Source organism: Ylistrum balloti, unplaced genomic scaffold (genome assembly GCF_031769215.1).
Source record: "Ylistrum balloti isolate Yb309-2 unplaced genomic scaffold, AGI_CSIRO_Ybal_v1 Utg371528, whole genome shotgun sequence".
NCBI classification, from domain to species: Eukaryota; Metazoa; Mollusca; class Bivalvia; order Pectinida; family Pectinidae; genus Ylistrum; species Ylistrum balloti.
The window spans coordinates 65,248-209,426 of NW_026782788.1; the positions used below are offsets into that span (position 1 = coordinate 65,248).

The 144,179-nt window shown below is 38.8% G+C and overlaps 5 protein-coding genes and 1 long non-coding RNA gene across 7 annotated transcripts in view; 3 read left to right on the forward strand and 3 right to left on the reverse strand.

Annotated features, from left to right (window-relative positions):
* Positions 1-1,450: 1,450 nt before the first annotated feature.
* LOC132562840 (beta-1,3-galactosyltransferase brn-like) lies at positions 1,451-2,563 on the reverse strand. Its single transcript, XM_060227614.1, has one exon. The coding sequence runs from the start codon at positions 2,561-2,563 to the stop codon at positions 1,451-1,453; it is 1,113 nt and encodes a 370-aa protein (XP_060083597.1).
* Positions 2,564-35,084: 32,521 nt separating this feature from the next.
* On the reverse strand, positions 35,085-63,520 carry LOC132562835 (uncharacterized). The gene is made up of 2 exons (XR_009554776.1): positions 63,421-63,520; positions 35,085-35,408 (listed from the first exon to the last, which is right to left on the reverse strand). It is a non-coding gene; the product is annotated as an uncharacterized LOC132562835 (long non-coding RNA).
* On the forward strand, positions 53,703-96,093 carry LOC132562834 (uncharacterized). 2 transcript variants are annotated; one of them, XM_060227608.1, is made up of 7 exons: positions 53,703-53,735; positions 54,999-55,047; positions 66,256-67,178; positions 72,975-72,986; positions 87,003-87,174; positions 88,543-88,630; positions 90,021-96,093. In XM_060227608.1, exons 3-6 carry the CDS (start codon positions 66,286-66,288, stop codon positions 88,618-88,620), a joined length of 1,155 nt encoding a protein of 384 aa, XP_060083591.1. In that variant the 5' UTR covers positions 53,703-53,735; positions 54,999-55,047; positions 66,256-66,285; the 3' UTR covers positions 88,621-88,630; positions 90,021-96,093. The 2 variants fall into 2 exon arrangements, with proteins under 2 accessions (XP_060083591.1, XP_060083592.1); XM_060227609.1 differs by lacking the exons at positions 53,703-53,735; positions 54,999-55,047 and adding an exon at positions 64,053-64,116.
* A 223-nt stretch (positions 96,094-96,316) lies between these two features.
* LOC132562839 (D-beta-hydroxybutyrate dehydrogenase, mitochondrial-like) lies at positions 96,317-106,159 on the reverse strand. The gene is made up of 6 exons (XM_060227613.1): positions 105,940-106,159; positions 100,539-100,733; positions 99,978-100,130; positions 99,502-99,695; positions 99,064-99,300; positions 96,317-96,412 (listed from the first exon to the last, which is right to left on the reverse strand). Exons 1-6 carry the CDS (start codon positions 106,157-106,159, stop codon positions 96,317-96,319), a joined length of 1,095 nt encoding a protein of 364 aa, XP_060083596.1.
* A 5,958-nt stretch (positions 106,160-112,117) lies between these two features.
* Positions 112,118-127,769, forward strand: LOC132562836 (vacuolar fusion protein CCZ1 homolog). The gene is made up of 13 exons (XM_060227610.1): positions 112,118-112,345; positions 113,465-113,764; positions 114,373-114,470; positions 115,039-115,129; positions 116,589-116,711; positions 117,213-117,302; positions 117,520-117,695; positions 119,528-119,677; positions 121,064-121,209; positions 122,047-122,161; positions 122,603-122,749; positions 126,308-126,435; positions 126,607-127,769. The coding sequence occupies exons 2-13, from the start codon at positions 113,690-113,692 to the stop codon at positions 126,660-126,662; spliced, it is 1,395 nt and encodes a 464-aa protein (XP_060083593.1). The 5' UTR covers positions 112,118-112,345; positions 113,465-113,689; the 3' UTR covers positions 126,663-127,769.
* A 6,683-nt stretch (positions 127,770-134,452) lies between these two features.
* Positions 134,453-144,179, forward strand: part of LOC132562838 (protein bicaudal C homolog 1-B-like) — an 89,094-nt gene continuing 79,367 nt past the window's right edge. Inside the window, exon 1 of the mRNA XM_060227612.1 lies at positions 134,453-134,633. Within this exon, the coding sequence (XP_060083595.1) occupies positions 134,453-134,633 (181 nt within the window). The remainder of the gene's footprint in view (positions 134,634-144,179) is intronic.

Sequence of the window (144,179 nt, forward strand, 5' to 3'; positions counted from 1 at the left end):
TGTGTAATCTATAACAAATACTGAATAACAATGATACTGTGTATACATTAAAACAGATACATGTTACACTAAGTGTACCTGTGAACAAATCACACGACATTATGTATACAATATAACAAATACATGTGACACTAAGTGTACCTGTGAACAAATCACACGACATTATGTATACATTAAAACAGATACATGTTACACTAAGTGTACCTGTGAACAAATCACACGACATTATGTATACAATATAACAAATACATGTGACACTAAGTGTACATTTTAACAAATCACGTGACATTGTGTATACATTATAAGAGATACATGTGACACTAAGTGTACATTTGGACAAATCACGTGACACTGTGTATACATTAAAACAGATACATTTGACACTAAGTGTACATTTGAATAAATCACGTGACACTGATTATACATTATAACATCTCTTACACCTAAGCTCATTTTAACAGGTACACACGAAATCAATTGAACACAATCAAAGATACATGCAAAACTGAGTGTACACTATAACAGATACGCGCGACCCTAAGTGAACACTATAATAGATACACGCGAAATTAAGAGAACATTAACAGATGCACGTGACTCTAAGAATGCCCTATAATAGTCAAACTTAAAAGAATGTATACATTATAACGGACACATGTGGAACTATGTATATATCAAAACAGATACACGTGACACATTGTATACATTATTACAGATACACGTGACACATTGTATACATTATTACAGATACACGTGACACACTGTATACATTATTACAGATACACGTGACACATTGTACAGATACACGTGACACATTGTATACATTATTACAGATACACGTGACACACTGTATACATTATTACAGATACACGTGACACACTGTATACATTATTACAGATACACGTGACACACTGTATACATTATTACAGATACACGTGACACATTGTACAGATACATGTGACACATTGTACACATTATTACAGATACACGTGACACATTGTATACATCATTACAGATACATGTGACACTATGTATATACTTTAACAGATGCACGCCAAAGTATATATACATGACACATAACTGAAACACGTGTCACTATGTATGAATTATAACTGAAACACGTGTCATTATGCATGAATTATAACTGAAACACGTGTCACTATGTATGGATTTTAACAAATACAAGTGTCACTATGTATGAATTATAACAGAAACACGTGTCGCTATGTATGGATTATAACAAATGCACCTGATACTTTGTTTCGATTACAACAGATACATGTGTTGTAATGTTAAATACAGATGGATACTTTGGAGATTCTTTGCATCAAAGACAGTACATTTCCGTTTATACCAAGGGTACGATTCTGGGGAGTTGTCTCTCCGTCTGTATTATATGTTTACAAGTGATTGTTTTCGATAGCTACAGGTGAGATTATATAAGAAGGAATTATATAATCGTTGTTTGGTCTGTGGTGTTATTTCCTGTGTTAGTTATTCGTTGAGGAACAGGGTACAAGACCTTTCGTAGAGCGTCCACGTACACCTTATGTGTTCGCCAGGCTGCCTGAAGAAGCTCGTCGTTATAATAACCGTGAGACGCGATGACACTGTGAAACTTCATACTGTTATGTTCTACCCTGATTTCTCCAGTGTAGATATTTGAGTTGTGCTGCGGGTATATACCTAGTTTAAACACTACAATAGCAAGAAAGACGTCGTCGTAAGGAAAATTCTTGGTGAACTGTATTGCAATTTGTATATCCTTTAAGAAATGCATAGACATAAGCATAGCTCCGGCACTTATGAATGGTGGGTAGCGGTTAAATGGATAATCCTCGTAAGAAATGAACCACTTTCCGTACATATTACGGTCAGGCGCATCTTCGTGGAGACTGCCCATGAACAATGTTTTGTGTTGTTCTGCGGACAGAGTGTTGAGATATGCTATGAGAAACGGCGTGGCTATGTAGAAATCATCATCTACAAACATGACAAACTGAGCGTGACCGCAGTGTTTTACGGCCCAGTGAATCCCACCAACCGTCTTCTGTGTGTTGTTGTAGTAATCGTCTCTAAATGTCATCTGTAGGACATCGTTGTATAGATGGATCTCCTCTTCTAACGCTTCATAAAGTCGATGGTTGTCGTTTTCTCTCGGCATACCAACTAAAAATATTGTTCTCATTGGAAAACTACCAGATATGGGCCCCTCCTTTCCCCAGGTGGATCGAATTGATTCCCTTCTGTCAAAATGGCGGACGGAAGACTTGATGAGGAAGAGAAGGAACAGGTCACTCTGTTTGCATTTGTTGGTGACGTTAGTAGTGTAACTGTATTGATAAGTGTTGATAGGCTGTTTGTCCACATGTCCGCCCGCTCGGTAAGCCCGAACCAGGGCAGGCATGTCGATGTCCATTGGATAATGGAAGGTTTTAAAAGACACATCCTTCGACAGTTTGCTGAACTGATCACGTGTCATAAGAAACAGGAGGACGGCCAGAAACAAAAAGAGGTGACATCTTTTCCTGAAGAATTTCTGAACTAGTCCATCATACCTCATATTCAATCGGTTGTTGTCTCGGCTTTGTGGAAGGTTTGCTCGATGACATTGGTGGAGATTCTGAAACAGACCATAACATATTCATCTGGTTAAAAAAGGAAAACTTAATTATTGGAATTTATCACAAAACATCAAAAAATAAGAAACAAACTACACCAACTCATAGAAATATACCTAAACAGACATCAAAGACCAACAGTCAACTGCGACATACATCCCAACAGGCTGTGAAGGATTGATACACCCCAACAGGCTTTTAAAGGATTGATGTACTCCAACAGGCTGTGGAGGATTGATGTACCCAACAGGCTGTGGAGGATTGATGTACCCAACAGGCTGTGGAGGATTGATGTACTCCAACAGGCTGTGGAGGATTGATGTACCTAACAGGCTGTGGAGGATTGATCCACCCCAACAGGCTGTGGAGGATTGATGTACCTAACAGGCTGTGGAGGATTGATACACCCCAACAGGCTGTGGAGGATTGATACACCCCAACAGGCTGTGGAGGATTGATACACCCCACCAGGCTGTGGAGGATTGATACACCCCAACAGGCTGTGAAGGATTGATGCACCCCAACAGGCTGTGGAGGATTGATACACCCCAACAGGCTGTGGAGGATTGTTCCACTCCAACAGGCTGTGGAGGATTGATACAACCCAACAGGCTGTGGAGGATTGATACACCCCAACAGGTTGTGGAGGATTGATGTACCCCAAGAGGCTGTGGAGGATTGATGCACCCCAACAGGCTTTGGAGGATTGATACACCCCAACAGGCTATTGAAGGATTGATACACCCCAACAGGCTGTGGAGGATTGATACACACCAACAGGTTGTGGAGGATTGATGTACCCCAACAGGCTGTGGAGGATTGATACACCCCAACAGGCTGTGGAAGATTGATGCACCCCAACAGGCTGTGGAGGATTGATCCACCCCAACAGGCTGTGGAGGATTGATCCACCCCAACAGGCTGTGGAGGATTGATTCACCCCAACAGGCTGGGGAGGATTGATACACCCCAACAGGCTGTGGAGGATTGATGTACCCCAATAGGCTGTGGAGGATTGATACACCCCAACAGGCTGTGGAGGATTGATCCACCCCAACAGGCTGTGGAGGATTGTTCTACCCCAACAGTCTGTGGAGGATTGATACACCCCAACAGGCTATTGAAGGATTGATGTACCCCAACAGGCTGTGGAGGATTGATGTACCCCAACAGGCTGTGGAGGATTGATAAACCCCAACAGGCTGTTAAAGGATTGATACACCCCAACAGGCTGTGGAGGATTGATACACCCCAACAGGCTGTGGTGGATTGATACACCCAAACAGGCTGTGGAGGATTGATGCACCCCAACAGGCTGTGGAGGATTGTTCCACCTCAACAGGCTGTTAAAGGATTGATACACCCCTACAGGCTGTGGAGGATTGATGCACCCCAACAGGCTGTGGAGGATTGATGTACCTAACAGGCTGTGGAGGATTGATGCACCCCAACAGGCTGTGGAGGATTGATACACTCGAACAGGCTGTTAAAGGACATCACCATACACACTGTCTAAACACTAGACATACCTCAGTCAGGACACCACCATACACACTGTATCAACACTACAGGTACCTAAGTCAGGACATCACCATACACACTGTATCAACACTACAGGTACCTAAGTCAGGACATCACCATACACACTGTATCAACACTACAGATACCTCAGTCAGGACATCACCATACACACTGTATCAACACTACAGATACCTAAGTCAGGACATCACCATACACACTGTATCAACACTACAGATACCTAAGTCAGGACATCACCATACACACTGTATCAACACTAGACATACCTCAGTCAGGACATCACCATACACACTGTATCAACACTAGATATACCTCAGTCAGGTCATCACCATACACACTGTATCAACACTACAGGTACCTTAGTCAGGACATCACCATACACACTGTATCAACACTACAGGTACCTCAGTCAGGACATCACCATACACACTGTATCAACACTACAGGTACCTAAGTCAGGACATCACCATACACACTGTATCAACACTACAGGTACCCAAGTCGGGACATCACCATACACACTGTATCAACACTAGACATACCTCAGTCAGGACATCACCATACACACTGTATCAACACTAGACATACCTCAGTCAGGTCATCACCATACACACTGTATCAACACTACAGGTACCTCAGTCAGGACATCACCATACACACTGTATCAACACTACAGGTACCTCAGTCAGGACATCACCATACACACTGTATCAACACTACAGGTACCTCAGTCAGGACATCACCATACACACTGTATCAACACTACAGGTACCTCAGTCAGGACATCACCATACACACTGTATCAACACTACAGGTACCTCAGTCAGGACATCACCATACACACTGTATCAACACTAGACATACCTCAGTCAGGTCATCACCATACACACTGTATCAACACTACAGGTACCTCAGTCAGGACATCACCATACACACTGTATCAACACTAGACATACCTCAGTCAGGACATCACCATACACACTGTATCAACACTACAGGTACCTAAGTCAGGACATCATCATACACACTGTATCAACACTACAGGTACCTCAGTCAGGACATCACCATACACACTGTATCAACACTAGACATACCTCAGTCAGGTCATCACCATACACACTGTATCAACACTACAGGTACCTCAGTCAGGACATCACCATACACACTGTATCAACACTACAGGTACCTAAGTCAGGACATCACCATACACACTGTATCAACACTACAGGTACCTAAGTCAGGACATCACCATACACACTGTATCAACACTACAGGTACCTAAGTCAGGACATCACCATACACACTGTATCAACACTACAGGTACCTAAGTCGGGACATCACCATACACACTGTATCAACACTAGACATACCTCAGTCAGGACATCACCATACACACTGTATCAACACTAGACATACCTCAGTCAGGTCATCACCATACACACTGTATCAACACTACAGGTACCTCAGTCAGGACATCACCATACACACTGTATCAACACTACAGGTACCTCAGTCAGGACATCACCATACACACTGTATCAACACTACAGGTACCTCAGTCAGGACATCACCATACACACTGTATCAACACTACAGGTACCTCAGTCAGGACATCACCATACACACTGTATCAACACTACAGGTACCTCAGTCAGGACATCACCATACACACTGTATCAACACTAGACATACCTCAGTCAGGTCATCACCATACACACTGTATCAACACTACAGGTACCTCAGTCAGGACATCACCATACACACTGTATCAACACTAGACATACCTCAGTCAGGACATCACCATACACACTGTATCAACACTACAGGTACCTAAGTCAGGACATCATCATACACACTGTATCAACACTACAGGTACCTCAGTCAGGACATCACCATACCTCAGTCAGGACATCACCATACACACTGTATCAACACTACAGGTACCTAAGTCAGGACATCACCATACACACTGTATCAACACTACAGGTACCTAAGTCGGGACATCACCATACACACTGTATCAACACTAGACATACCTCAGTCAGGTCATCACCATACACACTGTATCAACACTACAGGTACCTCAGTCAGGACATCACCATACACACTGTATCAACACTACAGGTACCTAAGTCAGGACATCACCATACACACTGTATCAACACTACAGGTACCTAAGTCGGGACATCACCATACACACTGTATCAACACTAGACATACCTCAGTCAGGTCATCACCATACACACTGTATCAACACTACAGGTACCTAAGTCAGGACATCACCATACACACTGTATCAACACTAGACATACCTCAGTCAGGTCATCATCATACACACTGTATCAACACTACAGGTACCTAAGTCAGGACATCACCATACACACTGTATCAACACTACAGATACCTCAGTCAGGACATCACCATACACACTGTATCAACACTACAGGTACCTCAGTCAGGACATCACCATACACACTGTATCAACACTACAGGTACCTCAGTCAGGACATCACCATACACACTGTATCAACACTACAGGTACCTAAGTCAGGACATCACCATACACACGGTATCAACACTACAGGTACCTCAGTCAGGACATCACCATACACACTGTATCAACACTACAGATACCTCAGTCAGGACATCACCATACACACTGTATCAACACTACAGGTACCTAAGTCAGGACATCACCATACACACTGTATCAACACTACAGGTACCTAAGTCGGGACATCACCATACACACTGTATCAACACTACAGGTACCTAAGTCACGTGGGCGAGGTTGTCGTGTAATGTTTGAAAATTAGCACAGATCACATGGACGAGGTTGTCGTGTAAACTATGATAGCTTACACAGATCACATGGACGGGGTTGTCGTGTAATCTATGATAGCTTACACAGATCACATGGACGGGGTTGTCGTGCAATCTATGATAGCTTACACAGATCACATGGACGAGGTTGTCGTGCAATCTATGATAGCTTACACAGATCACATGGACGAGGTTGTCGTGCAATCTATGGTAGCTTACACAGATCACATGGACGAGGTTGTCGTGCAATCTATGATAGCTTACACAGATCACATAGACGAGGTTGTCGTGCAATCTATGATAGCTTATACAGATCATATAACCAAGGTACTCGTGTTATTAGTGACAGGAAATACAGATCACGTGGTCCACTTACTCTGTAATCAAAGATAGCCCACATCACATGGTACTTCTACGTCACCGGAAGTCATATCGGGCCCATTTTCGGACGGAAAACTGCTTCTTTATGAGATTTCTAATTCATAAAGGCTGGTATGTGTCTAAGACGACAAATAACATTCATCATAATTCATCAAATATTCTAATGCTGATATATTCCAAGTAGTTTCTTATGATTTATTTACGGTCACATGTCTACTGTCGCTGCAGTGTACTCGTAGTTTACCTGGCCAATGGTAATATATCCACTCCAGGCAAATCTGCCATCCGTCCTTCCGTCTATCTGTTTTTTCCTTTGAAATTCGCCTAATCATGAATGACTGAGTGAGTAGATTTTGACTTTTTTCCCAGTAGCATTTTTGGGTTAAGAAAATGTTTTGTATAACTGGTAGTTCTGGACCTCCAGGGGGCCTGGTGGTCTGGTGTACTTTTCAAATTATCAGACAAGTTGAGAATACATTAAAGCGATTTTCAGTCTAAGATGCACACTAGATTTTAAAGATCTTAATAAGTCTTAACAATAAGACTTTCAGTAAACACTTACCCTTGCGAGTGTTTTACCGTCAGAAAAAAATGTCCGATACCACTTCCGGTGATGTAGAATGTCCCAAATGTAACATAACTAGCACAGATCACGTGGTCAAAGTACTTGTGTAATCTAAAAGATGACTCGAACAAAGCACATGGTTGATGTACCCGTACAATCGTATTCGGTTAGAGCAGATCAAGCTGTCATAGTACTCATGTAATCAAGTGGTCGGGGTACTTTACAATTAAGGTAAGGAAAACAGAATTCAAGAATGTCCGAACGTATCATGTGGTCGGTCGATGTATACGTGTACATTGTAGTTTTGCAGCACATATGACGTGGTTGCAGTGTTCGTGTACATTGGCATATCCGACTAAGAAGCTCATTACTGATGTACAGGCCAGACTGAACGATCGATACAGATTTGGATGACGCGATCACAAAAACATCCAACGGCTATCGATTCGAATGGTTCCTTAAGTCTCCCCAATATAGCTCTTCAACTTACCGTTGGTGTGTCTGATGGTTCCACGTCCCCCTACCCGTAGATTCATCCCTCCCTGGTCATGGAGTACTGTTCAGCTCAAGCCGAATGATTTGGCACTTGTATAAGCTCTTCAAAGACTAGGGACCCTGGTATGGATCAATAGGACTGCAGGCGCTCATGCGCACATTGTAAGTATTTGAGGTACATGCATGCCACTGTAGCAGCTAGAGAGCTGCTTGTTACCATTGTACAGTCTAAGGACTCTGAATCATTTGTGTGAAGCCGCTAAGACATAACAATAACACATTCTATACATTGTTTTGATAAGAAGAACTTGTCTTCGAATTATTGGATAATACTCTTCGGTTGTTTCCGTTTAGGTACATATTAGAGACTAGTCCGGCGGATCATTAAATAATTAGTATAAACTATTGTTTCCGTGTCGATGTCCGTATTCCATGTCCGACCATATCCAGGAGATTATGTTACAGACACAGAGAACGGAAAAAAAAAAAAAAAAAACGCCAATCCATTGTCAGCATGGTCCCAACATTAATGACTTAAATTGTTCACAGGACAAATTTTAGACATACGAGTATGGCAGATAAGGCTTAAATACATGCTGGTAAGGAAATGGAGCAAATATATTTGTACCATTTGACCATTGTATGAATAGCATGCATCCTTATTGGAAATGGGCTTAGAGGAAACATGACCGCTAGCAAGAATGGCTATAATATTCTATGACAAAGTGGGGAAATGGCAAAAGTCTACTAACCTATAAGAATATAAAAACAAACAATATGTAAAGTAAATTATCCTACAATGTATCAAACGCTGCTCAGCCATCAAGACTGAAAACAGCAGAGATACACAAAGATTGTAGGTAGTAAGCTACCCTATATCTCCATCTAGTCAGTCACCGAGACTGACATCAACAGAGATACACAAAGATTGTAGGTAGTAAGCTACCCTATATCTCCATCTAGTCAGTCACCGAGACTGACATCAACAGAGATACACAAAGATTGTAGGTAGTAAACTACCCTATATCAACATCTAGTCAGCCACCGAGACTGACATCAACAGAGATACACAAAGATTGTAGGTAGTAAACTACCCTATATCAACATCTAGTCAGCCACCGAGACTGACATCAACAGAGATACACAAAAATTGTAGGTAGTAAGCTACCCTATATCTCCATCTAGTCAGCCACCGAGACTGACATCAACAGAGATACACAAAGATTGTAGGTAGAAAGCTACCCTATATCAGCATCTAGTCAGTCAACGAGACTGACATCAACAGAGATACACAAAGATTGTAGGTAGTAAGCTACCCTATATCTCCATCTAGTCAGTCATCGAGACTGACATCAACAGAGATACACAAAGATTGTAGGTAGTAAGCTACCCTATATCTCCATTTAGTCAGCCACCGAGACTGACATCAACAGAGATACACAAAGATTGTAGGTAGTAAACTACCCTATATCAACATCTAGTCAGCCACCGAGACTGACATCAACAGAGATACACAAAAATTGTAGGTAGTAAGCTACCCTATATCTCCATCTAGTCAGCCACCGAGACTGACATCAACAGAGATACACAAAGATTGTAGGTAGAAAGCTACCCTATATCAGCATCTAGTCAGTCAACGAGACTGACATCAACAGAGATACACAAAGATTGTAGGTAGTAAGCTACCCTATATCTCCATCTAGTCAGTCATCGAGACTGACATCAACAGAGATACACAAAGATTGTAGGTAGTAAACTACCCTATATCAACATCTAGTCAGTCACCGAGACTGACATCAGCAGAGATACACAAAGATTGTAGGTAGTAAGCTACCCTATATCTCCATTTAGTCAGTCACCGAGACTGACATCAACAGAGATACACAAAGATTGTAGGTAGAAAGCTACCCTATATCAGCATCTAGTCAGTCACCGAGACTGACATCAACAGAGATACACAAAGATTGTAGGTAGAAAGCTACCCTATATCAGCGTCTTGTCAGCCACCGAAACTGACATCAACAGAGATACACAAAGATTGCAGGTATTAAGCTACCCTATATCTACATCTAGTCAGTCACCGAGACTGATATCAGCTACCATACAATGTATTCACTTACGGCAGCAAGAACGAACAGCATACAGTATTAACTAACAACAAAACAGCAGCAAAACAGCAGCAAACAACAACAAAACACAGCAAACAGCAGCAAACAACAACAAACAGCAGCAAACAGCAGCAAACAACAACAAACAGCAGCAAACAGCAGCAAACAACAACAAACAGCAGCAAACAGCAGCAAACAACAGCAAACAGCAGCAAACAACAACAAACCACAGCAAACAGCAGCAAACAACAGCAGCAAACAACAGCAAACAGCAGCAAACAACAACAAAACACAGCAAACAGCAGCAAACAACAACAAACAGCAGCAAACAGCAGCAAACAACAGCAAACAGCAGCAAACAACAACAAACCACAGCAAACAGCAGCAAACAACAACAAACCACAGCAAACAGCAGCAAACAACAGCAGCAAAGCAGTAGGAAAACAGCGAAACAGCAGTAAACAACGGCATTTTTTTTTTTTTTTATTAGATTACTCATATTTTTTTTTATTTTCCGACGATTTTTCAAAACATAAATATTTCACTCACACCCATGCCAACGCCACACTCACACATGGTCGGAGTACACACACACGCCCTCACACACACCAATACACAGATACACCACGATATTTAAGGGCCTAATATCATTTTCACTCTAGTCACATGTTAATAATCATCATCATCAATAATATATATATAAATTGTACGCAACATATCATCATCATCCAACATCATCTTTCGCAATGCATTATCAACAGACATCAATCATTATCGTCATCATCATCATCATCATCATCATCATCATCATCATCATCATCATCATCAATAATCCTCATCCTCCTCAAATATCATCATCATCATCATCATCATCATCATCAAGCATCATTGTAATCGTCAAACATTAACTAGAGAATTGACAAACTCTTAACCACCATATCGAGGTGGCTATGAAATTTGGCCCAGCCTATACATGCTATGGAATGAATACACACACACACACCTTCACACTCAATCACACCCTCCCTCACACATACACACTCACGATCACACAAACATACATATAAATATGATAGATGGGAAAGGGTGGGGCAGAAGAGAAAGGAGAGAAAAGGCAATGGATTAAAGAGGGATTAAAGAGGGAGAAAAGAGGAAGAAACAAGCTGAAGGGCTATATCAGATACTGCCTATTTCTACATTTATAGTTGATTTATAGGTCAAAATGAAAAAATTGAAATGATAACCGAAATTGTGGTGATGTCAAGGTCAATGGAGAAAGCAGCCCAAAATGAAGTTTATAATTCCAAAATAGGTTTCCATTTTTTCCAGTTGTTTTCAAAATTCCTTTTTATGCGACAATTTTTAGAAGAAACGATGTATTTATGTACTCGGAAGTGATCTTTTATTGTATTTATGAGACCATTTAGAGACTTGTGCAGACACCTTGTCTTATATATATAATGTATAATCATAATCAAAATTTCATTATCTACTGCATTAGTCTTAGGAGAAAGAATACCAAAGAGATAAGTTTCTTTGTTCATCCAAAATGGAATCCAGAAAATGTTGAGAAGTGATTCAAATCTCTCTAACAGTGTCTGCACCTCGACACACTTCCATAAACAGTGTACAATTGTCTCCCTTTCCATATTACACAAAATACACAAAGGACTAGGACTTCAATTAATTTTGAAGAGAAAAGAGTTTGTGACCAATATACGTTGAATAATTCTTGTTTGAAACCACTGAAGTTTTGAATTTTCAGTGATAGTAAATGGGATTCTTAGAATATTTTTCCTCTTCTGTTCGTCAAAGTCAAACTCTACCCCCCACTTTTGAATTACAGTTGGTATCGGTGGCCGTTTAATCAAACAGTTATAGAAATCCTTTGAACCTTTTTTTGCTTTTGAAAAATATTTCATAAAAAATTGGTATGAAAGGTTGTTGGAACTGTACAATCTGAAGTTCGTTCTTCCGTAGAAATTGCTTCGTAGATGTGATTAGACCGCAGTACAGCAAGTAATTGGCATTAATTATTGGGAAAAGATTACTAAACTCATTAACAGAATAAAACGTCATGTCTTCATAATTCTTTACAAGGTCATTTATAGTATGTATGCCAGCATTAAACCATCTTGGATAAAAAAACACATTTATTCCCCACCTGAATGTCTTTATTATACCACAAAGGACTTTTTAAAAGAGATTTGAAATAACATTGCCTAATAAGCTCCGAGTTAGTTGGTTTAATTATACTTTTAAATACGTCATTCCAGAATGCATTTCTACAATTTAAACAACGAGAGTTAACATATTCTATCCCACAATTTAACATTTTTTCTCATCTATGATAGTATTCAATAATATTTTCCATTTCCCTGATGAGTGAAATATTCTTCTGATCCGGCTTAGTTTGAGAGAATCTATGAAAGCTACAATATCTATCATTTTTAATCCCCCGTCTATATAATTCTGAATAACCACAGCTTTTTTATCTTATGTTGTTTACTATTCCAGAGGAAATCAAATAAAATAGAGCTCAGTTTACCAAGAAAATTATTGGAAGGATTTGGTAGGGTAATAAATAAATAATTGAACTGGGAAATTAACAAAGATTTTATTATATTGATTCTACCTAATGGGGTAAGCCTTCGTCTTTCCCACATATTAATAAGTGCCTTTAATTTTACAAGTTTCTTATCAAAATTCATTCCAGGAATTTCATTGAGGTTAACAGAAAAATCAATTCCTAAAAAAGTACACTTATTCTTACCCAAAAGTAGATTTAGCTCTGGAAGAAAAGCTTCCTCGCTATATTTCTTACTTCCTATCCAAATAACCTGTGACTTACTGGTGTTAATATTTAACCCTGATATATTAGCAAAAGTATTCAGTTCAGTAATAGATTCCCTGAGCGCTTTTTCAGTTCCATCCAGAATCAGACCTGTATCATCAGCATATTGCACATTTAAAATAGAAACATTATTAATTTGTATACTCTTGATATTTTCATTGTTTCTAATTCTTGCAGCTAGAACTTCAACACATAATATAAGAATATATGGGGAGACTGGGTCGCCTTGACGACAACCACGCTGAATGTTAACTGGTCTAGAAATGTTACCCCCCTGATTAACCACTGAATAAACATTAGTATGCAAAATTTTTACCCATTTCCTAATATCCAATCCAAAATTAAAGTAACGAAGAATATTATCAATAAAATCCAAAGAAACTGAATCAAAAGCCTTTTCTAAGTCCACCATTAGTAACATTCCCGGAATATTCAAATCTTCTGCATAACGCATTACATCATAGATAGTACGAATGTTTTCCCCAATATAACGCCCAGATAAGAATCCCGTCTTATCTTCATTAATAAGCTTTCCTAAAACTGATTTTAATCTATATGAAATTACTCCTGATGCTATTTTATATGTAATGTTTAAGAGAGAAATAGGTCTCCAATTTTTTTAGAAATGACGAGGCTTATCTCCCTTAGGTAAGCAAGTTATAACACCTTGTCTCCGAGTGATTGATAGTTGGCCTACTAAAAAACTGTAAATGATAGAACGAATCACAAAAATACCTAAAAAATTCTGAAGTAAAGCCATCTGAACCTGGACTCTTATTGTTTTTCACATCTTTCAATACCTTTCCAGCTTCCTCAAATGTAATAATACCTTCTAAATAATTGGACTCAATATCAGTTAACTTAGGGACACTACAGTCATGGAGATGATGATCCAAGTCAATAGGGATAACTTCTTTATATTTGTATAAGTTTTCATAAAATAGTTTAACTTCTTTTAAAATATCTTCTTGATTTGTAATTATATCTCCATTATCCTTCTGAATTTTCGGAATAATTTTGGAAGTAAAATTTCTGTTTTCAAGATTTAAAAAATAAGAAGTTGGTTACTCCCCTTCCTCCACCCATTTGGCCCTTGACCTAATAATATTGCAAAATAGAGTTAAGATTATATATAGGCAGGCAATACTGTAATTTTATATCTTCTATACATTTCTTAATTATGTCTAAATAATCTGATTCAAATGATAATGAGTTATTAAACTTCCAGAGACCTCTTCCTCTTTTAAATTCATTTAATTTTAACACCATTGCTGTGGCAGAATAATCAGATCTATAACTTGGTTCAATGAGAGATTTTCTTGTACTAGATAATAAACTGTCTGAAGTGAGAAAAAAGTCTAGTCTGGCCTGCTTAACAGGATTTTTTCTTCGCCAAGTATATCTCTTGATATCTGGATGAAGTTATCTAAAAATGTCCATAAGATTGTATGTCTCACTGATTTCTAACACCTTCTCCCTAGCAGGTGCGTTGTTGATGTTTCAATATGCAGTGCCTGGGAAAGGCGTGCGCCATGCGCCATAGTCCCATAAAAACCGAAAATGTCACATCGATTTTGGCTACTGATGCGCCCGTGTCTCTTTCCGATTTTTACGATCTTTTGGATACCAAGTTTTTGAGTACGAATCACGCAGACGCTTTGATTCGCTCCTTTCATTCAAAATAAGCGCTCAAGTGATTTACACATATTTCAATGACGTCACTGATCTGCGTGCTCGGTAAAATAGTCAACATCGTCTGTATCTACATCCCAGATCGAGAACGTAAAGAATTATTTTGAGCATGTCACCTAAAAAGAAATTAAAGAGACCGCTTGATCAGGGTCCCATCAGTTAATTCTTTCAGTCGTCATCTAGTCAAAATATGTCAAACGATCAAGTTTCATCGAAAACACTGTCCGATCCCAAGTCTGATGGGCAAGCCGTCATTAAAGGTCAAATGTCGCAGATGAATCTACCTCGTCACTCATTGTAGATCAAGACTTAGTGGCCCCGTCTGAACAAAATGTGCCGTCTATCAGTATTCCTACGTCAACTGAAAATGTCAAAGTTACGAAAACTAGGAAAATTCAAGATAACTGGTTGAAAATTTGGCCATGGATCTATGTTGAGAAAGGTGCACTTTTTTTTGTCGAATTTGTGTTGAAAATAAGCGGAAGATTGTGTTTGCTACTGATGGCTGTAAGGTATACAAAACATCCTCAATGGCACGTTATGAAAAGTTAGATGAACATGTAGCTTCTGTAAATTCTCCACAACAAGGTTTTTCACAGGCTGAGCAACAGGCTATTACAAAATCTGTTTGTGTTTATCAAGGACAGTCTCTTGTGTAATTTGATATCATTTTATTTGTGGACGCAGTCCAATTTTATGTCAATCCTGTATGTAATCATGTGAAAGTTGTGATGATTATTCAGATTTCAATAAAAGATGTGTGTAAATTATATTGTAATATATGATGTGTCACATACGATTTTGAAAATGTCACATTGATTTTGGATTATGAACAGCCATAGTCCCATCTAAAAATAAACTTTCCCAGGCACTGTATATGTATTGTCATAATCTAGCTCAGGGTTCATTACCAGGTTAAATCGACACCGACTATTATATTTTCGTTTCCAAAGCTGTCAATAGTTTCTGAAATCTTATTATAGAAATTTGGGTTATCCTGATTAGGCCCATAAATGGTTACAAGTGTCAATCTACTACCCTCAATATCAATCCCTAAACAATTCCCATCTAAATCACGTTTTTCTCTATGAACTTTGCTTTCAAAATTATTATTTAATAACATAGCTACACGACGAGAATTTGATGAGAAAGAACTAAAAAACTGTCATACCCCCATTCATTTCTAAATAAATTTCCTTGTTCTGTTGAAAAATGAGTATCTTGTAAACAATAAATATGGTATTTCTTGTCTCTTACATACGAGAAAACATCCTTCCTCTTAACTTTTCACCAAGACCCTGACAGTTCACCGAGAGTACACGGATATCATCCATCACTGTGAAATTGAATGAATGCATTAGAGTAGCCTCCCAGTTGGAGAAGAGGAAGGAGAAAGGGAGAAGAACGGGGGATAAGAGGGGGGAAAGGTTGTGGTAAAAGCATCTTACAAGGTCAAGAAAGGGGCTACACCACCACTCAACACTTACACATAACCTATTGGCCGTGAAAACTTCGAACAATCAGACAATTTCTCGGTTACACACATGTGCCGGTGTACCGGGAGCCACAAGCAGGAAGTGTTGATACTAATTACTACGCGGAATACCCCGCGGAACTATCCGGAAGAGACCGGGACCGCCCGAGACCGCCCGTAGCTGACCGGAGATAAGAAGCTCGAAAAAACTTTTATTATCGTTACTGAGAAGGCAAAATATAGGTTTTGTAGTGTAGAAAAATTTCTAGGAAATCGTCTGATTGCCCGGAACTTTCGCATCAAGTATATATAAATCAATTACACTTTTCATCAATTATCTGTAGCATATTTCTGTAAGTCTTATAATTAGTTTCCCATATAATGACTACCTGACTACTCAGTGTAAGTTGTTAACAAAATATTATAAACTACCTACGGCGTTCTCAAAATATTGCGTATATAGACCAATTATTTTCGAAACTTAAAAATTCCTTCTTAAATTACGATAGTAACAAATACATTATTTATATAAATTATGAAAACTTTGAATATCACTATATCTCATTATCAGATCATTACCTGAATATGTACTTTGACGTCTAAAGTCAATGAAAGTAACACGTAATTACTCTTATCTTTTACCAGAGACGTATATATGTGTGTTATATACGTCTCTGCTTTTACATTGGAATTCCAGTAATGATTATATCCTTTTCCCACAGAAGAATCGATCACACTACACACATCTACACCACAGGAAAAAAAACACATTTTAGTATACAACTTAAGGGTTGCTAAATATATGATCTGTTGCCAGACACACTGGCATATACAGTCACATACCGACCACTGTCGAACGTCTATCTCCTTGATACAAAATTAGCATCGTTCATCAAATAACTTTCTTCCAGGGGGGTATCGTGAAAAGTCTGCGCTTCTTGCCATTGTTCAAAATCACATGTATTTTCCCGTCTATACGAATTTCTGACACAGTTCTTACGAAACGCTTCTTTTAGTTGATTTAAGAAATTAAGGTCCTCATAGATGACGAACTTGGAACCTTTCAGGCTCTTGCGGGCGCGGATGATTTCGTGCTTCTTTCTCCGATGCGTGAACTTCACGATCACACTCCTAGGATTTGTGCCGTTGTACTTTCCCAATCTATGTGCGATGTCAATGTCCCTCTCATGTAGTGGTGCTTTCAAGGTGTCACGTACAAATCCCACGATCGTTTGGACTCAGTCCTCTGCCGATTCCCTCACTCCCGGATCTGGAAGTCCAACGATTCTCACCGAATTCTTGCGGCCTTGTTGTTCCCGGTCGTTGTACTTTCCCGCCATCTCACTATGTCTATCTTATCTGGTCAATAGCTCATTCTCTAGGTTAGCAATTGTCACTTTCAAGCTATCATTTTCAGTTTCCAGAGTGTTTACCCTCCCCTCCAAATCTTCAATATGTTCTGCGTATTCTAGCTGAATGTCCGTACGGAGTTTCTCTAACTTTTTATCCAACACCTCCTCGGTAATAAGATTCCTGAGAATCTCGTATATCTCGTCCCGTCGATCGTCTGTGGATTTAGTACCAACACCACTGGTCCTGCTGCTGTGATCTCGATCTCGCATGGTCTTGGGAGGCATGGTAAACGATATCCATTAAACAAAGAACTAAGATCCAGAATAAACACTCTGTAGATAGTCCATTTATAAGTGTACACATACACGGCCAGGTATACGTAAGCGGTGAGTAGTGGTCAGTGACAAGACTCAGTCTATGTTCTCAAAGCTTCCTGCTCCAAAAGTATATTTTCCGAAGAAAATCTCACAGACCGATATATCAGTCAACTAGTTAAGCATGTTGTAACATTATGTAGCAATACTGTTGTGCTACCTATAGTCATTTATCATTGACAGTCAGGAGTTACTTCCCCTTATGTATTACCCATAATTCCGGATCCGCCATCTTTGAATAAATTGTTGTTGAGAGAACACGTGTATGTCGTTCTCTGGGCCATGTCCCAACCACTAAACAACATACAAGACATTGCATTGTCAGAAGTGGGATCGAAGATCAGAAATGGATTTGTCAGGTATAACACCGCCTGTCATGAACTGGGAGGCGTCGAATCTTCCCGAAGCGTGGAAAAAATTCCAACAGCATGTTCAACTCATATTTGACGTACCCCTCGAGGGAAAAGAAGAAAAGGTGAAATGTCGGTACTTAATCCTGTGGGTTGGAGAAAAAGGTCGCGATATCTTTAACACTTGGACAATCACAGAGAATCACGACAAACTTGAGACTTACTACACGAGGTTTAAGGCATACGTCCAGCCGAAACTTAACCCTGTTTTTTCTCGTTACAAGTTTAACAATGAGTTACAGAGAGAATCGAGGAATATCTCACTCGTCTTCGTTTATCGGTGAAAGACTGTGGTTACGCTGATGAAAATGACATGATAAGAGACCGTATAGTGTTCGGTATTACGTCACCACAGGTAAGAGAGAAGTTGATAAACCATGGCAGCCAGTTATCGCTCGATAAGGCTATTCAGATTTGTCAGATGTACGCTTATACAAAAGAACAATTGAAAACTATGTCAGCTCCAAATACCAGTGACTCCAGTCAATCTAAAAATTTCGTCGGAAGTTCACGGTGTTGCTCAAGGTCATAAACCATTCAAAGGAAAAGGCCCAAAAGACCCGCGGTACACATCTAAAAAGAAGAGGCCCCAGGGATCTGCTCATCAAACACCAGTGAAACACGAACAGAACTGTGGCAAATGTGGATACAAGGCACACATAGGGAAGGAGACCTGTCCAGCCATAGGACAACAATGTAACAATTGCAAGAAGTGGAACCACTTCGCGAAAGTTTGTCGCTCCAAGAACATTAGTGAAGTTTCCAAGACCAAGTCTTATGATGAACATGACTCTGATTCTGATATTGATTTCTTTATTGATAGTATAGATTCACATAGTGGTAAAGATCAGGCCTTCACCAGTCTAGAAATAGGCTCAAACAAATACAAAATAAATTTGAAACTTGACACTGGGTCCCAGGTAAACATATTGCCCATCAGTTTATTAGACAAACTTGGTAAGTCACCTCCCATATACCAGAGTTCTAGCAAATTGTTTGCTTATGGAGGTCAGGCATTAAACACAACAGGTTGTTGTAAGTTGTCCTGTAAGTACAAGTCCCAAACCCGAGACATCGAGTTTCACATTGTCAGTTCCAACTCTACCACTATACTTGGCTTCCGATCTTGCCTCGATTTGGAGCTTATCAAATTGACATACTCTGTTGATGTCGACATCCCCTCATGTTCCAAAGAGTCCCTTCTAGAGCAGTATAAGGAAACATTTAATGGTGTTGGGCTCTTGCCAGGCGAATGTAAGATCCACATTGATTCCCATGCTGTACCTGTCGTACACCCCCCACGTCGTGTTCCCTTCGCTTTACGTGGTAAGTTGAAAGACGAGATAGACCGGATGGAAAGGTTACAAGTAGTAACAAAGGTCACTGAACCTACCGAGTGGGTTAACTCCCTAGTAGTCGTTGAGAAATCAAATGGTAAGTTACGAGTATGTCTTGACCCCCAAGACTTAAACGCAGTCATACAACGACCCCACTACCCAATGAGAACATTGGAGGATGTCCTACCGCAGCTCATTGGAGCTAAATACTTTACAAAGTTGGATGCAAGGTCAGGGTATTGGTCAATCAAACTTGAGACAGAGTCAAGTTTCCTCACAACCTTTAACACACCCTTTGGGAGGTATCGGTACCTCCGTCTCCCTTTTGGTCTTAAATCATCATAAGATGAATTTCAGCGAAAAATGGATGGGTGCTTCGTGTAGTGTAGGAGAGCGATGACGCTACTTATACAAACAAGGGAGACAATCACGTACAATATGTATAATTTATTTACACCTACACATTACACATTTATATACATAATGTATCATTCTTCACATCCACTAACACACACACATCTAAATGATGACTTCCACACAGATGAATATTTACAATGCAAATATCAATGTCACTATGAAAACCACGGCCGTCCGAAGAATCAATGTGGTGCGGTCAAGTCCTTAAGTCCTCCTAGTCGTGGAGTATGTCTTCCCGTTACTGAGCTCATATAGTATACATGTATCATGAAAAGCACCTCACTATGACGTATCTCCGCACAATGACGTCACGGAAACCTGGTTGTACCCGCGGTCCATATTACCAGCGATGGCAAAGACAACACAAGTCGTTCTGCTCCATGACAAGTTATGATGACCGCTGAAGCCGCAGCTCTTGGGTCCCTAAGTCTCCGACTCCTACTTGCTTCCGTGCACTTAGGGTAGGAAGTCTGGCGAGATAAAACCGTGGAGCCAGTATGGTCTCACAAAACCACTGCTGACTGTCTTATCCACATCATATGGCCGTTCGTGGACGAGTCAAAGGCCCATCGTTGAAACCAGACATCGGTAAAATACAGATGTCATAAAGACATAGAAATACCTAATGTTTTAAACACCTTCCAAACAACAATCACAAAATGACACACCAAACACAACTATCATTCTCTATGATAACAGACATGTATGTAATACATGTACTATTAACCGCATATGTGTAAGTATATGACATTATAACATGGTTATATAAGCGTAACAAAAGTCAAGTATGTATGCCAAAAGAAAATTAGTGTAGTTTACATGAAAGAGAACGTAATACTTTGGTTGTAATGACTTAACACTGATCAACTTCATTCTATACATATACAAGTTAAATTGACCAGTATTTCTTATACATGATAGCAAAATTAACCTTGTTATCGACTTAGGAGAAAGCTATTTACCATTCAAAAGTACAAACAAACTATGGCAATCGCATATATGAGAAGGTAGAAATAGTATTGTTCTTACGAAATGAAAAACGTAAACATGTCACGCATGATTAGCGCGCACCTGTACCCTACTAGCCTAAACAATGCACGCACACTCTATACGATGTAATAATACTAAAACCCAGAAAAATAAGGAAAAATACAGGTATAGATTCGAGGATAAGAGAACTCAAGAAAGAGTCAATTCTTGGGTAGTTTCTGCGTAAACAATGTCTGGATTTCGGCCAGTAAAGATTGACACGTCTTATCGTAGTGACTGTCCGATTTCTCACCTGTGCGTGCCTAACGTCCCGGGTATTGGATACGGCCAATAAAATATCCGGAAAACATATTAAATACTTACGGACGAAATATGAATCGTGACAAAATCCCCCTTTTCCAAGAAAGTGTTTTACACTTTTCAAATCAGACGAGACATATTTCGGGCAAATAGAAAAGTATTCTCCTGGCTTTTCCTAGACTCGACTGCAATAGTCGGCACCAATGTTGTCCTTTCCTTTGATTGCAGAAATTCTGAAGCGATATGGCTGAAGAAGTAATGCCCACCTCATCAAACGTCCATTTGCGATCTTAGCACGTTGGAGATAAACAAGGGGCTGGTGATCAGTCTCGAGTACAAACTCCTTCCCGTACAAATACTGTTCAAACTTCTGTACAGCCCACACGATGGCGAGACATTCCTTCTCAACTACCGCGTAAGCTCGTTCGCGTGCTAGCAACTTCCTGCTTGCATAGGCAATCGGCATTTTCTGGTCTTCTTCCATCTGCAGAAGAACAGCGCCTAACCCCGAATCGGACGCATCTGTCCTTAGTATGAACTGCTTGTGCAGATCTGGCAGCTTCAAAATGGGTTTCGAAGTCAAAGCCTTCTTTAGAGTCAAGAATGCCTTCTCCTGCGGATCTCCCCACTCTAACTTGTTGGGTAGTCCTTTCTTCGTCAACTCTGTCAGTGGGACGGCAATAGCAGCAAAGTTTGCGATAAACTTCCGGTAAAAGCCAACTAATCCCAAGAATGATCTCAGCTGCGACTTTGTTCCAGGTCTGGGAGCGTCTTCTATCGCTCTTATCTTCTGCGGTTGTGGCTGCAAACGCTCATCACCAACGACATGTCCTAAACAGTCCAGTGATCGGAATCCCATGAAGCACTTCGAAGGTCGCGCAGTCAAACCCGCCTTTCGCAATCTCTCAAAAAGTTCCTTCAGGACAATCAAATGCTCTTCAAATGTCCGGGTGTATATCAGGATATCGTCCACAAAACTGTCGGTGTTCTGTAATCCTTTCAAAACCTTCCTCATGAGCCTACAAAATGAAGCCGGAGCATTTACCAATCCAAATGGCATAACCCGCAATTGGAAAAGTCCTACAGGTGTAATAAAGGCCGTCTTCTCCTTAGCTGACTCAGCCATTGGCACCTGCCAATAACCTTTTGTCAAATCCAACTTCGAAAAGTAGTGGTATCCTGCCAGTCTGGAAAACATGTCTTCCGTGCTCGGCATAGGCTCAGAATCAAACACTGTGACGCGGTTGAGCTGCCGGAAATCTATACAAAACCGGTTAGTCCCGTCCTTTTTTTCACGATCACCACTGGAGCAGCGTAAGGGGAGGAGGATGGTTCTATTACACCAATCTCGAGCATCTTGTCGATCTCTTCCTTTATCGTCTCCTTCGTGCTGAATGGTATCGGGTATGGTCGGACTTTTACAGGATCCTTGGTAGTGGTAAGTATGTCATGTTCGACAACACTTGTGCGTCCTGGGACATCGGTAAGTATATCCTCAAAATCTTCCAATAACCGCTTCACATCAACCTCCTGGTTTGAAGGTAAATCACTGTTGATTACGACATCACCCACAGTCTCTTTCCTTTCCTGTCTCGGAAACGCTTCTACCACAGTGTGTCTCATCTCCGCTGGTGTATCGCCATCTTCTTCAACGACAACAGCTCCTATACAGGCAACTCCCTCTTGAGCATCACCACCTGGTTCCTTCTTTCTTTTGCGTCTCGCCTTCTCTGAAGTGTCCCTGTCTACATATCTCTTCAGAAGGTTGACATGAAAAGTCTTGACTTTGCCGTCTTGCATTCTCACCTGATAGTCCATACTACCTTTCTTGCCTTCCACAATGAATGGTCCCCGCCATTGCATCAGTAGCTTATTCGCCTTTGTGGGAAGTAAAACTAAGACCTTGTCACCCTTCTTTATGTCCCGCAACTTGGCCTTCCTGTTGTAGTACTTCCGTTGTTGTACTTTCGACATCTTCAGGCTGTCACTGGCAATCCGACAAGTCTCATTCAGTCTTTCCCTGAGGTTGACGACATAGTGATATGTTGTCTTAACTTCTTCGTCGTCATCCAAATCCTTTGTCCATAACTCCCTGAGGATCATCATAGGTCCTCTGATGGTCCTGCCATAGAGAAGCTCAAATGGCGAAAAACCCATACTTTCCTGAGGGACTTCGCGGTAAGCGAACAGAAGTGCATTTATATATTTATCCCAGTCTCTGGGCCTCTCCGCGCACATCCGTCGTAGCATCTGCTTGAGCGTTCCGTTAAACCTTTCCACTAGGCCATTACACATAGGATGATATGGTGTGGTTGTTAAGCGTCGAAAGGATAATAGCCTACTGACTTCCTCCATCACAGCTGACGTAAATTGGGCGCCCTGGTCCGTCAACATTTCAGATGGGATCCCGACCCTGCTGAATATATCCACAAGGGCTTCAGCCACCCTCTCTGCTTCTATCCCTGGTAATGGTACAGCTTCCGGATACCTCGTCGCGTAGTCTACGACTGTCAAGATGTATCTGTTCTTTCGTTGTGTTGGAGGATCAAGTGGTCCCACTAGGTCCACGGCGACTCGCTTGAACGGTGTGTCAATTAGCGGCATGGAACCCAACGGTGCTTTTGGTACCCGGCCCTTTGGAAACGTCCTCTGGCAAATGTCACATGACCTGCAGAATCTTGTTACATCAGCCTGAAGTCCTGGCCAGAAAAACTCCGTCAATACTCTCTGTACCGTCCGCCTTATACCGAGATGTCCAGCTAAAATGGACTCGTGTGCCATCTTCATCACTCTAACCCTCAGCTTATCTGGAACGACAACTTGTTTGAACTCCTTACCTCCCGCAAACTTCTCACTCTTAAACCTTCTATACAAAATCCCTTTCCGCTCATAATACGACGACAAGATTCCTGGCTTCTTCTCAAAGACATCCCCCTTTTCTGCGAACGTCCTAACCTTCTCTAGTGAAGGATCGTTTTGCTGTTGTCTCTTAAGCTCTTCTACACTTACTTCGTCGTCAAGTGGAGCAGGTACCTTCATAGGTCTGTAGGTTTCCTCATTACCTCGCCTTTGTGCCCTGGTTTCAACTGCTTGCATGACATGCCTTTCCACCCTCCAGTCTGGATCTGGATCACTAGGTTCTCTAGCTCCGGAGATATTCCCTATAATAAGGTCATACAATGGCGTCTCTAGTGTCCATGCCTCGCAATGTCCCGTATAGAAAGGTGTATCCACGAAGACTTTTGCCACCGGCGCGTATATAGGAGTCTTGTCCACCAAGTAACACACCTGTGTCCTCCCTGTCATCTGGCTCGGCTCTACAAGGCTTCTCCGTACGAACGAACGCACGAACTTTCACCTTACGTGTGCTAGATCCCTTGCCTCTTGGGGATGATCGTGTGTGCCTCTGAGCAGATAAATTGTGCTTATCCTGAGCACTGACAGCTGCTATCTGCTTGTTTCCCGTCTTCTTGTTCTTACAGTCGTAAGACATATGGCCTTGTTTCCCACAGGCGTAGCAAGTCTTGTTGCTGTTCCCAGCTTTATCAGATTTGGCTGTGTTGTTCTGACTAGAAGCATGAAGTCTGTCCCCTCTATTACTTCCAGTCTTCCCAGTCATCAAACCTGATGTAGTGTTCCTGGCTTCAGCGAACTGGTCTGCTAACTTCGACATCTCATTAAGACTACGTGGTACTCTCTCCTTGAGAAATAATGACAATTCCTTACCACAACAATGTAAGAATTGATCCCTGATCATGATGTCCTTTAATGAAGCGAAGTCCCTTGTGGTCTCAGCCATCTCAATCCACCGTTGGAAATAGCTGTCTAGTCTGATGGCAAACTGTGAAAACGTCTCACCTGCTTCTGGTCTAGCAGATCTAAACTTCTTACGAAAACCTTCCTCGGTAAGCTCAAACCTTTTCAAGAGTGCTGTCTTCAACATATCATAGTCCAAAGCACGTTCCACAGGAAGTCTGCAAAACACATCAAGTGCACGACCCTTGAGCAAAGCACTTAAATTGGCTCCCCAATTTGCCTTTTCCCACTTCTGGGCTACGGCATAGCGCTCAAATCTGCTGATGTATGCATCCATATTATCCTTCCCCTCCTCAAATGGGGGTAACTTTGGACCCTTCGTAGTAGAAGTCGACGTTGCCTGATACGAACCAAGGGGTTTCTTGTCTTCAACTTCTGCTAACTCTAACTTCCTTAAATGCTCCTTCAGGGCAGCCTGTTGCTCCATCTCCAGCCTCTCTTTAAGCAAAGAATCCTCTCGTTCAGCAGTCGCTCGCTTTTCCTTCTCAATGGCTAATTCTCTTTGCAGCTTGAGTTCCTCCATCTGTTTCTCGTGTTCTCTCTGTGCCTCAGCTTCCGCCTGTTGTTGTGCCCTCATTTCCGCTCTATCTTGCCGTTGCAACGCCTGCTGTTTGCTTACAAATTCTAGTAAAGCACCACCCTCTAACTTCAACTCTTTACCATGAGCGATCAGTTCCTGCGTAGTTGCCATTCCTTCAGCCATTACTAGCTACAGTACAGAATACCTAACACTAAGTTCACATAGAAGAAATTACAAAAAAAACAAAGCAAGAAAATATGCATGCTCACTTACCTTTACCATGAAGAACGGCTTCTTTTCCTTCAACTATACGTACCGCTTCGTTGAAGAGGTTAATGTCTTCTCGTAGAGAGTAAAGTAAGGACAGCGTAGAGGAAAATAATTCGGGTTTACTAACCTAACACCTACCCTAAACTTCAATTTCTGTATGGTGCGATCGTGAACCTGATCGTATTAAGTAACATCAACGATACATCCCACCGCTGCCACCAAAATTGTAGTGTAGGAGAGCGATGACGCTACTTATACAAACAAGGGAGACAATCACGTACAATATGTATAATTTATTTACACCTACACATTACACATTTATATACATAATGTATCATTCTTCACATCCACTAACACACACACATCTAAATGATGACTTCCACACAGATGAATATTTACAATGCAAATATCAATGTCACTATGAAAACCACGGCCGTCCGAAGAATCAATGTGGTGCGGTCAAGTCCTTAAGTCCTCCTAGTCGTGGAGTATGTCTTCCCGTTACTGAGCTCATATAGTATACATGTATCATGAAAAGCACCTCACTATGACGTATCTCCGCACAATGACGTCACGGAAACCTGGTTGTACCCGCGGTCCATATTACCAGCGATGGCAAAGACAACACAAGTCGTTCTGCTCCATGACAAGTTATGATGACCACTGAAGCCGCAGCTCTTGGGTCCCTAAGTCTCCGACTCCTACTTGCTTCCGTGCACTTAGGGTAGGAAGTCTGGCGAGATAAAACCGTGGAGCCAGTATGGTCTCACAAAACCACTGCTGACTGTCTTATCCACATCATATGGCCGTTCGTGGACGAGTCAAAGGCCCATCGTTGAAACCAGACATCGGTAAAATACAGATGTCATAAAGACATAGAAATACCTAATGTTTTAAACACCTTCCAAACAACAATCACAAAATGACACACCAAACACAACTATCATTCTCTATGATAACAGACATGTATGTAATACATGTACTATTAACCGCATATGTGTAAGTATATGACATTATAACATGGTTATATAAGCGTAACAAAAGTCAAGTATGTATGCCAAAAGAAAATTAGTGTAGTTTACATGAAAGAGAACGTAATACTTTGGTTGTAATGACTTAACACTGATCAACTTCATTCTATACATATACAAGTTAAACTGACCAGTATTTCTTATACATGATAGCAAAATTAACCTTGTTATCGACTTAGGAGAAAGCTATTTACCATTCAAAAGTACAAACAAACTATGGCAATCGCATATATGAGAAGGTAGAAATAGTATTGTTCTTAAGAAATGAAAAACGTAAACATGTCACGCATGATTAGCGCGCACCTGTACCCTACTAGCCTAAACAATGCACGCACACTCTATACGATGTAATAATACTAAAACCCAGAAAAATAAGGAAAAATACAGGTATAGATTCGAGGATAAGAGAACTCAAGAAAGAGTCAATACTTACCCCGTTTCTTGGGTAGTTTCTGCGTAAACAATGTCTGGATTTCGGCCAGTAAAGATTGACACGTCTTATCGTAGTGACTGTCCGATTTCTCACCTGTGCGTGCCTAACGTCCCGGGTATTGGATACGGCCAATAAAATATCCGGAAAACATATTAAATACTTACGGACGAAATATGAATCGTGACACTTCGAAGGCATTGACGGAGTCTGCGTCACTGTAGATGACATTTTGGTTCATGGCAGCACACTACGTGAACATGACCGAAATATCATGATACGTGCACAAGAGAAAGGTGTGAAATTTTATGAGGAAAAGTTAGAAGTCGATGTCACAGAGGTGCAATACTTCTGGCACACTCTGTCGTCTGAAGGTGTAAAGCCTGATCTGTCCAAGATAAACGCGATCCGAGACATGGAAGCGCCATGTAATCGCGCTGTACTTGAAACCGTCTTAGGTATGATAACATATCTGGCGAAATTCGCACCTAACCTTGCAGAGGTTACTGCCCCTCTGAGGCAACTTCTTACAAAAGATACTGAATTTGTTTGGGATTACCCACAAGGTGAAGCTTTCAAAAGGGTGAAAGATATATTGACCCAGTCTCCTGGTCCTGTATTGAATTACTTTGACCCTGTCAAACCCCTTACGTTGCAAGTTGACGCATCCAAATTTGGTTTTGGAGCCACACTCCTGCAGGATGAAAGGCCTATTGCCTATGCGTCAAAGTCATTGACACCTACAGAAGTCAACTACGCTCAGATTGGGAAAGAAATGTATGCGATAGTGTTTGGGTGTAAAAGATACCACCAGTATATCTATGGGAGAACAGTCCAGGTCCAGACAGACCATAAGCCCTTGGTGTCGATTATGAAGAAACCCTTGTATGCTGCCCCACCGCGACTTCAGCGTATGTTGCTACAATTGAACCGGTATGACCTGGTTGTACGACATCTGCCAGGGAAGAGTATCCCTGTCGCCGACACTTTGTCGCGCAAGTTTTTGCCGGATACATGTCCAACCCTGTCAGAGGGAATGGATTCTCATGTCCATACAATACTGTCCTCGGTACCAATTAGTGACAGGAAACTCAAGGAAATCCAGTCAGCGAGTGAGCTGGATTCCCAAATGAATGCCCTTAAGAATGTAATCTTAGAGGGATGGCCAGAAAATAGAAGGGAGTGCCCCCCTCTGGCTCTAGACTTTTGGAACTACAGAGAAGAACTCTCTGTTGCTAATGGGCTGATTATGAAAGGTCAGAAAATCATTGTCCCTAAGGTGCTTAGAGAGCAAATAATGGAGAAAATCCACCATGGACACATGGGTGTTGAGAAGTGTCTCAAACGCGCCAGAGACATCCTGTTTTGGCCGGGAATGTCGTCTGATATTACTGAAATTGTCTTAAAATGTCCTATATGCTTAGAAAGACGGAACGAGAATCCGAAGGAACCGTTACTTCCGCGTGAAGTTCCGCAATACCCTTGGCAAACAGTTGCCACAGACCTTTTCAGCTGGAATGAACAAAACTTCATAGTAATAGTCGATTACTATAGCCGCTATGTTGAGGTTGAAAGACTGCCGAGTACCAAAAGTCATGCTGTCATTTCAAAGCTTAAGAGCTCATTCTCGCGAAATGGCATACCTGAAAAGGTTATCTCGGACATCGATCCACAGTATGCGTGTGACGAGTTTGCTGCATTTGCTAAACAATGGGATTTTATACATGAGACATCTAGTCCACACTATCCCCAGTCAAATGGTCTAGCAGAAAAGGCAGTACAGACCGTCAAAAGGATTTTGTCAAAGTCCAAGGTCGATAGCCATGATCCTCTTCTAGCCCTACTCGAGTATAGGACAACCCCTCTCGATATCGGCTTTAGCCCCTCACAGCTTCTTATGGGTCGGAAGGTAAGGTCATTGCTTCCTGTGTCACAAGAGACATTGAAACCCAAAACCCCAAACCCACTACAGGTCCGAGAATCTATACAACTAAGTCGTCTGCGAGAGAAGAAGTATTATGATAGGAGTGCACAGCCCCTTAAGCCCTTAGACATTGGAGACCCTGTCCGCCTTCGGCAAACTACTGGTCTTTGGGAACCTGCTACGGTCGTTCAACAAAATGATGATAGATCGTACACTGTTATGACCCCCAAACATGTCAAGTACAGGCGTAACCGTCGTCACCTACTTGCCTCACCAGAGGTCAAACCAAGGTCATGTGTGTTGGATGATCCTCCAACCCAAGAAGTAGATTCTGCCCCACCACTATATTATGCCCTGCCATCGAATAAAGGCAGCAAGCCCTCTCCTGATTCCCTTCCAATAACACCCCCCATCCTTTCCACTCCTAATCTTAGTGGTGAAGACTTGCCATATATCACTCGTTCAGGCAAAATGGTTAAACCAAACATCAAATTATCACTGTAAATACCTGTTAACAAGTTTTGTTAAAAAATTTGAAAGTTTGCTAATTTTCCTTGTCTTATAATTAGAAATGGCAAACGCATGGATTCATAATTTGAAAATTTAATTTCTAATTTCATTCAGGTCAAGCTTTACATAGCAATCAAATAACAATAATTAAGTATGTGCTCTTAAGGATTGGAATTGTGATTTGAGGATTAAGTGAATGGACATTACAGAAAGCCAGCAAAGACGGTGACAACTATTCAGTGAATAAGAACATTGTTTCAGTGACTGTGCTTAACATTATATTGAAGTTCATTGTGTCACTTTTTGTTTTTTTTTTTTAATTTTTATTATTTTTTTTTTTTGCACATTTTTCAACATGAATGACATTACAAAAAACACACACTGGCATATACCCACACAATCACACAGATGAATACCATCCATCATCATCGTGAAACCTGGTGATGTCAAAATCATCATCATCATCATCATCATCATCATCATCATCATCAGCATCATCTTCATCGTCATCAATCATCATCACATCATCATCATTGTCACTTCATCGTCATCTGCTTGATCAATCATCATCATAGATCAAAGATCATCATCATCATCATCATCATCATCATCAAACATTGATTATTGTCATCCTCATCATCATCATGTATACACTTTTAATATTATATTTTGATTATGTACACATACACCCACTCACACACTCACCATAAACCACGCATGCACACACACACACATTAGGAGAGAGAGAGAGAGAGAGAGAGAGAGAGAGAGAGAGAGAGAGAGAGAGAGAGAGAGAGAGAGAGAGAGAGAGAGAGGGGGGGGGGGGGGGGGGGGGTCTGAAGGTAGAATGTTGAAGACAAGAAATGATGATATTTTTGTTGTACAATTGCAAAAACTACTTATTTGAAACTACTTATATGTGCTTCTAAAATATTCGGCTAAGACAGGGGCATCAAGAGATCATGAGTAGTAAAAATTTAAAACTGAATTGTGGAATTTAAAAGGCTACAGGTTAAGTAATTTCTCCCATTTTTTCCATTCGTTATCAAATTTTTGTTTTTCTTTGTCCTCTTTACCTTTTACAATATATTTCTGGATTGAATAGTTTTCTTTAATTATATTTATAAGAACATTTATATTTAAAGAGTTGTCAAAAACATCTCATTCTATAAATGTACTGTTTTATGATTATGACAATTTCATTGTCAACACGATTACTGGGAAGAGAGTTCTGAAAGAGAAAGCCAAAAATAAACGATTTTTTGTTTACCGAGGAAGGGATTGATAAAGCTTCTAATAATGTTTTAAAGCACTGAAGTAAGTTTTGAACTTCCTGGCACTCCCATAGAACATGGGTAATTGTCTCAGTTTCAGTATTACAGAAAACACAGAGAGGGGAGATAACTAGTCCTAGTTTGAAAAGTAAAGAATTGGTTACCAAGATGTAATGGGTTACTCTGTACTGAAACCATTGAAGTTTTGCACTGTTTGTCACCTGGAATGGGATTCTATGATACCTAGTCCATGATGAGTGGTCAATATCGCCTTACAGTGAGTTCCATTTTTTGGTGCCTGTTGGAATCAATTCTGATTTATTTAAAAGATTATAAAATAATTTTGAACCTTTTTTATCTCTGAAGAAAATCTGTAAGTTAATTGGTATGTATGGGTAAGTTATATTAAGTACTTTATGTGTATCGTATGAGGAGATATATTTTTTTATAGCTGAGACCAGACCATGATACTCTAGAAAATTAGTGTTTATTCTATATTTCTAAAGAAGGGAGATGTAACATTATGTAGCAATACTGTTGTGCTATCTATAGTCAGTTATTATTGACAGTCAGGAGTTATTTCCCCTTATGTATTACCCATAATTCCGGATCCGCCATCTTTGAATAAATTGTTGTTGAGAGAACACGTGTATGTCGTTCTCTGGGCCATGCCCCACCCACTAAACAACATACAAGACATTGCACATGTTAACTAGATGTTGACAGAAAATTAAGTTCCACTATCTCGTGCAAACATACAAAAAAGATCAATTTCACCGGAGCTCTAGAACAACCGACCGACTAGGTCCTGGTGACCCTTGATCTTTTATCGTCATCATTACATGTTTTGAGATGAAATATCATATCAATGTAATTTCTTAAGTGAAAAATGTAAAAAAAAAAAATAATAATAATAATAATAATAATAATAATAATGACGTCATCAAAACCAACCCGTTATTCGAATTACATACTTTACTATAGCCTAAAACATCAATGACGTCGTTAAAACCAACCCGTCAGTCGAATTACATACTTTACAAAAGCTAAATACATCAATGACGTCGTTAAAACCAACCCGTCAGTGGAATTACATACTTTACTATAGCTAACTACATCAATGACGTCATCGAAACTAACTCGTCAGTCGAATTGCATACTCTACCAAAGCCCCAAACCCTAATGACGTCGTCAAAAACCAATCCGTCATTCAAAATGCACAAAAGTCATCGCTAAAAAGATACAAAAATGGTAAGTAAACAAAAACGATGACGTCACACACTCCGGTGATGATAGTGAGTGACTTGGGATCCTATAGTTGGGGGTTGCTAAGGCCGCCATTTTGATTTCGTTTTAACGAAATCCAAGATGGCGAAATTTCTTTTGCAAACACCTCCCTCATATTATCAGGACATAAGCTTAAAAGATATCTAAGAGACTCATCTTCAACATCCTGTTTAGTAGTAGCAATATTTTCAAGTTTATTTTCAAGAGCAATTATCTGGTAATGTATTATTGGAGTCATCAATGGTAGACTGACTGACAAAGTATTTTTTTATAAAGATCTGCGTATCGTTTATCATCTCCAGAGTGATTATCATTAAGTATTATATAAGAAACTTATAAAAGTGTACAACAACTTCCACCGATCTCGTGTCGATTTTACCAGTTAACTTTAAAATGTCTTCACTTGTTTGCTTTCCTAATGGCATCGGTACATGTATACCTTGTCTGTCTAAATCGCCGCCAATGATGTGGATTGTGTATACGTTTTTGCTTTTCGCTGTAATCTTTCCCGAAGCCTAATTCATTTTCTAACTTCATCATGCACCCATGCCGGTACTTTATGTCTTATAACAACAGTTTTATTAGGGATACAACTTCTAAATTTATATAAAAAAATCAATCAATAGTTTTCTAGTGGACCAGTCCAGTCAATATAATTCAAGCTATCACGAAATATTTTATAATCGCCATTCTTAGATCGCGAAATGTGCCTTTCAATATTTATACTCGATGTGTTGACATTCAAGATGAGTTAATGGGACATGGGTATCAAGATTTATCAACTACAACTGTCTTAATACAACTGAAGTCTAAAAGAGATGACGAGTGGACTGTAAACTGATCCAATTATATCTATACCTTATATCGATAAAACGATGAGGGTGAATAGCTAACAGATTTTCATTAAAATCATCGGTGATTAGAACGCTATCACATTTCTAATTATCAATGGAGTGATAAATAAAGTTCTGAATTTCATTTCCAGAGTTTCGTAGTCTATAAAAAGTTCTAACGTGATTATTCTGTTAAAAGTCTGCAATTCAACCGAAATCCAACTGTATTCCGATTACTTATTTCAAAATGCTGAACGTCGAAGGGCAGTAATATTTTTGTTAACATACGCGGCAATACCTGCACCAATCCTCTCTCACCGTGATTTTACATATGGGTTATGGCATTTAGAAATAAAAAGTTCACCTGATGTTTCTTAGCCAAGTCTCAGTAAAAATACCACATTGGTGAAATTCAATAAAAAACTAAATCAATGTTTTGTAGAAGTATTTGTAGTATACTAGTGCTAAATAATCATTGTTAAATATTGTTCAGTCGGAAAACGAAGAAGAATTTTCAGCGCCTGGGTTACTTTCAATATCACCATCTTTAAGAATCAAAATGTCATATGATATATTTTAAGCACAAAAATTGTGTATAAATGCATTCATTTAACAACTTGGCAATGCTTTGACATATATGCTAAACAGTAAAGTAGATTGAACAGAGGGCTTGATATTCACCTGACAAGGGTTCAAGGCCAAGAGTCTTGTATATCTTTAACTTTTGAAACTACCCTCTAAGGTACCTATATTCCCAATCATTTACTTGAAGAATTTTTTCAAAAAGAATAAGAACCCCTCCCCCAATTTTTTTTAAGCGTGTAGCTATAATACCATCATATATCAATATAATATGAACTCATTTAGTTCGTTAACACTACAGAAACAGTAAACACTGCCCTAGTCTAAATTCAGTCTGCAATATCTCCACTTTTGTTCGTTAACACTACAGAAACAGTAAACACTGCCCTAGTCTAAATTCAGTCTGCAATATCTCCACTTTTGTTCGTTAACACTACAGAAACAGTAAACACTGCCCTAGTCTAAATTCAGTCTGCAATATCCCCACATTTGAACGATCTTAACTCAAATATTGTGGTGACCAAACATGCTTGTAATCGACCGTCTGTGTAAAACATGTCCACGTTTTCTGTTATTTTTTATGTATTTCCTCCAAATGCAATATTCGTGAACGAACGAATCTATATGATTCTTGAGCTTTTAAACTTTCGGTTGTTTTTGGAGCTTGACCCCTAAATTTACCGTTTCGCTACGATGTTGGCGGCCAAATCTGATAAGAATGAGACTTCCGGTTATGAAGGAAATAATTCAAATGTTACATGGTTACTAAGGGCAGACTAGACTTCCTCTCTTAGTTATGTTGTCCTTCGCCTACCAAAGACACGACTACCACGTGTCATTCTGGTCTAGAAACAAATGAATAAAAAGAAGGCAATTCATCTCTAGTTAAGGTTTATTTTCAGAAGATATAAGTGATATTTGAATCAGTCCCTGTCATATACAGTGTTATGACACTGTATACACTGGCGGACTTTTCATTTCTTTGGTGGAACGTACTTCTCGTTGTTTGGATTTAGCTGTTCGGCATGGTTATCAGCATCCGTCGCGTTCCCTTTGAAATGCCTGTCATAGCCTTTGTATTCCGGGTTGTTAGGGTTACATTGATTGGCGTGGTTGTCATTGTCCTTCTGTGTAGGAACACCACCAGCTTTGCTAGACATCGTGACGTTCTCAGATGGTCTCAGATGTGTTCAATGACCTGTTGGATTAAAAAAAATTGTATTGCAGAATGATGGAAATTGGTTTATAAAAAAATCCATAGTGTACATGTAATATTATCCCACGGAGACCAAAGTAGATGTGTCGGTGCGACACGAGTGTCCCCACGGGGAACAAAGTAGATGTGTCGGTGCGACACGAGTGTCCCCACGGGGAACAAAGTAGATGTGTCGGTGCGACACGAGTGTCCCCACGGGGAACAAAGTAGATGTGTCGGTGCGACACGAGTGTCCCCACGGGGAACAAAGTAGATGTGTCGGTGCGACACGAGTGTCCCCACGGGGAACAAAGTAGATGTGTCGGTGCGACACGAGTGTCCCCACGGGGAACAAAGTAGATGTGTCGGTGCGACACGAGTGTCCCCACGGGGAACAAAGTAGATGTGTCGGTGCGACACGAGTGTCCCCACGGGGAACAAAGTAGATGTGTCGGTGCGACACGAGTGTCCCCACGGGGAACAAAGTAGATGTGTCGGTGCGACACGAGTGTCCCCACGGGGAACAAAGTAGATGTGTCGGTGCGACACGAGTGTCCCCACGGGGAACAAAGTAGATGTGTCGGTGCGACACGAGTGTCCCCACGGGGAACAAAGTAGATGTGTCGGTGCGACACGAGTGTCCCCACGGGGAACAAAGTAGATGTGTCGGTGCGACAAATTAGATGTGTCGGTGTCCCCACGGGGACCAAAGTAGATGTGTCGGTGCGACACGAGTGTCCCCACGGGGAACAAAGTAGATGTGTCGGTGCGACACGAGTGTCCCCACGGGGACCAAAGTAGATGTGTCGGTGCGACACGAGTGTCCCCACGGGGAACAAAGTAGATGTGTCGGTGCGACACGAGTGTCCCCACGGGGACCAAATTAGATGTGTCGGTGCGACGCGAGTGTTGCCACGGGGACCAAAGTAGATGTGTGGGTGCGACACGAGTATCCCCACGGGGAACAAAGAAGATGTGTCGGTGCGACACGAGTGTCGCCACGGGGACCAAAGTAGATGTGTCGGTGCGACACGAGTGTCCCCACGGGGAACAAAGTAGATGTGTCGGTGCGACACGAGTGTCCCCACGGGGAACAAAGTAGATGTGTCGGTGCGACACGAGTGTCCCCACGGGTACCAAAGTAGATGTGTCGGTGCGACACGAGTGTCCCCACGGGGAACAAAGTAGATGTGTCGGTGCGACACGAGTGTCCCCACGGGTACCAAAGTAGATGTGTCGGTGCGACACAAGTGTCCCCACGGGGAACAAAGTAGATGTGTCGGTGCGACACGAGTGTCCCCACGGGGAACAAAGTAGATGTGTCGGTGCGACACGAGTGTCCCCACGGGGACGGGGAACAAAGTAGATGTGTCGGTGCGACACGAGTGTCCCCACGGGGAACAAAGTAGATGTGTCGGTGCGACACGAGTGTCCCCACGGGGAACAAAGTAGATGTGTCGGTGCGACACGAGTGTCCCCACGGGGAACAAAGTAGATGTGTCGGTGCGACACGAGTGTCCCCACGGGGAACAAAGTAGATGTGTCGGTGCGACACGAGTGTCCCCACGGGGAACAAAGTAGATGTGTCGGTGCGACACGATGTGTCGGTGCGACACGAGTGTCCCCACGGGGAACAAAGTAGATGTGTCGGTGCGACACGAGTGTCCCCACGGGGAACAAAGTAGATGTGTCGGTGCGACACGAGTGTCCCCACGGGGAACAAAGTAGATGTGTCGGTGCGACACGAGTGTCCCCACGGGGAACAAAGTAGATGTGTCGGTGCGACACGAGTGTCCCCACGGGGAACAAAGTAGATGTGTCGGTGCGACACGAGTGTCCCCACGGGGAACAAAGTAGATGTGTCGGTGCGACACGAGTGTCCCCACGGGGACCAAAGTAGATGTGTCGGTGCGACACGAGTGTCCCCACGGGGAACAAAGTAGATGTGTCGGTGCGACACGAGTGTCCCCACGGGGAACAAAGTAGATGTGTCGGTGCGACACGAGTGTCCCCACGGGGAACAAAGTAGATGTGTCCCACGGGGAACAAAGTAGATGTGTCGGTGCGACGGGGAACAAAGTAGATGTGTCGGTGCGACACGAGTGTCCCCACGGGGAACAAAGAAGATGTGTCGGTGCGACACGAGTGTCCCCACGGGGAACAAAGTAGATGTGTCGGTGCGACACGAGTGTCCCCACGGGGAACAAAGTAGATGTGTCGGTGCGACACGAGTGTCCCCACGGGGACCAAATTAGATGTGTCGGTGCGACGCGAATGTCCTCACGGGGAACAAAGAAGATGTGTCGGTGCGACACGAGTGTCCCCACGGGGACCAAATTAGATGTGTCGGTGCGACGCGAGTGTTGCCACGGGGACCAAAGTAGATGTGTGGGTGCGACACGAGTATCCCCACGGGGAACAAAGAAGATGTGTCGGTGCGACACAAAGAAGATGTGTCGGTGCGACACGAGTGTCGCCACGGGGACCAAAGTAGATGTGTCGGTGCGACACGAGTGTCCCCACGGGGAACAAAGTAGATGTGTCGGTGCGACACGAGTGTCCCCACGGGGACCAAATTAGATGTGTCGGTGCGACGCGAATGTCCTCACGGGGAACAAAGAAGATGTGTCGGTGCGACACGAGTGTCCCCACGGGGAACAAAGAAGATGTGTCGGTGCGACACGAGTGTCCCCACGGGGAACAAAGAAGATGTGTCGGTGCGACACGAGTGTCCCCACGGGGACCAAAGTAGATGTGTCGGTGCGACACCAATGTCTCCATGGGGAACAAAGTAGATGTGTCGGTGCGACACGAATGTCTCCATGAAGACCAAAGTATAGAGATTTTAGTGTTATTAAAGTGCAGTCCTCCAGACTTTCCAGACCAGAATGAAAGTTAAACTTTCATCATCTCGTTATACACGTCAACTTCCAGTCCATTATCACCGACTACCTCTGAGAAAATTGATACTTATCACCGTCTAGCTGTGAGGAAGCTGATAATATCAACTTTCTGAGTTAAACACCACAACTGTCGACAAAGAATTGTTCGAAACCAAATAAAGCACTTAATTTTCATCTTCTTATTATACAATTTCGCACCAAATTTCATTTCAATGAATCTTTCGTTTTCGAAGATTAGATAAGCAGAAAGCGAATTATGATGGAATGACGGCTATGACGAACACTACACATATATTATACCTTTGTATATCATCAACACTTTAATCCTGTTGTAGTCGTTTAATTTAGAGAGTGTTTATATTGTATCAGAACTTGAAAATATCGGCTAACTACACTTAAATCAGGTGCATATATTTCAGTACGAAAAACATCGACTATATCACATGGAAAAAATAAGTTAATCGATTTCCTACAGCTACAAGCATACTCCTGTTATAAAATTAATACTTTGCCTGTCCAAAGGTCGGCTTGATATGAAGAAACGCCTTCAACTTTAGTGATATTGTAACTTGATTCCGGAACGCTAGCCAGTGAACAACTCGACGAAGCATGACCAACGAGAAACTTCAGATTCCATATTTGATATGGAAAATACGTCTACGCAAAATTCTTTTCTCTGATTTGTCAAGATTTTTTTTTCTTTTCGTGTTTGGATGAAATACAATCCCGATCCGCCCACTTGATAATGATTGAAGTCAGTGTCAATTCGCCGCCTTGCGACGGGTTTGTAGGGGCTCTTTTTTCATTATAGAATTTTTGTTTATTATTACACAGTGTCATTCAATAAAGCAAACAAGAAACACGGACAACAACATAAAAAGTTTAAAAATCTTAAAATGTACAAATCCCGATCCGCCCATTTGATATCTTAAAATGTACACCCGGCTGAATGAAGTACCACCAGAACAGAATGTCGCCTGCTTATAAGTACTTAACTTACAATTACAGGATTCCAATCTTGGTGATACCTTTGTTTTTTATATTTAAGTGATCAATTTGATGGACATTTATGAAACATCAGCGCCATATTAATCTGTTGTATAAGAATCTTCTCTCACTTATCGATATCACAAATTGCTGCTGCTTTTAGCCCAACAACACTCTTTCCGACTAAAGATGTACACAAATTAATTGCCCACTATCCAATATTACTCATTTCCCTTTGGAATGTGATTGACTCAAGCATGAATGAATTTTAAATGACTGAACTTTTCGCGAATTAGCTGTCAATAACGCCATGTCATGTCACACAAGTTCTTGAAACAAATAATTGAGAAATTAATTATAAGCTTTGATTGGAATAGATTTTAGTTTCTTGCTGGTATGAAAGAAAACTTTATTTGCAAACTTACCATGATTGCGATACGAGCATGCATTTAGCACGAATCTAAAAAGTTTAAACCAATGGAAAATCAAATGCATTGCGTTTAAGAAATGTTCAGAGGATGTTTTCATGTTGAAGAAAATAATTGGCAGCAGACATTATCGTTTAACTCTGTCCTGTACTGCCTTGAAGACATCTTCTCACTGACTGTCGGTCTAAAAAAACTTTAGAAAGAATAGTGCCTATACTGTCAAACAGAATATACAGTGGAAAAAAACACAGGCTAACTCAAATGCCTGAGGTATTTCCAAAGTTCCAAACTCAGGAGAGAAATAATTCCTAATCTAGTTTATAACAAACTGAAAAATCTTAGCTATTCTCAAGTACACTTACCTGGGTGAGCTGCAGAAGAGCTTGTGAGAATTATGTGTTGCGTCTAACTACCTGATGTGTAATCTGCGCATGCGTGGACAACAGCGTACTGGAAATTTCCAGAATTTATTTTCATTTTCGGTTCAACGAAACGATCGTTCATGGTCACGCTAGTTAGCATTTCAAACACATGACTCAATATCGATAATATAAAAAATGTGTAATCTGTGCATGCGTGGACAACAGCGTACTGGAAATTTCCAGAATTCATTTCAAACACGTGACTCAATATCGATAATAATAAGAAATGTATGTAATTGTGAAACTGTACCGTGGTCAGGCCGGCAAGTCCTATTCCAATGGTTTAGATTACCAAAAGCCGTTGCCAAAACATTTTTTTTAAAACAAACCATTAACACAATATTTATTTAAAGATGTTACCAATCAGGAGATTATAATGTCCATTGTGTTGATGGAACGTACACCTAAGCTTATTATGATAAATAAAACAGAGCCGCCTTCAAAATGGAAGCAAATCGGGTCACATCCTACCAGGAGAGCAAAAATAAAGGTGAATTTACAGGATTTCCTGTCACTCTCTGGTGTTAACGGGAACATATGTCTCTCTACCGTGTTAACGAGAACATGTGTCACTCTATAGTGTTAACGGGAACATGTGTCACTCTACCGTGTTAACGAGAACATGTGTCACTATACCGTGTTAACGGGAACATGTGTCACTCTATAGTGTTAACGGGAACATGTGTCACTCTACCGTGTTAACGAGAACATGTGTCACTCTATAGTGTTAACGGGAACATGTGTCACTCTATCGTATTAACGAGAACATGTGTCACTCTATAGTGTTAACGGGAACATGTGTCACTCTACCGTGTTAACGAGAACATGTGTCACTCTATAGTGTTAACGGGAACATGTGTCACTCTATCGTATTAACGAGAACATGTGTCACTCTATAGTGTTAACGGGAACATGTGTCACTCTACCGTGTTAACGAGAACATGTGTCACTCTATAGTGTTAACGGGAACATGTGTCACTCTACCGTGTTAACGAGAACATGTGTCACTCTACCGTGTTAACGGGAACATGTGTCACTATACCGTGTTAACGAGAACATGTGTCACTCTACCGTGTTAACGGGAACATGTGTCACTCTATAGTGTTAACGGGAACATGTGTCACTCTACCGTGTTAACGAGAACATGTGTCACTCTATAGTGTTAACGGGAACATGTGTCACTCTACCGTGTTAACGAGAACATGTGTCACTCTACCGTGTTAACGGGAACATGTGTCACTATACCGTGTTAACGAGAACATGTGTCACTCTACCGTGTTAACGGGAACATGTGTCACTCTATAGTGTTAACGGGAACATGTGTCACTCTACCGTGTTAACGAGAACATGTGTCACTCTATAGTGTTAACGGGAACATGTGTCACTCTACCGTGTTAACGGGAACATGTGTCACTCTATAGTGTTAACGGGAACATATGTCTCTCTACCGTGTTAACGAGAACATGTGTCACTCTATAGTGTTAACGGGAACATGTGTCACTCTACCGTGTTAACGAGAACATGTGTCACTCTATAGTGTTAACGGGAACATGTGTCACTCTACCGTGTTAACGAGAACATGTGTCACTCTATAGTGTTAACGGGAACATGTGTCACTCTATAGTGTTAACGAGAACATGTGTCACTATACCGTGTTAACGGGAACATGTGTCACTATACCGTGTTAACGGGAACATGTGTCACTCTATGGTGTTAACGGGAACATGTGTCACTCTATAGTCTTAACTGGAACATGTGTCACTATACCGTGTTAACGGGAACATGTGTCACTCTATAGTGTTAACGAGAACATGTGTCACTCTATAGTGTTAACGGGAAAATGTGTCACTCTACCATGTTAACGGGAACATGTGTCACTCTATAGTGTTAACGGGAACATGTGTCACTCTACCGTGTTAACGGGAACATGTGTCACTCTATAGTGTTAACGGGAACATGTGTCACTCTACGGTGTTTACATGCCCCACCTATTCGGTACCTGTATTTACACTTTATCCCTCCAGAGTGATTATATGCCCACCTATTCGGTACCTGTATTTACACTTTATCCCTCAAGAGTGTTTACATGCCCCATCTATTCGGTACCTGTATTTACACTTCATTCCTCCAGAGTGTTTACATGCCCCACCTATTCGGTACCTGTATTTACACTTCATTCCTCCAGAGTGTTTACAGGCCCCACCCATTCAGTATCTGTATCTACACTTCATCCCTCCAATTTTGGGAATCCCCAGAATTAAAGGAGATGTGTCACTTTTGTTTTTGAAGCAACAATTTGAGAGTCATAAAAGAAGTTTTAATACCAAATGATGAAATGTGAGCAGTATCCATCTCTCAAAAGGATGAATCATGCTTGCCAATGATCATCATAAAGAAATCACAGTTAAACCAAGAAAGGTCGACGTTTTCCCTTTTGCCGCTTGACCTTGACCTTGACCTTCTAGCCCCTTAAACATGTGACATGATAAAGCTCTTAATTTCCTTTAATTTGACACCAAGATTATCCATTTCCAGTGTAAAACAGTGAAGTTTATGCTTTACAATCATTTGTTAGGATGAAATGGAGAATTTTGGTATCTGCCGATCTCGGAGGTCAAAACACTTATAAAATTTGGAAGGAAAGAGGTTAAGCTATGGAGACCTTCCTTTCTCAGAAACCTCTGAGGGATGTAATAAACATAATGGTGACAACAGACTTTGACAATAAAAGTCCAGGATCAGATAGTTTTACTGCTGACTTTTTTAAAATGTTTCTGGAAACAGATAGGTACCTTTGTTGTCAGATCCTTGAATTTTGGATATAATAATAATGAGCTTTCTATAACACAAAGACAGGGGGTTATAACTTGTATACCAAAGGGAAATAAGCCTAGACATTTCATTAAGAATTGGCGACCTATATCACCTCTGAATATTGTATATAAAATAGCTTCAGGGGCAATAGCAAATAGATTAAAACAGTCTTAAATAAACTTATCGATAATGTTCAGACAAGTTTTTTAGCAGGACGTTACATAGGAGAAAACCCCAGACTTATCTATGACATAATGAATTTCACAGAAGAAAATGATATACCAGGAATGCTTTTAATGATAGACTTTGAGAAAGCATTTGATTCTGTTGCATGGGATTATATAGACAAAACACTTGATGTTTTTTGAAAACTTTTCATAATAATGTTTCCTCACCAATTAATCAGGGTGGGAATCTTTCAAAATTTTTCAATGTCAAACGCGGTTGTCGACAAGGTGACCCGATCGCACGGTATATTTTTATATTATGCACAGAAATTTTAGCAATAAGATTAAGAAATAATAACAATATAACAGGTATAGATGTTAATAATTTCCCATTACTTCTTTCTCAATATGCTGATGACACTTCTCTAATACTTGATGGGTCTGAAAAGTCTTTGCGAAAATCAATTTCTGAACTAAATTTATTCGCCCAGATCTCTGGTTTGAAAATTAATACAAGTAAAACACAAGTAATATGGATTGGGAGTAAGAAATATAGTAATGATACATTTTTACCTGATTTAGATTTACAGTGGGGAGGGATAAATTTATATTGGTAGGAGTAGATTTTAGTGTGAATTTGCATGAAACGCCTAAACTGAGTTATGACAAAAAGCTGGTTAAACTTAAGTCTCTTATTAAGACTTGGAGTAGAAGAAACATATAATCAAGTCCATTTTAATATCACAGTTCAACCACTTATTCATTACCCTCCCAAATCCCAGTTCTGCTTTTATTAACCAGTTAAATACAACTCTTTATAACTTCCTTTGGAGTGGCAAAATAGATAAAGTAAAAAGGAATGTTTTAACTAAAGATTACGATGAAGGGGGGTTGAAGATGGTTAACATTCAGCCCTTTATTGATGCACTTAAACTAGGATGGCTTAAGAGATATTTTACCAGTGTAAAAACAAACAGGTGGAAAACATTTTTAACTAGCTGGATAGACGTTGAAAAAGGTGTTAGTTATGGCAGTGATTATATAAGAATGTGTCAAAAAAGCTGTAAAAATAAGTTTTGGTGTGATGTTTTTAAAGCGTGGGAAAAGTTATTGAATTCTAATTGTAGTGTAAAATATGAACAAGTGTCACTCCTTAAAACCCCCTTATGGTACAACCGAAAGCTTTTAGTGGAACTTCTGTTTTTTATAAGGACTGGTTTTCTAAGGGTGTTGGAGTGATAAATGATATGTTTAAAGACTCAAGCTCACTTTCCTTCTATCCCTTTACTGAATTTACACAGTTATATGGTATTCGAACTAATTTCCTGAAGTTCCAGGGGATTGTTAACTGTATACGAAAAAATTATAATCTACAGAAGATAAATGGCACTCATTTGACTTTACCTTACCTTCCTCCTAACATAGAATTATTTCTCAACAGATGTAAAGACACTAAAAACGTATATACTGCTCTATCCAAAAACAATTCCTACTGGTAAGAAAAAATGGTCTGAACAATTTGATTTCGAGGAATCAACATGGGCAAATATTTTCTCTTTACCTTTCAAAATTACTAATTATTCAAAACTTCAGTGGTTTCAGTATAGAATCTTACATAATATTTTAGCAACAAATTCGATACTCTTCAAGGCAAAAATAGTCACTAGTCCAATATGTACTTTCTGTAAATCTGAAACAGAAACTATAACCCATATCCTTTGGGAATGTGAAAACGTGCAAAATTTTCTACAGAGTTTAGAAACACTACTTGAAGCCCTCCTTATACCTTTTACTATCAACAAAGAATCTTTTCTATTTGGATACTGGACACTTAAAGGTAAGGTTAACAAAATTGACAATGAGGTCAATATCATTATTAAATATCATATTTATAAAACCAGATGTTTAAACGGTTTTCTTAACATTAATGTGCTTATTAATTCAATTAAAGATCATTACAATGTTAAAAAATATATTGAAACAGCAAAAGGAAATTCTTTTATGGAAGTTTCCGTTTAGAGTGGAGAAAAAATTGTTTTGGTGTTTTCAATTACCCCGTTGTCTGAATCGAAGGCGAAACCCGAAAAATACGTGGAAAAAAATTGTCGCCTGAAGCGCCACAACAACCACTACACAAAACAAATACACGGTTTGACCCTCTTATGATAGCATGCAGTGAGATAAGAATATTTTAAAGTCTAAAAAACTACGAATACGACCTTCAAGGTAGGTTTTCTGAAAACTTCCATCTGACCGAGATAACTGTAGCGATATTTATACATGTACTTCACATCCTGGTGTTTACAGAAAATCGACTTGATATATATATACACATATACAGCAGACTAGAAAATATTTCTACCACTCAGGGGACATTGTTCAATATCTTTTCAAAAATATCAATTACATGATGAAATGACGCATGTTGCCTTTTGATCGAATTAGTATTTAAATATGAGTTTTAATGACCAGCACATGATTTGTACAGTCTAATTGACCAACTTACGAATACAGTCGGTATTGATAACAAGTTACCAAGCCTTTGTGTGTGTAAAATTTGTGCGTGACATATTTTATTGACTCAGAAAGGAATCAAAGGGGTTGGGCAACTTATTAGGCCCATCTCCTGACACAATCAAATTGGTTGGACACAAGTTCTGACAACTTACTAGGTCCTCCCCTGACACAATCAAATTGGTTGGACACAAGTTCTGATAACTTACTAGGCCCTCTCCTGACACAATCAAAGGGGTTGGGCACAAGTTCTGACAACTTACTAGGTCCTCCCCTGACACAATCAAATTGGTTTGACACAAGTTCTGACAACTTACTAGGTCCTCCCCTGACACAATCAAATTGGATGGACACAAGTTCTGACAACTTACTAGGCCCATCTCCTGACACAATCAAATTGGTTGGACACAAGTTCTGACAACTTACCAGTCCCTCTCCTGACACAATCAAATTGGTTGGACATAAGTTCTGCCAACTTACCAGGCCGTCTCCTGACACACTCAAATTGGTTGGACACAAGTTCTGACAACTTACTAGGCCCATCTCCTGACACAATCAAATTGGTTCGACACAAGTTCTGATAACTTACTAGGCCCTCTCCTGACACAATCAAAGGGGTTGGGCACAAGTTCTGACAACTTACTAGGTCCTCCCCTGACACAATCAAATTGGTTTGACACAAGTTCTGACAACTTACTAGGTCCTCCCCTGACACAATCAAATTGGATGGACACAAGTTCTGACAACTTACTAGGCCCATCTCCTGACACAATCAAATTGGTTGGACACAAGTTCTGACAACTTACCAGTCCCTCTCCTGACACAATCAAATTGGTTGGACACAAGCTCTGACAACTTACTAGGCCCATCTCCTGACACAATCAAATTGGTTGGACACAAGTTCTGACAACTTACTAGGCCCATCTCCTGACACAATCAAATTGGTTGGACACAAGTTCTGACAACTTACTAGGCCCTCTCCTGACACAATCAAATTGGTTGGACACAATTTCTGACAACTTACTAGGCCCTCTCCTGACACAATCAAAGGGGTTGGGCACAAGTTCTGACAACTTACTAGGTCCTCCCCTGACACAATCAAATTGGTTGGACACAAGTTCTGATAACTTACTAGATCCTCCCCTGACACAATCAAATTGGTTGGACACAAGTTCTGACAACTTACTAGGTCCTCTCCTGACACAATCAAATTGGTTGGACACAAGTTCTGACAACTTACTAGGCCCTCTCCTGACACACTCAAATTGGTTGGACACAAGTTCTGACAATTTACTAGGCCCTCTCCTGACACACTCAAATTGGTTGGACACAAGTTCTGACAACTTACTAGGCCCTCTCCTGACACAATCAAAGGGGTTGGGCACAAGTTCTGACAACTTACTAGGTCCTCCCCTGACACAATCAAATTGGTTGGACACAAGTTCTGACAACTTACTCGGCCCTCTCCTGACACAATCAAATTGGTTGGACACAAGTTCTGACAACTTACTAGGTCCTCCCCTGACACAATCAAATTGGTTGGACACAAGCTCTGACAACTTACTAGGCCCATCTCCTGACACAATCAAATTGGTTGGACACAAGTTCTGACAACTTACTAGGCCCATCTCCTGACACAATCAAATTGGTTGGACACAAGTTCTGACAATTTACTAGGCCCTCTCCTGACACAATCAAATTGGTTGGACACAATTTCTGACAACTTACTAGGCCCTCTCCTGACACAATCAAAGGGGTTGGGCACAAGTTCTGACAACTTACTAGGTCCTCCCCTGACACAATCAAATTGGTTGGACACAAGTTCTGATAACTTACTAGGTCCTCCCCTGACACAATCAAATTGGTTGGACACAAGTTCTGACAACTTACTAGGTCCTCTCCTGACACAATCAAATTGGTTGGACACAAGTTCTGACAACTTACTAGGCCCTCTCCTGACACAATCAAATTGGTTGGACACAAGTTCTGACAACTTACCAGGCCCTCTCCTGACACAATCAAAGGGTTTGGGCACAAGTTCTGACAACTTACTAGGCCCTCCCCTGACAACACAAAACATACCTAAAGATATTGTATGTAACAAACAGGTTCAACATGAATACACACTACTAAATAACACGAACAAGTAAGACGAGAAAGAAAGCGTGGGAAGGGAGGTGAAAGAAGGGGACAGGGGGATGCGGATGGGTGGGGTCTTTGGTTGCAGTAGCTGTCCACTTTTTAGTATAAAACCTCGAACTTGATTTTATAAATGACTGTACAGCGAGTACTATATTACTATTTGTTTCAAAAGGAAGACCAACATCTCTCCATATGGGAATATCCAGTTGGGGGGACATCTTCATTACCATCACCACGCTGACATTCATGTGAAACACATATACCTACGCGGAATAAATCACGTTTAAGACCACCACATTTTTGTCTAATTTGTGCTAAAAGAACTGAGAAGTATCGGTTACCAACGGTAAGATAATTTGGTAAAACTCGTAGTACCGCTGATATTTTGGTATTGAATGTAAAAATTTATGGGGCACTTTTTACAGAATCATCGAGTTCTTCCATAAATTAATTGAAGAAGGGATAAAAGATTTTTAAGAATATCTAATCTACAGCGTGGTATCTAATAGTTATCTGGATTACGAAAATTACGATGAAGATCGCTTCTTCTAAAAGGAAAAAAATACAAAGATACTCTCGTACTAATCGATTAAGTATCTTGTAAAAAGTTTACACTGTTCTCTTCTAGATTTTAACGGAACCCAACCAGTTTCAAAGTAAAGCGTCTCCCAAGAGGCAACAGGGAGGATAGGCCAGTTACAACCTGGCTGCTTCTAATTGTAACCTATCCAAGACGTGTCAACAAAGCGAACCATTTCATATGATATAATTTGAATAGCTAAACCAGCAATCTGCATAACCTTACTTAGTAGTCACCAACCGGCGGAAAAGCTCCCCACATGCACATTATGTCGTATTTACTGTTATGTTAATTATATATGTGTGTAATTGCCTTTTTATATATTGTGTTAAGAGGACCAAATCCAATTTACATAAAAACGAAAACTAAAAAAACTAAATCTTAATTAACCAGACAATTATATACAAATTTGTCACAAATTGTTATGCATATCGAACGTATAGATCGCTTGTCAAGGTGTGTATGCACAAGGATTTCAGGATCTGTATCAAAGGATTCAGATGTGATAAACTATCAACAAATTTGTAGCATTTGCATAAGTATGATAAAATGTTCAAAGCATATACGTCAACTACATTAACCTGATAGGTAATCTATAGCCATAACAACTTGGAGTTACCTCCCCTTACCTACTTTACCCCATATAATGTTCTGCAGAATATGTATTGTATTCCGCATGTACTAAGTTTGGAAAGGTCTTGTATAGACATAGCATGCTCCCGCCACCATTACAACCACCACCACCACCACCACCACCACTACCACCACAACCACCACTATCACCAACACCACCACCATCACCACCGCCACCGCCATCACTAACACCACTACCACCACCACTTTCATAGCCATAGCCGCCACCCCCACCACCACATCCACCACCACCACCGCCACCACCACTACCACCACCAAATAACGTCGTGCTTAAACTGTGATTCTGGTGCTATGTCTTGTTTGTTGGTCTTCGAAAACGGACCCTGTCCTCTGTTGGACTTTATAACAACGAAGTTTTATAAGACCTTCCATGACGCAGGATGTCATACCCCATTGCTGACTCGCTTGTTTGCACCTTCTAATCAACAGAGGGCGTTTTACTGGTCGGTGGGTGCGAAGTCGACTATTATTCAAATGTCTATAAAACGAGAAACGGAACCGGCTAGTCGTAGACACTAGAAGAGAGCCCATTTTCCAAGGGTAGACCGTTGAAAAAAAAATCAAGAAAATACCAACATGGCAACATAATTATAATACAAACTCAAATCCCATACAACTAGGGCAAGATATGAACAAAAGAAACATTAACACGGAGACTCCTGGGATAGTACAAAGGTGTTCTGGAAGAATAAGCGGCTTATGTTTCATCGACGACACCCGACATGTAAATCTTGGTCAATCCAAGTAAGTAATGTCATGTCTCAAATGAGAACAAGGTATACAATAACGGAAAAATCGGGCAAACTAACAAACTAACTAAATAATCACGACAGTCAGTAAAATCATACCTCTCTCTAAATAATCACAACAGCCAGTAAATCATACCTCTCTCTAAATAATCACGACAGTCAGTAAATCATACCTCTCTCTAAATAATCACGACAGTCAGTAAAATCATACCTCTCTCTAAATAATCACAACAGTCAATAAATCATATCTCTCTCTAAATAATCACGACAGTCAGTAAAATCATACCTCTCTCTAAATAATCACGACAGTCAGTAAATCATACCTCTCTCTAAATAATCACGACAGTCAGTAAAATCATACCTCTCTCTAAATAATCACAACAGCCAGTAAATCATACCTCTCTCTAAATAATCACAACAGCCAGTAAATCATACCTCTCTCTAAATAATCACAATAGCCAGTAAATCATACCTCTCTCTAAATAATCACGACAGTCAGTAAATCATATCTCTCTCTAAATAATCACAACAGTCAATAAATCATACCTCTCTCTAAATAATCACAACAGTCAGTAAATCATACCTCTCTCTAAATAATCACAACAGTCAGTAAAATCATACCTCTCATTAAATAATCAGTAAATCATACCTCTCTCTAAATAATCACAACAGTCAGTAAATCATACCTCTCTCTGAATAATCACGACAGTCAGTAAATCATACCTCTCTCTGAATAATCACGACAGTCAGTAAAATCATACCTCTCATTAAATAATCAGTAAATCATACCTCTCTCTAAATAATCACGACAGTCAATCAATCATACCTCTCTCTAAATAATCACGACAGTCAGTAAAATCATACCTCTCTCTAAATAATCACGACAGTCAGTAAAATCATACCTCTCTCTAAATAATCACGACAGTCAGTAAATCATACCTCTCTCTGAATAATCACGACAGTCAGTAAAATCATACCTCTCTCTGAATAATCACGACAGTCAGTAAAATCATATCTCTCTCTAAATAATAACGACAGTCAGTAAAATCATACCTCTCTCTAAATAATCACGACAGTCAGTAAAATCATATCTCTCTCTAAATAATCACGACAGTCAATAAATCATACCTCTCTCTAAATAATAACGACAGTCAGTAAAATCATATCTCTCTCTAAATAATAACGACAGTCAGTAAAATCATACCTCTCTCTAAATAATCACGACAGTCAATAAATCATACCTCTCTCTAGATAATCACGACAGTCAATAAATCATACCTCTCTCTAAATAATCACGACGGTCAATAAATCATACCTCTCTCTAAATAATAACGACAGTCAGTAAATCATACCTCTCTCTAAATAATCACAACAGCCAATAAATCATACCTCTCTCTAAATATTCACGACAGTCAGTAAAATCATACCTCTCTCTAAATAATCACGACGGTCAATAAATCATACCTCTCTCTAAATAATCACAACAGTCAATAAATCATATCTCTGTCTAAATAATAACGACAGTCAGTAAATCATACCTCTCTCTAAATAATCACAACAGCCAATAAATCATACCTCTCTCTAAATAATAACGACAGCCAGTAAATCATACCTCTCTCTAAATAATCACAACAGCCAATAAATCATACCTCTCTCTAAATATTCACGACAGTCAGTAAAATCATACCTCTCTCTAAATAATCACGACAGTCAATAAATCATATCTCTCTCTAAATAATCACGACAGTCAGTAAATCATACCTCTCTCTAAATAATCACGATAGTCAGTAAAATCATACCTCTCTCTAAATAATCACGATAGTCAATAAATCATACCTCTCTCTAAATAATCACGATATTCAATAAAATCATTTGGTTAATGCGTTACCGTTAATGAGAGCTCTCGTACCTTGCATTTTGGATAATGCATTACCTTTGATGAGAGCTCTCGTACCTTGCATTTTGGTTAATGCATTACCTTTGATTAGAGCTCTCGTACCTTGCATTTTGGTTAATGCATTACCTTTGATGAGAGCTGTCGTACCTTACATTTTGGATAATGCATTGACCTGCATTAACTACGTATCCAACTGGTCAAGAGCATGCTGGATTAATAGTTCATTTTATTTCATCTAAAAGTTGAGTTTTTACGGCAAAATTCTTGGAAACATTTGGCTTAGAGTATCCATAAGAAATGACAGAGGTATTTCTGAATTGAGAATTTGGTGGTAAGTTAGCTTGGACGAAATCATAGTATTTACTTCCTTGTTTACATGTTGATCTTTCGTTATTGTTTGCTTTGTTTATTTGCTGGGCTTATTGCTCTACCAAGAAAAAAGCCCAAATATTTTGCCGGGGAGAAATGAAAAGTTCTTGACGAGTTTCATCAATCTAAAATGAAATAGAAACGAATGTAAGATTCTGTTTTTTGTAATTGCTCCAAGACTTTAGTTCCGGGGTTTGCTGTAACCTTTAGATTGCTCATAGACTTCAGTCTCGGGGTTTGCTGTAACCTTTAGATTGCTTCTAGACTTTAGTCCCGGGGTTTGCTGTAACCTTTAGATTGCTCCTAGATTTTAGTCCCGATGTGCTGTAACATTAAGATTTCTCCTAGACCTTAGTCCCGGGGATTGTTGTAACCTTTAGATTGTTCCGAGACTTTAGTTCCGGGGTTTGCTGTAACCTTTAGATTTCTCCTGGACTTTAGTTCCCGGGTTTGCTGTAACCTTTAGATTGCTCCTAAACTTTAGACTCGGGGTTAGCTGTAACCTTTAGATTGTTCCGAGACTTTAGTTCCGGGGTTTGCTGTAACCTACATGCCACGTTTTAATTAATTTGAATGGTTGCAATGTTATTCGTGTAAACATGTACTTTTCATTCTCTTGAAATAACTGAAAACCGTATCATTTGTTGACTTGTGGTTAGTGCAACTGCCTATCATTTTTGTGACATTTCGTTTGATCAGTTTTGATTCTTTTTTAGTCGTCATCTAGGTTTCAACACTTTATGTTCTTAGCATCATTGATGAGTCCTAGAAGGACAAAACAGCTGTATGATACAGCATCAACGACGAGTCCTAGAAGGACAAAACAGCTGTATGATACAGTTTGATGGATATTTTGCATAGTTCTACTGTATCTTATCTGAGAAAAATTCCACAAGGTAATTGTAAAGATAATATTAAAGTATACTTAAGCTGGTAAGTAATCCCTATTAATACAAGTTTTGTGGATATATCAAAACAACGTAATAAAGATGGGACCCACTTAAAATACAAATCGATGTTTGAAAATACGAAGTTCGCGAGGCCGTCACGAAAAACAGAAAATAAAACACACGTGAGAATCTACATTCTCAAATGCGCACGTGTAGTAGGAATGGGAAAATGCGACGGTTCGGCAAAGATTGTAAATGGTGGCATGTTTACATAATGTGAATATCAACAGTATTATACTCCGAATGGCACGGATAATGGTGATAGTCGATGTTCCCTTCAAGTTCTTGATTTGTTACGGTCCATCATCTGCAAATCACTACAACACTGGGGCACGCAATCGTTTGAAAAATGGAGTAAAAAAGATAGAAAAAACATGCTGTCTTTTCGTACAACATTATTTCATTTTTAATGAGAACAATTATTTTTTGAAATTTCGAAAAACATAATTGAAGTTATTCAGGTATTATACAAACGTTAAGAAATGTATAAAATGAACAGAACGGACATTATTATGTGATTAAAAAACCAAACAAACACACACACCAACACCACCACTACCACCACACGCACACACACACACAATAAACACACTCACACGCGCGCATACTCGCACAGACAAACTGTCGGAAGTCGGTACGTCTTCGGTTATTAGTGCTGTGGGACCTGTAGTGTTTAGTGTTGAATAGAGTGATGTCCCTTTAATCTCCAGGTGTCGTTTTGAAAGCTGAGCTGGAAATCATGATTGATTAGCTGGTGAGTAAGAAGTTGTCAAGGCTAATTAATCGATGTTCGGATCTTGTTTATATTGACACCTAACATTTTCGTAAGATATGTCAGTAGAGTTCTCACAGGAACATCGTCCATACACATCAGACATGGATAAAAGTTGACAACACCTTGTAGCACGTTGAGTCATTTTCGGTACTTTCGGTTAGAAAAAATTGCAGTGACTTTATGTATCTTTATATATCTTTTACGCAGTCACTAGCGATCATAGCTATTACTACTGAAAAGTGGAAATAACACTAGTAACAACTAATTCATCGCTTATGTATTGTGAAAAAACAACAACAAACAAATCTGCTTTATCACTCGATACACTGTATGGTAGACCTGATCTACTGTACGAACCATGTATAGTATTAGTTAATTGAGATCGCTGCCTTTACACCTCCTACATCCATGACCAATACAACTAATTCATAATTATACAACGCCAAGTAATTTCAGAATAGAATTGTACACAGTGATGATTGAAAAGAGATGATTACAATACGTTAGTTGTCATACAAGTTATAATTGTATACGGTATAGTGTCTCATTTTCACTCTGTAAACCATTACACTTAAGGCGCTTACAATTGTGGATATGTAATGATTGCAGAATGTGTTGCTTCAAAGTGTCAACTTTACAGCGATAATGTTTTATCGTGTTGCTCTACTGGATTATCACTTACCAACATGGCAAGGGAGAATTTTTCTATAGCTCATTCAGTAGAGTGTTTAGTAAGCCAGAGATCCTGAGTTTAGTCTCTTATTATCAGGCCCTATATCTGTATGTTGACAATCTTTGAAAGCTCCCTAGCCAAGCGAGTTCCATAATTGATATTTTACGTTTTTTGAAATACATCAATAAAATAAAGGATAATCTGTGTATAATTCATTTGCAAACTTTGTTAAATGTTTTGCTGATGATCTGGATTGATAAATTGCCTTTCATTTGTTGTCTGTTATATTAACAAACTTTGGTTAACATAAAGGTTACCACATCATAAGGGTGCAGCTTATATTCCGGTGCATTTAATATGTAGATCAAATAAAAAAAAGGTTAAAATTGGCTATGCAGCTTATGTAATTCAGTACCTGGATATACATATATTTTTATGTACCAATTTGGCAATGTTGATGAAATCAATTTACAACAGCAGTAACTGGGTATATAGTTATGCATGCGCATGACACCAGCACAATGTACTTTATTAAATTTTGTATTATACAAATGTTTATTTCATTTCAGGGATGAACATGTTACATAGAAAAGTTAAAGAAAAAAAACCTGACTTAAGGTAAGTAAAATTTGTTTAAAAATGTAGTGAGTGTGGTAAATGTTCCCAGACAGAATTTGATGCTGTCTTTCATGCTTTAGTTTATCACATGCATTTATTGACCAACTTCATGTTTACACACAATATATACACATTGAATGTAATGTCTAGACAGGACCAAATTTTTTTCAAATTGTTGCAGAGCTTTTGTTAGTCAAAGGAATTGTATGACAAAGTTTAATGTTGGGTTTATCGTTTGGATGTCTGACCTGGTAGGCTTTGTTTTATATCTCAGTATCGTAATGTATGTATGATCATTAATCACTATAGTATATTGTTATGACACAGCTAACTTGCAGCTTGAGTCACTTGTTGATGTAAAGAAAGGCCTGAAAAGTGACCACTGTATATTTAGAGGATACTTAATGGTTTCCCATTTAAAATTTATATTTTTTACATGTGTAAAGCACAAGTGAAGAAGACATACTTTGTCATATGAGTATTATTTTTACGAATTATTTGTTACAATTCTAAAAGAAAACAAATGAAAAAGCAGGTCTAAACCTAAAATAAAGTGGTGCTGAAAAAAGTTGAAAAAATATTAGTGTGTTTTTTTATGTCCGATAATAGGACCTCAGACTTCACAACAAGTTGTGCCATTTTGAAAAGGCTGCCATCTTGTGCTATTATTTAGTAAAAATCACTTACAAATCTATTTGATGGAAAAACAAGTTATTCAGCCTTTGCTTTGTTTGCACAAAAAAATGGTGAATTTCAATGCTGTAACTAGAAAGCAATACTCTGTTTGGTCAAAACTACCAAAGTTATATCATCGTTGGAAAAGATATATTATCACTGGAAAATTACTACAAAATTCTGTATTTCAGTGGTAAAGATAAAGTACTACTAGGTTCTTGTTTACAGGGAATCAAGGGTTGATAATTGTTTCCACTCCAACATGTTTACCTACAGTAGAATATCCCTTTTTTCTAGATTAATGATGCAGTGGCTATGGTAATAATAGACAAGTCTGTATGATGTAGCAGTAGTGATTTAGAATCAGTACAGCCAATAGTCATATTGATTCGGTAGCTACCAACACATAACAGCTTGTACATGTAATTTGTTGGTCCATACCAACTATAGGCTCTAGTGTTTTATGATGAGATAATGATGGTCAGCTCATTACACAGTGAGGAAACTGAGGGGTATGTTTATGTGTGTCCCCATGTACAATGATTCTCCTGAGTTCAGATATTGGAAACGTGGGTTTTCTGTGAGATTCTGAGTTTTGTTGAAGACACATGAGTGTTCTGTGAGATTCTGAGTTTTGTTGAAGACACATGAGTGTTCTGTGAGATTCTGAGTTTTGTTGAAGACACATGAGTGTTCTGTGAGATTCTGAGTTTTGTTGAAGACACATGAGTGTTCTGTGAGATTCTGAGTTTTGTTGAAGACACATGAGTGTTCTGTGAGATTCTGAGTTTTGTTGAAGACACATGAGTATTCTGTGAGATTCTGAGGTTTGTTGAAGACACATGAGTGTTCTGTGAGATTCTGAGTTTTGTTGAAGACACATGAGTGTTCTGTGAGATTCTGAGTTTTGTTGAAGACACATGAGTGTTCTGTGAGATTCTGAGTTTTGTTGAAGACACATGAGTATTCTGTGAGATTCTGAGGTTTGTTGAAGACACATGAGTGTTCTGTGAGATTCTGAGTTTTGTTGAAGACACATGAGACATGTGTTTTATGAGGTTTTGAGTTTTAACATTGGAGACATGTGTTTTATGAGGTTTTGAGTTTAAACATTGGAGACGTGTTTGATGAGATTTTCAGTGTAGACAGTTGCTGACAATGTTACTTTATAGTAATTGTCTTGCTATGTGGCGATTGGTAAGTACCATGAAAATCTGTGCATCTAATAAGCAGGTGATATGATGGACCTTTGGACACCTGTGATTGGAACATTTGTTGGAGCATGGGACTAGTCGTTTGGGATAATGTTAAGGACAGTGTGTCACACATACCTGTTAGACACTGGACAAAATGGCTATTATGAGTAGGAGTCAGAGGCTAGAAATTATAATCTATTTGGGGTGCAGAGGTGACTGGTCACATCACCAACACTACATGTTTGTTATGTGTGATACTGAGGTGACTGGACACATCACCAACACTACATGTTTGTTATGTGTGATACTGAGGTGACTGGACACATCACCAACACTACATGTATGTTATGTGTGATACTGAGGTGACTGGTCACATCACCAACACTACATGTATGATATGTGTGATACTGAGGTGACTGGTCACATCACCAACACTACATGTATGATATGTGTGATACTGAGGTGACTGGACACATCACCAACACTACATGTATGTTATGTGGAATACTGAGGTGACTGGACACATCACCAACACTACATGTATGTTATGTGGGATACTGAGGTGACTGGACACATCACCAACACTACATGTATGTTATGTGGAATACTGAGGTGACTGGACACATCACCAACACTACATGTTTGTTATGTGTGATACTGAGGTGACTGGACACATCACCAACACTACATGTATGTTATGTGTGATACTGAGGTGACTGGACACATCACCAACACTACATGTATGTTATGTGTGATACTGAGGTGACTGGACACATAACCAACACTACATGTATGTTATGTGTGATACTGAGGTGACTGGACACATAACCAACACTACATGTATGTTATGTGGAATACTGAGGTGACTGGACACATCACTAACACTACATGTATGTTATGTGTGATACTGAGGTGACTGGTCACATCACCAACACTACATGTATGTTATGTGTGATACTGAGATGACTGGTCACATCACCAACACTACATGTATGATATGTGTGATACTGAGGTGACTGGACACATAACCAACACTACATGTATGTTATGTGGAATACTGAGGTGACTGGACACATCACCAACACTACATGTATGTTATGTGGGATACTGAGGTGACTGGACACATCACCAACACTACATGTATGTTATGTGGAATACTGAGGTGACTGGACACATCACCAACACTACATGTATGTTATGTGTGATACTGAGGTGACTGGTCACATCACCAACACTACATGTATGTTATGTGTGATACTGAGGTGACTGGTCACATCACCAACACTACATGTATGATATGTGTGATACTGAGGTGACTGGACACATAACCAACACTACATGTATGTTATGTGGAATACTAAGGTGACTGGACACATCACCAACACTACATGTATGTTATGTGGGATATTGAGGTGACTGGACACATCACCAACACTACATGTATGTTATGTGGAATACTGAGGTGACTGGACACATCACCAACACTACATGTATGTTATGTGTGATACTGAGGTGACTGGTCACATCACCAACACTACATGTATGTTATGTGTGATACTGAGGTGACTGGTCACATCACCAACACTACATGTATGATATGTGTGATACTGAGGTGACTGGACACATCACCAAAACTACATGTATGTTATGTGTGATACTGAGGTGACTGGACACATCACCAACACTACATGTATGTTATGTGTGATACTGAGGTGACTGGACACATCACCAACACTACATGTATGATATGTGTGATACTGAGGTGACTGGTCATATAACCAACACTACATGTATGTTATGTGGGATACTGAGGTGACTGGAAACATCACCAACACTACATGTATGTTATGTGTGATACTGAGGTGACTGGTCATATAACCAACACTACATGTATGTTATGTGTGATACTGAGGTGACTGGTCATATAACCAACACTACATGTATGTTATGTGTGATACTGAGGTGACTGGACACATCACCAACACTACATGTATGTTATGTGTGATACTGAGGTGACTGGTCATATAACCAACACTACATGTATGTTATGTGGAATACTGAGGTGACTGGACACATCACCAACACTACATGTATGTTATGTGTGATACTGAGGTGACTGGACACATCACCAACACTACATGTATGTTATGTGTGATACTGAGGTGACTGGTCATATAACCAACACTACATGTATGTTATGTGGAATACTGAGGTGACTTGACACATCACCAACACTACATGTATGTTATGTGTGAAACTGAGGTGACTGGTCATATAACCAACACTACATGTATGTTATGTGGAATACTGAGGTGACTGGACACATCACCAACACTACATGTATGTTATGTGTGATACTGAGGTGACTGGACACATCACCAACACTACATGTACTACATGTAAGTTATGTGTGTGATACTGAGGTGACTGGTCATATAACCAACACTACATGTATGTTATGTGGAATACTGAGGTGACTTGACACATCACCAACACTACATGTATGTTATGTGTGATACTGAGGTGACTGGTCATATAACCAACACTACATGTATGTTATGTGGAATACTGAGGTGACTGGACACATCACCAACACTACATGTATGTTATGTGTGATACTGAGGTGACTGGACACATCACCAACACTACATGTATGTTATGTGTGATACTGAGGTGACTGGTCATATAACCAACACTACATGTATGTTATGTGGAATACTGAGGTGACTTGACACATCACCAACACTACATGTATGTTATGTGTGATACTGAGGTGACTGGTCATATAACCAACACTACATGTATGTTATGTGGAATACTGAGGTGACTGGACACATCACCAACACTACATGTATGTTATGTGTGATACTGAGGTGACTGGACACATCACCAACACTACATGTATGTTATGTGTGATACTGAGGTGACTGGTCATATAACCAACACTACATGTATGTTATGTGGAATACTGAGGTGACTTGACACATCACCAACACTACATGTATGTTATGTGTGATACTGAGGTGACTGGTCATATAACCAACACTACATGTATGTTATGTGGAATACTGAGGTGACTGGACACATCACCAACACTACATGTATGTTGTGTGTGATACTGAGGTGACTGGACACATCACCAACACTACATGTATGTTATGTGTGATACCGAGGTGACTGGTCATATAACCAACACTACATGTATGTTATGTGGAATACTGAGGTGACTGGACACATCACCAACACTACATGTATGTTATGTGGGATACTGAGGTGACTGGACACATTACCAACACTACATGTATGTTATGTGTGATACTGAGGTGACTGGTCATATAACCAACACTACATGTATGTTATGTGGAATACTGAGGTGACTGGACACATCACCAACACTACATGTATGTTATGTGGGATACTGAGGTGACTGGACACATCACCAACACTACATGTATGTTATGTGTGATACTGAGGTGACTGGTCATATAACCAACACTACATGTATGTTATGTGGAATACTGAGGTGACTGGACACATCACCAACACTACATGTATGTTATGTGTGATACTGAGGTGACTGGTCATATAACCAACACTACATGTATGTTATGTGGAATACTGAGGTGACTGGACACATCACCAACACTACATGTATGTTATGTGTGATACTGAGGTGACTGGACACATCACCAACACTACATGTATGTTATGTGTGATACTGAGGTGACTGGTCATATAACCAACACTACATGTATGTTATGTGGAATACTGAGGTGACTTGACACATCACCAACACTACATGTATGTTATGTGTGATACTGAGGTGACTGGTCATATAACCAACACTACATGTATGTTATGTGGAATACTGAGGTGACTGGACACATCACCAACACTACATGTATGTTATGTGTGATACTGAGGTGACTGGACACATCACCAACACTACATGTATGTTATGTGTGATACTGAGGTGACTGGTCATATAACCAACACTACATGTATGTTATGTGGAATACTGAGGTGACTTGACACATCACCAACACTACATGTATGTTATGTGTGATACTGAGGTGACTGGTCATATAACCAACACTACATGTATGTTATGTGGAATACTGAGGTGACTGGACACATCACCAACACTACATGTATGTTGTGTGTGATACTGAGGTGACTGGACACATCACCAACACTACATGTATGTTATGTGTGATACCGAGGTGACTGGTCATATAACCAACACTACATGTATGTTATGTGGAATACTGAGGTGACTGGACACATCACCAACACTACATGTATGTTATGTGGGATACTGAGGTGACTGGACACATTACCAACACTACATGTATGTTATGTGTGATACTGAGGTGACTGGTCATATAACCAACACTACATGTATGTTATGTGGAATACTGAGGTGACTGGACACATCACCAACACTACATGTATGTTATGTGGGATACTGAGGTGACTGGACACATCACCAACACTACATGTATGTTATGTGTGATACTGAGGTGACTGGTCATATAACCAACACTACATGTATGTTATGTGGGATACTGAGGTGACTGGACACATCACCAACACTACATGTATGTTATGTGTGATACTGAGATGACTGGACACATCACCAACACTACATGTATGTTATGTGTGATACTGAGGTGACTGGTCATATAACCAACACTACATGTATGTTATGTGGGATGCTGAGGTGACTAGACACATAACCAACACTACATGTATGTTATGTGTGATACTGAACAATGGCCTTGGACATTGACTGTCTGTATTGATCCATGACCAATTATTGGTAGATTAATTAAGTTGGAGACAAAGTGTGTCTTTGTCTGCCAACACATCTGTTCTGTGTACCTCATTCACACTATCAATATTCACCTGTCTGATGACTGGTAGGAAACAATTCCCATGTGTTTCTCTCGGACATGATGGCTCCTGGTTTAGTATGGTATTGATTTATTATCCTGTTTTTGCCATTTCTTTGAGCACATTTTTAGAGATATATTACATACACGTTTAGTGATTTGTTATATTTTCTGATGATATAAATAGATATCTTTATGAGTGTGTATTCAAAGCATATCATAAGCAGTGTAATTCATTTTTACAGTTGATACATGTAAGAAAAACACATGGGGTTGGAAAGAAATGTACAACAAATAACGTTTCAGAACTAAGTGTCTGCCCTCTAGTACTGGTCTAATGATGTCACTGAGGATGGAGACATGAATGGTGTGTGTGATGTTAAATACTGGATGTATGTCAGTGTCTGCCCTCTAGTACTGGTTTAATGATGTCACTGAGGATGGAGACATGAATGGTGTGGGTGATGTTAAATACTGGATGTATGTCAGTGTCTGCCTCTAGTGCTGGTCTAATGATGTCACTGAGGATGGAGACATGAATGGTGTGGGTGATGTTAAATACTGGATGTATGTCAGTGTCTGCCCTATAGTACTGGTCTAATGATGTCACTGAGGATGGAGACATGAATGGTGTGGGTGATGTTAAATATTGGATGTATGTCAGTGTCTGCCCTCTATTACTGGTCTAACAATGTCACTGAGGATGGAGACATGAATGGTGTGGGTGATGTTAAATACTGGATGTATGTCAGTGTCTGCCCTCTATTACTGGTCTAACGATGTCATTGAGGATGGAGACATGAATGGTGTGGGTGATGTTAAATACTGGATGTATGTCAGTGTCTGCCCTCTAGTACTGGTCTAACGATGTCATTGAGGATGGAGACATGCATGGTGTGGGTGATGTTAAATACTGGATGTATGTCAATGTCTGCCCTCTAGTACTGGTCTAATGATGTCACTGAGGATGGAGACATGAATGGTGTGGGTGATGTTAAATACTGGATGTATGTCAGTGTCTGCCCTCTAGTACTGGTCTAATGATGTCACTGAGGATGGAGACATGAATGGTGTGGGTGATGTTAAATACTGGATGTATGTCAGTGTCTGCCCTCTAGTACTGTCTAATGATGTCACTGAGGATGGAGACATGAATGGTGTGGGTGATGTTAAATACTGGATGTAAGTCAGTGTCTGCCGTCTAGGATTGTGATAGTTGAATGAGGGTACTCTCATAATGACAAGTATTTGAAAGTATATATGTGGAGTGGCCATTATATTTACATAACATTTTGGTAGGTGAAAAATTTCTCTTTATAATTACTTGCTTGATAATTATTGATAAGATTTAATAGTGAATTAAAGGATGTGCTCATGACTGATTTTTACTTGCTCTCAGAAAACCAAATTGCTCAATTAAATGTTTCATCTAAAACAACAGGATTGGGTTACAAATTAAGTACTCTGTACTCACAAGTTAAAAGGGTTGTTAGCTGAGATCAGGCTAAGCCATTTGACCTAACCCAAGGTGACTGGGCTACCTTCTCTGACCCACACACAGATTACACACTTTGTTCCTTGTCTGGTCTTTTCCTTGTTTTCCTTACCAGTAAATCCCCGTGGGAATTGTAGCTTTCTGCAAGACTGATAAGGCTTCAGAGGCTGTTGATTTCATCTTCCAGCCAAAGTAACAAGCCAGTTGACTCCGGCTAGGTGTATAGTGCTGAGCTGGTGTATCTGTAATATCATTTTTTGTATCTATATCAATAGTGTATGTTTTGGTAAAACAGAGGATGTTGACTTGAATACACACAGTGAGAAACAGCTGTTGGAACGACCTTAATAGACTTAAAGCTATTGATCTAGTGTGGAATACTAGCAACTTGCTACACAGGACAGGACCAGAGTGTAAAAGTTCTACTGAGGAACACACAACTTATCAAAACTCCTATAAGGAGGACTTCCGACTCAACAAGGTCCTGAGTTATACAATGTAGTGACTATTTTGGAACATTTCATCACATTTCACATCATTACATGTAGTGACTAGTCGTGCTCTGGTGACTTTTGTTTACTCTATGGGATAATTAACACTGACTAGGATTAAATGAAACCTAAGTGGATTGGTTCTTTATGAAACATATGTAGTAGTATTGTGTTAAGTCAGATAACAACACAGTTGTGGTGAAACAAAGTGTGGCGAGATGTGATGTCTGCTACAACTAGTGTTTTAGACATGTCAGCATGACTTGTATAAACCTGCTTCAGTGAGGATGTAACCATCAGAGTGGAACTCTATACAGGTACAAGGGTTGTATGTTGTTAACACTTACCATACCTGAACATGTATTGCTGATGTTCATACCACAGTTTCTTTACACACTATACATAATACATACAATTTTAACCAGCCTGATGAAAGCAGTTTCCATTGATCATTCAACCATGACACTGCTAAAATGACATGTTTTCACATCACAGTTGTCAATGTTAGCAATTGATTTTTGAAGAATTTTCTCTTGATTGTTATTTGTATTGTGTTTATCTAATGATCAGCTGATGTAAGTCTGTTGTAAGAAAAATCACAATCTAGAAAATATTTTAGCAAAAGCATTTTTAAAATCTTCGGCTTCACTGAATGTACTACTAATGTGTTCAAAATTTGATATATCTAACACAGGTCATTATTCATTTGGATGCCTCCACTAGGAATCAAACTCTTGACTTAGCTAGTGTAATGCTCCACCAATCGGGTTCTCTCTAACAAAGAAATGATTACGGCTAGTTATACTAGGGTTACATTTTTCCTAACCAAGCAATATTTAGTATTTACCAGGGTTACATTCTCCCTAGCCAAGCTATATATTGTGGCTAGTATTTACCAGGGTTACATGCTCTCTAGTGTGACAGGGATGCTCCAGGGTTATATTCTCTCTAGCGTGACAGGGATGCTCCAGGGTTACATTCTCTCTAGCGTGACAGGGATGCTCCAGGGTTACATTCTCTCTAGCCTGACAGGGATGCTCCAGGGTTACATTCTCTCTAGCGTGACAGGGATGCTCCAGGGTTACATTCTCTCTAGCCTGACAGGGATGCTCCAGGGTTACATTCTCTCTAGCCTGACAGGGATGCTCCAGGGTTACATTCTCTCTAGCGTGACAGGGATGCTCCAGGGTTACATTCTCTCTAGCGTGACAGGGATGCTCCAGGGTTACATTCTCTCTAGCGTGACAGGGATGCTCCAGGGTTACATTCTCTCTAGCGTGACAGGGATGCTCCAGGGTTACATTCTCTCTAGCCTGACAGGGATGCTCCAGGGTTACATTCTCTCTAGCGTGACAGGGATGCTCCAGGATTACATTCTCTCTAGCCTGACAGGGATGCTCCAGGGTTACATTCTCTCTAGCGTGACAGGGATGCTCCAGGGTTACATTCTCTCTAGTGTGACAGGGATGCTCCAGGGTTACATTCTCTCTAGCGTGACAGGGATGCTCCAGGGTTACATTCTCTCTAGCGTGACAGGGATGCTCCAGGGTTACATTCTCTCTAGCGTGACAGGGATGCTCCAGGGTTACATTCTCTCTAGCGTGACAGGGATGCTCCAGGGTTACATTCTCTCTAGCGTGACAGGGATGCTCCAGGGTTACATTCTCTCTAGCGTGACAGGGATGCTCCAGGGTTACATTCTCTCTAGCGTGACAGGGATGCTCCAGGGTTACATTCTCTCTAGCGTGACAGGGATAAACCAGGGTTACTTTACATATTGGCTATAAGCTGTGAATTTGCAGTACATTCAGAAACAAAAATAACAACTAAGGTTGTAGAAGATGTTTATGATGAATAACAACCATTCAAACTGAAGGCTTCAACATCACAATGATAATTTGGTAGAGATTTTCTGTTATAGTCCTTGTGTAACACAAAGTGGCTTCAACATCACAATGATAATTTGGTAGAGATATTCTGTTATAGTCCTTGTGTAACTCAAAGTGGCTTCAGCATCACCATGATAATTTGGTAGAGATATTCTGTTATAGTCCTCGTGTAACACAAAGTGGCTTCAGCATCACCATGATAATTTAGTAGAGATTTTCTGTTATAGTCCTCGTGTAACACAAAGTGGGGAGTACCTATGGAGAGGATTTTGGCATTGTTGTCAGGTGTCACGTCATGATCATGAAAATAAGGGTGGAAGCAACATTTTTTACCAGTATTGCAAACGAAGAACCACTTAAATATATCCTCCTTTGGTTTGATGTTCCAAAGAAGGAAGCTATGTACAAACATGATGTACTTTTTTATGGATAAAGTCAGATATACTAGTATATAATGAATCAATATCGGTGTCCTGATGTACACAGCCTGTTTCTCAGGCATCCAGATATACTAGCATCTATATATAGAAAATACAGGTACTGTTAATTTGTGTTTGTATATTACAGATATAGATGAATGGTCACATAGGAGTTTAAATGGGGGCCTGCTACTCCAAGTCAGGCCATGATGCTTTGGAAACTCCTAATCAGAAACAGCCGCACCCCCGGCACCACAAGAATGGTGTAGCAGTGAGATATTCCTCCCCTGCTGCCCAGACCTCCCTCCCAAACAGTCACAAGTCTAATGGTGGTGTCGCTCAGAATGCCGAAGAGGATAAAGAAGGGGAGGGTAAAAAGGCTGTGGTGAATTCTGGTGTTGGTGTGGCCCCATCAGACAGTGGTATAGAGAGCCTTTCCCCCAGTGAGGCAGAGGAGCGCATTGGGAGCCACACCACCAATAGTGAGGGAAAAGACAGTGGGACAGAATTGTGTAGGGAAGTCGACCAATGTGCCTATGACCCTCCCACGGCCTGGCACAGTGTTCAAACAAGACGTGGTGAGTGTAGAACTCAGATATCTAGTCCGTCCAAATTGGCCAATAGAAAATCTGATATTGTAATTCTCAAACCAAGTTTAAAGAAAGCAGGTGAAAAATCTGATAAAAAGTATAGGTTATCATGGAAGTCAACAGACAGTTTAGACTGGACAGGAACTTTATTGACAAGCCTCGACCGCTGTCAGAGTGAGGCCTCGGAGTTTGGTGGGGATGATCTGAGTATCCGTGCCCCCTTAGCAGAGTTTGATTCCATTGATTTCTTGGGGAGCACTGAATTACTATCCAATAAAAAAAGAACAAGCAGTTTTGTTGATTATAATTCCGAAACATTTCAATTTCAATTTGATTTTTCTGGATTAGAATCCCACAGGAAGTACAAATCTTGTGACTCCGCACCAGTGACTCCCCAAAGTGAGGAACCTCCGTCAGTCATTGGTGCGGAACATGTCACTGTGGATATACCACATTCCAAGCGATCCTCCCGTGACCTCAGGTAAGTTCGGACAGGTATACTTTTACTTTCCTTGGCTTGCTTGTAACCGTCTAACTTACTTTTCATCCCAGTGGTGGTGGCCACCTTTTTCGTGATTACTTTGACTTTTATTGCAGTTGCTACTTTGAAGATTCCCGAATATGCATGACATTTCACCACAACTTTTATTAATATTTTTTTAAGTTTCTCTAGCTTTCTTGAGAGCAAGCCAGAAATATACGCGCAAAAAGCTTTGATGTAAAATTAGATTAAGTTAATGTAATGATTGATAATTAGACGGAATCTTTGTTTAAATATGGAATTGATACATTGGGCGTGGTGTCAGACTTTTCTTGATGTTTGTTGTACTGCTGTGCTAGTTTGTTATACCGATGTCGTAATTCTGTGAATGTGTTGGTCTGTTTCTCATAGTCTACGTTATCATGTTTTATAATAAGATTAATCAAAGGCAGTGTGTACATGTACTTATGATTAAAATAGCTAATTTTTATGTCTTTGCTAATACCTAAGAGCTTATTAATTACTTAGAGTCTCTAACCTGATGGTTGAATCTAGTCTATATGATGTACATTGTTAATTTTCAAACAGTTTGATGTAAAGATATTATCAATTCTAGACAGGATTAGGCACAAACTGTTACAACTCGGCACCACATTCTCCATATATGTTATATATATTTACTAGAATTATGTAAAAATTCTCAGTGTCCAGTAACTAAAGTGACCATGTAAAAAATCAGACGATGAAAATGAAAGTGCTGATGTTTTACAGCTCCTCAGGTTTTTTAGTTTATCAACTTAAACTACATAATTTTATATGTGCAGTTTATTGTCACACTACTTATTCATTTTTGCAAGTTCTTTTATAAGTTCAGTAATCTCAGCTCCTGTGAAAAGAACAATTTTTGCTAATTTTAGAAGTTTTTGAAATCAGTTTATCAATTGGCATCTTTATGTTGCACTTGAAACAAGAAATATTATATATGGACTTGTAGGATTCAGATTTCATCTTAATCACAGATCTTTTTAATTATCTAATATTAGTGCTTGATTCAGCTAATTATGCTTACAGGCACCTAGATACGTGGTAATCATTGCTACTGTAGGCACTCTGCTGCTTGGTTGGTGTGACAGATGGACATTTGTTTTGTTATAAAGAAACATTATTTGATGTGAAAATGAGTGGTGTGGCAGCTGTTTTAGTTTATATTATATGGAAATTTTATGAATCGTATAGAATGTAACACAGGGGATATAAACATATCTTTAGATTGATAAATGATTCCTGGTTAGTCACCTTTTTATACTATTTTATTGTATAATAATCAGGGCAATTAAACCTGCTTGTTTAAGTAGGCGTGGCACTTGTAAACATTTGTAAGTAGTTCTGTACATGAAAGGTGATAGTTTTGTAGTGAACACCTAGCTTTTGCAACTACATCTCTGAAACTATCACCTATTAGTAGTAATCATGACCTGTATATTGAAGGTTTGACCTGTGTTCAGGAACCACCTGTAGTGTACTACTGCGGTCAGTAATTACATATACAGATATTTCAAATTGTAAATGAGAGGATTTTGTCACTACATTTTATATTATGTTCTTAGAGATGTAAGCATTCATAGATAAATTGTTTATAATGTATATCTTTGTGTAAGTGGTAAAGAATCGCAAAGTGAACGGTGAATATTGTTATACTGTCATGACTGATCAGTGTTGATAAGTTACTGTCACGACTGATCAGTGTTGATAAGTATAATGAAAGTGAACGGTGAATATTGTTATACTGTCACGACTGATCAGTGTTGATAAGTATAATGAAAGTGAACGGTGAATTTCGTTATACTGTCAGGACTGATCAGTGTTGATAAGTATAATGAAAGTGAACAGTGAATTTCGTTATACTGTCAGGACTGATCAGTGTTGAAAAGTATCATGAAAGTGAATGGTTAATTTCGTTATACTGTCACGACTGATCAGTGTTGAAAAGTATCATGAAAGTGAATGGTTAATTTCGTTATACTGTCACAACTGATCAGTGTTGATAAGTTACTGTCACGACTGATCAGTGTTGATAAGTTACTGTCACGACTGATCAGTGTTGATAAGTATAATGAAAGTGAACGGTGAATATTGTTATACTGTCACGACTGATCCGTGTTGATAAGTTACTGTCACGACTGATCCGTGTTGATAAGTTACTGTCATGACTGATCAGTGATGATAAGTTACTGTCACGACTGATCAGTGTTGATAAGTATAATGAAAGTGAACAGTGAATATTGTTATACTGTCATGACTGATCAGTGTTGATAAGTTACTGTCACGACTGATCAGTGTTGATAAGTATAATGAAAGTGAATGGTGAATTTCGTTATACTGTCACGACTGATCAGTGTTGATAAGTATAATGAAAGTGAATGGTGAATTTCGTTATACTGTCACAACTGATCAGTGTTGATAAGTATAATTAAGGAATCAGCATTGGAACTAAACCAACCACTTATCTTCAAACACACAGGAGCTAGTATACAGCTGATAGCCCCTGATGTTGTTATCTTGTAGTGAACCAGATTATGTTGGGGTATCAGGTGAACACTTAGCAGCTGTAGTACTTCCTATTTCCCTCCTATTACCTGTTTAGACCAATCTAGTCCAATATGTAAATTAGTTGCTTATATTACTAGTGATTTTGATTGCTTCTGCTGAGCTTTATCAGTTGTTGGTTGCCGACATCAGGATCTACCAAGTGGAAGACAGAGAAAACATTATGTGTGATGATACTGATAGGGACTGTTTATACTTTGTCACACTGTTTAACCATCTCTCATCATTACTCATTTGTCGTACACCATCATCTTCAGATAGGCCAGGTTCAGCATACTCAAAATAAATTGAACGAAAAAAAAAGGTTTCAGTTAACTTTAATGAAAATGATGAAGCCATCAATTATAGACATTGACAGTTTTAACATGAATCGGAGCAAGGTATGATAGAACGGAATGTTCAGTGCCTCCCTTATCATTGGCCATTATTCATCTTTATCAGGTCTTTATACAATTTATAGTGTCATGATTATCTTGGACAAGTTTGAGTTTCAGGATTGTTGGGCCAAGGTCAGGGTCTTTGTTGCTAGAAAATTTGAATCCTTACTTTGTATAAATAGCTTGTAGGGGAGGTATGATACAGGGTTTCAAGGTTATTGGGCCAAGGTCAGGGTCTTTGTTGCTAGAAAATTTGAATCCTTACTTTGTATAAATAGCTTGTAGGGGAGGTATGATACAGGGTTTCAAGGTTATTGGGCCAAGGTCAGGGTCTTTGTTGCTAGAAAATTTGAATCCTTACTTTGTATAAATAGCTTGTAGGGGAGGTATGATACAGGGTTTCAAGGTTATTGGGCCAAGGTCAGGGTCTTTGTTGCTAGAAAATTTGAATCCTTACTTTGTATAAATAGCTTGTAGGGGAGGTATGATACAGGGTTTCAAGGTTATTGGGGCCAAGGTCAGGGTCTTTGTTGCTAGAAAGTATGAATCCTTACTTTGTATAAATAGCTTGTAGGGGAGGTATGATACAGGGTTTCAAGGTTATTGGGCCAAGGTCAGGGTCTTTGTTGCTAGAAAATTTGAATCCTTACTTTGTATAAATAGCTTGTAGGGGAGGTATGATACAGGGTTTCAAGGTTATTGGGCCAAGGTCAGGGTCTTTGTTGCTAGAAAATTTGAATCCTTACTTTGTATAAATAGCTTGTAGGGGAGGTATGATACAGGGTTTCAAGGTTATTGGGGCCAAGGTCAGGGTCTTTGTTGCTAGAAAGTATGAATCCTTACTTTGTATAAATAGCTTGTAGGGGAGGTATGATACAGGGTTTCAAGGTTATTGGGCCAAGGTCAGGGTCTTTGTTGCTAGAAAATTTGAATCCTTACTTTGTATAAATAGCTTGTAGGGGAGGTATGATACAGGGTTTCAAGGTTATTGGGCCAAGGTCAGGGTCTTTGTTGCTAGAAAGTATGAATCCTTACTGTTTATAAATAGCTTGTAGGGGAGGTATGATACAGGGTTTCAAGGTTATTGGGCCAAGGTCAGGGTCTTTGTTGCTAGAAAGTATGAATCCTTACTGTGTATAAATAGCTTGTAGGGGAGGTATATATATATATTGCTTCAATTTGATTGATACATCTTTATTTAGATTAGTGACAGTTTAATCACTTGCAGGTCTTGCTGAAACATAATGGTATTGACTTGGGAAACTTTCCCTTGTGTACATGTAATAACCTGGGGTGTATTTTTTTGGGGGGTCAATTACTGGTATGTAAAGTAAAAAATCATTGTTAATGTATATATTACACCCTTGGATATTTTTTGTTAGTACCAAATGAATATTTTTTGTTGGTATATATATCAAACATTGGATTTTTTGTGGGTATGTATGTATATATATGTATTTATATTGTTTTCGGATGTTTTTGAAGTATATACATAACATTCAATATTGTCAGTATATGTTGACCTTGGATATTTTTGTCAGTATATGTTGACCGTGGATATTGTTGTCAGTATATGTTGACCTTGGATATTGTTGTCAGTATATGTTGACCTTGGATATTTTTGTCAGTATATTTTTGACCTTGGATATTGTTGTCAGTATATGTTGACCTTGGATATTGTTGTCAGTATATGTTGACCTTGGATATTTTTGTCAGTATATGTTGACCTTGGATATTGTTGTCAGTATATGTTGACCTTGGATATTTTTGTCAGTATATTTTTGACCTTGGATATTGTTGTCAGTATATGTTGACCTTGGATATTGTTGTCAGTATATGTTGACCTTGGATATTGTTGTCAGTATATGTTGACCTTGGATATTGTTGTCAGTATATGTTGACCTTGGATATTTTTGTCAGTATATGTTGACCTTGGATATTTTTGTCAGTATATATCAAACCTTGGATATTTTTTGTGTGTATGTATGTACATGTGCGTATATTGACTTTCGATACTTGTGTGTGTATATATATGAATGTGTATGTATAATGACCTTGAATTTTTTTTCAGGCATATGATGTATTCTTATGATATATGGTAACAAAAAGTAAAACGTAGGGTTGGATCATCAGGGCAGAATGATACTACAGATAAATGATAATCAGAAGTGTAAGAGTTGAGACCTGGTAAAACTCACCAACATTTCTGTACAAAAGTTTTAGTATAGATATTAACAGATGCTAGATTGTTCTGTAGTAAGTCCAACCTTTAATGAGGTTGTTAACCAAAATCAAAGGGCCTTAACTTTTGTAATACATATCCACTGGTACTTTGTATATTGCATTTTATATATATGAAATAGCCTCATCTTAAAATTGAACAGTCAGACAAATGTGTTTTATACATGTGACCAGCCTTTATCTAACAGAACAATGGACAATTTTGAAAGACATTCAAAACTGTCTTTAAGGCCACTCAATGGAACAGACAAAAGTGGCCTTTATACACAAGTAGTTTTTATACAGAGGTTCAATTACTATGAATTTCACTATGTATGGAACCAGAAAAGTGGTCTCTATACACAGGTGATGTTTGTATAAAGGTGGTCTTTAACACAGGTTTGACTGTATGTAATATTGTAGGATAAATATATTGCTTTATTTGTGTTCTGACTTTTTCTGAATTTTATTCTTCTTCTCTAAATGTATCCCACTAGGAGGTGTTAATGGGAGGCTAGATGATCAGCCTCCTATTTCCCATTAAGTGATAATTACAGTTTTGGTTATATAAAACATGTGGTGTCTAACTCAGGTCCCTGAGAGTGTAAGTACACTTACATTACTACTGCTACTCTTGTTTATGACCTTGCCACTTGAGAATGCTCAGTTGTACTGTAAATTTCTTAAATTTCAATAATTTCTCTGTTTTTCTTAAAGATTCTAATTATTTGTAAAAGAGTGGAGATACACTGAGCATCCAGTATATGAATAGAAGACATTTTGATTATTCTATAAATTCATTAATATAAAACTGTTTCTGACACTGTTTAAGAAATTTACAGTACATTGTTGCTAATCTTGGCCACTTGAATCCTACTGGAATGCTGACATACCCTCTGGTATTGCCAATATTTAGCTCCTGTTTGAATGTTGAGCAAATGCTTGAACCTGCCAAAGTGAACAAGAATATTGCATATCTCTCTTTTGACTATGTCTGCAGCCAAATCCTGCTAGCCCTGCTCTGATCAGATATGAATGTTGAGTAGTCTTTTGGAGGTGCTTTATATGAAGAAAGTGTTTGGTTTTGTCTTGCTATAATATTTCATAATTTATTACTGTTATTTTTCTCTAATGCTCCTATTTTCTGTAGGTGATAGGAATGTTGACCCTGCAATCTGATTCTGAGGTAAATTTCACACAATTAAATTAAAACGGAGAAATTAAGCATTGGTTGTAAGTGATAGTCTAGGGTGTAGAGAGCTACCAGCATGTGTTTACATAGTAACAGAATTAAAATAGACACAAGATTGATTCTCTTTCCCAAGTGTATTAGCATTTCTGTAAGAACATCGTCATTATTTGCTAGATCTGAAGGAGATGTCTCCAGGGGTTAAAATCATCAATATTTTTTCATCATGAAAGTTCAGATGTATTGTCATGACTTGTCTATGTTAAGCAGAGGATATACAAAAGTATAACACTTTCTTTGTTGAAGGAAAATGCTAGTTGCAGGTTTAACTGAATGGTTTGTCATCATTTTAATCCTTAATGGTTACAGTAAAAACAATAATTCCCTGCCTTGAGAGTAAGATCTCAACACTGACATTCTTGATATAAAGTCCCTGACAAATTCTGGCTTTAGACATTTTGTTTAGTAGCCCGTATCTCTCACCGGTTGTAGACATTTTTGGATGGCACCCTCATGGCCTTCCTTGTTTTTATACATTTGTTTATTTGCAAACTGTTGGTTTTTTCTTTGCTTTGGATGTCTGGAAGGACAAAGAATTGAAACCTGGTTTTGGATTTTCAATAGTAGATACATAAATGGCAGTCACAGATTAATTGCAGACATATGTCATAGTTTTAGACATTTCAGAGTGACAAATGCTTTGTAAGCCTCAGATTTTGGAAATCCTTTATATCAGTGTTTAGATTTTTTACATGTTGAACTAATAGCCTCAAGGAAGATTTTATTGTAAGTAGTAATGGTGTGTGTGTGATGCTGCAATAACCTTGTGTATATAGCTGTTAGTGTGGCTTGATCAATCAATGATAAATATGTGTATCGCAAGAATTCTATATATGTAATGGTTTTATTAGTTATGTTTGGTTTTAAGCACTATACATAGAGAGATGATCCACTTTGCTCTGTTTGCGCTTTAAATCTAGATTACAATTTCTTTGTACGTAGCATGATATTCCATAGATTTGGTTTTCAGGATGATATGACAACTGTTTACTCAAATGTCTTAAGAAAGTTGCAGCTTTCAGAAAGCAACACTTATTACTAATTCTTCTCCATAAACTTGTATATTATAAACCATACATGATCCCTGCCCGCCATTCTAGTGATTCAGAAAGGTGGTCCTCCAACTGTGGTAGAAGTATAATGTAGGAAGTCAATACAAAAAAGTCTGCCTTTTAAGTAAATCTGTGATAACTGTTCCTACTTGAGACGTACAGTAAAACAAAAGTTTGGGTGTTTACAGTGTTAAACATATCACATTTTTCCAGTTCCATCAATTGTATGAAAGAGTATATCACTATCGCAATGTTCCTTTATTGCTGTTAAAAAGTCTTTTTATAACAGTAAAACTGATTCCATGCTGAGCATGTATCACAGTTATATCAAGCTTCATGCCAGTATGAATCCCAATTAAAACAGACTCCATGCCAAGCATAAATATCATCCAAATCAGTCTGGCTCAAAACAGGTTCCATGTGGATCACAAGTCACAGTCAAAACAGGTTCCATGTGGATCACAAATCACAGTCAAAACAGACTGTGTGGATCACAAGTCACAGTCAAAACATGCTCCATGTGGATTACAAGTCACAGTCAAAACAGGCTCCATGTGGATCACAAATCACAGTCAAAACAGGCTCCATGTGGATCACAAGTCACAGTCAAAACAGACTCCATGTTGATCTCAAGTCACAGTCAAAACAGGCTCCATGTGGATTACAAGTCACAGTCAAAACAGACTGTGTGGATCACAAGTCACAGTCAAAACATGCTCCATGTTGATCTCAAGTCACAGTCAAAACAGGCTCCATGTGGATCACAAATCACAGTCAAAACAGACTGTGTGGATCACAAGTCACAGTCAAAACAGGTTCCATGTGGATCACAAATCACAGTCAAAACAGACTGTGTGGATCACAAGTCACAGTCAAAACAGGTTCCATGTGGATCACAAATCACAGTCAAAACAGACTGTGTGGATCACAAGTCACAGTCAAAACAGACTGTGTGGATCACAAGTCACAGTCAAAACAGGTTCCATGTGGATCACAAATCACAGTCAAAACAGACTGTGTGGATCACAAGTCACAGTCAAAACATGCTCCATGTTGATCTCAAGTCACAGTCAAAACAGGCTCCATGTGGATCACAAATCACAGTCAAAACAGATTGTGTGGATCACAAGTCACAGTCAAAACATGCTCCATGTGGATCACAAATCACAGTCAAAACAGGCTCCATGTGTATCACAAATCACAGTCAAAACAGATTGTGTGGATCACAAGTCACAGTCAAAACAGGTTCCATGTGGATCACAAATCACAGTCAAAACAGATTGTGTGGATCACAAGTCACAGTCAAAACATGCTCCATGTTGATCTCAAGTCACAGTCAAAACAGGTTCCATGTGGATCACAAATCACAGTCAAAACAGGCTCCATGTGGATCACAAATCACAGTCAAAACAGGCTCCATGTGGATCACAAATCACAGTCAAAACAGGCTCCATGTGGATCACAAGTCACAGTCAAAACAGGCTCCATGTTGATCTCAAGTCACAATCAAAACAGGCTCCATGTGGATCACAAGTCACAGTCAAAACAGGCTCCATGTGGATCACAAATCACAGTCAAAACAGGCTCCATGTGTATCACAAGTCACAGTCAAAACAGGCTCCATGTGGATTACAAGTCACAGTCAAAACAGGCTCTATGTGGATCTCAAGTCACAGTCAAAACAGGCTCCATGTGGATTACAAGTCACAGTCAAAACAGGTTCCATGTGGATCACAAATCACAGTCAAAACAGGCTCCATGTGGATCACAAGTCACAGTCAAAACAGGCTCCATGTTGATCTCAATCACAGTCAAAACAGGTTCCATGTGGATCACAAGTCACAGTCAAAACAGACTCCATGTGGATCACAAATCACAGTCAAAACATGCTCCATGTTGATCTCAAGTCACAGTCAAAACAGACTCCATGTGGATCACAAATCACAGTCAAAACAGGCTCCATGTGGATCACAAGTCACAGTCAAAACAGGCTCCATGTGTATCACAAGTCACAGTCAAAACAGGCTCCATGTGGATTACAAGTCACAGTCAAAACAGGTTCCATGTGGATCACAAGTCACAGTCAAAACAGACTCCATGTGGATCACAAGTCACAGTCAAAACAGGCTCCATGTGGATCACAAATCACAGTCAAAACAGGCTCCATGTGGATCTCAAGTCACAATCAATAAAGGTTCATGTGGATCACAATTTTTAGGTCACCTAAGTTGAACGCTCATGATGACCTATTGCAATTGACTTTTGTCCGGCATCATGTGCGTCATATACTTTTAACATTTTTGACTTCTAGAAAACACCTGAAGCAATTTCAGTGAAATTTTGCGGAAACTTTCCAGGGCCAAATTCACACCAAAAGTATAAATTATATGGTCCCCAACCCCTGGGGCCCGGAGGGGGCAGGGCCAAAAATGGGTCAAACTGATTGAAACTTCAAAAAAATTCTTTTCAATTCACAGATATGGTAGAATCGAATACTCTTCATGGATAGAAAAACCTTCAGATGCTTTACCAACATTGTGGATGTCATGATCCCAAGGTCTCACATTTCCCCTTGGGGAGGGGGTAAAGTTTACTATAGTTTATAGGAAAATTACATCCTTGAACATAATTTGTTTATTTTCTATTGGAAATAGTTTAAACCTGGTTAGAATTTTTAGTGCAAGGTGACAGTTTGATGCCCCCCCCCCTTCAGGGACTGATGGATCAAAAGGTGTCAGATTGACTTACAGTTCTAAAATTTTCTCAATACCCAAATACTGTTCATGGATGGATTTAAATTCAGACTTTGTTAGAAGTCTTAGCATGGGATGGCAGCTGTTATGCACTGTTACGTCTACATTTTAATTCCAAGTTTTCTTGGTTTTTTTAACAAGATAATTTGTATAACATGTTACCAGAAGCCTTGTAACTCAGGTGACCATTAAGGGCTTTCTTGTTTACATATTTTTACTATTCTACTGATTGATGTGAAAAACAAGCCACTGATATTTTAGAATACAAATAAACAACAATAGTCAATGAAAATAGAAAACTTGAAAACAAGCGTTAAATTGATATTCTTGTCTGCATTCTTTATGACTATAATTACAACAAAGAAACAGAATAATTGGTTTCAGCATACCTCAAACAAAGACATCTGTATTTGGTACAAGGTTCTCATGGATTAGTAGGTGATAGATACTCAGTGTAAAAAGTCTTGTCTCAGATCTGTTAATGATGTCTAGGTGATTCAACTGGGACCAGACATTTGATCAGGTACATCTAATATTAGACAGATCTCTCCATCATTATATATAGGAATCACGCCTGATTAAATGACACCTTCCCTGGTGAACTGTTGTCCTCTGCTGAGATGTTAGCTTCAGCAGCTGACATCTGTGACTCACCACAAACATCTGCCACAGATAAGGATAGGAAGTGTACTCACTCATCCGCAACAAACACTCGCCAAACTACACCAGTGGGAAGTTCCTGACACTACAATAGTCATCGATGGGATGTCCTAGACATTTCACCCGTGGGACATCCCTGACAGTACAACAGTGGGATGTCCCTGACAGTACACCAGTGGGATGTCCTAGACATTCACCAGTGGGATGTCCCTGTCTCTACTCCAGTGGGATGTCCCTGACACTACAACAGTGGGATGTCCATGACACTGCACCAGTGGGATGTCCTAGACATTTCACCAGTGGGACATCCCTGACTACACTAGTGGGATGTCCCTGACACTACACCAGTGGGATGTCCTAGACATTTCACCAGTGGGACATCCCTGACACTACACCAGTGGGATGTCCCTGACACTACACCAGTGGGATGTCCCTGACACTACACCAGTGGGACATCCCTGACACTACACCAGTGGGACATCCCTGACAGTACAACAGTGGGACGTCCCTGACATTACACCAGTGGGACATCCCTGACACTACACCAGTGGGATGTCCCTGACACTACACCAGTGGGACATCCCTGACAGTACACCAGTGGGATGTCCATGACACTACACCAGTGGGACGTCCCTGACATTTCACCAGTGGGACATCCCTGACACTACACCAGTGGACTACACCAGTGGGACATCCCTGACAGTACAACAGTGGGATGTTCCTGACATTACACCAGTGGGACATCCCTGACACTACACCAGTGGGATGTCCCTGACACTACACCAGTGGGAGGATGTCCCTGACACTACACCAGTGGGATGTCCCTGACACTACACCAGTGGGAGGATGTCCCTGACACTACACCAGTGGGAGGATGTCCCTGACACTACACCAGTGGGAGGATGTCCCTGACATTACACCAGTGGGACATCCCTGACACTACACCAGTGGGATGTCCCTGACACTACACCAGTGGGAGGATGTCCCAGACACTACACCAGTGGGATGTCCCTGACACTACACCAGTGGGAGGATGTCCCTGACACTACACCAGTGGGAGGATGTCCCTGACACTACACCAGTGGGATGTCCCTGACACTACACCAGTGGGAGGATGTCCCTGACACTACACCAGTGGGAGGATGTCCCTAGCTCTACATCAGTGGGAGGATGTCCCTGACACTACACCAGTGGGAGGATGTCCCTGACACTACACCAGTGGGAGGATGTCCCTGACACTACACCAGTGGGAGGATGTCCCTGACACTACACCAGTGGGAGGATGTCCCTAGCTCTACACCAGTGGGAGGATGTCCCTGACACTACACCAGTGGGAGGATGTCCCTGACACTACACCAGTAGGAGGATGTCCCTGACACTACACCAGTGGGAGGATGTCCCTGACACTACACCAGTGGGAGGATGTCCCTAGCTCTACATCAGTGGGAGGATGTCCCTGACACTACACCAGTGGGAGGATGTCCCTGACACTACACCAGTGGGAGGATGTCCCTGACACTACACCAGTGGGAGGATGTCCCTAGCTCTACATCAGTGGGAGGATGTCCCTGACACTACACCAGTGGGAGGATGTCCCTGACACTACACCAGTGGGATGTCCCTGACACTACACCAGTGGGAGGATGTCCCTGACACTACACCAGTGGGACATCCCTGACACTACACCAGTAGGAGGATGTCCCTGACACTACACCAGTGGGAGGATGTCCCTGACACTACACCAGTGGGAGGATGTCCCTGACACTACACCAGTGGGAGGATGTCCCTGACACTACACCAGTGGGAGGATGTCCCTGACACTACACCAGTGGGACATCCCTGACACTACACCAGTGGGATGTCCCTGACACTACACCAGTGGGAGGATGTCCCTAGCTCTACATCAGTGGGACATCCCTGACACTACACCAGTGGGACATCCCTGACACTACACCAGTGGGATGTCCCTGACACTACACCAGTGGGAGGATGTCCCTAGCTCTACATCAGTATTCCATTAAGTGCTAGTCTTCACCTCTGTATCATACTTGAGTATATGCCAGGTTACAGACTTGTTACAGATAATTTAATTTCCAATACATGAACCAGAATCTGACATTATATACAGCAGAGAAACATTAATTTCCCCGATTAAAAACTTTTAAGCATTAAGCAAATGTTGCAGCAAGTTGTATACTGGAATGTTGATTTAATGTTAGATACAGGAACTGTAACATAGTATGTGATAGATAACGGAACTGCATGCTGCATTGTGGAGTTGTGTATACCTGTCTGATCAATGTTCCTGTAGCCTCTGTTCTAGTGTTTTGTAGGCCCTTGGGGCTAGCAAGTGTAGCCAGATAACATGGTCACTCTCATGTATTGATGGACTAGAATTTATTTTGCCCTCTGAGTGAGACATTTGCTTAGCAAGTTCTTGTGCATGAGAAATCGACCAAGACATGTCTGGTAATAATCTATTGGTGCAAAAATAGTAGATAAGTTTTGCATGAAGAATATTATGAATTCATCCACAGCACTATATAAAACTACAGACTAGATACAGCTGATAAGTTTGTATAGTGTAGTAGACTCGGATCAATGGAATCCTGAAGCTTGACATTTATGTGATAGTTTGAGCAGTTTCCTAACTTTTTACTGTCGGCTGAAAATGTTATGTCTACCTGGGGAGAATTTCATTTCTATACTAGTAAGGTGGAGTGTTTACACAACAAACAAGATGGAAATATAGATACATCGTGATGTCTATGTAACAAATGCTATCTACTAGACTGGAGTTATACACAAGAGAGTGTTGATCATCAAAAACATAACGAGAAATGAAGGACCAAATAAAATGATGTAAAGTGAAAAAACAAAACTACTAAATAGAAGTGATGTAAAGTGAAACAGTTCTACTACTAAACAGATATGATGTAAAGTGAAACAGCTCTACTACTAAATAGATATGATGTAAAGTGAAACAGTAAAGTGAAACAGCTCTACTACTTAATAGATATGATGTAAAGTGAAACAGCTCTACTACTTAATCAATGTGATGTAAAGTGAAACAGCTCTACTACTAAATAGATATGATGTAAAGTGAAACAGCTGTACTGCTAAATAGATATGATGTAAAGTAAAACAGCTGTACTACTAAACAGATATGATGTAAAGTGAAACAGCTCTAATACTAAATAGATATGATGTAAAGTGAAACAGTAAAGTGAAACAGCTCTACTACTAAATAGATATGATGTAAAGTGAAACAGCTCTACTACTTAATCAATGTGATGTAAAGTGAAACAGCTCTACTACTAAATAGATATGATGTAAAGTGAAACAGCTGTACTACTAAACAGATATGATGTAAAGTGAAACAGCTCTACTACTAAACAGATATGATGTAAAGTGAAACAGCAGTACTACTAAACAGATATGATGTAAAGTGAAACAGCTCTACTACTAAACAGATATGATGTAAAGTGAAACAGCTCTACTACTAAATAGATATGATGTAAAGTGAAACAGCTCTACTACTAAATAGATATGATGTAAAGTGAAACAGCTCTACTACTAAATAGATATGATGTAAAGTGAAACAGTCCTACTACTAAATAGATATGACTATAAAGTGAAACAGTTCTACTACTAAATAGATATGACTGTAAAGTGAAACAGTTCTACTACTAAATAGATATGACTGTAAAGTGAAACAGTCCTACTACTAAATAGATATGATGTAAAGTGAAACAGCTGTACTACTAAATAGATATGATGTAAAGTGAAACAGCTGTACTACTAAACAGATATGATGTAAAGTGAAACAGCTCTACTACTAAACAGATATGATGTAAAGTGAAACAGTCCTACTACTAAATAGATATGACTGTAAAGTGAAACAGCTCTACTACTAAACAGATATGATGTAAAGTGAAACAGCTCTACTACTAAATAGATATGATGTAAAGTGAAACAGCTCTACTACTAAATAGATGTGATGTAAAGTGAAACAGCTCTACTACTAAATAGATATGATGTAAAGTGAAACAGTCCTACTACTAAATAGATATGACTGTAAAGTGAAACAGTTCTACTACTAAATAGATATGACTGTAAAGTGAAACAGTTCTACTACTAAATAGATATGACTGTAAAGTGAAACAGTTCTACTACTAAATAGATATGTTGTAAAGTGAAACAGTTCTACTACTAAATAGATGTGATGTAAAGTGAAACAGTCCTACTACTAAATAGATATGATGTAAAGTGAAACAGCTGTACTACTAAATAGATATGATGTAAAGTGAAACAGCTGTACTACTAAACAGATATGATGTAAAATGAAACAGCTCTACTACTAAACAGATATGATGTAAAGTGAAATAGCTGTACTACTAAACAGATATGATGTAAAGTGAAACAGCTCTACTACTAAACAGATATGATGTAAAGTGAAACAGCTCTACTACTAAATAGATATGATGTAAAGTGAAACAGCTCTACTACTAAATAGATGTGATGTAAAGTGAAACAGCTCTACTACTAAATAGATATGATGTAAAGTGAAACAGTCCTACTACTAAATAGATATGACTGTAAAGTGAAACAGTTCTACTACTAAATAGATATGACTGTAAAGTGAAACAGTTCTACTACTAAATAGATATGACTGTAAAGTGAAACAGTCCTACTACTAAATAGATATGACTGTAAAGTGAAACAGTTCTACTACTAAATAGATATGACTGTAAAGTGAAACAGTTCTACTACTAAATAGATATGATGTAAAGTGAAACAGTTCTACTACTAAATAGATATGATGTAAAGTGAAACAGCTCTACTACTAAATAGATATGATTGTAAAGTGAAACAGCTCTACTACTAAATAGAAGTGATGTAAAGTGAAACAGCTGTACTACTAAACAGATATGATGTAAAATGAAACAGCTCTACTACTAAATAGATGTGATGTAAAGTGAAACAGCTGTACTACTAAATAGATGTGATGTAAAGTGAAACAGCTCTACTACTAAATAGATGTGATGTAAAGTGAAACAGCTGTACTACTAAATAGATGTGATGTAAAGTGAAACAGCTCTACTACTAAATAGATGTGATGTAAAGTGAAACAGCTCTACTACTAAATAGATGTGATGTAAAGTGAAACAGCTGTACTACTAAATAGATGTGATGTAAAGTGAAACAGCTGTACTACTAAATAGATGTGATGTAAAGTGAAACAGCTGTACTACTAAATAGATGTGATGTAAAGTGAAACAGCTCTACTACTAAATAGATGTGATGTGAAGTGAAACAGCTCTACTACTAAATAGATGTGATGTAAAGTGAAACCAAAATGATATGAAATGAAATATCCCTTGTACTAAAAAAGATATGTTATAAAGTGAAACAGCTTTACTACCAAACAAAATGATGTAAAGTGGATCAGCTCTACTATCAGATATTCCTATTGTCTTTGTCTACATCAGATGCTGATACAAAACATTATCCAGGTATGGTTGATGACATTGATTGATTGCCAGCATGTGTATAACGGTCAGAATTTAATATTCATTGTCAGAATAAAAATGTCACATAAATATAAATGTACTTGTTGTAGAAATGTTTGTAAGTGATCATTTATAAAATGACTGTTGTATTATTTTGTTGATGTTACTACAGAGCCAATTCTTAATGTTTACAAATTATACCTGTCTTATAACTTACAAACACCTGCCATGTTTGTGTTATATTATAGATCTATGGATGGTGATATGATGTTGAAAAATGTTATATTTTAGAGAAACATACAATTAAATAATTTGTTTCATTAAGCATGGTTTGTTTAAATTTCTCGGCCTTGAGGAAGAATGCATGTCCTAGACTATATATGTAGTGATTGGTGTTTCATGTTCAATATCTCTCTATACTGATGACACCTGTCTAGATACAAATATTTCTGTACATTTTGACACCTATCTAGTCATACATACTTCTGTATACAAATGACACCTGTCTAGACAAACAGACTAATGTTTACTGATAACACCTGTCTAGACAAACAGACTAATGTTTACTGATAACACCTGTGTAGACACACAGACTACTGTGAACTTTTGACACCCATCTGCTGTATATCATTATTGACACCTGTGTAGACACACAGACTACTGTAAACTTTTGACACCCTTCTGCTGTATATCATTATTGACACCTGTGTAGACACACAGACTACTGCAAACTTTTGACACCCGTCTGCTGTATATCATTATTGACACCTGTGTAGACACACAGACTACTGTTTACTATTGACACCAGACTAGACACACAGACTACTGTTTACTGTTGACACCTGACTAGACACACAGATTACTGTTTACTGTTGACACCTGACTAGACACACAGACTACTGTTTACTGTTGACACCTGACTAGACACATAGATTACTGTTTACTATTGACACCAGACGAGACACACAGATTACTGTTTACTATTGACACCAGACTAGACACATAGATTACTGTTTACTGTTGACACCAGACTAGTCACACCAATTACTGATTACTATTGACACCTGACTAGACACACAGATTACTGTTTACTGTTGACACCTGACTAGACACACAGACTACTCTTTACTATTGACACCAGACTAGACACACAGATTACTGTTTACTATTGACACCTGACAAGACACACAGACTACTGTTTACTATTGACACCAGACTAGACACACAGATTACTGTTTACTGTTGACACCAGACTAGACACACAGATTACTGTTTACTGTTGACACCAGACTAGACACACAGAGTACTGTTTACTATTGACACCTGACTAGACACACAGACTACTGTTTACTGTTGACACCTGACTAGACACATAGATTACTGTTTACTGTTGACACCAGACTAGACACACAGATTACTGTTTACTGTTGACACCTGACTAGACACACAGACTACTGTTTACTATTGACACCAGACTAGACACACAGATTACTGTTTACTGTTGACACCTGACTAGACACACAGATTACTGTTTACTATTGACACCAGACTAGACACACAGATTACTGTTTACTATTGACACCAGACTAGACACACAGATTACTGTTTACTATTGACACCTGACTAGACACACAGACTACTGTTTACTATTGACACCAGACTAGACACACAGATTACTGTTTACTGTTGACACCAGACTAGACACACAGATTACTGTTTACTGTTGACACCAGACTAGACACACAGAGTACTGTTTACTATTGACACCTGACTAGACACACAGACTACTGTTTACTGTTGACACCTGACTAGACACATAGATTACTGTTTACTGTTGACACCAGACTAGACACACAGATTACTGTTTACTGTTGACACCTGACTAGACACACAGACTACTGTTTACTATTGACACCAGACTAGACACACAGATTACTGTTTACTGTTGACACCTGACTAGACACACAGATTACTGTTTACTATTGACACCAGACTAGACACATAGATTACAGTTTACTGTTGACACCAGACTAGACACACCGATTACTGATTACTATTGACACCTGACTAGACACACAGATTACTGTTTACTGTTGACACCTGACTAGACACACAGACTACTGTTTACTATTGACACCAGACTAGACACACAGATTACTGTTTACTGTTGACACCTGACTAGACACACAGACTACTGTTTACTGTTGACACCTGACTAGACACACAAACTACTGTTTACTATTGACACCAGACTAGACACACAGACTACTGTTTACTATTGACACCTGACTAGACACACAGACTACTGTTTACTATTGACACCAGACTAGACACACAGATTACTGTTTACTGTTGACACCAGACTAGACACACAGATTACTGTTTACTGTTGACACCAGACTAGACACACAGAGTACTGTTTACTATTGACACCTGACTAGACACACAGACTACTGTTTACTGTTGACACCTGACTAGACACATAGATTACTGTTTACTGTTGACACCAGACTAGACACACAGATTACTGTTTACTGTTGACACCTGACTAGACACACAGACTACTGTTTACTATTGACACCAGACTAGACACACAGATTACTGTTTACTGTTGACACCTGACTAGACACACAGATTACTGTTTACTATTGACACCAGACTAGACACACAGATTACTGTTTACTATTGACACCAGACTAGACACATAGATTACTGTTTACTGTTGACACCAGACTAGACACACCGATTACTGATTACTATTGACACCTGACTAGACACACAGATTACTGTTTACTGTTGACACCTGACTAGACACACAGACTACTGTTTACTATTGACACCAGACTAGACACACAGATTACCGTTTACTGTTGACACCTGACTAGACACACAGACTACTGTTTACTGTTGACACATGACTAGACACACAAACTACTGTTTACTGTTGACACCTGACTAGACACACAGACTACTGTTTACTATTGACACCTGACTAGACACACAGACTACTGTTTACTATTGACACCAGACTAGACACACAGATTACTGTTTACTGTTGACACCAGACTAGACACACAGATTACTGTTTACTGTTGACACCTGACTAGACACACAGAGTACTGTTTACTATTGACACCTGACTAGACACACAGATTACTGTTTACTATTGACACCTGACTAGACACACAGATTACTGTTTACTGTTGACACCTGACTAGACACACAGACTACTGTTTACTGTTGACACCAGACTAGACACACAAACTACTGTTTACTGTTGACACCTGACTAGACACACAGATTACTGTTTACTATTGACACCTGACTAGACACACAGATTGCTGTTTACTATTGACACCTGACTAGATATTATGTGTGTCTTTGTCATTACAGACATTTTGACTCAGAGCCATCCCTGGCAATGTATCCAAGCCTTCAGGATGTGAAAACCATGCAGATGGATGGCAAGGAGGTGGTTGTTATTGATGTGAACACTTATGGGCAGATCATGGAGGAACTTGCAACTCTGAAACTCGCATTGAGTCAACTCACAGATCTCATGCAGGTAAATTACTCTCAAACAAGCATTGAGACAGCTCACAGATCTCATGCAGGTAAATTACTCTCAAACAAGCATTGAGTCAACTCACAGATCTCATGCAGGTAAATTACTCTCAAACAAGCATTGAGTCAGCTCACAGATCTCATGCAGGTAAATTACTCTCAAACAAGCATTGAGTCAACTCACAGATCTCATGCAGGTAAATTACTCTCAAACAAGCATTGAGTCAGCTCACAGATATGAAGCAGGTAAGTTTTTCTGAAACTCGCATTGAGTTGACTCACAGATCTCATGCAGGTGAATTACTCTCAAACAAGCATTGAGACAGCTCACAGATCTCATGCAGGTAAATTACTCTCAAACAAGCATTGAGACAGCTCACAGATCTCATGCAGGTAAATTACTCTCAAACAAGCATTGAGTCAACTCACAGATCTCATGCAGGTAAATTACTCTTAAACAAGCATTGAGTCAGCTCACAGATCTCATGCAGGTAAATTACTCTCAAACAAGCATTGAGTCAACTCACAGATCTCATGCAGGTAAATTACTCTCAAACAAGCATTGAGTCAGCTCACAGATATGAAGCAGGTAAGTTTTTCTGAAACTCGCATTGAGTTGACTCACAGATCTCATGCAGGTGAATTACTCTCAAACAAGCATTGAGTCACCTTACAGATCTGAAGCAGGTAAGTTACTCTCAAACTCGCATTGAGTCAACTCACAGATCTCATGCAGGTAAGTTACTCTTAAACGCACAGTCTCCATACTGATCACATGCAGGTACATAACTCTCTAACTCACAATCATCTAAGCCATTGTGTTTTGCCTGTTGTGTATAAACCTTTTATATTTTAAATTTCCTCTCAAGTTCCACAAGTGGGATTGAGCTGAAACTTCCCTGAAATGATACTGAAATTGTCCTGACCAAGTATTGTTATTTTTCAATATTGCAACTGTGGCTGCCATTTTGAAAAAATATATTAAATTTCTCAAGTTTCCACTGGTGAAATTGAGCTGAAATTTTTATGGGAATATATGAAACTGAAATGAATAGTGTTTTTAACCTGTACTACTTAAATATTCCAAGCTGTTTTAATCACTTCATAACTTTTTCTATGACTTCTGTATAACTACTGTATGTATGATATATATATCTTTATAGTTAGATGACTGTAAAGCCCCATTGACTTCTTTAATTAATGTGACATGACAAGGTCAGTGCTTTAGTAGAATATCCCTATATTAAAATTGAAACCACATAACATCGGCCAACCCTGATATCAAGTACCAGTTGTGACTTTACAGGGAAAACTAAACATTATTTAATTGATCAAGTTTATGTAGTGTATCTTTACTCTATTTTCACAGCTGCAGGAGGTTGAACAAGGCGGAAGCATATCTGATGATGTGTGTGGAAAACTGGAATTCTCCAGCAGTCCGTCTTGAAGTTATTGTGGTAAGTACAATATAGAATTCTCCAGCAGTCTGTCTTGAATTCCTGATGTAAGTATGACAAACCCGAATTCTCCAGCAGTCTGTCCTGAAGTCCTGTTTTAAGTATGACAAACCCGAATTCTCCAGCAGTCTGTCCTGAAGTCCTGTTGTAAGTATGACAAATCCGAATTCTCCAGCAGTCTGTCCTGAAGTCCTGTTGTAAGTATGACAAACACGAATTCTCCAGCAGTCTGTCCTCAAGTCCTGTTGTAAGTATGACAAACCCGAATTCTCCAGCAGTCTGTCCTTAAGTCCTGTTGGAAGTATGACAAACCCGAATTCTCCAGCAGTCTGTCCTCAAGTCCTGTTGTAAGTATGACAAACCCGAATTCTCCAGCAGTCTGTCCTCAAGTCCTGTTGTAAGTATGACAAACAAGAATTCTCCAGCAGCCTGTCCTGGTGTCCTGTTGTAAGTATGACAACCCAGAATTCTCCAGCAGTCTGTCCTCAAGTCCTGTTGTAGGTATGACAAACAAGAATTCTCAAAGAGTCTGTCCTGAAGTCCTTTTGTAAGTATGATTAACCAGGATTCTCCAACAGTCTGTCCAAAATGTCTTCATTTTAAGTATGACAAATAGATGTTCTCCAGTCAGTAGTCCATTCTTAGGCGAGTGTACGACAGTCCAGTCTGTAGAGTGTTGGTAGTGTAACGTCGGGCAAAGATCACAAGTTTGTGTTGGTAGTGTAACGTCTGGCAAAGATCACAAGTTTGTGTTGGTAGTGTAACGTCGGGCAAAGATCACAAGTTTGTGTTGGTAGTATAACGTCGGGCAAAGATCACAAGTTTGTGTTGGTAGTGTAACGTCGGGCAAAGATCACAAGTTTGTAGTTCAATGCTCCCTTCCACTAGCAGTTTGTGTTTCTTGGGAAGCTGAGAAATAAATTGGTCTGTGTTGATGTGGTTGTTTTCTTGATCATGACATTACATTTGTATTCTGGATGGCATTTGATAGGCCTTCTGTATGCTGTTCTGTTAAGTAGCCACCCACCAAGGTGACCCCCACCTCAAAATGACCTCAAAATGACCTTGGCTGTTCATTGGGTGATAAACCCAATAAACATAAAATAAACGCCATGATCAGGATAGAATAAATGAGAAGAGGTTGTTTGCCTCTGCAGAACTCTAGTTTAGATTTGTTGTACATATCTGATCTAGTGAGTCCTCAGTACTCTAATCTGTCAGGATGATGTGCGATATATCCAGTTTTACCGTACATTGCTAGGTTTTGTTTGTCTTTGTGGTTGGCTTCATTGCTGATAAATAGATTTTACTGTTTTGTATTTTTCTTATTCAAATTTCTAAAGATGAAAAATGAAATATATTGTAGACTGTGATGTTATTTTTATTTCAGACACAGGAGGGTACCAATGTTATCTACATACACAAATCATAGATCATCTTTACACATATCAGACACAGGAGGGAACCAAGAAACTGGTCACAAATCAAGTGCTATCTACATACAGGGATGTCATGGTTCATCTTTACACATATAAGACATAGGAAGGAAACGAGAAACTGTAACCTGCTACAAACCAGTTTCCTGGTTCAATTTGTAACCAGGTACAAACTACATGTATTCACTTGGTACAAACCCATAACCTGGTACATCAGAATGGTGAATGATGACATGAACAATGTCTTGTCTTGTATGAACTTTTTTCTACTTTTTTTTGGACCTGTTAAGAGTGATCAGGTCTGGAGAAATTTGGGCAAAGAAGATTCAAAGTAGGATAAAGATTTTTAAATCCAAAACTGAAACGTTAGTATCCCAATTATCATTGTTTTAATTTTCTGCTATGCCTGTACGATATTTCATACTCATCATATGCTATATATATCAGATGAGCTTTTACCCCTGAAGACTTTTGTTGAACGAGACTTTCATTTTTGTACATATAAACATAATGTTATTTATCATGATTAAAAAGATGCTAGTTTTTCATTGTAAACAAGAGCTACTGTAGCTAAGTATTTACAAAGTCTGTGATTCATATTTGCTCATATCAAGTGACATCATATATTAAAAATTAGTATAAATTATATGAAAAGTAAGTATAATCAGCTTGTCAGTGGTTTATTTTTCTATCCCAATATTATGACTTTGGGTTTATCAGCAAAGTAAGGGAGGTAAGTCATGTTTATTTGGAATTTTGTCTCAAACCAACATGCATTAAAAGCACAACTATGAATGTGTATAACACAGAAGGTAACACATACCTGGTGCCAATGTTCCACACAAGTAGTATCGGTCTGGAAATTTTAAAAGCATATCATTCCATGTGACTGTAAAGGTGTGAGGTGTAATGATAAATATATTGTGTAGTGATTATAGTGTATATCAAAATCTACAGGGGTATAGAAGACAAACGGTAATCCTGTGTACGTCCTGTTAGACATTTTAAATTATCTTCTTGTGCAAGATTCATATTTAAAGATATTATCCTGTATAACTGTAGAATTGGTATACTGTAAGTAAATCCGAATTCACATGAAATAATGATGTTAGGAGAGTTAATGTTCAATGATAGCTGTGAGACCCATCGTAATGTTACTAGGATGAATATTCCTATGATATATATATATATGTTAGATGATAAATATTCAAACTCGAAAAAATAGAAGTTGTTCTTGAATCTTGGAAATGTTTATCAGGGAAATTCATGTTGATTGTAACCATAGAAATGGAGACATTACAGAATAGTAAAATGTCTTGCTGTATCGAGGCCTTAATCCATAGTAGTCATAATCATAATAGTGGTAATCTCTGTGTTTAACCCTAGTCAGATACCATAGCTGTAATGCATTTATATAGACAGTTATCTAGTCAGTTTATCACTAACCCTGGCCTTCATGGCTTCCTAAACATAGCTACACCTTTCCCTGAGATGTTGAAAATAATGTGGTATTGTTCAATAAGGAATTTACTTATGACTTTGGAAGTGCTTTGATTTTTTCGAAGATTTTTTTTTGTTTTTGTGTAATTTATATTCCCTATAGTAACTTATGGTGTAAATTGTATTAATGTTATTTGTAAAGTAGCTTGCTATTTAACCCTTGACATTGTTGTAGCGGGACCTACTGTTGTCTTGGTTACTGGTATGTTGTACTATTTCAATTCTCAGATTTATTTATAATTTTCTGTTTATTTTATATAAGTGAATGATGAATTACAAGTCGATAGATTTTACTGGTATGATCTTATTCTTGATCAGGAGGAATAATCTCAGAAAATAGATCACGATAATTTTTTTATACTGATTTGTGTCCAAAATACATTAAATTTTGTTTTTGGATTTGATGGTTTCAAACCAGGTAAATCCAATGAAAGGGAATTTTGACCCAGTTGAAAGATTTTTTAACAAATAATTTTATTGATATTTGTAATATTTGTCATCATTATGTATACATTTGAATTTGAAAAGTACAGTCAAGCACCTATAAACAAGATCCACAATAGTAGGTTTTCTTACTAGATACACAATAGTAGGTTTTCTTACCAGATACACAATAGTAGGTTTTCTTACCATTTGTTTCACTTTGATACTATTTATAGTATAAGAGTTCAAATGTCTAAATGTTAGAAATTCATTAACATTACATTGTACTGAAGAGAAAATACTGTTTCAATACATTTCCATTCTTTTATATGTAGGACCTGGCATGGGTTATTTGTGTCCTATATTAGTTAACCTTTCCTATTCATTCAAAAACACTGATAACTTGTCCCTCGTGAGTAAGAGTTACTTCCCTTCTCTGTTTCTCAATATAAGGTGCCCCTAATTACAAGTTCATCCTCCAGCTCTGTTAGCTGCTAATTACTGATGACAGTATAGCTAGTTATTGTCTGAATCAACTCTATATAATTGTCATTGTAAGACATTCATGTAACTACATTCCAAGTGCAGGCATGACAGTGGCAATCTGTCCAATACAATGGTAACTATTGGGAACACAAGCTTGTAATATACTGGTCAGTTGGCCTGCAGACATTTAAATATTCATCAAGAGCATAGCTGCAAAGGAAGACATATTTGATAAGTTAATTATGTACATAAGATATCAGTATTATTTCATCGCAACAAAATCAACAGTAAATTGTCAATTCATATGCAAATGATGCACCTTGGTTTTATGTGTAGTTTTGTGAGGTTTAGATTGGTATATTGTCTGAATAATTACTGTGATCAACGTAGTTATAGAAATAACAACTTAGAAATATCAGTTGTTTCTACTTTTGGTAAGAAAGTCAATTGCAACTTTTGCTTATTTAAAATACAGGTATTGAGTATAAGACTGACAGGCAAGGTCTATGCATCTAACAGATATTTTTTTTTTTTTTTTTATTTTGTGTGTATGTTGTTTTTTTACATGTCAGATTTATTTAAAGTGACCAAGGCTGTAAGTGCTTTTTTGTGAGCTCAGAATTTGCATATTGCTACCAGAAGTTTTTACTTTGTTTTTATGTGGGGTTTTTTCTGGTAACCAGAAATGTGTTGCAATATGTTTGATACCTTCCTGTTTATCTATGTAGGATAGTGACAGATCATTCATTGTTGTTGAAGTCTGGTCCTTAACAGGCGGGTATGCTGTGTTAATATCAATTGTGTGTGCCTTCCATTGTGATACCCTATATCAGAGAAGATATGTTAACTACGCATACATATGCAATCAAATCTATTGTATTTACCTTTGATATTTGCTACAGAAGTATAAAGCAATATACACTGCATCTGTTTCATCTCTCAAGTCTCTACAGATTTATATCTTCCCTATGGATTCATTTAAAATAGAGCAAAGATACTGTTGATTATATACACAGATGGCTTCATGTGTTCATTTATCCATTAAACACCTAAGTTCCCTACACCTTACGGAGGAAAGTGCTCTGTGAATTCATCGTCATTACATGCTGCTTGTCTTTTGCATCAAGCTCTCTTGCGAATTTGAATTTCAAAATCATGCATTGTAATTTTAAGGCATAATATTACAATTTTTTTTAAGTCTTCAAAAAAGTCAGAAAAAAAATCTGGTTTAATTACTGAGGCAATTTTAATGAAAGTTACGAGAAAAAAGTTACAGAACTAAGTTAACAGGTAACAGTTGCTTGTGTGTCCTGTCAGGTCAAACATCAATATATTGTATTTGTTATTAAATGGTCATAATCTTGTAGGATACATGTAGGTATAGACCAGTCGTCATGGTGATAAACACTAATGATATATTGTACTTGTTCTTGTAACACTTTTTATCTGCTCAAAGTGTTTAGTGAATTTTTTAAGTACAGGAGCAGTGATCCTAACAAAAATGCCAGATTTGCAGTGTGTTACAGAAAAAAAAAGATCAGCACATTTTATTTCTTATTTTGTTTCTCAATTTTCCTTGAAAAGTGAAAGCTATAGTTGTGTATTGATAGATGGTTGTGATATATGAGTTATGAAGGCAAACTTTTAACACCACTATAGTACTGCACCAACACAATTACTGGCAACTGTACACCTGTCTGACCATACACAGGTGTTCAGTGGTATGGTGGATTTAATCGATAGAAATTGATATAATGACAAAAATGTGTTACTTTAATGGTCATCAGTGATGTGTTGTTTGATTAAGTAGATGATTAGAAATTGGGTTTGACTTTTGTGACATTTTATTTGTAAGCAAACAAATCAACAGTGTTTCTAATTAGTCAGTTTATCCTATGTTCTATTGCTGTCCGAGGAAACAGCTATTTTTTTGGATACATACTGATGTTATCATTCAAACTTTTCTAGACAAATTGGTAAGGATAGTTTAAAAGTTGGTAGAATTAGTAATATGAAACTAAATGTATCCTCATCATTATGAAAGCTGGTACAGTTGGGTAATATGAAACTATGTATATCCTAGCTGTTACAACAGCTGGGATAGGGTTGGCGTCTGTGTATCCTAGCTGTTACAACAGCTGGAGTAGAGTTGGGGTCTGTGTATCCTAGCTGTTACAACAGCTGGGGTAGAGTTGGGATCTGTGTATCCTAGCTGTTACAACACCTGGGGTAGAGTTGGAGTCCGTGTATCCTTGCTGTTACAACACCTGGGGTAGAGTTGGAGTCCGTGTATCCTTGCTGTTACAACACCTGGGGTAGAGTTGGGGTCTGTGTATCCTAGCTGTTACAACAGCTGGGGTAGAGTTGGAGTCCGTGTATCCTTGCTGTTACAACACCTGGGGTAGAGTTGGAGTCCGTGTATCCTTGCTGTTACAACAGCTGGGGTAGAGTTGGGGTCTGTGTATCCTAGCTGTTACAACACCTGGGGTAGAGTTGGAGTCCGGGTATCCTTGCTGTTACAACACCTGGGGTAGTGTTGGAGTCCGGGTATCCTTGCTGTTACAACACCTGGGGTAGTGTTGGAGTCCATGTATCCTTGCTGTTACAACAGCTCGGGTAGAGTTGGGGGCTGTGTATCCTTGCTGTTACAACAGCTGGGGTAGTGTTGGAGTCCATGTATCCTTGCTGTTACAACAGCTCGGGTAGAGTTGGGGGCTGTGTATCCTTGCTGTTACAACAGATCGTGTAGAGTTGGGGTCCATGTATCCTTGCTGTTACAACAGCTGGGGTAGAGTTGGGGTCCATGTATCCATGCTGTTACAACAGCTGGGGTAGAGTTGGGGTCCATGTATCCTTGCTGTTACAACACCTGGGGTAGAGTTGGAGTCCGTGTATCCTTGCTGTTACAACACCTGGGGTAGAGTTGGAGTCCGTGTATCCTTGCTGTTACAACAGCTGGGGTAGAGTTGGGGTCCGTGTATCCTTGCTGTTACAACAGATCGGGTAGAGTTGGGGTCCATGTATCCTTGCTGTTACAACACCTGGGGTAGAGTTGGGGTCTGTGTATCCTAGCTGTTACAACACCTGGGGTAGAGTTGGAGTCCGGGTATCCTTGCTGTTACAACAGCTGGGGTAGAGTTGGGGTCTGTGTATCCTAGCTGTTACAACAGCTGGGGTAGAGTTGGGATCTGTGTATCCTAGCTGTTACAACAGCTGGATTAGAGTTGGGGTCTGGGTATCCTACCTGTTACAACAGCTGGAGTAGAGTTGGGGTCTGTGTAACCTAGCTGTTACAACAGCTGGGGTAGAGTTGAGGTATATAGACCTGTGTATCTTAGCCCTTAAGTTTCTGATCAATTCTTTGATTTACGTGACAAATATACTGTAGTTGTGAGCCTGCAAGGAGACTTGTGTTACTATAGATCAGTAGGTTGTGTTTTAAGAGCTGGTTTTATCTGCCACTCCTCAGGAGTTGGAAATCTCATCGGATGGTCACCAGTCTTATGTACAGTCCTGATCTGGGACCAATCTTATACAGTCCTGATCTAGGACAATTTCATTTGTCTTGTTTTAGCTGTTGTGATTTTTTGTTGAAATAAAGAAGCAGTTTCCAATATATTTTATTGTTTAATGTCTTATTTCTACAGTCAAACTCGTGTGAGATAACATCAATAGTTAACAATGAGTATAAGATACTTGTACACTGTGTACTAGAGTCTGTTATAGATCTCTTCAAAACCTAGCTACTGCTACTTCAGGAAAAAAAGTCTGTGAATTGATCCTCCAACACCTGAACAGGAAGAGTATTTCATCAGTAGGTGTTTTTCTTGGTCTGGTATGTTTAATTGCCTTTTAGAGGAACGCCTGATGAATATACCTTATCAATGAGAAAATCCATAACACATGTGGGAAGTATGTCCCTGAGTCTGGCCAGAACCTGCAAGTATATGATAATCAGACATGTTAGATTAAATGCATCCTCAACAGTTTGACATTAATAAGCTGTCACAATTTAACAAAATGTGCCATAAGATGTGTAAAACATTTAACTCTCGTTGCAATATGATTTGTCTCCGATTATCAGTCTGAACGTTTTGATTTGTCACAAGTTATCTGTCTGAGTGGTATGATTTGTCACAAGTTATCTGTCTGAGTGGTATGATTTGTCACAAGTTATCTGTCTGAGTGGTATGATTTGTCACAAGTTATCTATCTCACTTATGATTTGTTACAAGTTATCTGTCTGAGTGGTATGATTTGTCACAAGTTATCTGTCTGAGTGGTATGATTTGTCACAAGTCATCTGTCTCACTTATGATTTGTCACAAGTTATCTGTCTGACTGGTATGATTTGTCACAAGTTATCTGTCTGAGTGGTATGATTTGTCACAAGTTATCTGTCTCACTTATGATTTGTCACAAGTGATCTGTCTGAGCGTATGATTTGTCACAAGTGATCTGTCTGAGCGTATGATTTGTCACAAGTGATCTGTCTGAGCGTATGGTTTGTCACAAGTGATCTGTCTGAGCGTATGGTTTGTCACAAGTGATCTGTCTGAGCGTATGGTTTGTCACAAGTGATCTGTCTGAGCGTATGATTTGTCACAAGTGATCTGTCTGAGCGTATGATTTGTCACAAGTGATCTGTCTGAGCGTATGGTTTGTCACAAGTGATCTGTCTGAGCGTATGGTTTGTCACAAGTGATCTGTCTGAGCGTATGGTTTGTCACAAGTGATCTGTCTGAGCGTATGATTTGTCACAAGTGATCTGTTTGAGCGTATGGTTTGTCACAAGTGATCTGTCTGAGCGTATGATTTGTCACAAGTGATCTGTCTGAGCGTATGGTTTGTCACAAGTGATCTGTCTGAGCGTATGATTTGTCACAAGTGATCTGTCTGAGTGTATGGTTTGTCACAATTTAACTATCTTTGTCATAAGATGCATTAGATTTTATATATTCTTGGTGTAAGATGTGGTAATTTAAGTCTCAGTGCAATAAGGTATGTCACAATCTGTCACCAATTTAACCATAATGCTTCTCTTTATTGCAAATGATCATAACCTTCCCATTTGACCCCAACTATAAGTTGTAATGGAGGAAGTCTCTTGTTAATCACATTTGCCTACCTATCATAGGTCTCAATGCACATGTCCGTTATAAAAAAACAGTTATGTTGATTTTAATTAATTTAAACTGGTGGTTACCTCACTCAACATCATACTGGATGCTTACCGCATGCTATCCTAGACAAAAGGACAACACAGGACACTCACTACATGCTATCCTAGACAACAAGGACAACACAGGACACTCACTACATGCTATCCTAGACAACACAGGACACTCACTACATGCTATCCTAGACAACAAGGACAACCGGACACTTGGGGCATGCTATCCTAGACAAAAGGACAACACAGGACACTCACTACATGCTATCCTAGACAACAAGGACAACCGGACACTTGCGGCATGCTATCCTAGACAAAAGGACAACACAGGACACTCACTACATGCTATCCTAGACAACAAGGACAACACAGGACACTTGCGGCATGCTATCCTAGACAAAAGGACAACACAGGACACTCACTACATGCTATCCTAGACAACAAGGACAACACAGGACACTTGCGGCATGCTATCCTAGACAAAAGGACAACACAGGACACTCACTACATGCTATCCTAGACAATTTAGGACACTCACTACATGCTATCCTAGACAACAAGGACAACTGGACACTTGCGGCATGCTATCCTAGACAAAAGGACAACACAGGACACTCACTACATGCTATCCTAGACAACAAGGACAACACAGGACACTTGCGGCATGCTATCCTAGACAAAAGGACAACACAGGACGCTCACTACATGCTATCCTAGACAACAAGGACAACACAGGACACTCACTACATGCTATCCTAGACAACAAGGACAACTGGACACTTGGGGCATGCTATCCTAGACAAAAGGACAACACAGGACACTCACTACATGCTATCCTAGACAACAAGGACAACACAGAACGCTTGCCTCATGCTATCCTAGAAAACACAGGACGCTTGCCTCATGCCATCCTTGCCACATGCTATCCTAGACAACAAGGACAACACAGAACGCTTGCCTCATGCTATCCTAGAAAACACAGGACGCTTGCCTCATGCCATCCTTGCCACATGCTATCCTAAACAACAAGGACGACACAGGACGCTCCATTGTCTTCGCTACCGAGACTAACCACACCTCGCCTGAGGTTGTAAAGTCGAGTGCTCCATTAAGAGACATCTGACGAGACAATAGTAAAAATCTTCTCCTCATGATAAGCTACGATATGGAAACTGTTATCATTCTTGCTCCCGGTACTCGGTCATCCCTCCATTGTTCTTTTCCTATATTTCTGTGTTTTCGTTTCAACGGCTGTTAATTTTCGTCTGATAACATGTACAGCTACATACAGCAGTGGTATATTCCCTCACTTAGATACAAGTTTGGTGTTATTTACTCTGTGAGACATCATCCTTGTCCATCACGCTGTAACAAAGCCCAGTAAATTCCCTTTGCCCGTCCGACGCAATACTTACACAGTAGACATCAATTAGTCCATTACCGCCCCCAATTAAGTATCGAGTTTGAGGGCGACTGTTGAGGAGGGCGTCAACCATAGCATCGATGACAGGGTCCAGACTGGGTGCACTGGTAGACGATACGTTGGTGGCGTTAGTGTACTGTGTCTCTAGGTAAGCCTTACCGTACGTCTCTCTCGTCTCCTGTGGTGCCTCTTCCCACATAATATCAAAGTCACGCCGCATTATCCGTAACTACCGAATACATTTTATTACAATGATTAACGTCATGTGAAAATTCGGTTATCTCAAACCACCAACCCATGATTGGTTTAAAATATACAGACTTCGTTTTTTTTTTTTTTTTTAATTGATTTTCACATCAACCACCACCATTTTCATATTGCTATCTGTGTATGCTTACGCATTGAATGTACGTTTACTTGTTTAGCTTACAGAAGCTTCATTCAGCATCCCCGTTGCTCCTCCGAAATTCCCGGGCTCTATAAGTGAAACTTTGACGCCAAACTTTATCATTTCAAGGCGGAGAGCATCTGAGAAATTCTCTCCACCGAACTTGGTGATCCCGTAAACCGAATGAGAAGGCATCGGAAGACGGCCTTGGACGCTTGTCACGTTCACAAATCGGCCTGGCAAAGGAAAAGAGTGTTATTTATATATCTTTATAATTAAGCCTATCCATACACTATCATATCAATATCGCATATTGATTCTTATATCATTTCAACAGAAAAAGGTACAAGGCTGTCTTTGAATCCTGATGTCCTGATGAAAGCAGGGGGCTTGTGGTTTGCTTGGGAATCCTGCCTGATAATTAAGCACGTATATATATGATAAATTCCTAGGTGTTATAAGGTTTCAGATGCATTTTCGTTTCAGAAACACCAAGACACATGGGTTGCAGAACTTACCTTCAGACTTACGGATGAGAGGCAGAAATGCCTTGGTCACTCTGACCATGCCCAGTATATTGACCTCGAGAATTCTTCTGTACATTTCCATCGTACAGAACTCTACGTCCCCAATGTGATTTACCCCCGCGTTGTTCACTAATCCCCACACGCCTACAAGGTAGTTTTAGCAAATTCTTACAACTGTTATAAACATAGTGCAAAAACACTGTTTTATTATACATTATTATGTTGTTACAATTTTTAATGTGTAACACACACACACACACACACAGAGAGAGAGAGAGAGAGAGAGAGAGAGAGAGAGAGAGAGAGAGAGAGAGAGAGAATATAAATTATACGCATTTATTCCAGGAAGAATTGCAACCTCCATGGAGTCTGCTGTCAGACTGTTATATAAACAAGCCTGAGTTATATATAACGTTGGCGCTTGTAATAAGTTTAATGTAACAATACAAGTTTGATACATCTATAAGTTTTGTAGAATTATTGCTTTGTACATCGCATGTTTGTCCATTTCCCGCCAAAAAATCATGATACGATAAGGCAATGAAAACATACCACATTTCGTTTTGGTGCTGTGAGCAGACACATAATCCAGAGCTTTGCTGACGCTGTCGTCACTAGTGACATCGAGCTGTATAACATGTAATCGTTTTGACGCATGTTTACGCAAGTCCGATGTTCCCCGGAGACAACCAGCATACACTGTAAATCCCAGCCTGTCCAGTTTCCTGGCTAGAGTGTAGCCAATCCCTGAAACACAAGAACACTGTAAATCCCAGTCTGTCCAGTTTCCTGGCTAGAGTGTAGCCAATCCCTGAAACACAAGAACACTGTAAATCCCAGTCTGTCCAGTTTCCTGACTAGAGTGTAGCCAATCCCTGAAACACAAGATTAAGGTAAAATCACACACACTGTAAATCCCAGTCTGTCCAGTTTCCTGACTAGAGTGTAGCCAATCCCTGAAACACAAGATTAAGGTAAAATCACACACACTGTAAATCCCAGTCTGTCCAGTTTCTTGACTAGAGTGTAGCCAATCCCTGAAACACAAGAACACTGTAAATCCCAGTCTGTCCAGTTTCCTGGCTAGAGTGTAGCCAATCCCTGAAACAGAAGATTAAGGTAAAATCACACACACTGTAAATCCCAGTCTGTCCAGTTTCCTGACTAGAGTGTAGCCAATCCCTGAAACACAACAACACTGTAAATCCCAGTCTGTCCAGTTTCCTGACTAGAGTGTAGCCAATCCCTGAAACACAAGATTAAGGTAAAATCACACACACTGTAAATCCCAGTCTGTCCAGTTTCCTGACTAGAGTGTAGCCAATCCCTGAAACACAAGATTAAGGTAAAATCACACACACTGTAAATCCCAGTCTGTCCAGTTTCTTGACTAGAGTGTAGCCAATCCCTGAAACACAAGAACACTGTAAATCCCAGTCTGTCCAGTTTCCTGGCTAGAGTGTAGCCAATCCCTGAAACAGAAGATTAAGGTAAAATCACACACACTGTAAATCCCAGTCTGTCCAGTTTCCTGACTAGAGTGTAGCCAATCCCTGAAACACAAGAACACTGTAAATCCCAGTCTGTCCAGTTTCCTGGCTAGAGTGTAGCCAATCCCTGAAACACAAGATTAAGGTAAAATCACACACACTGTAAATCCCAGTCTGTCCAGTTTCCTGACTAGAGTGTAGCCAATCCCTGAAACACAAGAACACTGTAAATCCCAGTCTGTCCAGTTTCCTGACTAGAGTGTAGCCAATCCCTGAAACACAAGAACACTGTAAATCCCAGTCTGTCCAGTTTCCTGACTAGAGTGTAGCCAATCCCTGAAACACAAGAACACTGTAAATCCCAGTCTGTCCAGTTTCCTGACTAGAGTGTAGCCAATCCCTGAAATACAAGAACACTGTAAATCCCAGTCTGTCCAGTTTCCTGACTAGAGTGTAGCCAATCCCTGAAATACAAGATTAAGGTAAAATCACACACACTGTAAATCCCAGTCTGTCCAGTTTCCTGACTAGAGTGTAGCCAATCCCTGAAATACAAGATTAAGGTAAAATCACACACACTGTAAATCCCACACAATCCCTGAAATACAAGATTAAGGTAAAATCACACACACTGTAAATCCCAGTCTGTCCAGTTTCCTGACTAGAGTGTAGCCAATCCCTGAAACAGAAGATTAAGGTAAAATCACACACACTGTAAATCCCAGTCTGTCCAGTTTCCTGACTAGAGTGTAGCCAATCCCTGAAATACAAGATTAAGGTAAAATCACACACACTGTAAATCCCAGTCTGTCCAGTTTCCTGACTAGAGTGTAGCCAATCCCTGAAACACAAGAACACTGTAAATCCCAGTCTGTCCAGTTTCCTGACTAGAGTGTAGCCAATCCCTGAAATACAAGAACACTGTAAATCCCAGTCTGTCCAGTTTCCTGACTAGAGTGTAGCCAATCCCTGAAATACAAGATTAAGGTAAAATCACACACACTGTAAATCCCAGTCTGTCCAGTTTCCTGACTAGAGTGTAGCCAATCCCTGAAACACAAGATTAAGGTAAAATCACACACACTGTAAATCCCAGTCTGTCCAGTTTCCTGACTAGAGTGTAGCCAATCCCTGAAATTCAAGATTAAGGTAAAATCACTCACACTGTAAATCCCAGTCTGTCCAGTTTCCTGACTAGAGTGTAGCCAATCCCTGTAAAATCACACACACTGTAAATCCCAAGTCCAGTTTCCTGACTAGAGGTAAAATCACACACACTGTAAATCCCAGTCTGTCCAGTTTCCTGACTAGAGTGTAGCCAATCCCTGAAACACAAGAACACTGTAAATCCCAGTCTGTCCAGTTTCCTGGCTAGAGTGTAGCCAATCCCTGAAACACAAGAACACTGTAAATCCCAGTCTGTCCAGTTTCCTGACTAGAGTGTAGCCAATCCCTGAAACACGAGATTAAGGTAAAATCACACACACTGTAAATCCCAGTCTGTCCAGTTTCCTGACTAGAGTGTAGCCAATCCCTGAAACACAAGAACACTGTAAATCCCAGTCTGTCCAGTTTCCTGACTAAAATGAACACACACACACTGTAAATCCCAAGTAAAATCACAACAGTAAATGTCCAGTTTCCTGACTAGAGTGTAGCCAATCCCTGAAACACAAGATTAAGGTAAAATCACACACACTGTAAATCCCAGTCTGTCCAGTTTCCTGACTAGAGTGTAGCCAATCCCTGAAACACGAGATTAAGGTAAAATCACACACACTGTAAATCCCAGTCTGTCCAGTTTCCTGACTAGAGTGTAGCGATCCCTGAAACACGAGATTAAGGTAAAATCACACACACTGTAAATCCCAGTCTGTCCAGTTTCCTGGCTAGAGTGTAGCCAATCCCTGAAACACAAGAACACTGTAAATCCCAGCCTGTCCAGTTTCCTGACTAGAGTGTAGCCAATCCCTGAAACAGAAGATTAAGGTAAAATCACACACACTGTAAATCCCAGTCTGTCCAGTTTCCTGACTAGAGTGTAGCCAATCCCTGAAACACAAGAACACTGTAAATCCCAGTCTGTCCAGTTTCCTGACTAGAGTGTAGCCAATCCCTGAAACAGAAGATTAAGGTAAAATCACACACACTGTAAATCCCAGTCTGTCCAGTTTCTTGACTAGAGTGTGGCCAATCCCTGAAACAAAAGTGTAAGGCCAGTACACTGTAAATCCCAGACTGTCCAGCCTCGAGGCGAGAGCGTGGCCAATCCATGTATCACTTCCTGTACAACAAATTTAAGATAAGTTTACCTGCATCACATTCTGTAATAAACGAAGTAAAGAGTGGTTTTTACCTATATCACACCTATTCGAAGTTTTACCTGTATCGTGCTCTGTAACTTACACACTGTTAGAGATTTTACCTGTAACGTGCTATGTAACTTATACACTGTTAGAGATTTTACCTGTATCGTGCTCTGTAACTTACACACTGTTAGAGATTTTACCTGTAACGTGCTATGTAACTTACACACTGTTAGAGATTTTACCTGTATCGTGCTATGTAACTTACACACTGTTAGAGATTTTACCTGTATCGTGCTCTGTAACTTACACGCTGTTAGAGATTTTACCTGTATCGTGCTCTGTAACTTACACACTGTTAGAGAATTTACCTGTATCGTGCTCTGTAACTTACACACTGTTAGAGATTTTACCTGTATCGTGCTCTGTAACTTACACACTGTTAGAGATTTTACCTGTAACGTGCTATGTAACTTACACACTGTTAGAGATTTTACCTGTATCGTGCTATGTAACTTACACGCTGTTAGAGATTTTACCTGTATCGTGCTCTGTAACTTACACGCTGTTAGAGAATTTACCTGTATCGTGCTCTGTAACTTACACACTGTTAGAGATTTTACCTGTATCGTGCTCTGTAACTTACACACTGTTAGAGATATTACCTGTATCGTGCTCTGTAACTTACACGCTGTTAGAGATTTTACCTGTAACGTGCTATGTAACTTACACGCTGTTAGAGATTTTACCTGTATCGTGCTCTGTAACTTACACACTGTTAGAGATATTACCTGTATCGTGCTCTGTAACTTACACACTGTTAGAGATTTTACCTGTAACGTGCTATGTAACTTACACACTGTTAGAGATTTTACCTGTATCGTGCTATGTAACTTACACACTGTTAGAGATTTTACCTGTATCGTGCTCTGTAACTTACACGCTGTTAGAGATTTTACCTGTATCGTGCTCTGTAACTTACACACTGTTAGAGAATTTACCTGTATCGTGCTCTGTAACTTACACACTGTTAGAGATTTTACCTGTATCGTGCTCTGTAACTTACACACTGTTAGAGATTTTACCTGTATCGTGCTCTGTATCTTACACACTGTTAGAGATTTTACCTGTAACGTGCTATGTAACTTACACACTGTTAGAGATTTTACCTGTATCGTGCTCTGTAACTTACACACTCTTAGAGATTTTACCTGTATCACAGCCTGTACTAAAGAATTTTGTTAGATAGCTTACCTGTATCACACCCTGTTATAAATACACCTGTGAGTGATTTTACCTGTATCACACCCTGTTATAAACACACCTGTGAGTGATTTTACCTTTATTACACCCTGTTTTAAACACACCTGTGAGTGATTTTACCTTTATTACACCCTGTTATAAACACACCTGTGAGTGATTTTACCTGTATCACACCCTGTTTCAAACACACCTGTGAGTGATTTTACCTGTATCACAGCCTTTAATAAACACACCTGTGAGTGATTTTACCTGTATCACACCCTGTTTTAAACACATCTGTGAGTGATTTTACCTTTATCACACCCTGTTATAAACACACCTGTGAGTGATTTTACCTGTATCACAGCCTTTAATAAACACACCTGTGAGTGATTTTACCTGTATCACACCCTGTTATAAACACACCTGTGAGTGATTTTACCTTTATTACACCCTGTTATAAACACACCTGTGAGTGATTTTACCTTTATTACACCCTGTTATAAACACACCTGTGAGTGATTTTACCTTTATTACACCCTGTTATAAACACACCTGTGAGTGATTTTCCCTTTATTACACCCTGTTATAAACACACCTGTGAGTGATTTTACCTTTATTACACCCTGTTATAAACACACCTGTGAGTGATTTTACCTTTATTACACCCTGTTATAAACACACCTGTGAGTGATTTTACCTTTATTACACCCTGTTATAAACACACCTGTGAGTGATTTTACCTGTATCACACCCTGTTTTAAATACACCTGTGAGTGATTTTACCTTTATTACACCCTGTTATAAACACACCTGTGAGTGATTTTACCTTTATTACACCCTGTTATAAACACACCTGTGAGTGATTTTACCTGTATCACAGCCTCTAATAAACACATCTGTGAGTGATTTTACCTGTATCACACCCTGTAATTAGTACGCCCTGGCCGTTGACATCAAGAAGCTGTTTTGTTTGTTTTTTTCTGATGCAGAAACAAGATGTAAGGACGAGGAGCAGAATTCCAAGCAGTAGTAGATAACTCCAGTATAGAACAACAGAGACAAGGATCAGTGTTGTAAAATAAGTCACGTCCAGGTATTGGATCCCAATTAAATCGGTGATGACACGAGGCATCTTAGAAAAGCAACAAAGAATACGATATGTTAACAAAATCACAAGTCAAATTAAACTTCCATAAAACCAAGTCAAATTAAACTTCCATAAAACCAAGGCAAATTATAAACAAATGAAAGATTTAACGGAGGCTCCGGAAAATTACATAATGTAAGACCAACGTGTCCCGTACTAAGAAGAGTGTTCTGCTTCAATGCCAACACTTGCCATGTAAATTCTGGTCAATCCGAACAAGTAATGTCACGTTCCCAAATGAGAACAAAGTAACCACGAAACCACATTATCGAACATCAAACTCGTCCAACTTTATATCGCACAGGAGAATAAATAACTCCCAATGAGTTTATCACAACTACCATAAACAAAATGATTTTACTAGATCTCTAATAAACATATTCACATGCTTATCACCAGGCCTACACAAACATGTATGTGGTTCCTGTACTACCGACACTTCAATTCCATATTATCTAATAATTAAAACGAGAAAACTTTATATTATACCTTTATGTTAAAGCTCTGGTCTCCTGTTCGATTCTAGAAGAGAGATGTGTGTGTACGATTAAAGTGTGTTACACGAAACGTGGCCAATTTTATCTCTAGCTGACCGTAAACGTGTGAAATGTAGTCATATCTCATCAAGTAAGGTAAATCCTAAACAATACGTTCTCTGGACAACACGGTAACCTTGTCCTTGTTACAAAGTCAAAACTGCACCTCTGAAAGCTTCTTAATGTTTGATATAGGTCCATCAACAGCCTTTTTTATATACCTACACGTGGTGTTTTGGATAAGCATACACTCATGCTATCAAATATCAAGGAAATATTACGTTCTTAACACTGAAAACAAGTAACGAATATTGCCAACATGATTATCTGCGTTGAAGAGTCCGAAAGTTGACCATGCACTTCGGAATGTCATGCGAATCGACACGTGTTGAGTGACTGCAGGAAAGTGCCGTGGAAAAAAGCACGTCGAACTTTGAACGTCCTCACGGGGATTAGTGGAGAAACCAACATGACAAGATTGCGTCGACATTGCACAATTGTATACAGTTTTGATGTCAACGTAAGATGGTTTACCACTTGAGGTGCATCTTGGTACAATTACAGCACTGTGTCTCATGTTTATATTTGACATTTAACCAGCTTAATCAACAAGATGGAGGGCACATGAAGTAATGGGTTTCATGTACTTGTTAGGTAAAATTTAGATATATTCTCGTCGTTTTAATTTATCCGCAACATAACTATATACATAATAACTTAACCCCCTCTTCCCTTGATAGCATGTTACAACAACATAGGGCCTGTACATACATTGCTTCATGCACTAAATTAAGTAGTAGATAAGGACTGGGTTTCACGTATTCAAAATAACGTATCTCCAACAGCATACACCTTAGACGTGTATAGTTTGTCATTAAATGCCTTGCATGGATCCATGAGAAAGTCTGTTGCTAACTCACAAAGAGTTAAGATGGTTTTCCATCACCGGTTTATGCACATTGTCAATGCTTTCCGGGCTAGTACCAGTTGACAGACGTCCCGACTAGGGGTCCTCTTCTAACCTCCTTTTCCTCGCTGGAATTCCCTCACTAATCCTTTGATAGCTGTGGAAGAAGAAAAAAACCCAGAAATTGCAGTGTCTTGCTCTTCAATCCGTTTTGTAGACTGACTCTCCAGAACGACTGGAAACTTTGTCACTGCTCTATACTCAATTATGTCCATTTTACCAACTCATTGCAGGTATGTCTCTCCAACAAAGTGATGGAAGTAACCAATGACAACCGGCAATATGATCCTACGTGAAAGAAGTTGCTAAGACAAGGATGAATATCAGATATGTTGCTTTTTACCATTCTACAGCAAAAATATGTGAGTGTTGTAAATGTGTTGATATCCTGATATATGGATTTAATGTCACAGTCGCTGAGTGGTCTCCAAAATTATCGACATGGAAATTATCTATATGTACAAATATACTCCAATTGACAATTAATTAATTAAATACAATTAAAACACTGACACGTTATTTGTGTGATACCGCGACGTTCTGGATTATCCCAGGACCCACGTCTAAGGCTGGATGGGATAGGCTTCATTACATATGGGCCTATAGTACACTCTGTTTTAGGCCAAGTTACAGCTATGATAATAACAGGTATTAACATTTTGTTTATGGGCGTGTGTAAGTAGACCTGAATTGGTATACAGTGTCAATGTTTTTTTACCTAAAAGACGGACGAACTTTCTGTCTCGTGGTGGTATAAGGACTGTATATGGAGGCACTCCCACCTGTTTCATGTGCATGTCACTAGACGAACCGTGCAACTTACTGCATTTAAACCATGCCTAAAAGGTAAGTATCTAAGGGAAATGGATTATAGCCAATCAGTTGGATTTATTTCTTTAATTTTCTCAAATGAGCCCACAGTGTTTTCGTAAGCTAAAAACAAACTTGGTTTAAAAAACTTGAGTAGATGGCATTCTCCCTAGTTATGATACTGGGTCCTCGTCCTTGACTATTTTAGATAACAAACTTGGTTAATGTCTGTATAGCAGAGAAGCATTTTCCTGTTTGAAGCAGATTCGCTTAATTCTCGTTTTTAAGAAAACGAATCCTTTGAGTACAACCATATGAGTATTCTGATGAATCTGTCTAGGGCCTTCGACTGCCTTTCTCGTAGACCGCTGTTGGTAGAAAAAACTGTGACTGGAAATTTCCGCGAACAGGTCCAGGGCCAAATGCCAGTGACTGGGAGCTGTTGACGAAGGGAATACCCCGGGGGTCAGTCTGTTAACAGTCTTAATAAGGATATCATTTCTAAAAAATGTAACATGTCACTTGAACAAGACACTAAGAACTTAGTAAATGGGTTTAACGGTAATGTGGTACCAGCGAATCTCGATAAATTTCTGTTTAGACAAGAAAATGAATCAAGTGATTCTTTCTCTCATCACTGGCAAGCACGAAATTAAATGTGAAAATTCTTTTAAGTGTGAGTGTTGACACGACCCTGATCTGAATTCTGATTTGCAGATGTAGGAAGTGTTTCCAAGCAACTTTGTATACTAAAACGAATTGGCTCTTACATCAGTAAGTAGTGCAAAACACGATTCTCACATCTTTTAATATAAATATTGTTTATTCAAAACTTAACTACTGATCTCAAGCATAGCTCTTCTGTAGTTTTCAAAAATCACTAGGAAATTAGAGAAGGTAAAGAAAAGAATAGTCTGACCGTCACGTATTCGTTTAGAAAGAAATAATTGTGATATTTTTCATTGCTGCCAACTAGGTATGGTAAGAAATCCTTTTGGACTACCTAATGAGAAAAGCTGAATCCCTTCCCGTCCTCACCGGATACTTTAACATACGTGGGACAGCTCGATATGTAGTTGTAACCCATTAGCGTGCATTGGCATATGTTTCTTCTTATCTTCACCTGCCTAAGATAATTCGCAACTCCGTTATGTTTTCGTTGTAAAACTTTATGTTGTCATTTCTAAAACATTCTTTCAAATATGTCGCATTACTGTTTTTAAATTATGCTACATCAGCATGTATCCTTTCAATTTTTTTTTGCCACATTGGCATATATACTCAAAAAAAAGAAAGGTTAACATGTTTCCTTGGCGAATACCTGTAAATGAGTGAAAACAAAATGACGTTTGTGCAATATTCGAAAATGGTAATGTTTTACATTACAAAATCCAAGGGGGTTACCAAAATCATTCAAGCGTGAAAGTCTGTATTAGCGAAAGAGCTGCACGAGGTTTTCTGCGACTAACTTGTATTTTCGCTTGAATTTCATAAACATTCAAACTGACAACTTTTCCTTAGATCCTTAGGACTTAGAAATCACCGAATCTTGCTATCTATCGTGAACTTTATCATTATGCCCCGGCTGTCACAAGTACAGAGAGAAAGGGCTGTAGGCATGATCCAGGCTGGGGAGTCTCGCCGTCGAATTGCACGACACTTTGGTTGCAGTGTTAAGACAATTTGCCAGTTGGTAAGTCGTTTAAACCAAACTGGGTCAACATCCGATCGTCCCCGAAGCGGCCGACCCCGTAAAACGACCGCCAGGGATGACCGTCGTATACGATTGGTACACTTGCGCAATCGATTCGTAACCGCAGTAGAGACTACAAGGACATTGTTTGGGCGTCGTGTGTCTCCCCAAACAGTCCGCAACAGGTTGAGGGCCTACCAATTGAAAGCGCGGCGTCCCTACACTGGACCCAATTTGTTGCGACGTCACCGTAATAATCGGCGTAACTGGACCCGTGTTCACCGTCGTTGGGCCTTACGACAATGGAACAATGTTCTGTTTTCAGATGAGTCCAGGTTTTGTCTGCAACACGGTGACGGAAGGCGCAGAGTGTGGAGGCGAGGAGGGGAGCGTTTTGCGAACTGCTGCGTCGCAGAACGGGACCGCTTTGGCGGCGGAAGTGTAATGGTTTGGGGTGGTATTTGTAGGGGTACTCGTACCAGGCTTGTTGTGTTAAATGGCAATTTAACCGGCATTCGATATCGGTACGAAATTTTAAGACCAGTGGTTCTGCCATTCTTAAGACGCCATGGCGTTGGTGCCATTTTTCAATAGGATAACGCACCAGCGCACACCAGTCGCGTCAGCAGAACTTTCTTGCAGCAGAATAACGTACAGGGTTTAGATTGGCCATCTAAATAAAGATAAAGATAAGTTTATTTCCGGTTCTGGACGTGCTTGAGTCCTCTATACCAGACCCAGTAATACATGTTAGAGTTTCAATATACTATAATAAATAAATTAAATTAATATGTGCCTCTCATTAGCAATGTTTCTTATACAATTAATTCAATAATAGTTAAGTTATTTCAGCTCTGTAGTTGAAGAAAAGTTCATGATTCCTCCAGTAACGGTCTAACTCATTTTTAAACATATTGATAGTTTTTGCAGTAACAATATGGTCCGGTAGTTTGTTCCAGATTGATGCTGATCTTACGGAGAAAAATTCTTGCAAATCACCTGATTTGTCACCGATTGAGCATGTCTGGGACTTTCTTGGGCGACGCGTGAGGGAACGTCAAAATCAGCCGTCAAACTTGCAGGAGCTGGCCCAAGCCTTGATCGCTGAATGGAACAACATCTCTCCTCGTATTATCCGCCGGTTTACGAGTTCCATGCCACGACGCTGCAATGCTGTTTACTTCGCAAACGGTGGCCATACCCGTTACTAATGGTGTTACCTTTGAAATTGACCCCAACGTCCTTTACAGTCGAATAAAATCAACTGAATGCAAAGTTTTATAATGAACCATGACTGCAGTTTTATCAGAATTGATCAATTACTTTATTCGTACATGATTGGTAAGGATTTTTGAAGGGGTTAATTAATTAATCACAGAATAAAGTAGTGTTACCTTTCTTTTTTGTTTAGTATACTTACATTACACACGTCTCTTAATATATAATCTTTATACTGCATAAGTATTGTGTTTGCATGTCCTTTAATCAATTTGTACTCTTCTACTCTTTATTCTGTGATGTATAATTTTGTAAAATTTTATTGCGATGCTTTATTGTGTTTATTTTTGTTGTTATCGCATGGTAGCTCTACTGAGCTAAATTTTCCTGTCCAAAACTCTAGTTTAAACAAAAAAATATTGTATATCATCGTATTTTTTTTATTGTGTATTAGAAAAAAATCATATTCAACGGGTTTAGTGTCCACTATTACGGTCTTTCAGCGAACAACGTTTTAGAAAAAAATGTTTGCCCTTTCCGTTTTCTTGTCCGCATTCCGCTCACTTATTAGTATATCGAAAATAAAAGAGTTCGTTTCCGGTTTTGACGATGGTGGGAGGTGAGGTGAATTTAGGCGACATAGTCACTGTCAAAGTCTTCCTTTACGCCAGCCATCTGCATGTTGTTTAAATATTTGCATCCTACTATACATGTCGGATTCATAGGAGTATAAAATGTTAATTGTCTACCTATATGTCAGTGAAAAAAGTACAACTTCTGATATGTGACTGCAAATCTATAGTATTTGACAGATCATCATGACCAGCACGTCGAGGGGGCCAAATCATTTTTCAGAAGGTGTTAATAGGATGTAAAGTAATAATATCAAAATAGCAGGAATCATATATAAAATACATAAGGAGTGCAACTTTGTCGGGGCAGACCAGGTAGGGTATAGACACTTACATTTCTGTTTTTTATTAAATAGTCATTGCATCTTGGTAAAAATGCATCATACGTGTCAAGAAAGAACTGTTCTTCAATTGCAACATGGAAGATTATTATGATAAGGTGCTGTACTGACCAATATAGAACTTGTATTACAGTTTTCTTGTTCAAGACATTTTTTTTCTTGTTTGCCATCATGTGATGTCTCAAAATGTACAGGTCCATACCGAATGCATTTATCAGGGTTACAAGCATCATTAGAAAAAAAGAAGTACTATGAAAGTCCAGTAGTATGTGCTTTTACCATCAGTTTTGCATTTTATGATGTTGTTGTCACAGGTACGCGTACAAGGTTCTTTGTCGAAGCACTCATTGTACTCCCTATTGGATAAAGGGGGTATGTAGCAATAAATTTGTTATATAATCATAAAAGCATACTTTATTGGCCTGATGAAACAATACAACTGTGATAAATCTGTAATTATGTTTATCAAACCAATTATCGATTAATTGAGTCATCACTGTCAGGCAGTCAATAGACCTCATGAAATGTCTCAAATTTGACAAATTTAAGTTATATTATATGAGGAGATATTACCATAGAGTTACTAATGTAAGGAAAAACAAGATTAGGAAAAAGAGAGAAGATGGTGGCAGAAAAAAGGGAAAGAGAGAGTAAATAGGCTATGAGCATGCATGGCATTGATGAAAATTGATATTATATCACGGCCCTGAGATGAGATCTGTCACCTTAAACATAAATATTTATGACCTGATGTTGGGAATCATTGGCTTTGTCTCGTGGAATTGCACAGGTTAAAATTGATTGAAGTGTATTGTACTATGATTATGCGATAGTGTAACTATGAGGCAAAAACTTGTGCTGTATCACTCTGTATTATAATTGTTTTGAGTTTAAAGTACATGACTTTCCAGAAACCTAACATGTAAAACAGAAACTGAATGCAGCATTTTCTGATGGGAAACTGTATTACTTTTTAGTATAGATGATTATCGCTGAAAGTTACTTTTGACTCCAAGAATCTACTCGGTACAAGTCCTGTTGTGTGAACATTCTCTACAATCTATAATGTAACAAAATCTTTACTTATTTTCAGATAATTCACTGGAGCATTGTTAGCAGCAAAAAAGTAAAAGCCATTATGACATTTAGACAAACAGTTTCTGCTGAAATTAGTACTCTGCATGTTAGTGACAGCGAAGACATCATTTGAATGTTGTGTTGATGAAAATGTAGGCCATGCACAATGGATGGATACTGAACTGAGTTGACTAATATTACTAATATTGTCGTGTACTGACAAAGAAGGATTTTAACAACAATGGGAACGAAAGGAAATATAACTTTACTGAACTTCTTTGTCTTCAATGCCTCTTATGGACCAAGGGAAGGCGAGGTATATAATATATATGTTATGTTTAGAATGTAGTACACTGTGTATATATACCATGTAAATTGATAGTATGTAGTACACCATGTATATATACCAGGTAAATTGATATTATGTAGTACACCATGTATATATACCAGGTAAATTGATATTATGTAGTACATCATGTATATATACCAGGTAAATTGATATTATGTAGTACACCATGTATATATACCAGGTAAATTGATATTATGTAGTACACCATGTATATATACCAGATAAATTGATATTAGAACCAGGAAAAATAGAAAATGGTAATGTAGCATTATTTTGTTGCAAACACAAAATAACAAAGCATATGTCACATTTCATAAAAATGTCTTGTTGTAAAACTTTAAAATATATGTTTAGTTTTAGAGGCAGAGTCAAAACAAATTTTATCTCTACAGTACTTTCTATAAAAACGCATGGTTTGCATTTAAAACTTGAAAATGGCTCTCACAACTGACATTTTCTCTCACATTTTTTTTGGACATTTTTTTGATAATGCTGTTGTGTACTTACACTTCAAAATGAGATTGGCTGACCTCAGGTTTGTACTTAATTTTTTGAGTCTTTGTTTGGTTTGACAGGAAGAAAAGAAGATCATGTATTATCATCCAAAGTCAAATGATGTTGACACAAGGATAAAACAAGTTGGTCTTTGTGAAGCAGTTGTCAAATTTACAGAGTAAGTTGGTTATCGTGAGAGTTATCTCCCTTACCTTATTTTGATATCAGATTTATGGATAACTGGTCTGTCAGCATTTTACAGTTAATGTAATACATTGAAGTAAGGATCATATGATATTACATTTATATTTCAACATTGTGGTGTACAATCAAAGTCACACCTCGTTGAGAAAAAACCCCACCAAACCTAGCCACCAATATACTTTTCAAAACTGTCCAGTAGTGTAATATTACTCCATTTTGACTTGGAGGATATATATCGTTTTCCTATGAGTTCATAAAAGGATAAACATGGTGAACACTGTAGCACCATAATATACACTGTTCAGTAACTTGTTGATACTACCACTAGGTGTTTAAAGCTAATTATAGATGTAGTATTGAACTAGCTTGTACAGTGCTGTTTAATTCTGTAACATTTTTCTACATGTTCTTTGATGTTTAGATCATTTAAATAAAAAGATATATTTTCATGAAATTATGCACTGCTAGACAACATGCAGTTTGAAAAGTCATCACATTGATTACCAGAAGTATTTAAGTTTTCTCTCCTCTCTCTGTTTCAGGACATTTGCTGACAAGCCTTGTAATAGTATACATACACAGAAGACAAGGCAGTTGTTTTATGAACCAGAACCTGAATTTTGGATGATCATGGTATGTACATTGACTATAAGTTTTAGAACTGTAAATGAAGTATGATTAATAGGGTAAACTTGCTATATATGGAATACTAATGTTTTAAATACTTACAAAGAAATTATGGTATGCTGTTTAAGTGGTAATTTTATGTTTTAGATATAACTTGGATTTAAGTTGAAAGTGATACAGATTACCTTAAACAAGCAGGTACACTTACCGTTACTATGGACGTATATTACACTCTGTTTTAGACTAAGTAAGGCTTTTCACCATAAGGATGCACACTTTGCACTAGAACAAGTTATATTGTTGGAAGTCCATTCTGAGGATGCCATATTGGATTTGTTTCCTTATATTCAGATTGATGTGTCAAATGCTGTCAGTGTAACTTAAAATACAAAGAATTAATTAAGCTTTCATATAGGTACATGTATATATTTGTGTTTGAGTGAAATGAAGGTAAACATAGTAATATGGTATCAGTGAAAGTCGTAGCTAATGCTGTTGACGTTTATATTATGTTACGTCTTTGTTGTAAGTTATAGGTCCATTCTGTGGAATGTCAAAATACATATCGAGTTCTAAATCTCTTGAATTCTGCATTGTTGTTGTCAGTGTTTAAGAATGTTTCGCCATTGTTTTAAGCATCAGTGGTGACCACACTTTTGCAGAAATAGGGTGAATCATTTGACAACGAGAACTAGTCCATTGTCTCCAGCAGGACAGTATCTTTTCATGTCCTGTCAGTTTTTTCATCTAGTTCTGTGACTTCAAGACCATTCAACTCTAACTTTACAAAACTTGCTGTATATATATTAAGTTAATTCCCTAGTTGTGCCTTTTGCTATTGACAACATTGAAATTTTAAATTTTCTTCTGTTACCATGAAAACATAACCAAAAACCACAAAATTAGTGTTAATTTTCCTTTCCGTGCTATATTTTTGAAACCATTCCACTCAACTCCACAAAACTTTCTGTATGTATTAGGTTGGTGCCCTAGTTAATTTTTTTCTGTTACCATGGAAACAGATCACTCTCATCACAAATTTCAGTTTTTCTGGACCATTGCTATAAAACCGTTCACAATAATTGCTCAAAACTTATACTTATTAAGATAGTATAGAATCTTTTGCTATGGGGAAGTTCTCCATTTAGATGCTTTTTCTATTACCATGGAAACAGACAGGCAAGATTACAAAGTTCAATTATCTCAGACCAGTTCTCTTAAACCATTCAAGGTAATTACCTGGTACTCAAACCTTTGTACAGGCATCAAGCTAGTACTCTAGTAGAAGTTCTCCATTTCAATACTTTGTCTGGAACAATAATAACAAATACAAATAGATTTTGTTGTGATATTAACATTTATATATGATTGTGTGTCTTTCTTTTAAACAGCGATTCATGGTGGGTAATGTCATGCTTTGTGTTATCTGTTGCTAATGGTATGTTACCTCAAATCTGTTTGACAGACTGTCAGTATCCCATTCTCAGAGAAGACCAAGGACCATTCCTCCTACTTAGAGTACCATGAAGAAGATGTGCAGGACTCTGTATTTGAGGCTATTCTGCGGCAGGCCTACAGAATGTTTCAGGTTTGCATGACCCCAGAAAGCTCAAGTGTGTATGATTGCACAAAGTTTTAATTTTGTATGATCCCGGAAAGTTTGTATGACTTCAGAAAGTATCCAGTTTTTATGACTTCAGAAAGTATCCAGTTTGTATAAGTACAAAAAGTCTCAGGGTTGGAATAGCTGAAATTATCATATTGTACGTCTATTAAAATCAGTGATCTGTGACCAATGGATAAATATTACTCATGAAATCCACTGTAGCAGCTCAATGTTTATCTGTTTATTTTGTGGAAACATACATTTGAGGATTAGAGTAACCCTTAATTCAACAAAACCCTTGGAAATTAACGAGTTTGCAGTATTAGAGCTGTCCTGTAGGAAGCATATTTGTAAGATGTAGATGGTCGAGGAAAGAGAATGATGATTAGTATGTTCTCATTATACTAGCGATGACATTCAAAGTGTTGACAACACCTATATAAATAAGATGCATGTATGTAAGATTTCTCATGTCTTTTTCAGTTATTTAACGGGTCCTTTTCAAACATATTAACAAAGTCCAACAATGACATCAAGGCCTTACAGGTTAGATTGGATCATTTCTACACAAGGGTAAGTATCAGAAATAATGTGTTATTCTTTATCAATATTTACAAATAAATCATCCAATCATGCAAATGTACTTAACATATAGTGATTTTAATTCATTTTACTGTACATATAACTACACTCTTATCAATGTCAGAACATCAACTGAATACATGTTCATCAACACAAAGTAGAAGCTTTGATGGATCGTTTTCTAAATAATTCATTGTTTCCATTTCAGTACTTGCAGACACTAAAGTTAGGATCTGCTGACATCTTGGATATTTTTTGTGGGATTCATTTTATGCCGTTAGACAAAAACACTTATCTGCGTGTACAATGCTTCATCAACCTCCTGGAAGCCATGTTTTCAGTAGTAAAGTACACAGCCTTTCTGTACAACGACCAGCTTGTGTGGTAAGTAATCAAAGTTAGGTAGGGTATACCAGATTGTGTGGTAAGTAATAGAAGTTAGGTAGGGTATACCAGATTGTGTGGTAAGTCATTGAGGTAAGGAAGGGTATACCAGAGTGTGTGGTAAGTCATTGAGGTTAGGTAGAGTATTCCAGATTGTGTGGTAAGTCATTGAGGTTAGGTAGAGTATACCAGATTGTGTGGTAAGTCATTGAGGTTAGGTAGGGTATACCAGATTGTGTGGTAAGTGATTGAGGTTAGGTAGGGTATACCAGATTATGTGGTAAGTGATTGAAATTAGGTAGGGTATACCAGATTGTGTGGTAAGTCATTGGGGTTTGGTAGGGTATACCAGATTGTTAATGGTAAGTCATTGAGGTTAGGTAGGGTATACCAGATTGTGTGGTAAGTCATTGAGGTTAGGTAGGGTATACCAGATTGTGTGGTAAGTCATTGGGGTTTGGTAGGGTATACCAGATTGTGTGGTAAGTCATAGAAGTAAGGTAGGGTATACCAGATTGTGTGGTAAGTCATTGAGGTTAGGTAGGGTATACCAGATTGTGTGGTAAGTGATTGAAATTAGGTAGGGTATACCAGATTGTGTGGTAAGTCATTGGGGTTTGGTAGGGTATACCAGATTGTGTGGTAAGTCATTGAGGTTAGGTAGGGTATACCAGATTGTGTGGTAAGTCATTGAGGTTAGGTAGGGTATACCAGATTGTGTGGTAAGTGATTGAAATTAGGTAGGGTATACCAGATTGTGTGGTAAGTCATTGGGGTTTGGTAGGGTATACCAGATTGTGTGGTAAGTCATTGAGGTTAGGTAGGGTATACCAGATTGTGTGGTAAGTGATTGAAGTTAGGTAGGGTATACCAGATTGTGTGGTAAGTCATTGAGGTTAGGTAGGTATACCAGATTGTGTAGTAAGTGATTGAGGTTAGGTAGCGTATACCAGATTGTGTGGTAAGTCATTGAGGATAGGTAGGGTATACCAGATTGTTAATGGTAAGTCATTGAGGTTAGGTAGGGTATACCAGATTGTGTGGTAAGTGATTGAGGTTAGGTAGGGTATACCAGATTGTGTGGTAAGTCATTGGGGTTTGGTAGGGTATCCCAGATTGTGTGGTAAGTCATTGAGGTTAGGTAGAGTATACCAGACTGTGTGGTAAGTCATTGAGGTTAGGTAGGGTATACCAGATTGTGTGGTAAGTCATTGAGGTTAGGTAGCGTATACCAGACTGTGTGGTAAGTCATTGAGGTTAGGTAGGGTATACCAGATTGTGTGGTAAGTCATTGAGGTCAGGTAGGGTATACCAGATTATGTGGTAAGTCATTGAGGATAGGTAGGGTATACCAGATTGTGTGGTAAGTCATTGAGGATAGGTAGGGTATACCAGATTGTGTGGTAAGTCATTGAGGATAGGTAGGGTATACCAGATTGTGTGGTATGTGTTCATTACTTCATTGAACTCATAATTAAACTTCAGTGAGCATTTCTTTCCCCATACATTTTGAATCGGGGATTTTTTTTTTTCATTTCCACTCTTTTTAACTGATTTTTGCATCTTTGTTGAATGAAATCCTAGTCCATGTTGATGTCTAAAACTAGTGATATGTTTAATGGGATTGTAGATAAGTAGTGCACTATGCTCTTATAGGTTGTTTGGACAGGATGAGAAGGATGTATTTAACACAAATTTCAATGGAATTATGAATCAAGGGAAATGTGAAATTTGAATGTTTGTATGATAGTAAGGAAGATTTTAGGACAATAGCTTACAGACAACCTAATAGCAAGGCAAAAAATGATTGGGATTATTTGTCATTTTTCAAGGAGTGGCTTGGAACAGGATGACATGAGAATAATGTACAAGTATCTGACCACAAGTCTATTCCCAACATACCAGGAACAGGAACTCCAGGGCAGCAGTGTATCACCAACAAGAGTCCCCTCTCCAGCACACTCTGCTGTACACTATGGGAAGTAAGTCACCCACACAAGTCCCTTCTCCAGCACACTCTGCTGTACACTATGGGAAGTAAGTCACCCACACAAGTCCCCTCTCCAGCACACTCTGCTGTACACTATGGGAAGTAAGTCACCCACACAAGTCCCCTCCTCAGCACAATCTGCTGTACACTATGGGAAGTAAGTCACCCACACAAGTCCCCTTCCCAGCACACTCTGCTGTACACTATGGGAAGTAAGTCACCCACACAAGTCCCCTCCCCAGCACACTCTGCTGTACACAATGGGAAGTAAGTCACCCACACAAGTCCCCTCCCCAGCACACTCTGCTGTACACTAAGGGAAGTAAGTCACCCACACAAGTCCCCTCTCCAGCACACTCTGCTGTACACTATGGGAAGTAAGTCACCCACACAAGTCCCCTCCCCAGCACACTCTGCTGTACACTATGGGAAGTAAGTCACCCACACAAGTCCCCTCCCCAGCACACTCTGCTGTACACAATGGGAAGTAAGTCACCCACACAAGTCCCCTCCCCAGCACACTCTGCTGTACACTAAGGGAAGTAAGTCACCCACACAAGTCCCCTCCCCAGCACACTCTGCTGTACACTATCGGAATAAGTCTGCATTGTAACACACAAAAAAAAGTCTACAACATTATTTAAAAGCTATGTTTACTTTAATTTGTTTATCATTGTGCTTTGCTCAACAAAATAGCTGGGAGGTATGTAGACAGGGGTCTTTCCAATGTAGATTAGGTAAATACTTACACTTCTTTATTGATTGTATTGTATCCTTCCCCGTCCTGCCCCGCCACGTCCTGTCCAGCCCTGCTCCGTCCCCCGTCAAATCCTGTTGCATTTAGAAATAATGTTATATCTTCAGGACATCTCGATAGATTTGGTTCATATTTATCCTATAGCATCACCTGCTTAGATCTTGGTGGTAATGAGTCAAGATGAAAGGTCAAACACTCATTGTCATTTTTAGAATTTCTCAACAGATTTAAGGTAATCATAGGTCAAGGTAAAAGGGTCAAAGGTCATATTATGCATGAGAGATGAGAATTTCATATCTTACAGACATTTTTAAGTTTTAAAGTGTTTTTGTCAATCTTAGAGAAAATAAAAGAACATTGTAGGTCAGGAACACAGAGAAAAATATTTTGATTGTAAACTGAAAAAAAAGCTAAACACTCTTAAGAAGTCATAATCAAGAACTTATGTACATACTGCCAATTTTACATTTCAATAATAGTCCAGAAATTGTGGTTGTAACAATACCTTTTTTGTTTTTTCTTCATTGTCTATATATAAAACTCAGTAGTTGTTTCTGGTATGGTTGGGTGTGACAATAATAAAATCAACAAGGATTCATCAATGTCCTTCTTGTTTTTTAGATTTATCACTGGACCACCCAATATGCGAGATGACTCTAACATGGGGAAGATTCCTCTGGTGTACATGAATACTGAGGTTGACAATGAGGAGTGTCACCTTCTGGTTTATAGAGCTCACAATGCCAGTGTTTGTATGCTTATCAATGGTAAGTGTCACAATACTAGTGTCTGTATCACTGTAAGTGTCACAATGCTAGTGTCTGTATCACTGTAAGTGTCACAATGCTAGTGTCTGTATCACTGTAAGTGTCACAATGCTAGTGTCTGTATCACTGTAAGTGTCACAATGCTAGTGTCTGTATCACTGTAAGTGTCACAATGCTATTGTCTGTATCATGTGTAAGTGTCACATTGCTAGTGTCTGTATCACTGTAAGTGTCATAATGCTAGTGTCTGTATCATGTGTAAGTGTCACAATGCTAATGTCTGTATCACTATTAGTGTCACAATACTAGTGTCTGTTTCAATGTCAGACCTTACCTGAAGGAGTGGTGAGTTTACGCAAGGATACGTAAGTTCTTAAGAAGTCCTTCTTTCATATGAGGATATTGTTCAAGTTTAGTCTGAAGCATTTTTTATGAATGATGAATCTGACTTCTGTTTGACTACAAAGCTGGTGCACATTAGGTAAATTATTTGTCGGTTTTATAATGACTGAATACCTAAATTAGTCAGCCCCTTGGATTTCTTAATTAAATCCTATTACTCCAGTATTGACAGATATAATGAGTTTGTCATGACATGCAATATGAGCAAACCAGTCAGAATTGAGAAATACATTTCTTTACAGAAATATATTGTTCATACTAACGGTTCATTGATATCATGATGCAAATATTTTGTAACTGGTGTATTACTGTACAAAGACTATGAACAAAGCTAACTTTGTGTGTACTGTTGATTTGTAAACGCTTATTTTGAAGTCCAGCCAGATGAATCACGAATCCAGGTTAGGTTATGTCACTTGTTTATTTTGCTTTCAGTGTCCGTCCAAATGACATTTGATCTCTGTCGAAAGCTGGACATATTTTTGGGACCACAGCTCACACAGATTGCTTCAGATATAGGAGAACAATATTCCAAACGGCCAAATAACAGGTAGTTAGGGAGTACTTATAGCAAAACAATGATAAACAGATATCTCAGGAACCAATGAAGGGTTGATCATATTTTGTGAGGTGAAGCTTAGAGATACATCTCTCTTTAAGGGAGTCAGGTTTATATCCAGAGAGGATGTAAAGAGACGTAGGTCCAGTTTTAGGGGGGTCAGATTTATATAAAGGCCTAGTTTGAGTATAGAATTTATCTAGCAGTATCCTAAAACTTAACATATTAACTGTCTTATTTCTCATAGAATAAAAGAAGTGCTTGCTAAAAAGGTCCTGTTCTAAACCCTTAAGTTAGATAGCCTACTGTACATTCTTTCAGTAACAATTAAGTCAGGGAGTGAGAAGGATGAAATTAATTCATCAAGTTTCCTTACTGTAAGATAATAAAAGTAGGGATATACAAATGAATTGTTGCTGTCTTTTTTCACAGTGGTGACCCATTGTGCAAATATATCTACTTCAACCAAATGAACTTGGCTCAGAAATCCACGGTGCACTCGGACAAGAAATCCATGCCAGTCCAGATTCCCATGGAGACATTGCGACTTCTCAGTGACATTAGCTCAGATATGTCCAGGTAACCATCAATACCGTGCTATTTAAATGTCTTATTCTTTACTATATAACATGTAAATTGATACAATGTTTTAGTATATTACAATGAAACAATGATTTCTATGTCACATGACTCTTGGAGAGAAAGTGGACATGAGGTTGAGTTCTCCATATTAAAATCCAATGACATAACAATTTACCTACAAATACATATACTTCTGGCCCCACCTGTATAAGATATCTCAATTTAAGATTTCCTCAAGCCCAGATTTTCCTCAGCTAATATCTCCTTGAAAATATCTTGTATGAAAATTCCTCAAGGAATTTCAGGACATCCTAGCCGATGACTTCCTCCTGTTCCTTGAGAAAATTTTATACAAGCCGTTTTTGAGGAGATATCAGCTGAGGAAAATCTCGACTTGAGGAAATCTCAAGTTGAGATGTTTTATATAAGTGGGGCCAGAAAACAAAGGATTGAGTATCATGGCACAAATTCGTGTGAACAAAGTATTGTCAGCTTACAAAATAGGAAAACAATTTACATTCATTTTAAAATGTTAACTTAAACTTTCATTTAACACATTAAATATCCTAGCATAGCTGGTTACCCCTACTCACATTAGCATTGGAGTTATTATCAGGTACATGTAGTCTGTGACATGTTTACAAGTAGGACCCAGGCTCGCAAGTGCTAGTAGAGGAATGTGCAAACATGCATATGCTTGCACAAAGCCTTCTGACCCACTACAGATGCACTATCTTACCCAATCAACATTCTTACCAGGACACACGTCACACAAACACTGGACACTGCTACAAGATACTATACAAATACATAATACCATATATAGACTATTCACTACACATGACACATCTTACACCTGCATGCTTTGCGGTAGCCTAGCTAGTACAATATATGTATATATTATTGTCACATACAGTCTTAGTGAATTGATACCTGTGAAGAATAAAACATTACCTAGTGACATCTTTTTAGCTACCTCCCTTACCTGTTACCTCTTCATAGACACCACTTGTTAGCTTATCTCAGCTAATTGAGGTGCATTTTGTTGAGTCAACTCGTTGTCCGGTTGTGCCACATAAACACTAGGATAAAACTTGAACGGTACTTGTTGCCAGTGTTTGTTCAAAAGACTCTTAAAGGTGTTTAGGGTAGGGGCTTTTATTACGGTGTTTGGAAGAGAATTCCAAAGATCCACTACCCGTCGACTAATAGTCCCTTTAATGACATTTGTCCTGCTATGCTTCTTGAAAAGTTTTTTTACTATTACCTCTAGTAGAGACTGTGGACATAGTAAATAGTTTGTCTTTGTCAAGTTTGTCAATGTTGTTTAGGATTTTATATTCCTCAACCATATCGTTACTTTTAAGTTGGAAGACCTAGCTTTTTTAACCTGGCATGATATGGTACAAAAATTATCACTGAAATCCTTCAAAAACCAGCATAAAATCCATAAAAAAGTATGTCCTGCCTACTCAGTGGCCGCTGTCTTGCCTACTCAGTGGCCGCTGTATTGCCTACTCAGTGGCCGCTGTATTGCCTACTCAGTGGCCGCTGTCTTGCCTACTCAGTGGCCGCTGTCTTGCCTACTCAGTGGCCGCTGTATTGCCTACTCAGTGGCCGCTGTATTGCCTACTCAGTGGCCGCTGTCTTGCCTACTCAGTGGCCGCTGTATTGCCTACTCAGTGGCCGCTGTATTGCCTACTCAGTGACCGCTGTATTGCCTACTCACTGACCGCTGTCTTGCCTACTCAGTGACCGCTGTATTGCCTACTCAGTGACCGCTGTATTGCCTACTCAGTGACCGCTGTATTGCCTACTCAGTGACCGCTGTATTGCCTACTCAGTGACCGCTGTATTGCCTACTCAGTGACCGCTGTCTTGCCTACTCAGTGGCCGCTGTATTGCCTACTCAGTGACCGCTGTATTGCCTACTCAGTGACCGCTGTCTTGCCTACTCATTGACCGCTGTATTGCCTACTCAGTGACCGCTGTCTTGCCTACTCAGTGACCGCTTTCCTGCCTACACAGTGACCGCTGTCTTGCCTACTCAGTGACCGCTTTCCTGCCTACACAGTGACCGCTGTCTTGCCTACTCAGTGGCCGCTGTCTTGCCTACTCAGTGACCGCTGTCTTGCCTACTCAGTGACCGCTTTCCTGCCTACACAGTGACCGCTGTCTTGCCTACTCAGTGACCGCTTTCCTGCCTACACAGTGACCGCTGTCTTGCCTACTCAGTGACCGCTTTCCTGCCTACACAGTGACCGCTGTCTTGCCTACTCAGTGGCCGCTGTCTTGCCTACTCATTGACCGCTGTATTGCCTACTCAGTGACCGCTGTCTTGCCTACTCAGTGACCGCTTTCCTGCCTACACAGTGACCGCTGTCTTGCCTACTCAGTGACCGCTTTCCTGCCTACACAGTGACCGCTGTCTTGCCTACTCAGTGGCCGCTGTCTTGCCTACTCAGTGACCGCTGTCTTGCCTACTCAGTGACCGCTTTCCTGCCTACACAGTGACCGCTGTCTTGCCTACTCAGTGACCGCTTTCCTGCCTACACAGTGACCGCTGTCTTGCCTACTCAGTGACCGCTTTCCTGCCTACACAGTGACCGCTGTCTTGCCTACTCAGTGGCCGCTGTCTTGCCTACTCAGTGGCCGCTGTCTTGCCTACTCAGTGACCGCTGTATTGCCTACTCAGTGACCGCTGTATTGCCTACTCAGTGACCGCTGTATTGCCTACTCAGTGACCGCTGTATTGCCTACTCACTGACCGCTGTCTTGCCTACTCACTGACCGCTGTCTTGCCTACTCAGTGACCGCTGTATTGCCTACTCAGTGACCGCTGTATTGCCTACTCACTGACCGCTGTATTGCCTACTCAGTGACCGCTGTATTGCCTACTCAGTGACCGCTGTCTTGCCTACTCAGTGACCGCTGTATTGCCTACTCAGTGACCGCTGTCTTGCCTACTCAGTGGCCGCTGTCTTGCCTACTCAGTGGCCGCTGTCTTGCCTACTCAGTGGCCGCTGTATTGCCTACTCAGTGGCCGCTGTCTTGCCTACTCAGTGGCCGCTGTCTTGCCTACTCAGTGGCCGCTGTATTGCCTACTCAGTGGCCGCTGTATTGCCTACTCAGTGGCCGCTGTATTGCCTACTCAGTGGCCGCTGTATTGCCTACTCAGTGGCCGCTGTATTGCCTACTCAGTGGCCGCTGTCTTGCCTACTCAGTGGCCGCTGTATTGCCTACTCAGTGGCCGCTGTATTGCCTACTCAGTGGCCGCTGTATTGCCTACTCAGTGGCCGCTGTATTGCCTACTCAGTGACCACAACTCTTACCTTAGTGATTGATGTAATCCAGTTCATTTATGTCAAATAGCATTCTTTAAAATTGTTCCAACAGGTTGAAGATTGAGTAACATTTGAGCATTGAGTATTTGGGAGATGATTGCAGCCAGCTGTTGCAGATATGTTGGAATTATCAGTTTTATTGTGGATTCTGTTGTAAATACATGAAACAAGCGCTTCTGGTTACCATAGTATCTTCTATTTTTTGTAACAGATGCAGTGAAGATGGAGAAACCATTGTGAAAACAACAGGGGACAATTGGGTTGTTGGGAAAAAATCTGACCAAAGAGAATTCTACGTAGTGATCAACCAGAAAAACACTAATCTTATAGAAATTAACGGTATGTACATATAAGTGTTTACAAAGGGACATAACTCTAATAACCATAAATTTAGGCTGAGTTAAGACATGAAATCAACCATGTAAGTTGAAAGTTAACTGCTGTATATTTTATGCAATAACTAATTCTATGTTTTAATGACTATAATTGTCTTATTTTCTTTTTTTCCAGATGAAGTGAAGAGGCTGTGTGCTAGCAATTTCAACAGCATATTCTTTTTGGACTAATTTTATTGAAAAGAGGGAAGGTGGGGTGGAATGGGAGAATAGGGAGGGACTATTGTACAAGTGGATAGATATAGTATAGGAATTAACTTCCCTAAACTCTATGGTTATACAGAGATGTAGGGGATTTACTTTCCTGAAAGTCGTCATTTACATTAGTGTGTGGAACTATGTTTTCCAAACCTTTAAATATATACTAGTGAGAGAGTCTTACTTTTCAAAAGCTTTTTAATACCTTGGATATGTACCAGTGCAGTGGACTGATTTCCTAATGTCTTGAAATTTGACAGGGATTTAAATGTTATCTGAAAATTTGATAGGAGCACAAGTATAGAATGTTAGTAATAATACTTCAGTACCATAGCTAATTACATATCATCAGGACCACACCTTATTACACTAAGTGTTACATTACTGTGATGATGAGGATGCAAAACTCAACTGAATTCCTGTTTCACAGACAGTGAAAACTCAATCAACAGTGAGTCTCTGTTTCACAAACAGTGAAAACTCAAACAAGAGTGAGTATTTATTTCAGAGACAGTGAAACCTTGATCAAGACCAAGCACCTGTTTCACTGTCAGTGTAGCTCAACCAAGACTGGGTGTCTGTTTTACTGTCAGTGTAGCTCAACCAAGACTGGGTGTCTGTTTTACTGTCAGTGTAGCTCAACCAAGACTGGGTATCTGTTTCATGCACAGCAAAAACCCAACCAAGACTGGGTACCTGTTTTACTGTCAGTGTAGCTCAACCAAGACTGGGTATCTGTTTCATAGACAGTGAAAACCCAACCAAGAGCAAGTATTTGCTTCAGAAAGAGTGAAAACTTGAATAAGAGTGAGCATCTGTTTCACAGACTGAAAATCAGCTAAATGCAAGTATCTGTTTCGCCTACCATGTAAACTCGACCAAGAGTCAGTCCACAGACAGTGGCTATATTTTAGTCCGACATGGATATTGATTACTCAGAAAGAATCAGATATCTTAACACTTGTTTATTGTGTCAGTGAAATTGACTTTTAATTTGTTATTAAATTATTTTATACCTAACTTATTTTCTTATGCCTGTAAGTGTATTGAGTCTGTGAATATAACTGTATCATTTGATTACTTTGGTACTGTACAATTTGTTATTAATACAACATAGAGCAAAGAATCAAAGCACTTTTTGTACGTTTGAGTTGGAATGGAAATTTTCTATTTAAGCACATTCTGTAATCCACAGTAGTATGCTGTAGGAAATATGTTTAACTAGAAATGTGCATAAATATCCATGTTTGATATAGATTGTTTGCCATAGAAATCAGATTCTTCCATTTGTCCAGAATTACACAAATAGAACAAATGATCTTGTCACTACTGATCATGTGAGTTTAGTTACTATATCTTTACAGTAATTGATACCAATGTTGGTTTCATCTTAATCAGAAGAGTTTACTGTTGTCAAAGTGAGAATGATAACTACATATAACACTGCATCAATGCATTACTGACAAAATGAGACACTTTAGTAATTTCATTCCACCACCAAATATAAAATTAAATACCAGGAATCCACTGTGACCTTGTGCCCAAAGTTCCAGTGACCAGTAGTGTAGGAGATGAATCCCTGATACTTTTTTCTTTGATGTACATGTAGGTCTAATGACAAAATGAAGGTAAGGACGACCTACTTTTGATAAATTTACATATGTTTCAACTAGGTGAACCCATGCCCCAGTTGTAGATAGAGCCTACAAACATTGCCTTTGATGTAGGTCAGATGTTAAAATGTAGGTCAGAGACCAAGTTTGATTTACATCATCCCAAGTATGAAGTTCCAGTGACAAATAGTGTAGGAGATGGAGCTCAATGAGATAGGAAGGAAGGAAGGAAGGAGAGAAGGACGGGCAGATACATCTCAAAAACTATACCCCCTCCCCAATTCTGGTTGCAGGACTATGGAAAAATCGAAGTAATATTAACACCAACATGTTGAGTGAACAAGAAAGCACAGCAGACAACATCATTTGTTAAGTGAACATATTTTACAATCTTTTTTTCACTTGGTATGGTTTAGTTAATCAGGATTGATGACATCTTCAACATGACCATCTGCTAATTCTGATTAACATTAAATTACCATATATGTTCGTACACCAATTAAAACCATGTAGAGTACATGGAAACATGAAATTGGAACTTACTTGGCTTGGCCAAGTCATAATAGGGTACACTATGAAACTTTGATCATTGTGAATTGTAGTTTACAAGTTCAGATGATGTCACGTGGCTGGTTTGTTTGACTTCTACTAGGGAATGTTTTGGTATTTTGGTATATTGGAGAATTGGTCTACAACAATCATGCAACACCAAATAAATCAACTAGGGTAATACTGAGACACCAAAGAAATCATGAACCAAGTAGTCCTTGGACGTCTGAGAAAAGGTGAACGCAGCAGTCTGTGTTGACAAGTCAAACTCAGCAATCTGAAGACTTTGAAAATATCATGGATGCAGCAATCTGTGGATTCCAAAGAAATCATGAACAATCTGAAGACGCCTAAAAAAACAAAAAAAAAACCCAGGGACACAATCGGGAGACGAAAAAAAAACATGAACATAATCCCGAGATGCAAAAAAAAAACAGGGAGACAATCTGAACACGCCAAAATAAAGGGAGACAATCTGAACACGCCAAAATAAAGGGGGACACAATGTGGAGATTCCAAAAAAAAACAGGGAGACAATCTGAACACGCCAAAAAAAAGGGAGACAATCTGAACACGCCAAAATAAAGGGGGACACAATGTGGAGATTAAAAAAAAAACAGGGAGACAATCTGAACACGCCAAAATAAAGGGGGACACAATGTGGAGATTAAAAAAAAACAGGGAGACAATCTGAACACGCCAAAAAAAACAGGGAGACAATCTGAACACGCCAAAAAAAAGGGAGACAATCTGAACACGCCAAAAAAAAACAGGGAGACAATCTGAACACGCCAAAAAAAAGGGAGACAATCTGAACACGCCAAAATAAAGGGGGACACAATGTGGAGATTCAAAAAAAAAAAACAGGGAGACAATCTGAACACGCCAAAATAAAGGGGGACACAATGTGGAGATTCAAAAAAAAAAAAAAACAGGGAGACAATCTGAACACGCCAAAAAAAAGGGAGACAATCTGAACACGCCAAAATAAAGGGGGACACAATGTGGAGATTCCAAAAAAAAACAGGGAGACAATCTGAACACGCCAAAATAAAGGGAGACAATCTGAACACGCCAAAATAAAGGGGGACACAATGTGGAGATTCAAAAAAAAAAACCAGGGAGACAATCTGAACACGCCAAAATAAAGGGAGACACAATGTGGAGATTAAAAAAAAAACAGGGAGACAATCTGAACACGCCAAAAAAAAAGGGAGACAATCTGAACACGCCAAAAAAAGGGAGACAATCTGAACACGCCAAAATAAAGGGGGACACAATGTGGAGATTCAAAAAAAAAACAGGGAGACAATCTGAACACGCCAAAAAAAAAACAGGGAGACAATCTGAACACGCCAAAAAAAACAGGGAGACAATCTGAACGCGCCAAAAAAACCAGGGAGACAATCTGAACACGCCAAAAAAACCAGGGAGACAATCTGAACACGCCAAAAAAAAGGGGGACACAATGTGGAGATTCAAAAAAAAAACAGGGAGACAATCTGAACACGCCAAAAAAAAGGGAGACAATCTGAACACGCCAAAATAAAGGGGGACACAATGTGGAGATTAAAAAAAAAAACAGGGAGACAATCTGAACACGCCAAAATAAAGGGGGACACAATGTGGAGATTAAAAAAAAACAGGGAGACAATCTGAACACGCCAAAAAAAACAGGGAGACAATCTGAACACGCCAAAAAAAAGGGAGACAATCTGAACACGCCAAACAAAAACAGGGAGACAATCTGAACACGCCAAAAAAAAGGGAGACAATCTGAACACGCCAAAATAAAGGGGGACACAATGTGGAGATTCAAAAAAAAAAAAAAAAAAACAGGGAGACAATCTGAACACGCCAAAATAAAGGGGGACACAATGTGGAGATTCAAAAAAAAAAAAAACAGGGAGACAATCTGAACACGCCAAAAAAAAGGGAGACAATCTGAACACGCCAAAATAAAGGGGGACACAATGTGGAGATTCCAAAAAAAAACAGGGAGACAATCTGAACACGCCAAAATAAAGGGAGACAATCTGAACACGCCAAAATAAAGGGGGACACAATGTGGAGATTCAAAAAAAAAAACCAGGGAGACAATCTGAACACGCCAAAATAAAGGGAAACACAATGTGGAGATTAAAAAAAAAACAGGGAGACAATCTGAACACGCCAAAAAAAAGGGAGACAATCTGAACACGCCAAAAAAAGGGAGACAATCTGAACACGCCAAAATAAAGGGGGACACAATGTGGAGATTCAAAAAAAAAACAGGGAGACAATCTGAACACGCCAAAAAAAAAACAGGGAGACAATCTGAACACGCCAAAAAAAACAGGGAGACAATCTGAACGCGCCAAAAAAACCAGGGAGACAATCTGAACACGCCAAAAAAACCAGGGAGACAATCTGAACACGCCAAAAAAAAGGGGGACACAATGTGGAGATTCAAAAAAAACAGGAACACAGCCGGGAAACGCCGGAAATACCAGGAACACAGCCGGGAAACGCCGGAAATACCAAGAACACAATTCGGAGATAAATAAATCCAGGAACACATTCCGAAGACACGGAAGAAAACTGGAACAAAACAATCTAGTGAGACGGATGATATCAAGAACGTAGCAATCCTGATACCTGGAAAAAATTACAATTCAGATATCAATCTTTTTTGCTTTACATTAATTATGAAACAATTGATACCGCTTTTTAACGTCCTATCGCCGATCCGAAGGCGAGCGAGTTGCCACCAAAAAAGAGCAAAGCGGGGTTTCTGAAGAAATCACGAACGCAGCAGTACGGAGACGCAGAAAAGTGCAGCCATCTTAGAAATATAAAGTTTGCCGGGAAATAATCTTCTGTTGGAACTGATCGGATTAACTGTTCAAATTAAAAACAATCACATCGCACTTGATGAATTACCAAATGACCTTGGAATTGCTATGTCCTGAGGTTTTGACTTTTTACAATCGTTGAGATGTGAAATGCGTAAATTTGTAACGTTGTTGGCATTTGGGCCGCTGTTGGATCATTCTGATTGTCTGCGTGCCTACAGGTGCAAACATGTATATCTACATATCAATCAAAATGTAGTGCTGTTTCATCCACGTCACCTCACTTAATTAGTGGATGCTTACTGATATACATTAAACCGTTTATTGTGAGGTGATCCGTCAGTATACCAAACAAATACATTTCTGTCGACAATATAAATGTCGAGCCATAGATACTGATCCTCCAAAATAAGATTACATTCTTACAATTCTTCTTTTTTCATACGTACTGTGAAGAATCCTTCTTCATTCTGGTTATTTCATTCTCAACATATGACGTCAATAGGAGAGAGTTTATACGATTGTTTTATGCCAAGCTAACCGGAAACCTGAAAATGGTCTGGTTATACCCTACGATCCATGTCGCTCCAGCTACACATTGGGATTTCTATTTTCCTTGATTTATAGTAATCCTGCAGAGAAAGGATGACGGCATTAATAACTTTTACCATTTGTTGAAGAAAAACACTGGAATACGGATAGAAATGTAACAAATTTTATCATGAAATCAGAATAAAGAAAAAAATCGTCTTATTATCTTGGTTGTTTAAGATCTAAAACTGTATAGGTTAGCGAAATACATGTTGTATTTTTCTTCGTAATCTAGACTCGTCAGAAATAATTGCTTGGCATAAAGATAAGACTATTAAAAGAAACCATTGCATATCTTCAGTATTCTCGTATCGTTCGTTTCTGGTGATATGCCATTTACTTTTACCAAATCTTATTACTGGGATGACAAAAAAACATGTTGAAAAACCAGATTATCCTATTTCTTTCGAGAATTTAAGGATTCACAGAATTAGAAAAAGATAAGAAAAAATGAAGGCTTTGTCAAAACCTTAAAGAATTTACCTGTAGTGAGACTTAACACGAACACAATAAACCTGACTTGGAAATCACCATTTTTTTCACAATTTACAATTTTATTGATTTGGCAACATCTTTACAAATGGTATACCAGATTATCGATTAAACAAACCACTTCACCATCTCGGATGTATTTTACTGGTTGTTACCTCTAGTTAGTGATTTTACAAATATCTTACACAAAATACATATAATATATATAGTAATATCTGGAATGGATAACTTACTGAGTTCATACTCAGGCAAATATATTTCACTCAATCTTGAACTAAAACTTTGAACAAATGGCACGTATACCTATGATACAGAATTGTGAAAAAGAGGACAGATTATTTTTTAATTAGAAAAAAGCAGGTATTTAAAAACCGCCTGACGGAAACATTTAACTTCAAACATTTAGTCTCGACCAGTTTCAGAAAAAAGGCTATTAGGCTTAAGTTTGAAAAGTACTAGCGCCCCCCGGCTCGTCTCTCCCGTTCAGTGAGACCGAGTTTTATCATTCGATCCATGACCACAAAATCAGAAATCACAACCAATTAGGTCCCGACTACTCTTACCAGTCGTTAATTTGAATCAGAAGACGTAGAATTATGATAAAGGGCTGTAAGGTGCTGTAATATGACCTTGACCCATTTTCCTGGTGACAAAAGTGTAATTTGTTGTAAACATGTTAAAACACTCTAACAACCTTTTGATTTAATAACCAAAAACATTTAGATTTGTGGTTATTTATTTTAAATGTTCCCGTGAGGAAGCTAGACATGGTTTATGCCGGTGATGTTGACCTATATTTATAAGGTCACGGAGGTAAAGTGAGGTTTAGCCTTGGGTGCTATAAGCATGATTGTATTCTCGTATTAGTTTAAATCAATGATTTGTATTCACTTAGCTTGGAAAGTCAACAATACAAGTGTGAAATGTAATTATACACACATGTAGAATTAATTGTAAAAAGTGTTGAAAAACCAGGCGAGAAATGTATAGCCAATGGGCCTCTCGTCTATAAACTTCAATATTTCTTGTTATACGTATAAAGTAAAATTGAGCGCTTTATGTGTTTTGTAAATTTTTGTTAAATATAACACAATTTATTACGTTAATCTGAGTGGATCGCTTTCCATTTTTTAGTTTTTTTTAACACGACAGTAATTTTTAACGGGGTTTGATAAACTTTATGTTGGATCTATGGAATTTTTGAGTGAAAGTTGCAACAAATAAATGATAAAGTAAAAGAATCAGCGATACGTTTTAAATGATGAAAACGGACACTCCTTAATAATCACACATTAACAGAGAAAGACTTTTAAAAGTTAGATATATCGGAACATCAATTTTGTATTTGGTTGCTATGCATTTTTGAGCTCGTAAAATCAAATAGAAGTTCAGCATTTTCTCATATTACTGTTTATAACATTGTCCATTGTCATTCTTAATCATGATCTCAATTCATACTTCCATGAAGCCAAAAAAATGAAAAAAAAAAATCTTTTGCTCATTCCTTTATTCAAGGCACGGATATCAAAAGCAAAGCAAGTCAATAATGAATTATGCAGGTGTACCTTTTGACCGACGAACTGCACTTACTGATGAACACCATATTCTGATTGGCTTGGCCTTAGTGTGTGTACTGACGTGACCCAGTTCTGAAGCCTCGCTCTTGTAATAACAACAGAATGCCATGGCGGACAGGTTGTCGGTGCCAGTGCGCCCGATAAACATGAGAGATTCTAATAACTTGAGCGAGTCTCCCACGGAATTATGTGACGATTGTCTGCAAGGAAGTAAGGATGAACTGGAACCGGGATATATCGAGGATCGATTCCGTGTTGACAGGAAAAAGTTGGAGCAAATGCTCCAAGGTAAGGTTCTTTATGATAAAAACCGAGGTGTTCCGACCTCTCTTAGTTTGGGACGTCCCGAACTTTTATAACCTGAGCGAGATACCATAAGCTATGGGGTTAGCTTTAATTTAGATAAATATATTCTCATAACAGATACACACATTTTGTATGTAGATGACGTGCTAAAGTTCCAATTGGCAAGTTCACATAACATTTTACGTCCTATTATTCTCGCTCCAAAGTAGGAGGAACAGCGCGAAAATATTGAACCCTAATATGTCACAGACATAAGTTTTACCATTCTGTAGGTGTTGGTGAAGAGTTCTTCGTACTGACACAACCTACCTTAATATGTATAGTACATGTTACGGATACTTAGATAGTTCAGGAGTTCTTTGTAAAACAAATTGAATGAAGCGACAGTGTTACAAAATTTACATATTGTCAGTGATATACCGTGAACGGTATACGTTGTACATCGTAACCAAGTTATTAACCGTGTTATGGCAAATAATAACAGGAAACCCTGCATTCTCCACAGAATGTAAATGACATTGATATCATAACCAATTGTCGTTAATTAATACTAATAGATGTGTGAATGAATATTGTATCGGAACCAGTCTAGCGTATTTAAATAATGGTTTCATACAATATATATCATTACTTTTCTCTTTTTGAACACATTTTGTCGTCTTGTTTATGACTTGTAGTGTAAGTTTGTATGAACATCTGTCAGGTAGAGAAATCATTGCCCCTCCAAAGAGTTAGGACTGTCAAAGAGACTTGATATTGTGATATCACAAGTATTTTGAAATTGTTTTATCAACACAGGTAGTGGTACTCAATTTAGATAACTTTTCACACATTCGCACACACGCACACACACACATACTCACACGCACACACACACACACGCATACACACACGCATACACATACTCGCGCACACACATGCACGCACACAATCATAATTTATATTGGTCCAATTTATATCGTCAAGGTTAAATTTTCATCGGTAAATATATTTTGATATAGCCTAAAATGTTTTTACTTTTGAACAGATAAACAAAACGATAGCTTGGTGATCTGATTGAGATATCATTTACCTTAGGGGTTGTTCTGTTTTTTTTACTTATAGTTTTTTAAATCGGTTTTGACCTGTTTAGATAGATAGTTTTAATTGACATGACTTTTAAGTTGCTTTTTCCGTTTGATTGTTGAAGTTAAAGACAATGCAGAGTTTTTCTATAAAAGAAAATGTTTGCCATTAAATTTAGGCTACAAACAGGTACTACCTCCATTTAAGCATAGAAGGCTTAATTTGCAAGTATTTTCTGCATTTAAACTGACAATGACTAGTATCTTAATATATAACACTTTGCTGAAAAATCACTTGAAACATAGAACATAAAAAATTTTAATTACTTGAATCTTAATTAAGGTGAACTAAGTACCGCATTAACTTTCTAGAATTATAATGGCTGTTCAATATTTAGGTCAATTTATGCACAGTAGGAGGAGAGTTCAGTCAGAATTTATACCAGGGGTTTCTGCAGTAAACTTTTCCTGCAGTTTTTTGTCCATTAATGATATTTATTACCAAACCCATTATAGCATGGTGTTACATGTGTATGTACACTTCAGCCATAAGAGTGTGGTGTTTCATTGGAAAAAGGGATTATAACCTCAAAGCCATACTCCAGCATGGACTTGGAGGTATAGTACAGATTGCTGTGGTGATAATATTTATCCTGTAAAGGCGAGAAGTCCTATACAAACTATAAATAAAACATTTTGATTTACCATAGTCAGTGTTAGGTTACCAATAGACCAACAAAAATGATTGTAGAATGGTGAGTTTTGATTTACCATAGTCAGTGTTAGGTTACCAATAGACCAACAAAAATGATTGTAGAATGGTGAGTTATCATTTACCATAGTCAGTGTTAGGTTACAGACAGACCAACAAAAATGATTGTAGAATGGTGAGTTTTGATTTACCATAGTCAGTGTTAGGTTACCAATAGACCAACAAAAATGATTGTGGAATGGTGAGTTATCATTTACCATAGTCAGTGTTAGGTTACCAATAGACCAACAAAAATGATTGTAGAATGGTGAGTTATCATTTACCATAGTCAGTGTTAGGTTACAGACAGACCAACAAAAATGATAGTAGAATGGTGAGTTTTGATTTACCATAGTCAGTGTTAGGTTACCAATAGACCAACAAAAATGATTGTAGAATGGTGAGTTTTGATTTACCATAGTCAGTGTTAGGTTACCAATAGACCAACAAAAATGATTGTAGAATGGTGGGTTATCATTTACCATAGTCAGTGTTAGGTTACCAATAGACCAACAAAAATGATTGTAGAATGGTGAGTTATCATTTACCATAGTCAGTGTTAGGTTACCAATAGACCAACAAAAATGATTGTGGAATGGTGAGTTATGATTCACCATAGTCAGTGTTAGGTTACAGACAGACCAACAAAAATGATTGTAGAATGGTGAGTTATCATTTACCATAGTCAGTGTTAGGTTACAGACAGACCAACAAAAATGATAGTAGAATGGTGAGTTTTGATTTACCATAGTCAGTGTTAGGTTACCAATAGACCAACAAAAATGATTGTAGAATGGTGAGTTTTGATTTACCATAGTCAGTGTTAGGTTACCAATAGACCAACAAAAATGATTGTAGAATGGTGGGTTATCATTTACCATAGTCAGTGTTAGGTTACAGACAGACCAACAAAAATGATTGTAGAATGGTGAGTTATCATTTACCATAGTCAGTGTTAGGTTACCAATAGACCAACAAAAATGATTGTAGAATGGTGGGTTATCATTTACCATAGTCAGTGTTAGGTTACCAATAGACCAACAAAAATGATTGTGGAATGGTGAGTTATCATTTACCATAGTCAGTGTTAGGTTACCAATAGACCAACAAAAATGATTGTAGAATGGTGAGTTTTGATTTACCATAGTCAGTGTTAGGTTACCAATAGACCAACAAAAATGATTGTAGAATGGTGAGTTTTGATTTACCATAGTCAGTGTTAGGTTACCAATAGACCAACAAAAATGATTGTAGAATGGTGAGTTTTGATTTACCATAGTCAGTGTTAGGTTACCAACAGACCAACAAAAATGATAGTAGAATGGTGAGTTTTGATTTACCATAGTCAGTGTTAGGTTACCAATAGACCAACAAAAATGATTGTAGAATGGTGAGTTTTGATTTACCATAGTCAGTGTTAGGTTACCAATAGACCAACAAAAATGATTGTAGAATGGTGAGTTATCATTTACCATAGTCAGTGTTAGGTTACCAATAGACCAACAAAAATGATTGTGGAATGGTGAGTTTTGATTTACCATAGTCAGTGTTAGGTTACCAATAGACCAACAAAAATGATTGTAGAATGGTGAGTTATCATTTACCATAGTCAGTGTTAGGTTACCAATAGACCAACAAAAATGATTGTAGAATGGTGAGTTTTGATTTACCATAGTCAGTGTTAGGTTACCAATAGACCAACAAAAATGATTGTAGAATGGTGAGTTATCATTTACCATAGTCAGTGTTAGGTTACAGACAGACCAACAAAAATGATTGTAGAATGGTGAGTTTTGATTTACCATAGTCAGTGTTAGGTTACCAATAGACCAACAAAAATGATTGTAGAATGGTGAGTTTTGATTTACCATAGTCAGTGTTAGGTTACAGACAGACCAACAAAAATGATTGTAGAATGGTGAGTTTTGATTTACCATAGTCAGTGTTAGGTTACCAATAGACCAACAAAAATGATTGTAGAATGGTGAGTTTTGATTCACCATAGTCAGTGTTAGGTTACCAATAGACCAACAAAAATGATTGTGGAATGGTGAGTTATCATTTACCATAGTCAGTGTTAGGTTACAGACAGACCAACAAAAATGATTGTAGAATGGTGGGTTTAGGAATGAAAGGTTTTAACATGCAATCATTGCTATATTATGAGGATGACTGGGGATGTTAAATTAGTGCTATTTCTGCTTAAATTACATGTGACAATGTTAAATGTGAGGTCAAACCAAACCATGTATATAGGTTAAAATTCTGGGATAATAACCACTTAAGGAGGTATCAAACCATGTTGGAAAATATCTTCATGTTGAAAACTTTGCTGCTTTTTTTTGTTTCATCAGTGATGTTTTAAAAACAATCTGTGTAGTATTGAGATGGATTTCAGACTTGTTACAAGCATGGTCCATTAGGTCATATTTAGGAATGTATAATAAAGATTCAGGTTCTTTAAAAATTTGTTAGTTACACAATGGCATTTAAAGAAAAAGTAAGTATGCTGTAACTGGTCTGGCTTCTTTTTATTGTATTCCGGTTACAGTATTAGTGTTTGTACATCGCTTAATCCTGGGAGATATTGTGGAAAAAAGGGCATTGTTATCCTATTGTAAAAACTTGAGAAAGTTTGGACAGACCTTTGGTCAGAAATCAAAAGAGGGAAAGGGTGAAAATATGTCACATAGCACATGAAGATTACTTCAATAAAATGTGACAATGTCGAAGTTTGATTCATATTTCATATTCATGGTAATGAGACACAGGGCAGATTTCTAAAGATTAAGTTAATTACAAGACTTAGTTCTGTATTCCCAACCACAGACATCATTTTGTTATCAATTAATTATTATGAATTTTATACTAGTGGCTTAATATTTTTGTTACATATATTTAAATCAACAGTTTATGTTGCTTTACTCAGGAACTAATTAATTGAAATAAATATGGATATACACACATAAGACATGAAAAGTTTTAAAACCTGAGGAACAAAGGAAAATTCCCCAATTTTAGGTTTGTTGATTGGCTGTGATGACCTTTGGCTGTGATGACCTTTGGCTGTAACTGCAGCATGTGTAGAGCTGCATGTTCCGAGGACTTTACTTAGTTTATTGGGCTATAGGGACGGGTATGACTTATAATTGAAGAAAGGTTTTATCACCAATAAACACGGTAAATCTCTAAGTGCCAAGATCTCAGTGTTTGAATGTCATCTTAAATTACCAGATTTAGGTTGCAGTATGTAACAGAAATTACTGTGGACATGATGGCAGTGATAAAAATACTGTTAAACTGTAGTTGACACCAACGTTTGTTAAATTCTGCAGGTAAATATTGATAATCCGATCCATGTGCTGATTGTATCACTTTCACATAAGTTTCATTTTAGCTGTGTATTTATTAATTCATTGAGGTAGATCTGAGTATTGATATTTGAATGTGAGGAAGATTAAATACAGGATTGTCTGAACTTTATGTACTCTTGTTGAAATTTACTATATGTATGGCTGCTAAGCCAAATTTACCTAAGCTATGTTGTAACAATGAGGTGACATAAGATTTAAAATGCACATTTAAAAAGCAGTTTTAATTCAAATTATGTATAGAATGTTATATCAAAGAACTACACAACGATTTCATCAATATTTCTTGGCCTGAATTTTTTTCCGAGGTGTAAAATTATTGTGGAATTTAATTTTCTTTTCTGTGGCTTTGTATGGCTATACAGAGACTGATGCGGTGTAGGTATTTACACAGTATAGTTTATGTTTGTGTCAGTGCTTAGTTTTGTCTGTCAGTGTAAAGGGTTATGAAGATGCATCATATAGCAGTTTCATCCTTAGAAAGAACTCATCAGTGATGCATTGAAGGCCTTAAATTTTTAAAACCTAGGAGGCAACGGAAGAGGATCTAAATTGGCGGAAAGAAATATCAGTATACAGACAGAGAAGACAGTATTAGAGGACTGCTGTCTTTATATAAGACTGATTTGTATGTAGAAATCCTCCTCCCTCCATTATGTCTTTAATTCAATAACTTTAAATACTTTTTTGAAAATATTTCTGTCTGGTAAGTAAATGGCCATTTAGCAAAATGGTCTTACTCCTTGAGAATTCTCTGTAAGTACATCTTTATCTATAATGGTAGTAGTTTGGTACTGTCTTATTTATAGTTAAATTGTCTTAAAGACTATTTTGTGGTCAATCAGTTCATAGTGGTTTTGGCTGTAAATGCCACTGGTTTTGTGATCAAAGGTCATTCAACTCATAGTGGTTTTGGCTGTAAATGCCACTGGTTTTGTGATCAAAGGTCATTCAACTCATTGTGGTTTTGGCTGTAAATGCCACTGGTTTTGTGATCAAAGGTCATTCAACTCATTGTGGTTTTGGCTGTAAATGCCACTGGTTTTGTGATCAAAGGTCATTCAACTCATAGTGGTTTTGGCTGTAAATGCCACTGGTTTTGTGATCAAAGGTCATTCAACTCATTGTGGTTTTGGCTGTAAATGCCACTGGTTTTGTGATCAAAGGTCATTCAACTCATTGTGGTTTTGGCTGTAAATGCCACTGGTTTTGTGATCAAAGGTCATTCAACTCATAGTGGTTTTGGCTGTAAATGCCACTGGTTTTGTGATCAAAGGTCATTCAGTTTGTAGTGATTTTGACTGTAAATGCCACTGGTTTTGTGATCAAAGGTCATTCAACTCATAGTGGTTTTGGCTGTAAATGCCACTGGTTTTGTGATCAAAGGTCATTCAGTTTGTAGTGATTTTGACAGTAAATGCCACTGGTTTTGTGATCAAAGGTCATTCAGTTGTAGTGGTGTTGTCCCTAAATGCCACTGGTTCTTTGATCCTACCTTATTCTGGTCATAGTATTTGAACCTCTGTATAAAATTCTTATTCCAATTAAATTCACTTTTCTCTGTAATTTACAGATTTGACTGTATGTTAAAATGTTCTTTTAAAAGTAGAATAATAAGATGGTTGTATAACATTCTTACACCAATCCTCTGATGTACCGTACTCTACCTAATAACCACTATGTGTGCCAGATGGTTGTATAACATTCTTACACCAATCCTCTGATGTACCGTACTCTACCTAATAACCACTATGTGTGCCAGATGGTTGTATAACATTCTTACACCAATCCTCTGACGTACCATACTCTACCTAATAACCACTATGTGTGCCAGATGGTTGTATAACATTCTTACACCAATCCTCTGATGTACCATACTCTACCTAATAACCACTATATGTGCCTATTAAAACACAAAGCAATGGGATAAAACTATTCATAGGGAAAAGTTTTCTAAAGTCACAAAACTTCAGTATCTAAAACGAATTTTTATTTTGAAAAAAAATTGTGAACATCAACCAAATTACTTGGTGGCTATGTATGAAAGGCAAAGAGTCTTGAGTGAAGTTGTTGGCAAATTTTATAAAGGCTTGAATCAAGCTTCATGAATCTCCTTTCTAAGAAAAAGTAGGGGTACATTAAAGGCTGGTAGGTTGTGATAGTTATGTCGAAAAAAGCTCACAAATATTAAGGACAGCTGATCAGATTTTGTAGATACATATGTGTTATTTTTTGAAAGTAAATATTTTTGTTTTCACTTATATACATGGAAAGTCAACATTTTCTATTTATATGTGTACAAATGTGATCTTCAATGTTTAAGCTGATTATAGCAATATTTGCAAAAGCTAAGTGACCTCTGAAGTGGAAATGTACTTCTATAAAAAAATGTGTGTTGGTTGATGATTCTGACATCATACATTCAAAATCATACAAAATACTGTATTGGTACTGCTATCAGTACAGATGGCACACGTCAACACCATTCTGACCACTGGACTTATACAGTTAACAGTCCAGACATTATTATGTCCAATGCAATATTAACCACTGTACTTTTTCAGTAAAAAGTGCAGACATATATGTCCAACACCATACTTATCACTGTACTTGTACAACCAACAGTACAGAATGCTGCGACTTGCCAGACTATTTAGCTAATCATAAGTTCTGAGGCATGAAGTCTTGGGTTTATATTTAATTTAGATTGATATCTCTGTAAATATCAATGGATTTCTTGAGTTAGTTAATGATCCGAGTATGGAGAGGTCGGTAGAGTACTAGCCTGTCCTGTCTTCAGGACACGTTTTATCTGTGACACCCTATGTCCGACTACTCACATACAGGCACACATTCACAGCTCTCCAATTTGTTTTGTTTTTGATTATGTGGCAAAACGTGTTTATCGATATAATTAGACAATATTGGTGTGCTGGTCTTGTGATTTAAAGTTCATTTAGGACAAGCTGTACTCGGTACATGATAAGAAAGAACCCACGTACCCTGAAGTACTAAATATTATACAAGATATATATTTTTTATGGTCTGGTGCTCTGACAAGATATATGGCTATTACTGTTTCCATTTATCTTTGAAAACATGTAGCACTGCAAAATGACATGAAAAAATTGGTGTTACTGTATTAATTTCTTTAAGGAATATATCTTTGCATGAAAACATACCATTTCAATAAATTTGTGTATTGTATATCTTGAATGATATTGCGACTTGGTAGTAGGATCATATTTTTGTGTCTCAAGGTTATCTATATGAGGCCGGTAAAGGAACGGTTGACAATTACCTTTCTTTGGTTGGAAAATACATGATGTGTTAAGAACAAATTATAACTTATTGAAAGCAATTATCTTTTGAAGTCCAGAGATTTTTGGATTTGTCAGTGACTTCCTGTACGACTATGTTGATCTACCATAGACCCAACAAGATTCAGTGTAGACCCCCTGCCTGGTCTCATAAAAGTAACAGAATGCAGTTTTAGATCGAGGATACTGAATTTTCAGATGAATACATATCAATTTATTTCAGTTACAATAAATTAATAAGGCATTTGTTTTAATAATGAATATTACTATGTAAAACAATAATAATGAATATTGTTCTATAAAGCAATGATAATGAATATTGTTCTATAAAGCAATGATAATGGATATTATTCTATAAAGCAATAATAATGGATATTATTCTATAAAGCAATGATAATGGATATTATTCTATAAAGCAATAATAATGGATATTATTCTATAAAGCAATATTAATGGATATTATTCTATAAAGCAAGTGATAAATTTGTTTACTTTTGAAAAGTCTGCTTGTTGAATTAGTTGAGGTGGGACTCTACAGTGATCCTCTGCCTTGATGTAAGCTGATCTGTGTGGAGTTATCTGGTTTTAGGCTAACTGTTTGGATAAAACTATTTGCTGAAAACAGATAGTCTGTTGTCAGAGCATAAAGTCTGTCTGATTGGCACACACCATAGAGTGTATCAATGTTTACAAACAAATCTATCTGAGAGGTCTTTATAGTAGGAAAAGTGGAGATCTGCAGATGACAGACAACAGGTGCTTGTGAGAATCCCAAAATAAGGGTTTTAAAAAGAATATTTTTATGAGAAACTCCAAATATATCTGTCACTGTTTACTGAAAATACTGTGTGTATTAAGGAGAAAACTACCAAACATTTAATATCAAGTCTGATGTATGGTACCATACTAAAGGTCTGCACAGCAGCCATATTGTCCTGGTCTGTTATACACATTGTAGAATAAGGATGGGTTGTAGAAAATGAGTAATACAGACATACACTTCATACCCTGATAAAACATCA

What these genes read in the sequence shown, in the direction of transcription:
- LOC132562834 (XM_060227608.1), top strand. Translation starts at nt 66,286, where the DNA reads ATGGGGGCCTGCTACTCCAAGTCAGGCCATGATGCTTTGGAAACTCCT. An exon ending in AACTCACAGATCTCATGCAG is followed by an intron (nt 87,175 to 88,542) that starts GTAAATTACTCT and finishes CTATTTTCACAG; the next exon opens with CTGCAGGAGGTTGAACAAGG.
- LOC132562839 (XM_060227613.1), bottom strand. Translation starts at nt 106,159, where the DNA reads ATGCCTCGTGTCATCACCGATTTAATTGGGATCCAATACCTGGACGTG. An exon ending in AATTACAGGGTGTGATACAG is followed by an intron (nt 100,734 to 105,939) that starts GTAAAATCACTC and finishes CTTGTGTTTCAG; the next exon opens with GGATTGGCTACACTCTAGCC. An exon ending in CAGCACCAAAACGAAATGTG is followed by an intron (nt 100,131 to 100,538) that starts GTATGTTTTCAT and finishes ACTACCTTGTAG; the next exon opens with GCGTGTGGGGATTAGTGAAC.
- LOC132562836 (XM_060227610.1), top strand. Translation starts at nt 113,690, where the DNA reads ATGGGAACGAAAGGAAATATAACTTTACTGAACTTCTTTGTCTTCAAT. An exon ending in ATTAGCTCAGATATGTCCAG is followed by an intron (nt 122,750 to 126,307) that starts GTAACCATCAAT and finishes TTTTTGTAACAG; the next exon opens with ATGCAGTGAAGATGGAGAAA. An exon ending in TAATCTTATAGAAATTAACG is followed by an intron (nt 126,436 to 126,606) that starts GTATGTACATAT and finishes CTTTTTTTCCAG; the next exon opens with ATGAAGTGAAGAGGCTGTGT.
- LOC132562840 (XM_060227614.1), bottom strand. Translation starts at nt 2,563, where the DNA reads ATGAGGTATGATGGACTAGTTCAGAAATTCTTCAGGAAAAGATGTCAC.